This window comes from Saccostrea cucullata, unplaced genomic scaffold, assembly GCF_032062105.1.
Source record: "Saccostrea cucullata isolate Sc308-1 unplaced genomic scaffold, CSIRO_AGI_Scuc_v1 ctg6725, whole genome shotgun sequence".
NCBI lineage: Eukaryota > Metazoa > Mollusca > Bivalvia > Ostreida > Ostreidae > Saccostrea > Saccostrea cuccullata.
The window spans coordinates 1-122,393 of record NW_026940439.1 but is presented as its reverse complement, the minus strand read 5'-3'; the positions used below and the strand labels follow the sequence as shown (position 1 = coordinate 122,393).

The 122,393-nt window shown below is 32.5% G+C and overlaps 5 protein-coding genes and 1 long non-coding RNA gene across 14 annotated transcripts; 3 read left to right on the top strand and 3 right to left on the bottom strand.

Moving 5' to 3' along the window:
- Positions 1-5,815: 5,815 nt before the first annotated feature.
- LOC134255420 (uncharacterized) lies at positions 5,816-10,432 on the bottom strand. 4 transcript variants are annotated; one of them, XM_062737937.1, is made up of 2 exons: positions 10,158-10,432; positions 5,816-7,489 (listed from the first exon to the last, which is right to left on the bottom strand). In XM_062737937.1, the coding sequence occupies exon 2, from the start codon at positions 7,468-7,470 to the stop codon at positions 6,235-6,237; it is 1,236 nt and encodes a 411-aa protein (XP_062593921.1). In that variant the 5' UTR covers positions 7,471-7,489; positions 10,158-10,432; the 3' UTR covers positions 5,816-6,234. The 4 variants fall into 4 exon arrangements, with proteins under 4 accessions (XP_062593921.1, XP_062593923.1, XP_062593920.1 ...); XM_062737939.1 differs by having other exon boundaries at positions 5,816-7,474; XM_062737936.1 differs by lacking the exon at positions 10,158-10,432 and adding an exon at positions 7,758-7,951.
- A 2,540-nt stretch (positions 10,433-12,972) lies between these two features.
- On the bottom strand, positions 12,973-17,439 carry LOC134255418 (uncharacterized). Its single transcript, XR_009989540.1, has 3 exons — positions 17,414-17,439; positions 16,108-16,238; positions 12,973-14,519 (listed from the first exon to the last, which is right to left on the bottom strand). It is a non-coding gene; the product is annotated as an uncharacterized LOC134255418 (long non-coding RNA).
- Positions 17,440-28,234: 10,795 nt separating this feature from the next.
- On the top strand, positions 28,235-60,611 carry LOC134255421 (adhesion G-protein coupled receptor G4-like). The gene is made up of 30 exons (XM_062737940.1): positions 28,235-28,367; positions 30,116-31,831; positions 32,232-32,324; positions 34,531-34,626; positions 34,863-35,093; positions 35,193-35,255; positions 35,543-35,713; positions 37,137-37,286; positions 37,811-37,909; positions 38,119-38,213; positions 38,670-38,858; positions 46,019-46,090; positions 46,294-46,399; positions 46,496-46,642; positions 46,847-46,916; positions 48,893-49,037; positions 49,853-49,905; positions 50,209-50,317; positions 51,427-51,530; positions 51,644-51,746; positions 51,965-52,142; positions 52,303-52,372; positions 52,604-52,670; positions 52,787-52,872; positions 53,051-53,177; positions 53,371-53,412; positions 53,569-53,703; positions 54,067-54,204; positions 54,284-54,355; positions 60,537-60,611. Exons 1-30 carry the CDS (start codon positions 28,250-28,252, stop codon positions 60,606-60,608), a joined length of 4,917 nt encoding a protein of 1,638 aa, XP_062593924.1. The 5' UTR covers positions 28,235-28,249; the 3' UTR covers positions 60,609-60,611.
- Positions 39,609-45,859, bottom strand: LOC134255417 (uncharacterized). 2 transcript variants are annotated; one of them, XM_062737933.1, is made up of 2 exons: positions 45,356-45,850; positions 39,609-40,518 (listed from the first exon to the last, which is right to left on the bottom strand). In XM_062737933.1, exons 1-2 carry the CDS (start codon positions 45,618-45,620, stop codon positions 40,490-40,492), a joined length of 294 nt encoding a protein of 97 aa, XP_062593917.1. In that variant the 5' UTR covers positions 45,621-45,850; the 3' UTR covers positions 39,609-40,489. The 2 variants fall into 2 exon arrangements, with proteins under 2 accessions (XP_062593917.1, XP_062593916.1); XM_062737932.1 differs by lacking the exon at positions 39,609-40,518 and adding an exon at positions 42,943-44,757 and having other exon boundaries at positions 45,356-45,859.
- An 8,053-nt stretch (positions 60,612-68,664) lies between the features above and the next one.
- LOC134255422 (adhesion G protein-coupled receptor E1-like) lies at positions 68,665-93,967 on the top strand. 5 transcript variants are annotated; one of them, XR_009989541.1, is made up of 27 exons: positions 68,665-68,714; positions 72,543-72,651; positions 72,805-72,908; positions 73,210-73,383; positions 73,656-73,743; positions 73,834-73,967; positions 74,396-74,533; positions 77,008-77,169; positions 77,318-77,467; positions 77,608-77,715; positions 78,105-78,199; positions 82,790-82,861; positions 82,984-83,089; positions 83,219-83,356; positions 83,464-83,533; positions 83,797-83,929; positions 84,177-84,229; positions 84,700-84,808; positions 85,047-85,150; positions 85,251-85,353; positions 85,483-85,660; positions 86,672-86,741; positions 88,593-88,659; positions 89,639-89,724; positions 89,970-90,096; positions 90,352-90,393; positions 91,745-91,838. XR_009989541.1 is itself a non-coding variant. In XM_062737941.1 (27 exons), the coding sequence occupies exons 1-26, from the start codon at positions 68,675-68,677 to the stop codon at positions 92,298-92,300; spliced, it is 2,754 nt and encodes a 917-aa protein (XP_062593925.1). In that variant the 5' UTR covers positions 68,665-68,674; the 3' UTR covers positions 92,301-92,328; positions 92,422-93,967. The 5 variants fall into 5 exon arrangements, 2 of the variants coding, with proteins under 2 accessions (XP_062593925.1, XP_062593926.1); XM_062737941.1 differs by lacking the exons at positions 89,639-89,724; positions 89,970-90,096 and adding exons at positions 92,211-92,328; positions 92,422-93,967 and having other exon boundaries at positions 91,745-91,861; XR_009989542.1 differs by lacking the exons at positions 85,483-85,660; positions 86,672-86,741; positions 88,593-88,659.
- Positions 93,968-96,888: 2,921 nt separating this feature from the next.
- Positions 96,889-122,207, top strand: LOC134255419 (adhesion G protein-coupled receptor L3-like). Its single transcript, XM_062737935.1, has 30 exons — positions 96,889-97,015; positions 99,908-100,016; positions 100,167-100,270; positions 101,015-101,194; positions 101,452-101,542; positions 101,627-101,760; positions 102,192-102,329; positions 102,546-102,641; positions 102,985-103,215; positions 103,362-103,424; positions 103,712-103,873; positions 104,227-104,382; positions 108,823-108,921; positions 109,565-109,659; positions 114,513-114,623; positions 115,156-115,227; positions 115,555-115,660; positions 115,759-115,896; positions 115,992-116,061; positions 116,283-116,427; positions 116,619-116,671; positions 118,508-118,616; positions 118,805-118,908; positions 118,996-119,098; positions 119,561-119,738; positions 119,941-120,010; positions 120,341-120,407; positions 120,708-120,793; positions 121,729-121,855; positions 122,109-122,207. The coding sequence occupies exons 1-30, from the start codon at positions 96,976-96,978 to the stop codon at positions 122,190-122,192; spliced, it is 3,321 nt and encodes a 1,106-aa protein (XP_062593919.1). The 5' UTR covers positions 96,889-96,975; the 3' UTR covers positions 122,193-122,207.
- The last annotated feature ends 186 nt before the right edge of the window (positions 122,208-122,393 follow it).

The following is a 122,393-nucleotide window of genomic DNA, read 5'->3' as shown; positions in this document are numbered from 1 at the left end:
TAAATTATTTTTTTCATTTCTTTTTATTTCTTTTTTTTTCATCTACATGTATTTAAAATAAACAATGCTGATTCCCTTTCCTTTATTTACCTCTGTGTTCATAAGAATGCTAACAAAATCAAAAGGAGTTATACTAAAATTTAGAAATAAAGACTCTGATTGTCATCTCATCTTAAAAATATGAAAATGATATGGGTTAAATGTTCAATGCTAAAGATAAAGATATCAACTTGTATGTGCATCAGTTTCTCCCTTGTTCATTATGTCTAATGTAGTAAGTGAAGTCTTGACTAAATTGCTTTAATGCATGGATTAAGTGAGATATCATAGTTTCACTTTATATGGCTGAACTATTAATGCATAAAAAAAAAAATGCAAGACTGATTCAGTTGTATGCAGTTCAACCCAGGCTTTAATAGTTGAACTGCATACAACTGAATACAGATAATTTAGAGTCTTGCATTTTTTTTTTTGGCAAAGCATTAAAAATGGGATAATATAAACCTCAGCCATACATACAGGAGTGAAACTGAAAGCCATGGAAGTTAATATCTTTATTTTTAGCATTGAACTTAATCCACATTAAAACAATTTAGTATATTTTATAATGAACAGGATTCACTTCATTTCTTATCTTTAGTGAAAAACTATATATTTTATTAAAGGATTCAATTTCTTAGAAAAACTATCAATGGTGATAAAATCAGAGTCTTATTTTTAATGATTCTTTACATGGTCTTATTTTCATGACTGGACCAAACCCTCCAAAAATTTTAACCCATATCATTTTCATATTTAAGATGAGATGACAATCAGAGTCTTTATTTCTAAATTTTAGTGTAACTCCTTTTGATTTTGTTAGCATTCTTATGAAGACAGAGGTAAATAAAGGAAAGGAAATCAGCAGTTTTTTATTTCAATAGTTAAATAAAAGAAATAAAAAGAAATGAAACAAATAATTTAAATCAATCTTATAATTTGTTTAAAACAAATTTAATTCAATTTTATAATTTTTTTAACTTTAAATTCAGGTTTCCTGGACAAAAGGGTTCAACCCCCCTCCCCTCTCCCTTGGGTGTTGGGTGAGGCTAACTTTACACCATCCTTTTTTCATAAAGATTATTTACACATCATACCCACTTTCTGCATGAAATGTCATGAGTTATAAAGAAAAGGGGTTCTTCAAATGTTCCCCAATTTAGTGTGGATATATAGTTTTAAAAATTATTACTTCTTGGAAATTTATGGGTCTTTTGTCTTTAGCATCCTTTATAACAGAAATTCTTCAAAATTGCATGAGGAATTTCATGCGTTTAACTTATGATAAGAGCCTTCCTTAGGTTAACAAGTGTATGGTTGATAGCAAATGCTTAATCGATATATTGATTTTTATGGATATTCAAGAGTGTATGATATTGAAACTTTAAATATGTATAGGTCAGGCAATTTGGAAATTTTGATCATCACAAATTATATTTGACTGTATTAAAACCAGTAATTTTAGATAATCATTAAGAAAATTACACAAACACTGTATTTCAACACTTTGGTTTTACAAATATGAAAAGTTTGAATAACTAAGGATCAATCGTAATGACATAAAAGACAAGACTTACAAAATAAATATTAAAATACTCAGTCCTCAAGATTGAAAGTTTTTAAAGATTGAAAGCCTGAGAGTCTGAAAGCCTAAAAGTCTAAAAGAAAGTCTGAAAGTCTGAATCTCAAGATTTAATATACATATTGTGTTTTGAAGGATTGAAAGTCAGTATATGATTTGCTTGTGAAACTCTCTAAAATGAAGGAGCACATTCAGTGACATATTATAGAAAGAGTCTGAGATTTTATACCTAATTCCTTACAAATAAAGAATATCACTATGAGATCCTTATAATGAAGTTTTACTGTAGCAGGAATACGTTGACCTTTAACCTGAAAAGTCAATAGAGGTGTTAAGATATTTATGGAAAACAATGGTATAGCAAAAATTGTGCTGATCTTTAACCTGAAAATCAAAATATATGAAGTTTGTTTAATTAACCTATTCATGAAGTTTGATGAATATTAACTAAATAATTAAATTTAGCAGATGTCCACATCTCTTTGACCTTTTGACTAAAAACTTAATAAGGTCATTTATTTACCTTTGTTTGACTTTGATGAGTAACTTATATGTTGGATATATTTATTTTAATGCAATAAGTATTTTGATACCCCGGTTACCCATCAACTGGTTAATTTCTTTCCATAATCCTTTCAAAGCTAGAACACCTTATCTTATCCTCCTTCAATGAGTAAAAAGTCTGTAAAACAGTTTGTCGTGTGTTGCCACCTTTGTGACGTTTAATAATTTGTTTGAAATTCTCAAATGTATTATTAATAATGACATATAATTTTTAGCAGACACAAGATATCAAGATGAGAAATAAAACCAATTTTGTAAAGGGAGATAATCCAAATTTACAGTAATTACCACTTAGATTTAACAGAAAAATCATGAAAATGGGTCTGAAAACGCTAAAACATAAATTTAAACAACAAAGCAATGGCGGAGGCGGGGCGGCAGGAGGTAAATAACAAACTTTGAAACAACGTTCCTCCAAGGATGTAGATGGGAGAAAAGGCAGAGTAACGCACCGCATGGTCAGAATTTCATTTGTTAGATTTTAATTGGTTAGATTTTGATTGGTCAATCTCCTCTCCTACCACGGTAAGACATGGAACAAAATTACCATTACAAAGCACAGCTATACAGTATTTCAGACTTTCACATTCAAGGAGGACACTTATTGATTATAATAAAAATTTTCAAGTAAACTTATAATTAAATTTATTTATTTTAATGCAATAAGTATTTTGATACCCCGGTTACCCATCAACTGGTTAATTTCTTTCCATAATCCTTTCAAAGCTAGAACACCTTATCTTATCCTCCTTCAATGAGTAAAAAGTCTGTAAAACAGTTTGTCGTGTGTTGCCACCTTTGTGACGTTTAATAATTTGTTTGAAATTCTCAAATGTATTATTAATAATGACATATAATTTTTAGCAGACACAAGATATCAAGATGAGAAATAAAACCAATTTTGTAAAGGGAGATAATCCAAATTTACAGTAATTACCACTTAGATTTAACAGAAAAATCATGAAAATGGGTCTGAAAACGCCACTGACTTGACCGAAATAGGGAAAGTTCATACCCATAAAAGAAAAATAAATGGCAACACACCTCAAACATAAATCATACCAAAAGTGAGTAAAATTTACAAACATGGGAATAAACATATGTCCCGTAATGCAATAAAACAAAAATTTGAATTCACAAGTGTCTTATGAGGGATAAACATATGCCCCCATCACAACCAAATGAGTTTACTCTTCCTAGTGTATTATGTCTGTGGGTCCCAAGTATTAACGAATCACTATGTAGAATGTCTGATAAGGGATAAACATATGCCCTTATAGTCGCAAATCATCATCTTATTCGCTGTTTTTTACTAAGTTCACATGTATGTGGTATTCATTTAAGGACTGTCTCGAGCAATGTTTTAGATGAGGGATAGACATATTATTGGAAAATATTTCACACTGTAAGCTTCCGCACCATTTTAAATGTTTATATGCACGCGATCTTGTCACCTACCAGCCTAAGTATTAACAAATGACTTAGGCACTATTGTTCTGGATGAGGGATAAACATATGCCCCCATACGTTAATACTCTTGAAAATCACTTCAAAGTCGAGATCCTACACAAATAACAAAACAAATCTGCTCCGAGGATCCACTTCCACTCAAGCATATATCAACATGGTGTCACATGTCTTATGTAATATTTAAATGCATCCGACTTCCATCTACCCAGGAATCTAATCTGACTATCGCTCATCCCTCGTGATGCACAGTAAGAGGCCATTCCGATTCGAAAGGAATGTCCTTTGAATCTATTGACATCCAAATTACAAAACATGAGGCTTTGCTTTAATATGTTTGAAAATTCTTGCCTTGTAACTGCAGTGTTTTGGGGGTAGCAAAAAAGGGGCCCATCTCCTCCCTCTCATCTTAATGTAGTGTTCTAATGCCCCCACTGGACAATATTTTAAAGAGTTGCAAGAATTAATTGTAAGAGTAAAAACTTTACCATCAGAATGTTTATAATTTTGAAAGTGAATCAAAACTTTACTTTTTTGAAAAGTAATCTGTGAAACTTGTAAAACCTTATTAGCAGTGCCAACTGATGTTATCTCTCCTATTCTGAGGAAGCCGTGAAAAGCCAATAAAAACATTGTTTGAAATAATGCCCTTTTATATATGTTCGATATCGTATGTTCTAAAGCATCACAAATTTTATGCAGAACTACTATGGTTATTGGTAAACGAATATCCATTGAAGGTCTTGATTTGCGACAGGAACTTAATAGTTTCTGAATGAGAAAGCATGATGTATTGTCAGGCAAATTATTAATTTTATGTATATATGCTATTGATGAAATAAATGACACGATAGAGGAGGCTGCATAACCTTCAGCAAATAAATAAGAGATAAACAAAGCCAAAGTTTCCTGAGACAACGGAAGATCATTACTCATATCAAATTTGTTTGCAAAATTTCTATAAATAGACCATGCCCGTTTATATGCTTGAGTGGAAGCTGGTGCCAATGTTGAAGTCAACAGGTTCCTCAAGACTGGTTCTAAGGAGGTAATGTTGGCAGATTGGGAATCACCGTTGGTTCTTTGTCCATCCAAGGAGCAAGTTGATGGAACTGCTGCACCTTCAAACGAGACAAGCAATCACATAGAATATTTTCCTTGGTACCCAGATGCCTAGCTTTAAACAAAATGTTAGACTGCAAACAAATTAGCACTAACTCTCTAACCAAATACATTAACTTTTATCCTTAGACGATTGCTTGTTAATGATATGCACAAGGGCATAATTGTCTGTGTAAAAGTAAATGCATTTGTTTTTAAAAATATGACTCCAAACTTTAAGAGCTAACACTATTGGGTAAAATTCCAAGAGAGTAATATTACATTTTTTCCAATTATCATTCCAAGTCCCATAGAACCAGTGCCCACCTAACACTGCCCCGTATCCTATAGATCCTGAAGCGTCTGTATACAGTTTTAATTCATTGGAATCAACCCACCTATCTGGTAAGAAAACCGACCTACCATTAAATTTTTCCAAGAAGGCTAACCAAGTACATAAATCTGCTTTTACTTCTTTGTTTAGTCTAATGCGATAATATGCTTTTGTAATGCCAATAGTAGTGTTGATAAGTCGCCTTAAGAACGCTCTACCTGGCAAGACTACATTACACGCAAAATTAAGAAGACCAATCACTGACTGCATGTCTTTCAAAGTAATCTTTCTGCTTGGTAAAAGCTATTCAATTGTATCTCTACATTTTTTAACTTTATCAATAGGTAACCTTGCCTCCATCATCTCGGTGTCTAATTCATATCTCAGAAAAGTCATTACCTTGTTAGGACCAAATGTCTTATCCTTAGCCATAGGTACACCTATGTCGGCGCAAACTGTTAAAAATGCCACAAGTTTTTTGTGGCACTCTGTCGCAGATTTGTCAACAATTAGAAAATCATCTAATACATGAGTCATAAATTTAATTCCTAATTTTTCTTGTGCAATCCACTGAAGTGCTGTACTGAACCTTTCAAATATACGACAGGAAGAACTGCAACCCATCTGAAGACATGTGTCAAAATACCAATGACCTTGCCAAGTGAAACCAAAGTATTCAAACTGTGATGCATGTAAGTTGATAATTCGAAATGCATTAGAAATATCTGTTTTGCAACAATATGATCCTTTCCCACACTGCTTAATGTTTTGAATAGCATCCTCTACAGAAGAGTATTGAACAAATGACTCTTCCTCGGGTATGCCATCATTGACAGACTCACCTTCCGGATATGACAAATGATGGATCATACGGTACTCACCCTCTGTTTTCTTACTAACTAGACCTAAAGGGGAACAATTTAAAATTGGCAGTGGTTTCTCTTTGAAAGGACCCATAATTCTACCCAAATTTATCTCCTTTTCTAACTTTTTGCTAATAACTTCTGGTAAGTCCAGTGCCGATTTTAAATTTTTTGAAAGAGTATTTCTACTTTCCCCTGTGTAACCAATGTGGAACCCATATCGAAAACCATTAACTAAAAATTCTGTTTCTACCTTGTCATACCCCACCAACCAGTACTCTAATCTACTGGGATTTACTGGAGTTGGACCCTTTTGTGGGATAGGTTGGCTTTGAGAATTTAGCATTACCTGTGTTGGTTGATGTGCCATTTCCTTGAAATGGTTTTTGGGTTCTGGATTTGTCCAAGAAACGAAATGGCCGTTGAATTGGTTTTTTACATATGTAGATTGGATGGAAGCCACCACAGTTATAACATCTGTGCTGGAATTTGCATGATGAACCAAGCCTACAAAACCTTCCAGCTTTGTGATAGGCAAAGCATGACCCCTGAGGGACTTCCTCATACGTACCAAATGACGAACGGTCTGGTGTTATTTTGCTTGACTTCTTTTCTGATTGTTTGAGGCGAGCATTAACATATATGTCCATATGGACATCACCCCATTCTACCTCACCTTGTTCTATGAGTTCCCTGAACTCCTTATCATATTTTCTCCAGTCCCCCTTTTCCTCTGCAATTTGCCTTACTGATTCCATGTGTTTTGCAAGCTTTGGCTGTGCAAGTGTATCTTTAATGCAATATATTGTCACATACCTATTCCACGCAGTTACCCAGTCATGCAGGGATAACGAACCATCCCTAACTTCGTCGTCATCTGTGGATCGCATATTGTGGATAACCACCTTACCTGTCTGATCCTGTTCCTCTACCTTGATAGAATACTTACTTTTCCCCTTTTCCTTTTTTAACAACAGAGCCATATCAACATATTGTTTTGACCAAATTTTAGATTTTATTTTGTCAGAAACAGTTGCCTCTATCGGTACTGATGAGCTTACAAAACCTGATTTCTTACCCACATTTGCTGCAGGTGGAAGTTCAGTACCTACAATCTGTGAACTGTGTTCGATTACAGCGCCTGATACCAATCCTGAGATACTTGCATCCACTGACTTATTTGTTATTTGACAAACTGACCCAGAAGGACCTGCTGTTAAGCTATTGCTTGATGTAGTGGAAGCATTATTTCCCCTTTCTCCCCCCATATTATGAACAGAGATACTCCCCTGATGTTGCAGTAATGGTTTTATCTCTGCTAACACCTGCTCCGTGACTGCCTTTGTTATGGTTTGGGTTAATGCAGCCAAGGTTTCAGGAGGAACATCAAGGGGTTGAGTGCTTGTATCGACAGCCACAGCATCATTGGTAGTGGACTCTCCAGTTCCGTTCTGTGCACGACGTGGTCTTTTCACCTGACTTGTTTTGGACTGTTGGGCTTTATTCCTTTTGCCTGGCATAATGCTGGTAAATATATACCTATATAAATTTAAAATTAAGGAAGAAGTATGTATCCAATATATTATGTTATGTATAAATATAAACTGTAAAAGGCTTCGGCCTTAATTGACAATGAACAAGAATTGTAAGACCTCACTGTAGCCAGTGTAGGCCCCAACTGTAAGAGTCAGTTAGCCTACATGACAACGTATTTGAGCATATTGATATTTAACATTACATTATATAACCACTTTCATCGCTCAGTACAATGTGTAAATCTAATACAACAAACTAGAAAGTGATGAACCTTTTCCTTCAATTAATTTTTCACTTCATTGATTCTGCCGCTTCTCGATAAAACACCCTGTATCACCTACAGTTGTTGACAAAAATTTTCCGGAAATAGAGTAAATAGTAGAACCAAAAGTGTTTTGGAACAGATCTGTATTTCCCGAATTGCCGTAAGCCAATAAAAGCACCCATTGTGCGACTGCAAAAGCCATTAGTCAACATTACTAAGCCGCTGCTGATCAGTAAGAACTATCCGCCACATAAAACGAAAAGTTGACATAAGTTATAAATCACCACCTTTGAAGCCGACAACCCTCGCACCGTGTCAAATTCCCAAGAAGGCTGTAGTGCCTTTCCCACAGATAACAACCTGTTCGGCTGTTGTTAATTGTTTTCATCACTACTACAAACGAGGTACTTGAAGGGCTTGTAATGTATCTAAGCGCAGTTGCAGAACAATAAAACCTTAATAAATGAATAATGAAAAACCACTATTTGTACAAGACTCAATATCATATAAAGGGGATAGCAAATACAAACAGTAAACTTGTACCTTCAAAAATGATTTTTTTTTTTTTTTTTTTTAATTTTAATTCCTCCATAATCTGGACCATTGAATCGAACATGATTAGGTAAATCAACTTGATGTTGAAATCGATATAAAAATCATCAAGGTAAAAGTGGGCCTAACATGAATTAAAAACCAAAACGGCTAAATGTCAAGTACAAAAGACTGCCAGAAACTTGTACCTAGGACTTGCCTAAAGTACTGTAAAAATTCACAATATTTTAGTAATCAACTAATACCGAAACAAACAAATTGGCAGATATTTTTCCAACAAATTGTTTTCTTTTTATACAGAAAAAGGATAAATCTGGAAGGCATCAACATGCACTTCCAGACTTATCAAATAAACAAGCGATGGAAAATAAATCGCCGGGGTAAAAGTTGAAACTAAAATGAAAAGACCCGTATGGGTACAAACTTGGCAAGTACAAAAGACTGCCTGAAACTTGTACTTAGGACTTGCCTAAAGTACTGTAGAATTTCACAATATTTTAGTAATCAACTTATACCGAAACAAACGAATTGGCAGACAATTTCCAACGATTTTCCTTCACAGAAAAAGGATAAGTCGATCTGGAATGCATTGAAATACATTCATAGACATCAAATAAAAACCGATGGAAAAAATCGCCATATGCATGGTAAAAGCTGAAACTAAAATGAAAAAACCCAAACGGGTTTAAACTTGGCAAGTACAAAAGACTGCCTGAAACTTGTACTTAGGACTTGCCTAAAGTACTGTAAAAATTCACAATATTTTAGTAATCAACTAATACCGAAACAAACTAATTGGCAGACATTCTTCCAACGAATTTACTTCACAGAAAAAGGATAAATCTGGAATGCTTTAAAATACATTCCTAGATATCAAATAGAAAAACGATGGAAAAAATCGCCATCTGCATGGTAAAAGCTGAAACCAAAATGAAAAAACCCAAATGGGTTGAAACTTGGCAAGTACCAAAAAACTGCCTGAAACTTGTACTTAGTATCTGCCTAAAGTACTGTAAAAATTAAACCAACAACAAAACAATCAATTTGCTGATACTTTTTCCAACCGAATTTTCTTCACAGAAAAAGGATAAATCCGTTTTACATTATTAGACATCCTAAATGCCTATCGTACTCAGTCTGTTAAAATAACAAATTGTTGTATAATTTCAAAGAATATCTATCTGAAAAATTGACGAACAATAAAAGTAACAAAATGTTGACAAACTTTTATGACTTAGATGTATATCTATTTTCTCGCTGAAATTAAAGCTCCCCTTATACTCCTATATAAATGAACATTCCCCTGACTGTTCAGATGAACTCCGTCATGAACAAATTTACGACTGCAGTCTCCTTCACGGGGAGAAACGAAATAATTCCCATGTTCCCAAAATACGCAGTAACCCAGTGCTGGCAATGCATCTCTCAATATTGCGTTTACTTTGTCTGCAATATTATTGTACCCAAAACGAACACCAAATCGTGGCAATAATTTACAAACAATTATTTTTGCAACTTTATAGCGGCGATGCATTACCGATACCACAGATTCAATTTCTGCAGCTAACAAGGTAGCGTCGGTACTAGGACTAATATCGTTCTCCCCAATCATTAGAACAACTACATCTGGACCTAAAGCAAATACGCTCTCCATATCCTTAGATATTACATCACGAACCTTTCTTCCACCCACACCCCTGTACAGAACGGAATGCGTTTCTCCCAGACCAAGGCTCGCAGAATATCTAATGTCACCATCTTTCAAGAATTCATGAAAACGACGCACAATTGAGTGTCCAAGAATGACAACTGAAGTTTTACTCATAGAAGACATAATGAAATAAATTTACTCACCAAAATCTTGATAAAATAAATAACAAACTTTGAAACAACGTCCGTCCTCCAAGGATGTAGATGGGAGAAAAGGCAGAGTAACGCACCGCATGGTCAGAATTTCATTTGTTAGATTTTAATTGGTCAGATTTTGATTGGTCAATCTCTGCCTCTCCTACCACGGTAAGACATGGAACAAAATTAACATTACAAAGCACAGCTATACAGTATTTCAGACTTTCACATTCAAGGAGGACACTTATTGATTACAATAAAAATTTTTAAGTAAACTTAAATTTATTAGTTGAACACTATTTAATCTGAGTAAAGAGGAAACCTGAAAAAGCTTTCATCCCCTTGTATGAACAAATCAATTGATGTCATGCAGATATCTTAACCAAAATATTAGAACAATCTGATGACTCTTAAATAAAAAGTGCTCACTATAATAGTTAGAAACCATTGCTCTACCTGTCAAACACAAAAATATGAATGTCAACTCAACAAAGTAAGTAAGGTTCCTTTTCTTCAAAAAGTAAAATTTTGATGCATTGGGTGAGTGTTTGTTACTTTATGCCTAATAAAGAAAATTTTTTCCTCCATTTTGACTGTATGGATTAAGAACTGTTCATATAATTGAATCAATGTAATGTCATTCTAAATGTCATAGTACCCATCATTCATAATATGTACAAGTTTCAATCCTAATAGATGAATCCACATTTTGTTCTTATTTCACACCACTTGGCAGCCATATTTGAGGGAAACTCAAAATTCTCTGTCCATGTTAATTTCTTGTGTATACCTTCATCATTTGACATAACTCATTTGCTTTGATTGCCTAAATCAGAGCTATTCATACATAAGAAGAGGACAAAAAATGAATACAGTGAATTTATTGCAATAATACCTGCATGTTTGATACATAAAGAGAAATATTTTTTCATTACTTTTTGACCTTTGGATTGACCCTGAATAGAGATAAGGTTTACATTTTGTCAAGTGTAAACTATATACTGCATGACTAAACATGGTTTTTATATTTAAATATGAAATAGTTTCTTTAATGCTTAAATCAAAATATTCCAACTGTCCTAGTGAGAATTATGCTCAATCAACTTTGTGAAATATTCCCAACTTCCAATGCTTCTTATTTACATTTTTTAAAAAAACTGACTCAAATAAAATTGTTTGTTTTCTCATTTATTTTACAAGAAATAACATGCTGACAGTGAATCTAATCATTTTTTAAAACTGGTTAAAGTAATGTTTACAATTGTTTTAAAATGCTTAAATGCAAGTTTATTTCATAAACCAATACCTTAAATGTATAGACTAAATGTACTTATAGATTCCATATATAGATTAACCCCTTTGTAGTAAAAACATTTTTTAAACTTGATTTTCTTGCCTATTCTCTCATGCATTACCTAACTTGAGTATTCTCAAATTATTGATTACATGAACAAACAAATTTAAGACAAAACTACAATATATGCTGAATGCCCTGAAATGAAATGGTTACATATGTAAGATGTGTAACACATCATGTACAACTTTTAAGTCTACAAGATTTTAAGCTACCCATATTATACAATAAGACTACTTTTTCAAAGTTTTGAAAAATTCTTTACAAAAATATAAATGCAAAAGATAAATGTTAGGGTAAACTTTTAAAATACATTTTACATGAATCACATAAAGAACATTACAAATCATTTCTTTGAGCTTGTTTTCCTTTGGAACATCTGTGAACAAACATTCTGTTTTGTCTTTCTGATACATGAAAAGCGTCCAAAAAGTATTTGGAATTGTTGTGTTAAACCCTGATACTCAGAATTTTAAGAGTTTCTGATGTGTGCCCTACTTAGGAATGTTTACACTGTAACAAAATGAAACTCATAATTGATTTAATCAGCAATTATAAAGTCATCAGGTTTACACATGCTTTTCTAACACACCATGTATATTTTTTCTACTATTATGTTGTTGTTTTTTTTTTCAGAAAAAAAAAAATGAAATCAACAGTACTTAGCATTCCAAATTAAAAAATATGAACCCTAGCTATTAGAAATTTAAAAATATATTTGTGCATGTTTATGTTTAACAAAACAATCTCTTTCACTGTGATGAAAATTATCTTCATATAACATGCAGATGAAAAACTTCTTTGGATGATGTCATTTTCACATGTAGAAAAGAAACTAATTTAACTAAAACTAAAAGACAATCATTAAAATATTAAGGACATTAAAGGATGATATCAAGACCGAAGTCCAGGAATTGATAAATTCTACAATTATCATCCAAAGATGTATATGTTTGGATTTATTTTTTAATTCACAAGCAAATGATATGCTGCCATTTAATCTTTCAAACTTAAAAACAAATTCTATACTTTTGAATTAAAGATTTAAAAATCTAGAAGAGTCTTCCCATTACCTATCTATTTATGACTGAAGGTATGTAAATCACCAGAGTTGCTGTACTGCACCATTTGAATAAAAGTCATATCCACATTCATAACTTTTTTCCCTAAACCTTATTTCAAAACATAAATTATTCCAACCAGTCTTTATCTATGCAGTGATAATGAAATTTTTACAGAATTCTAAGGTATTACATAGTAATAATCTTTTAAACATACTTGAACATAGTGCATATGATATACATTTCAATTCTTTCCAAAGAATATGCTATGCCACCCAATAGAGCTGATATAAAGTCTCTAGGTTATCACAAAATGTTAAAGTTACAACAACTTAATTTTACCCAGGACAAAAGATCTATAGAAAATCTCCGATTCATTCTTTACTTATGATGTGAAGTTTGCAGGTTACAAATTATTGTCAAAGGTAGTTATCTCAATAATCCCATGCTTTGACCCTGACAAAGTGTCCTATAAAACTAAGTGTATTACTCTAACCTGTTCTGTGTAGTAAGCATGAAGTCTAATGGTTGATAGAAATATTCAAGATATTATTACATCACAGATCAGGGGACACTTAACATCTTTATGGGGGTCCTATTGAGACCTATTAAATTCAAAATAGGACACACACACACATACACAAACAAAATGTATTTGCAGTTCCAGGAAAGTAATAATTACACCAAAGCTAGCTTTTACACATCTGTGTAATTTGTTAGGGGTTGTAGAAATAAGATGAAAAATAAAAGGTTTAAATGTATACTTCTCATACATAACAACTGTCTTCAATATGAATTGGTAAAAATAAATGTCACATTAAGATACTTTGAAGTCTGGGAATTTTTTTTTTAAAGATCTCATATTATCAGAAAATAACAATATCAATTCTAGGATTTGATTAGACCTCATTTTGTTAAATGACTGCAATTTATCCATTGTTGTGTATGACAGAATATGACAGATATGAAGGGGAGAGCTTTTGACCTTTTTATTTCCTTCATCATAGTTTAAAATATATATTATACCGGTCTTTATCTATGTAGTGAATATAGGATTTTTACAGAAAACCAAGGTATTACATAGTAATAGTCATATAAACACCTTTGAACATTGTACATTTGATTAACATTTCATTCCTATCCTAAGAATTTGCACCTAATTTTTATAAAGTCTATAAGTTATCACACAATGTTAAAGTTATTGCATTACAGGACTCAAATCAGTAATCTCAGTTACTAACTTTTACCCAGGAGTAAATGATCCAAAAAAAATCTATAGAAATATCTTATTGATTCTTCATCTGAGTGTGTACTTATGATGTGAAGTTTGTAAGTTACAAATTATTGTCAAAGAAGTCATCTCAATAATCTTATGCTTTGACCTTGACAAAGTGTCCTTAACAACAAAGTGCATTCCTACAATCATTCTATATGTAATTAGTATGATGAATATGGTATGATAAAGATATTCAAGATATTATTAAAACAAAGATTATGGGACACTTGCATCTTTATTGGGGGTCTTATTGAGACCCAATTTAAATTCAAAATTAAACATGATACATACACAAACAAAATATATTTACAATTCCAGGAAAGTTAAATAATAACATTAAATCCAGCATCTGGATATCTGTGATAATTTCTAGGGGGTTGTAAAAATTAGATGAAAAATAAAAGGTTTAAATGTGTAATTCCCATACATAACAACAGTCTTCAATATGAATTGGTAAAAATAAAAGTCACTTTCAGATACTTTGAGGTCATTGAGAATTAGTTTTTAAAGAGCTCATGCTCTCAGAAAATCATATTTTCAATACTTGATTTGACTAGATCTCAGTCTGATAAATGATTACACTTTATCCATAGTCAGTGTCTGACAGTGAAAGATACAATCCTGAGTCCTTTCTTGAGTAGATATAGATCATTTCCATAAGCCCTCACAAGAGAATCCTGAAAAAATAAAAAAAATAATGTCTTAGTTGAAAAAGAAAAATTGTAATGCAATATAAGCTTGATGGAATTCTAAATATAGACAAAAAGGGTATAAATACAGGTTGTAACATAAGATTTTGACTTTCCATATTAACCATGGGTAACACCTCCAGTAAAGAAAAGAGTAAAGGAATGAGTAAAATTCAGTTTGGAGAGAGCATTCTTTCAGAGAAAGATGTAGACAGAGGTATACCAGTTAAAATAAAAAAAGATGGCACTAGTGAGATCATTTCTCAACAAGAATATAATCAATTAAGTCCAGAGAAGGGTGATCCTAATGTTGTCAGAGATTACATAGAAAGACCCTTGATTGCAGAAGAAGCCAATGAAGAATCTAACCATTTATTACCAAAAGAGGGTGAGAATTACTTGGATTACCCTGAAAGACCTTTGACTAGAGAAGAAGTCAAGTTTATAGATGATAAGAGAAAACAGTTGTCAGAAAAAAAAGATTGTTAAAGACACATGATTTTTAGCCCACAAAACCATTGGAGATACAAGGATTACAAGATACAAGGATTAATGGAGGAAGTCCAAACTGAACTCGTGGAAGACATTAAGGCTCATTATGAGAGTAACTTTCCAGTGTTTGTTTATTACAAAATTATGTATTCTGATGAAAAAAAAGAAAAGAAAAGTTTTCACTTTCATTTGTTGTGCCTTTGACCATTTAAATTGACCTTATGGTCAAGATTGTGATATATACACTCTGATAATCATCTATGATGTCTCTATGATGTTTACCTCAAAAGATTGAATCAGGGTATTTGTGTTCAAAGAGCTGAAGAAACTATACAGACAGATCTAAGATGTTGGAAGCATACATATTAATGAGGTTAAAGGAGATATAACACTAGATTATTAAAAAGAAAGAACACAAACTCATAGAAATGATATTGAAAGTACCTTTTATGAATAAAGTGTCATGCTCCAAGGTATTATTTTTATAAACAGGAGAAGGTCTACAGCAGTCCCATACATTGATAAGAAGATCTTGGGTAGTAGAAACACCAGGAAATTTTATTTCCACACAATCAGATCATCTTACATCAGTTATAAGGTTACAATCTTTATACATAGTTAAGAGGTTCATTAAGATTTCTTTTCTGGTCATCCTAATGAGCCACATTATAGTATTCTTTCTCTTTGATAGAATGTTAATATTAAATGGAAAATTCAGAATTCATCAGCAATTGAAGTCAAAACTTCCTGTCTTTACCAATTATGCTATTAAGGAAGCTGGGGTTAACAAATTAGCCATATTTAACTTATTCTATAAATATGTTATCTTCAGCTGTTAACTATCATTTGGCAAAGAAAAATTTCATACATTTTAGTTTTAAAAATTTGATCATGAATTTTTATGCCTTTTCTTCTTCTTCTAAAGGATATCAATAGAGTTTAAACATGACCATGACCACCAAGCCCTCTTTATTTTAAAAAAAATCATATATCATTTACTTATCAATTCAAAAATATAAAAATGCATATGTAAATAAATAAATAAATAAATAAAAATTACAATTGTATCTCATTGAAACTTTACCTTCAAGTTTGTGTGTTTCTATGTTGATTGACTAACTGTGTATTTCCAAAGGAAGACCAGCAGCCAGGCTTCACTTCATAGAGAATGGATTATAGATGGTTAAGAACAAACCAATTCTTCCATGTTGAGGACTGTAGAAATAAAACCATTTTGTTAATATGACAGAGTACTGCATGAAACAATGCATGTTTAAATACAACATGTACAATGCCATAAAAGATCATGAAAATATTTGTTTTTAATCTCAAAAATTGTTTTTAACATTAACTCCAGATGAGAAAAGTTCATCATGTTATCTATAGATAATAAACAAGCACAACTACTGTATTAATATCATAAATAAAATGATTATCAGATTAATTATTTAGACACTAAAAAACTTACTATCTTTATGATATTGATTTCCATTATCAGATGTTTTTTATCCATTTTTTTTTAATCCATTTTAAAATATAAACATTTAAATAAAACAGAATTAAATAAATGAAAATGATATCTTATCTTCAAGTTTGATTGTTTCTATGTTGGTTGACTAACTATGTATTTCCAAAGGAATTTGGGCAGACAGGCTGAACTTCATAGAGAATGGATTATAGATGGTTGGGAATAAAACATATCTTCCAGGTTGACGACTGTAGAAAATATAATCATTTTGTTAATATAAGGAACTGCATGAAACATTGCATGTTTAAATACAGTGCCAAAAAGTTCATGAAAATAGTTCATCATGTTATCTTTAGATAACAAAAGAAGCACAGTTACAGTATTAATATCACAAATACAAAATGATTATCAGTGTAATTTTTAGACACTAACAGACTTTCTCTTAACAGCATATTCAATTTTGTTTAATACCTGTCAGTACAGCATACAAAAAGATATTAGCATATACAACATGTAGTCCTACATTTTTTGAAAAGCTCATTACCAAGAAACAAAAGTGAAAATGAAAATATAGGTATGCCATATATACCACATATTTAGAATCAAAACAAGGATAAACCTTTTGTAGATTCTTACTTTTTCTTTTATTACATTCCTTATAGATCACAATTTAGTAAGTCTGAATTCCATGGGTTACAGACATAATGAATTATGACATTATATCATAATTTATGCAAAAGGACTTATTAACAATATGAAGTTTCCTTAGTATATTTTAGACAAAATAAGACTGTGCTTATATGAATGTTAGAGATATTAGATCACATAAGAATTACACAGTAATTAAATTAAACCCTATAATCATGGTTAAATGCAAAGATGACCTTCATAGGAAATGTAAACAATACAAAGACAAACTTACCAGAATTATCCAATTATATGCCCAATTAAATAATCCAGTGAAATAACATCTCAGCTGATCCTGAAAAAAAAGCATACAATATTCAGTGATACACAAATTAACCTCATTTTACAAAGGAAGTAAAGCAACAATTGACAGACAAACAGGACAGAAATGTATTTTACCAAAATTTAGTAAACATTTTTTCTGATTTAAATTCAATCACAGAATGACCCATCATAGTAATATTAAATACACTCTGGGTTACATGCAAATTATACCTTACATGAACTGAGAATAAATACCCCATTTAAATTCATATAAACTGAATTTTACATAACTAATTACTCTTTTAACTGATGTCACCATTAGTATGTCAGAATATTCAGGGTGTACAAATCATGTATATTCACTTTTAAAGTACTCAATACAGTTGTATATATTTTACATGTTGATGTTTGAAATCACTGACTAAATAAAATACATACATGTATATACATGAAGGTTTAAAAAAAAAGGGGGGCACACATGTTTATAGAGTTACAGAGGTGCTCAGACTGAGTTTTTCCCACTTTCATTGGGCCACTGCTGCACCAGAATGTAAAAATATGAGGGACAAATAAGGCAAAAGATTCTGTATATTTCATTAAAAAAGATTTGAGACAAAAGATTCATTGGCATACTATGATCTGATTGATTATCTCCATATCCTTCTTTTGGTCACTGTGATTAAAGATTCATAGAAATATTAGAAATGACAACTGAGAATATCACTTTAGTTGTTTTAAAAGCATATATCAGTATATTTTATAAGAAATGCTAGGAGTCTCCTCATAAGAATATTTAGAATACTGATCCAATAAAAGGAATGTGAGACAATATGATCATAACTCATGCAAAAAAGATTTATCAACATTTTGAGGATCTTTTAGTGTCCTAGTGTATTTCAGGGTAAACAATGGCAGTGTTTATATGAATGTTCTAAACATAAGGTATATAACACAGTAATAATGAATAAATACAAAGATGACCTTCATAGAAAATGTATAAAGAAAAGTTTGTTAAAACTTACCATGTAACCAGGTAACTCAGTAGAGTAATATTCATTAAATAATCCAGTGAAATATCATCTAGGCTGATCCAGGATTCAGCTGTTCAGAACTTTCTTGGAAGAAAAACGGTAGAAAATCAGTTTTGGTACTGAAATCCATAGGACCATACTGTTATTACATGAAGTCTCAAGCGCTGTGAAAGTCTGTGTTATTGTGTCAAAATAAGCAGCCATCGCGGCTTGTGAAGGACTAACATGACGTCGCTGCCAAGTTTATGACGTCACAATGCATAGGTAAGCTCGCTGACTAGATAGTTTACAGAAAGATAAGTCCAACCTATTTTTGCAAGATGATGCAACAGGTATAAAAAAAAAAGATGATGCAACAGGTATCAAAAAGATGATGCAATAGATCTAAAAAGATGATGCAACAGGTATCAAAAAGATGATGCAATAGATATATAAAAAAGATGATGCAACATATGTACTGAATTGACCCAGCTATCCCCCACAGGGGCTGCACTCCGTTGAACCCCCTATCCCCCCAGGGGCTGCACTCCCTTGACCCACCTATCCCCCTCCAAACCTGCACTCAGTTGACCCGCCTATCCCCCCAACCCCAAAAGTGCACTCAGTTGACCCGCCTATCTAGGATGCTTATACTACTACAGTGGTTCTTGAAACAAAGTGTGCACGTGGTTGAATTGGCTCATGGAATCCGGAGTGGTCGAAAAAGTTTACAGAAGAATGCTGGACAAAATGTGATCAGAAAAGCTTACATGAGCCCAAGAAAAAGCGAAGTGAATTTTTTTATGTACTTTCTCTATTTTTAATATTTAAATCAATATCGAATGCAAAAAAGAAAAAGGTTCCTAGAATCTCTGCTACTACATATAATATATATATGACATAACTTTTTCGTACACTGACTCAGCTTTAATGTTGATAAAAAATCACTATTTTACTTTCACGCCGTCAACCATGAAGTGTTGTTGTGCAACATGTCGGTAGTTGGAAAAAATTATAACTCAGATATTTCCGGGTTAATCCACTATCCAAATCACTGTTCTACGCTTCATTTCTGCACAAATACTGCGTTTGAAAAGCTGAACTAGTAATAAACTTGTATCTTTGACAGAAGGTAAGATATTTTGCTTCACTATTAGAATAATGCCTCCAAATTAACTAAAATATAAATTACTTAAAAGTCAATAAAATAAACTACCAAGAATTATTTAAATAAATTCATTTTATTTTTTCGACTGCTTATTATCAAAATTCATTGACTTAAATTCAAGTGAATTACTCTTCTAGTATTTCTTCACCAACTCACCTAAATGTTATTCGTTTTTAGTAGCAATCATGGACAAGTGCTATAAGTGCATAAGGATTTTATTGGAAATTTTGAAATTTTTATGCTACTATATCAAAAAGCGCAACAAAAAAGCACAATATTCTTAAACTTGATGCATATCACTAGGAAATTAAGTTAAACACGAATAAGAAGCGATCTTTGTTTTTTTTTGTTTTTTTTGGCTTTCCTGCTAACCTAAGCAAAATTGAAACGAAAAAGGAAGTGAATAGTGACTACTTAAATACTAAATTACCGTCAGTTTAAGGTCACCGTGGTGTTTGTATATACATATTATCTACACTGTGATACTATCTTGACTATGAAAAGGAAAGGAAAAATTACATCATTGGTAGAAATTTCAACTGTTTATAACAGACCTTTGATCTGTTCTATTCATAACTAAATTTAAATTCGTTTTATTGCAACCCCTTTTAAAAACTTTATTGCTTTTTAAAAATAACTTAAGTTAAGATTTTCAAGGAACAAATACATTTATATCTTCAACATCATGACTGTGAGACTGCTTGATAAATATTATCCATAAGGAATTTATTTTTGATTAAGTATACTTGCTTTCAATGTACCTAGATTTTCTGCTGTTTTCAGGGAAATACCACTTCGCTGAAGAGTCAACCAACTTTGTCATCCTTGACTCGTAAGTTTTCGATTTTCTGGTAGATGAGTTTGAAACAATGGATGAAAATTTAGCAGTTCTCCTACTCATTCTAATATCTGGTGAGTTTTTTCTTCGAAGAACCTAAAAATAAGAGCAATAGTTCAGTTTTCCTTTTTTTTTTTTTTTAAAAAATGAAAATTATAAATATGGGTGAATAAGCCTTCAATGAATGCAAATTTAGAAATTTTTAAATTAATGAACAGAAAACTATATCATCAAGTAAGATATGATCAAAATATCATTCCACTCACTCAAACAATTCTCAAAAGGAGCGTAAAACAATATACATGTATAACCAATCAATAATAGGAATTTTGATGATTTGTTAAATATATTGATACATTCTCAATTCATACAGTCTTATAAACGCTTTAACGTTAATGTTACTGAAATCAGGTTTGTAGTTTTATTTAATAAGTACAATGATAAAAATAAGGTATAAATCATTTAAGATAATTGAAAATCAGTGATGGAGTACATATATTGTAAAGGAAATAATAAGATCTATCACATTAAAAAGCACTTTATACTGTGAAAATTATAGGACAGGTTCTCTTGTCAGCATGGTTGTACCACAGGGGGTGGCTGGGGGTGTGATGTTTGTCCGTTTGTATTTTCCTAATTGTTAAGGATTTTTCTTCAGAATGGATAACAATGTTCACTATTCAAATCATATTATAAAAAAAAAAAAAAAAAACGAATCTAGGACTTACGAGGGTTGTCCCAAAATTCCGTAGACAACCGTTGTTTTATAGGAACCCTACGTCATACATTAATGAAACTTCGTATATAGATTAAATAAACACTATCTAATAAATTTATGGACAAATATGGAGTAACTACACAAATTATTCCAATTTAAAAGACACATTTCATTGTCTGGTGTAGGAAGGAGGCGCAATACCCAAAAGTTGCAATGAAAATTTGGCATATTATATTTAAAATCCTACAGAAAAGTATTTACTACCCCATATTTTTTTAATGGAAATGAAAATTCTCATAACTGTTTTATTAACTATATTTCCTCAAATTTTGGTGTTTATGCTTTGATAAATATGAATTTTATAACGTTTTATATACATGGGGTTGAAGTTTCAAATTTTAGAAAAATGGCGGCTGCGTTGGCCCAGGCGGCGCACTGGACTATGATCAAGTGTTTTGATCCTGAATTCATTCTTACAGAAATGTACCAGTCATAAATGTTTGGTAGACTAGGAAACTTTTTCACTTCCTTAGTATTTAAAATGAATAAAACGGCTTCTCTATGTATATGTGAATAACAGAAACTAAAAAAAAAGACAGGGCTAAGAAATGGGCAAGAGTTCAATTATGCATATCCATAAATAATTTAATTCTGTTTGTATTCTTGTCTCTCATTGGTTGATTTCCGAAAAGGAACGCATAACATTTTGTATAATCTGGTTTGGTATGGGGACACACCCCCTTGACAACCAGCTGAATCATCTGTATCCATCAATCCCCTCATTTCCAGTCCTTCGGATTCATGAAAAATTCCAGATTTAATGAATGTACCTTTAACTTCAAACAGTTGCTCGATCTTACCTCATGTAAACAAACATCATGGCTGCTAGATCTATGTATCAGTTTTTACCTCCCCTTGCTTCCCATCACTTCCGTTACTACGGTTGTATTATTGCGCGGTAAATTTGAACTAATAAAAACAACACAATTTTACATCCCCAGTTGTTTAATTATTTTAAAATTAAATTATAAGGAATGACTCTAATTCTTGGCCAGATTATCGAGTATAATTTGGTTTGGGTCAGTTTACGCTTTTTTATAATCCGCTTCGCGGATTATAAAGCGTAAACTGACCCAAACCATATTATACTCGATAATCTGGCCAAGAATTAGAGTCATTCCTTAAGAGAAAACAGACGAAAAGCCCGTAGAAATATAGCGTTTTCAAATTATTACTATTTCATACCTGTACATGCATATTATTTGTTTACATATTTTATTGTTTCATCATATCATAGTAATTAAGATATTTTACATTTATAACTATAACCGTTTCTTTTAATTTAAGAATTTGATTCTGGTAATTGAAATATTTTCTCCAAAAATTTGAACTATTGACATTAATTTGTATTTTTTGACGTAGCAGATTGCTTCGGGTGTTATAGAACTTTATCACTTTAAATGTTATAAATCGTAAAGTTTTCAAGTTAACATGATAAAACTTCGTAATTTATCTGCCAAGAGCATGCTTTATCCACCCTAAAAAATTTATTAAGATACATTAATTTCTTTTAAAAATATGAGCTCAGTCTACTAAATTTTGGGACAACCCTCGTATATATTTAAAAATTCATTTGATTAAAAATGAACTTTACATTTTGTAACACGGTTGATTTTTTTTAAAAGTTGTTTTTAACTTACTAAACTTTCCAAAGGGCAATAAAATAAATGTTTTGAGTATATTTTGTGAAGTTTCCATGATATATGATATACATGTACATAGTATATATAAAAGTTAAAAACATCCTTTAGGGAAGTTTTTTGCGAAAAACTGTTATGAAAATACCATAAAAAAAAGACATGGGGCATTTCTAGATTTTATGTCAAGAAATGCTAACTTTATTGCTAATGAAAGAAGGAGTATAGATGGTTAGTTTCCCTTCTTCATTTGATTTGACATACATTGTCCGAATGTATAGTACTATTTTGCATATCGCATTAACCGGGAGAAAAACTTTTGATGCATATGATAATTGTATAATGCTTCATAAGTACCTAGTAAGGGAAGTTATCGATGGAGAATTTGAAGTCACCACTTTTACCATATTTTCCCCTTCGGTAACAATTATTTCATAAATTGTTATCTGTTCTTTCACATAAGATTTGTCGTATTTTCATACAAATCAGGCACGTAGTATCAGGGGGGGGGGGGGGGGGGGGGGGGGGGCAGCCCCCCCCCCCCCCACTTTTTCCCCTGACATTACCTTTAATATAGAAAATGTTTACTGAAAGGAAGGTTGCCCCCCCCCCCCCCCACATTTCATCACAGTGTAGTGTTATAAAGAAAATTTACTCCAAAAAGTTAATTGAAAGATAGTTGGTCTTGAAAAAAGTTAGCCACTCCCCCCCCCCCTCCCCACGAAATAGGATTTTCGACTTTGGGCAACTTTCAATTTTTGTTTTTTTTTTTTTTTTTTTGTTTTTTTTTTTTTTTGTTTTTTTTTTTTGCTTGTCAACTTTTTCAGGTAAGTAAAAAAAAAATTCTCAGGTTGGCCCCCCAACTTTCAAAAACGATGCTACGTGCCTGCAAATGAAGGGGGGATTGGAAGTTTGATGACACATATGGAGTAAACGAACAGTATTTAAGATCAAAAGTGCATAAAACGATACAAAATAGGTGCAGAGCAAACACGGACGTCCAAAACATCAGAGGTGGGATCAGGTGCCGTGGAGGAGTGAGCATCTCACCCGTCGTGTGCTCCCTTCCATGATCGGGAAATAACTGGAAAATCCGTCGTCAATTCTATGTATAAATAATGGACTAACAAATCGTATGAAAAACGTCTGTCAGCATTTCATTCAATGATAAATTGTATTTGCAGACAATGTCATTGAATCGAACAAAGAACTTCCGAAATGATGACTTTTAACGGGACTAGCTCCTGACATTCTTGTTTCATCAACTTTTTAGTCGATAATTTACCTCGTTTTAGAAAATGCTCATGCGTGGAGCATGCTATTGCGTATCGAATCAACTGAGATACATAAACTTCGTATGTAGGTGATAAAGGTATATTGCTGCATAAGTAAGGGAAGTTGACTATATAAAAGTTAAAGTCATCACGTTTATTATAGAGCTTGGTTGTTAGTTTTCCATTAACGTCTTTTTCAAGTAAAATACCCAGATATGAAACAGACGTGTCAGACTGGTATCTTTTATATCAATCCCACCAGGATATATCGTATCGACTTAAGAATGGAAATGAGAATCGTTAATTGACATTAGGTCGTCGATATATCTAAATGTCGAGTTGGAAGCCTGTAACTTTATATATTAAATACTAACAATTTTCTAATAGGTGCGATTGTATACCGAGAGTATTGTGGTTTGGTTGAAAGAAAAGAATGCAAGGTTAGAAAACTGAGAAATGTACGGAAGTCTCCGCTGAAGGCGGTCATAGAGAAACGAGAACTCTAATTTGATACATTTTTTGTAATAAAACACACAAGGAAGGTAACATGAAAATTCACTCATAAATATTGAATTAGTTTTTCATTTAAAGACCCAATTTTTTACCGTACGGTTACCTGAGGAGGGGGAGTGGTCGAAGTACCAGTGATGTTATTTAGCTGGAGACCCCCAATACCCAAGGTGTCAAAAATCTATATACACGTAGCAGTACACATGAAGTCTGTTTGGTAATCAGGGTCAACATTACGTGTTCAGTGTATAGTTTTGAGTGAAACTACGTAAAACATTTATTTTAATATGAACTTTATTTGTAAACTAACAGTATTCATCGTAATGTTTTGAAGGAAAAAAATATGAAGATATATATCATTTTATAAAATGTTTCGTTAAATTAAAGAAAAAAATCACGAGTCAAAACTAAAAACAAATAACATTTATTGTTTTTAATCTTCTATAAACGAAATCACCATAATTAAAAAAGTCTGAATATTGAAATAAAAAGATAATTAAAAACACGGACCTCTAAAACATCAGAGGTGGGATCAGGTGTCATGGTGGAGTTAGCATCCCTGCTGACCTGTCACATCCGCCGTGTGCTCCTTGTCATGATCGGGAAATAACGGAAAAATCCGTCGTCAATTCAGTGTATGAATAATGGACTAACAATAAGTATGAAAAACGGCAGTCATTATTTGACTCAATGATAAATTGTATTTGCTGACTAAGTCATTGTATCGACCAAAGCACTTACGAAATGATGATATTCTTGTTTCATCAACTTGTTTGTCAATAATTTATCTCGTTTTAGAATGAAGTTTTAGAAGGATGTGTCAATCAAACACGTCTAGAAATTTCAATAAACTTTCACAAAAATGCTTTAGCAACATATACGTAAGTCATCAAATGAAACAGAAAATTTGACAAAATGTTAAAATCAAATCTGTGGTGAAGCACCTTTAAATAAAAACTTCATAGTACTTGTCCGTAAAAAAAAAAAAAAAAAAAAAAAAAAAAAAAAAAAAAAATACAAATGACCAATGACAAGGTAAGTAAACTATCGAGTTTTTTTTTTTTTATCAATAACAGTTGTATATGATGTCAAAAACTTGATGAATTTTCTTTTTAATTATGCTTATACTACAAAAAAAAAAAAAAAAACAAAAACAAAAACAAAACAAACAAAAAAACTTACCGATAAATCTTATTTGTGTAAAATGTTGCGCATAATTTTTGAATTGAACATTGCATTAATTTATTCAAATATTCCCCATTTTAAAAAGTGTTTAATACGCATGCGCTATAAATAAAGTCACTTCCGCGGACGTTCTTGATGTAAACATGTTCAAGGTGTAATGCCTCTGTCATATGGAAAAATGTTATCGTGTTTGTGAATAAAAAGAAATCTTAACTGATCCGTATTTTTTTAAATTGCCCACTCATAGTCTCTTTCTGGATTTGTATTAATCTGTATAGCAGTATAATAAGGCACTGTGTAAGCCCCCCCCCCCCCCCTTACAAAAAAAAAAACGAAACAAATTACTGATAAAATGCTGATACATATTCGAATAGGCCTATTATTAAAAAAAAAACAACAAAAGCTAATTTTCGGTAGTGGATGTTCTGCAGACGGATCATTATTTACAAAATATGCAGATCAAATATAAGAATTTTTAATTATAAAGTTTTTACGAATTTATCTAGCCTGCTACAGCCATATTTTCTTCTCTGTATCTCTAGGAATTTTTTGGAGACTGATGACATGTCCATCTACAGTTTTACTTCTGACATTGCTGCAAATACAGCTGTAGTTCGTCTTCCGCGACCGATACCAAGAAACGTTTCTGCTCGATTGTATGTCATAACATAGAACTTTTACTTACAAGAACACATTTGGTGACAACTAAAGGCCTATTTCATTAGAATTAACCGTTTTTCAAGAATTTTTTATTTGTAAAATAATTGATTCACTGTATAGTATTAAAACTTTGAATGGAATTCTAAATGAATAATTTAATCTCATGTGCTCGTGTAATGAAGAAAGACTCATTAAAATAGCATAAGAATCATTAAAATAGCATCGACCTGAATTCGTGTTACATACATGTATGTCGTATAAGTCTGAGCTGCATTTAATCAAAGTTTTAGTGTAGGATCTAAGCATATGTACATGTATAGAACACGAAATTGATACAATAATTTCCTAACGTATTTCTCGTTAATTAACGGAAAACATTCTTTTCTCAAGTGTTATTTATGTTTTGAAAATCCTTTCAGTGTAAGTACATGTATTTATGTACTATTTATCTAGCCCCACCCCCACTTTTTTCCCAACATTACATTTTCTATTGAAAATGTTCATTGAAAGACAGGTTCCCCCCCCCCAAACCCCCCCCCCCCCCCCCCCCCCCCCCCCCCCCCCCCCCCCCCCCCACCCCACACACACACACAGTTTATACTACGGTAAAGATATAAGGGAAATGTAGTATTGTATGCCAAGGAACTGGTACTGAAATAAGTAGCTTTTTCGACTTTGGGCAAGGTTTTCCTTTGCTTGTCAACTTTTTTAGGTAAGAAAAAAATATTTCTTTAGCTGCCCCCCTTTTAAAGACGATGCTACGTGCCTGGCTAATTCGTATATCTTTCTAGAAAGGGTGGTGGCTAACAGGCCCTTTATAAAACCGCTTATTATCTAAAAAAAATTGCAAACTGTTTCCTTCTTTTAGATTTTTTAAATGCAGTGTGTAAGTTGATCACTATTTTGTTGGATTATCGTAATGCGTAGTCCGCGGAAGTTATGCTAGTGTAGAAGAGCTCCGATTTTGAGGGGAGATAACTCACTTTTTAAAATGGGGAATATTGAAAGATATTTTTGACACAAGAGGTTCTTATCAAACAAAAGCTCATTACATACTTCAAACAATAAATTGCTTTCCTTATTAATTCAAGATTTCTTTCTCCAATAGTTGCAACAGTTAAATCCAAAATAATTACCATTAGCGATTGTTTTCCCTTGAGATTTAATGGAAATCATGATCAGTATTTACAACATACAAGCACCTATACGTATATTCACCTTGTCACTGCGAGGTAGAATATACAAGAGGAACTACATTTGAATCAATACACTTGGGGTATTATATTGTATATTCTTTGAGCTCAATTTATAAAACAAATTACCTTTCTTATTCCAGTAGAAATAAAAGAAATTTACATTTACAATTAGTTTGTCATGTTCCCCCGAAATAGTCATGTGAGTTATACGTTTTAGCGTTACATTTAAAAAAAAATTTTTTGTTTTTTGTATTTTGTATATATGTCCTTAATTTGTATGCAATTATAATTATTTCGTTAACAATAAATATTCATTGGCATTCAAACGATTGTGTGTTTTTAATTGTTAAATTACAATTTTGACAGGATTTTCTCCGAGAATATCAACATTAACAACAAGTAAGTCTTTCAGTTTGTCTAATTATGCATTCTTGTTTTTCATGGTGTTTTCTATGCACAAATATACAAATTAAAGTGGAATAAATAAGTAATTTTCATATTTTTAGCGTCACCATGTGCAGCTGCAGGAATGTGCTGTCCAGGAACAAAATATGTCATGTTCCACAACAGGTCCATTGATGTTCAAAAACTCTTCAGGACTGTGTTATTGTGATAATTATTGCTTGCAAAGTCGAGATTGCTGTGTTGATTACAAAGAAACTTGTCAAGGTACTATTATGAGTTATGGATAGAACACTTTACAAAATATTAACAAGGCAAAATTATTCTGAAGCTTAACATAAATATAGTTAGGAATGCAGCCTGTTTCTAATTGAGACAGAAGTAGTTTGTCGGGACATTCTTCCTAACACTTCAGAAAGATATTTTTGTTTATTTTGTTTTTAAAGGCTCTCTCTACAACAGAGCAAAATGTTGTTTTGGATATTGAGAAATTGAGAAAAATATATTGTTTTAAGGTGTTAATATTGAGCTTAGCTATTTAATTTTCACTATGTAGTACCTAGCATTTACCCCAGAAAAAATTTACAAATACAACACAGTATCACGGAACAGAATTCACTGTCGTTCACTTCACTACAGGTAATACCTGGTACATGAAAATAACAATTATTTTATCTTGGCCTTTTAAAATGTCAAGAATGCTTGAATGGATTACAAATTGAGTAATATACTGTAAATTTCTATTTGAGAATTTAGATCCAAGGACAGATCACTCTAACTGCAAAAAGATACCATAGAATCAGAACTCTTAAGTGTTCAGTGTAGAGAGGTTTCTAAAAAAAAAATCGCCAAATCAAATCTGTAGATGCTAGTTGTAAAAAAACAAGGATATATTTGTGATTTTTGAAAAAAAAAAAAAAAAAAAAAATAAAAAAATATATATATATATATATATATATATATATATATATATATATATATATATATATATATATATATATATATATATATATATATATATATTCTTTTAGACTATTATTTATGAGGTCATTACGCTGAATTACCCTGAGGGGTACCATATTCACCGAACTCAACAAAGGTAAAGTTGAATATTGTACTTCGAAGGTGTTTACTTCTCTGTATTGACTGCAAAGAGCAGCAAAAAAGGGATAATATAAAGGAAACATATCTGTCTAAACTGGTAATATTATTTTGTTTGCTTGTTTGTTTATGTGTGTAAGGGTGAGGGTGTGTGTGTGGGGGTGGGGTGGGAGGGGGTGGGGGGTGATGTTGATTCGGTTTGTGTTAGAGTCTATGACATTAGAGAGCATTCTGTGGTAGGAAAATACTCTTTATCATCTAGGAAAACAATATACTTGACTGTTGATTTAACATGATGAAAATAGGGGAACTTGTTTTATATGAGAACATCGTTTACATGCGAAGCGGTTTACAAAAAAGCGTAAACTACCCCAGTTTATGTTATATCGTATAGCATAAGTTGAAATATACTTCATTCAGTGTAGAAAATGAGTCAGTTTTTCCTCGGGAAAAAGACTTCATATTTAGCATATTTTAAAGGAAGCGTAAAGCGGAGTAATACGTTTTTGACTAAACTCATTGTGACATAGGCAAGTTTTGTTATACAAAATGGATCAAATCTTTTACCCAATCAAATGACATGTTACAACTAAAATTGAATTATTACTTAGCCAATTCTGCATTTAACATTAACACCATACCTGAATTATTAATACACGATTTAAAGGCACTTACTGTTTACTGTCCATGTATTTGATTTTTCATAGATTTGTTACTGTATTTCAAAGAATACTTCTAAAACATGACTTACATTATTGTGATAGAAACACACAACACCCCTTAGTAATTAAAGGTAAATTGTAGAGGTGCAAACAAATTATTTAGAAAGAGGTACCTTTAAGAGCTATATAACCTTTACCATGTAAAACACATAATCTATTGTTTAAATTAGTTTCGTTGTTTTAAATTTTTAGCAATAAACGAGACTTCTTCAGAAAAATCGTATCATTCAACAGGCATTGTTTCTACAACTTCACAGCAATCTTCCCTAGGAACAAGTCCTACAATTCAACAAACAGAGACATCGCCAGAAACAAGTCCCATAATTCAACAAACAGAAACATCGCCAGAAACAAGTCCCACTATTCAACAAACGGAAACATCGCCAGAAACAAGTCCCACAATTCAACGAACAGAAACATCGCCAGAAACAAGTCCCATAATTCAACAAACAGAAACATCGCCAGAAACAAGTCCCACAATTCAACAAACAGAGACATCGCCAGAAACAAGTCCCACTATTCAACAAACGGAAACATCGACAGAAACAAGTCCCACAATTCAACGAACAGAGACATCGCCAGAAACAAGTCCCATAATTCAACAAACAGAAACATCGCCAGAAACAAGTCCCACAGTTCAGCAAACGGAAACATCGCCAGAAACAAGTCCCACAATTCAACAAACGGAAACATCGCCAGAAACAAGTCCCACAATTCAACAAACGGAAACATCGCCAGAAACAAGTCCCACAATTCAACAAACAGAAACATCGCCAGAAACAAGCAAAATCATTCTACAAACACAGACATCGTCAGAAACAAGTCCCACAATTCAACAAACAGAAACATCGACAGAAACAAGTCCCACAATTCAACGAACAGAGACATCGCCAGAAACAAGTCCCATAATTCAACAAACAGAAACATCGCCAGAAACAAGCCAGAAACAAGTCCCACAATTCAGCAAACGGAAACATCGCCAGAAACAAGTCCCACAATTCAACAAACGGAAACATCGCCAGAAACAATTCCCACATTTCAAAAAACAGAAACATCGCCAGACACAAGCAAAATCATTCTACAAACACAGACATCGCCAGAAACAAGTCCCACAATTCAACAAACAGAAACATCGACAGAAACAAGTCCCACTATTCAACAAACGGAAACATCGACAGAAACAAGTCCCACAATTCAACGAACAGAGACATCGCCAGAAACAAGTCCCACAATTCAACAAACGGAAACATCGCCAGAAACAAGTCCCACAATTCAACAAACGGAAACATCGCCAGAAACAAGTCCCACAATTCAACAAACGGAAACATCGCCAGAAACAAGTCCCACAATTCAACAAACGGAAACATCGCCAAACATCGCCAGAAACAAGCAAAATCATTCTACAAACACAGACATCGCCAGAAACAAGTCCCACAATTCAACAAACAGAAACATCGACAGAAACAAGTCAAACAATTCAACAAACAGAGACATCGCCAGAAACAAGTCCCATAATTCAACAAACAGAAACATCGCCAGAAACAAGTCCCACAATTCAGCAAACGGAAACATCGCCAGAAACAAGCAAAATCATTCTACAAACACAGACATCGCCAGAAACAAGTCCTACAATTCAACAAACGGAAACATCGCCAGAAACAAGTCCCACAATTCAGCAAACAGAGACATCGCCAGAAACAAGCAAAATCATTCAACAAACAGAGACATTCTCATCTAAAACGTTTTCTGAGGAAACTGTCACAACTTTGTCTTCAACTACAGATTTCTTAACTACCGATGCCACAACTGAATTAAAGAAATCAACTTTTCATTACACATCATTAGATACCGATACATGGGAAACATCTACCAATGCTTTTTCCCCTTCAACAATCTTCACATCTCAAAGTCAGATTTCAAAAATTGAATTATGAGCAATCATTAATCAATTTACACATGTTTCTTAACTAATAATCATTATTTTTATTGATTTATTGATAAAGGAATATCATTTATCCGTCCAATTTGTCATATAAGTTTATTTTCAATTTTATCTTCAGAACCATTAAGAGTTACCAATCTTACTGCAGAATGATGTACATGTACACATGTATATTTGCTAGAATATATATTGCTTGCAAAAAAACCTTTCTGCGAAGATCAACTCCATATTAAGACTAAGTTTGTTTAGTGTTTATAACCAACTGCTCTTGAAATTAAGAAATCTGTGTCTAAAATTATTGTCAAAAATTGTCCTATTGTTAATTTTGTGGATATCTTCAGTCACTATCTGTTTTTTCTTCTTCAGAAATATCAGAGATCACCCAGATTACAACAAGTGAAACTATTGACCTTTCAAAATCTTACTCGACTCCATCAAAGGCAACAGAAAGTTCCACAGGTGCCAAGTTTGATCATCAACTTCAAATAAAAGCATATGATATTATCAAAAAATGTTTGGCTCCAAGACCATAAACAGACTCAAGTCAAAATTTAGAATTTTGATATGAATATCGTTTAACATGTATCAGCTTAATATATAGCAGTTTTGTATATTTAAAATTGTTTTTGGACATCTAGTGAAAAAAAATTATTTCATTATCGAAATTTTTTTTGAAATTTTTACTTGAGTCTTTTCTCAATTTCTGTGGCCTGTTTATCTACCTACTTTTCATTTAAAATCGACCTAAATAATATTTGGAGCCTGAACTCAGGTGACTTATTGCTATCCGTTTTCGTCCGTCGTCATGCGTCGCGGGTTAACATTTGAATATTTTCAGCTTCTTCTCTGCAACCACTCAACCAATTTCAACCAAATTTGGCATAAAGCATCTATAGGTAAAGGAAAACAAAAATTGTGAATTTCATGGTCCCTGCCCCCCTGGGGCCTGAGGGATAGGGCCAAAAACACTAAAATTAATGTAATCTTAAAAAATTCTTCTTTACACCTGGACATCAAGCAAACTGTTTGCATGATTGTACTGTAATCAGTATTGAGTTCTTTACCAAAATTGTAAAATTCATGGCTCCAGGGTCAGTGGTTCTAGTGCTAGGGCGGGGCTAAATAGATTATATAATGAAAATGCATTATTTCTTTGAAATTCTTCTTCTCTGTTCTTGGGTTTTGAATAAACTAAATAAGTAAATAGTTATAATGAGAAAGAATGTCTCTACCAAAATTGTGAAATTCATGGCCCTGGGGTTATGGGTCCTAGTGCTAGGGCGGGGTTAAATAGATTATATAGTGAAAATCTTCTCTGCTCCTGGGCATTAAATAAACTAAATAAGTACACAGTTATGTTGAATAAGGCTGCCTCTACCAAAATTGTGAATTTCATTGACCCAGGGTCAGAGGTTCTGGTGTTAGGGCGGGGCTATATAGATCATATAGTGAAAATACATTAATTCTTTAAAAATCTTCTCCTATGCTCCTGAGTACTAAACCAATGAACTATGTACATAGTTATGATGAGGAAGGATGCATCCAGATTTGTGAATTTCAGAGCCCGAGGGTCAGGGGTTTTGTTGTTAGGACAGGGCTCTTATAATTATTGAAAATGCATGAATTCTTCGAAAACCTTTTCCTTAGCTCCTGGGTATTATCACAACTTCTAAGTACATATTATGATGATGAAAGAATGTCCCTTCCAAAATTGTTAATTTCAGGGCCCCTGTATTAGGGGTTATTGGGGTGGGGGTCTATTGATTATAGTAGTGAAAATAAATTTCTTTTGAAATCTGCATCTTTGGTATTAATCAAACTTTATAGTGAAATAAAACTGATGAATAAGGTTTCCAGAATTATCAAAAATGTGAATTCCATGGGCCAGGGTCAGTGGTTCCTATGGGGTGCATATATAAAGTGGAAATGCATTTTTCTTTAAAACTCTGATCTACCTCTGCTATTGAGTAACCAAAGTAAGAACTATGTATAATTATGATAAGCAATAGTGCATCTTTCAAAATTTTGAATTTTATGAGCCCAAGGGTCACGGGTTTCATTTGTTGGAAGTTGTTTCATATATCAGGTGAAAAATAAGGCTTTCGAAAACCTTTTCTTTTTTTTTTATCCAGGGTGTCATTTATTTGATGTGTTCTAAGTACATATTAATAATGAATTGAGTCTCTCTTCACTTATGATATTTCCATATAACATCTAAAATCATATATTTATTTGTTTGTTTTTAATCGTTTTATACGAACGCCAGTGCAAGATAGAAAAATGTATTTTATCAGGTGGCCGCCAAATAAGTATTTAGTGGCTGCCATATAAACATTTGAAAGCATCCAGAAATCTTTTGCTGTCTCTAGAACTTTAACTGGCTTCTCTAGATATACCATTGTTTTCTATAGCTAACTGTAGATTACGTACTTCGGCTTCTAAAATTCACATTGCAAACTACTTTACAAGCAAAACTTTATGAGAAGAAAAATGATTTTTTCTTTGAAATTACAAAATTATGATATTTTGAATTATATGATTTCTTGTTTCTGTAATTGTAAAATCAATGAAAGAATCTCTTACAGTGTAGCATTGAAAACAAATCTAGCGAAAGCTATATAAGTTAAAAAAAAACTCATTGACTTGGTAATTTTAAAAAAAATAGACAAGGAAGATTCATGCACGTGCCAGCATGGAGGGACTTGTAAAGATTCGGTCTGTGTGTGTGCTATTGGATACCAGGGCATATATTGTGAGGATGGTTAGTATTATCTTAATTTACAAAATTCCTCTCTGAACTTTCCGCCGATGATGCCTAATATGATTTCTATAATGGTTATTGGGAAATTAAATCATTATTTAAAAAAATTATTTAAGACACAGCTAAAGAAGTATATTGTGACAATCTAAATCTTTTGGGGTTGAATAAAGAATCAGTGAAATCATCTTAAGCGAATGAAAGATAAAAAGATATCTAATATAACATTGTAACTACAGAACACATAGAAATCCTATCCTATAAGAGTAGCAACTCAGTAATACGTGAAGGAAAGTCAGCATGGTTCCAAGCAGAGATCGTCGGTCCTGTTGGTTTCAGTGTCCAGTGGTCTCGAAATGGAGATTCAATAAGCAGCACAGCATCCAGATATGTAATGACGTCATCCAAAACAGCAAATGACACAACGATACATGTCCTGAATATCACAACTGTTTTACAACGGGATGAAGGTAAATTAAAATGATATCTCAATAACACATTCATGTAATTTACAGTGTACTCATATAGACGATTTTTTTGAAAAACATTTTTCTTTATCTTTCTCATAGGTTATTGGACAGTGGAAGCATTAACAAGTTTGACCACTGAAGCCAGAATTATAACAGTAAAGGGTACGAATACATATACATAAGATATAAGTGGAAAAATATTTAATTCGTATTCGTATTAATTCGAGTTATAATTAAAGACCTATTTAGTAAGATTTTAATATTTGTGAAGGTCTGTCTTCTATCTAGGTTTATGTCGAGTTGAAGGCCACATGAAGTGTTTTCCTCTACTCATGTAGAAGTTTTTTGAATACTTTTTGCTTCACATGAATCAGCTTGCAGAGGAGAAAAAAAAGTGACCAACGAGTGTAATGTAAAATATTCCATCAGTTATTCATTCTGCCTTTTAGTACTTCCAAGACTTTTGCTGCAGATGGCACCAGAATATGATTTCTCAATTAAAACCGGTGAAAGTATAAATCTCCGATGTGACGTCATCAACCCTAAATCCCTGACTGGTATATCTGACGGAAGTTTAGTCTGGAAGAAAGATGGCATTGATATATTACTAGGTATGGAATGTATATTTCCTTAAGCGTTTTCATTTTTCTTTTTTTCTCCTTTCATTTAAGCATTGAATTCATATTTTGGGATGTCTTTGGTCTTATAACTACGGAATCCCATTTAGGACCTATCAAAAATATTTTTGAATTCGTTATAGCGATTTTTAGAATTCGTTATAAAGAATTTAATTTGTTATAACAGATTTTCAGAATTCTTTATAACGAATTTAATTTGTTATAACAGATTCATTGAATTCGTTATTACGAATTTAATTCGTTATAACAGATTCATTGAATTCGTTATAACGAATTTAACTTGTTATTACAGTTTCGCTGAATTCGTTATAACGAATTTACGTTATGACGATTTGTTGAATTTGCTACTTTCAAGAATTTATTTTGTAATAACAGTTAAATTTTATAATGAATTCAATATCTTCATAAAAAGTTCGTTAAACGAATTCGAGAGAGAGAGAGAGAGAAATGCGCTTTTGTATTCAATTTATGTGGCACGGCCAGGTGTGTTATTACGGAAGCCCATTTAAAAAGATATTATTGAATTTGTTATAACGATTTTTACAATGTGTGTAACGAATTTAATGTGTTGTTTATTTGTAATAACAGATTTATTGAATTCGTTATAACAAATTTAATTTGTTATAACAGATTTATTGAATTCGTTATTACGAATTTAATGTGTTATTACAGATTTGTTGAATTCGTTTTAACCAATTCAAGAATTTGGAATTTTTGAATTGGTTATAATATATATTAGCAAATTAAAGTATTCGTTATAACAAATTCAATAAATCTGTAATAACAAATTAAATTCGTTATAACGAATTCTTAAAATTCGTTATAACGAATTCAAAAATATTTTTTGATAGGTCCTAAATGGGCTTCCGTAGTTATAGGACCGAAGACATCCCAAAATATGAATTCAATACTTAAATTTACATTCTTTAATTTTTTCTCTTCATAATTATTTATTTCGGTAATCTTTGATGTGAATTTAGCGTCAGGTCAATGCTTTATAGACGTAAGAGCCGTTTGTGACGTTTGTGACGTCGTAAAGTTAAATAATGCAAACGAACATTGAGAGGAAAAACAGTGACAAACTAATTTTAAATGCACATTTGTTGTATTTTTACGTTAATTCAACAGGGTTAATTTTTTAATATTAAATTGTGTCACACAATGTACATTTTGGTGTTCATAAAGTATTGAAATTGCATATTGTTCCTACTGTGTATTCTAACGCGCGGTGACAAGGTTTCGCGTGTGTTACAGAGATTTGATATATTATAGTCATGGATTTCTAATGGATTTCATAAAGAAAATTACACTGAATGTAAATATATTACAATATAGTGGACCAACTTAAAAAATGCAAATACTGTGACATATGCAAGAACCTTTTCATATTATATGAATATTTTAGATTCTGGATTCAATATAAGCACATCAAACGTATCTTCTACATTGGAGAAAGAATTGGCGGATTTTGGTGACGCAGGACGCTTTTCGTGTTCCCACTCTACCTATCCAGATCCAGTATCTGTTTCTATAGCTATTTCTGTTACAAAACCAGGTATGTCATTCATGTTGTCTGCTTTCACAAATCTGATTATTTAAGGACAGATGATACTTCCTCAATGATATATTATTTTTCCCAAGATTTTGTCATTGAAGTATTGCTAGTGGAATATGTTTAGTCACTACTGACTATGTTTACTTGAATATAATTACTAAATTGAGGTACCTTATCAGGCATTTGTGCAAGATAGCAGAGTGGAGGATTCTTATATAATCCTTCTGGTAAAAAACTTAATTTTACCAAAATCAATTTCTAAGTATTTTAATATTTTTAAGACGATAAGAAACTGGTTCAGAAATTGGAATTTAATCAAATATTTGAATATTTTTCATACATTACAAAAATGTACAAAACAGATGTTTGAGGAACGTATCATCTGATCTTAATATACGTGTTTTATCCAAAAGAAATATTTCTATTTAAAATATGAAAAGCTAGCTACCGGAAACCATTTAACCATTTAAGAAAATAGAAATATAGTTTTCATCAATCTGTTTTAATTCAATTTTAATAAACAGAACAAATCAGATGTGCAGACGACGAGTTTGACAATATAAAATGGAAATCTACGATTGCTGGAACAACTAAAAAGGAGTCATGTCCTGAAAACCAAAAAGGTATAATTTAAAGTCAAAAACCTAATGTTGATTTTTAAAAAAAATGAACTTTTGCCATTCACAAATCAATGCATAAGGAATCATAATAATCAAAACAATAAGTTAAAAAAAATTAATTCTTACCCCTACATATATATTTCTACTTATGCGAATTGTAAGCCATTTCTTCAAAATGAAATGAGAGATTATTGTTTTTTTCTATTTCAAAGGAACTGCGACTAGATATTGTAATTTTCAAGGTCTTTGGGAATCCCCCGATCTCATCAACTGTACTGATGTCGCTTTGGTAAATGCCAATGAGGAGGTAAGTATCTGATGGATACGGAAATCACTTTATATGACATTATGAGTGTTTAAAAAAAAGTTTTCCTCTCCATAGATTTTAATCTTATCAAATTTTATCACAGAATTTCTAAATTCTAAAAATACATTTTTTCTTTTAATCTCGTAGATGAAGCAAATAAAATTTATGTGACTTTTTTTTCTTCATTTGGTATATAAAATGTGTGTAAAAACAAAAATATTAATACAAATATGTATTCAAATTTGTTAAATTAAATGATCACGCTGTCTTAGCTGACATGCTGATATCGTTCAATTATGTTCAAATTATAACCCTCGCATAGAATTGGGCCAAATATGCAGTAAATAAATTTTCAAATGAAGAAAAATATTACCTTAATTGGTAAGATGAGTCTTAGCCATATTTCGTTTTGTTTTAAATTCATAATAGCATCAATTTCATTTTTCATATCCTCAGTTGGATAGTATAATTGCTGATGGCACAACTAAGAATGTAGATGAGGCTGTGAACAACACGTTAGTGAAGATGAAGAATCTGACGTCACAAAGAAGTGAACTGAGTGCCGGGGATATTAGCTCCTCTCTTGACATCCTAGAGAAGATTGTCAACGTCACAAATATGACAAGTGCCAACGTGCAGAAAGAGGTGAGATTAATGTTATACATACATTCTCTTTTAAGTCTTCAATGCATTTGTTTGCATGTGAAAATGCTTACATATTGTTCCTAATTGTTTTCTTTTTAGAAAGCTTTACCCTTATTTCTGTTTGAAAATAACCTCCATTAAGTAGCCTTATCTTAGCTTTGGACGAGATTTGAACACAACATATTTAAATCATACATACAAACTACACACGATATACAAACGGAGGCCAAATGCTTAATAGAATGCTCCCATTTGTTATGCGTAAAGAAGGATATGGAGATAACGAACAATATTCAATCTCAAAGTCCATAAAACAATACAAAATAGGAGCAGAGCAAGCACGGACCTCCGAAACATCAGAGGTGGGATCAAGTGGTCATAGAGGAGTGAGCATCCCTTTCTTAAAAAATGTTTTAAAAATCATTAGAACGAGGTTTTCAGGAAGCAAACACATGATTTGCCTTTTAGTGAACCTTCAAGTATATTTAATAAATAATTAAGTATGACCAACTCAACTTTGTTTAATTTATTTTACAATGATTTCCATATAAAATCAAATATGTCTAAATTTCAGACAAAGAGAGAAGTAATTGATTTGAAACTTGGATACTGAATTCTCTTGTACATGTAGTTGCAATAACTCATTAGTTAAGAGAATTTCTCAGTCTATGGTGAACAATGTAAATCTGCCTCATATATTAAAAAACCGAACCTTCTTGTCTTTGGTATATTAATTATAGATACAGGGAGCATGATCCCTTTACACAACTTTCCGCTTAGTGTACTACCCTCATACAATGCACTTGCAGCGCAAGCGCTTTGCTTTGAGTCCATCCACTACTAAGATAGAAGACATACAGACAACTCAGATCAGACCCATCCTATCATGTAAACGCCTGTAATGATAACACCTGTATTAAGTTCTATCACTTTATTATTAACACTTTGAGCACAAAAACACACATTTATTACAATCAACATAATTGGAAATAAAAAGGCCGCAATTTTTTGTGGGGGACGGGGGATACCTACAAATGTACCAAAATAACCATGGGCACATGGGGGGCCGAGTGTAAGTACAAGTGCCCGATCCGAACGGTCACCACGTTCTGGACCAGTGAATGCGGGACTGCCCTTCTCCCTGTCTCCAGCGCCACCTGGTGTACCCACTTACTTTACCAGACTGTGGCCTCCCCCCGCTTGTGCGAGGTGGAGGTGGAACCAGCCATGACAGGCCATGAACCACGGATGTTACCATATAATGTTACTTTAGACAACTTATGTGCTACATGTACTTATGTATTACATACCAAAACGCCCCCCTGCTTTGAGGCAGGGTGGGGAGACAACCAGGTTATGGGGCCACTTGATCCCAACATACACAAAAGTATCACCCAGTCCCCGCCCCCCCATCCCGGAATTGCGACAATAAAAAAGAGGGTTAAAGGATAAATTCCCAAACATGATTTTCCCCATTTATGATTAACCAGGCTTCCCCTGTTATAAAAGTGTCCATGGTAGATAATTTACACTACATGCACTAGAAAGTCTAATGAACTGGTATAAGCGTGTATTCCTTGATGGTCATAGGCTCTGTGCTGCTCACATTTTCCTACACTGATGGATGCCTGCTATCCCCATGGATCCACATTCCAGTTTCCTGCAAGATAAAACAAAACCAGCAGAAAAGAAAACTCTTTAATTTATAATTATTAACGACCTTTCAACTATTAATTACAGGGGTGGGTGGGCTGGGAAAAAAGCGTCTGATTTCAACAATTTGCTGGTTTGAAAAGGGAGATAACTTCCGGTGCATCTTTGTAATTAATTCGTACACAGTTTGACTCGTAATACGACTTTGTATATTCCTGATGTAATAACTTGTGTACACTTCGTCCCAAATAACCAAACATTAAAGCCCTGTCCTAAATTAATAATTTACTATTTGATATAAAATCAAATAATCTTGATTAATTATAGATACAGGGAGCATGATCCCTTTACACAACTTTCCGCTTAGTGTACTACCCTCATACAATGCACTTGCAGCGCAAGCGCTTTGCTTTGAGTCCATCCACTACTAAGATAGAAGACATACAGACAACTCAGATCAGACCCATCCTATCATGTAAACGCCTGTAATGATAACACCTGTATTAAGTTCTATCACTTTATTATTAACACTTTGAGCACAAAAACACACATTTATTACAATCAACATAATTGGAAATAAAAAGGCCGCAATTTTTTGTGGGGGACGGGGGATACCTACAAATGTACCAAAATAACCATGGGCACATGGGGGGCCGAGTGTAAGCACAAGTGCCCGATCCGAACGGTCACCACGTTCTGGATCAGTGAATGCGGGACTGCCCTTCTCCCTGTCTCCAGCGCCACCTGGTGTACCCACTTACTTTACCAGACTGTGGCCTCCCCCCGCTTGTGCGAGGTGGAGGTGGAACCAGCCATGACAGGCCATGAACCACGGATGTTACCATATAATGTTACTTTAGACAACTTATGTGCTACATGTACTTATGTATTACATACCAAAACGCCCCCCTGCTTTGAGGCAGGGTGGGGAGACAACCAGGTTATGGGGCCACTTGATCCCAACATACACAAAAGTATCCCCCAGTCCCCGCCACAGGACATAGACACTATGTCCCCCACAAAAATTGAGTATTTGAAATAAAACATTGAATTAACTTGGAGGATATACATTGGTTCTCTTGTTTAAAAACATGTGTAGAGCAGACTGCAGGTTATTAAGGTAAACCTCAAGACCAGTTTTTGACAAGTGGGTACCATCATGCCTGAACAATTGTATTTCCGAGATTTTAATGGTTGAGTCATTATTTATGTAACAGCCATTAACTTCAGTAGTTATAAACTTTTTGATAGACTTGTTAACTTTGAGCCTTTTCTTGTTAATTTTTGCACCTGCTTTGGGAGGGGCACCATGCCAGTACAGCCCAGGTAATATTGAAGAAAAAATTAAAGTGGTACTTGGGAGAAGTGCGTTATAGCGATACAGGCTGCACTGTATTTGATGAATAAGTTTGATGCTTGTTAAATCTGGTGTAGTTAAATCATTAGACCCAAGGTGTATCAATAGAAATTTGGGTGTAGGATACTGAAGTAAATAATCCGAAACTGCCTTGTCTAACTGATCCCAAAGCATACCCCTACGCCCTAGCCAAGAAATTGTGGCAGGTAAATTAAGGTTACTTCCACCTGATCGATAGGTTGCAGCATGCTGGCCTGCCCAGAATGGAATTGATGATGCAAGTATCCAAATGGTTGGGGTACCTGAAAAATCTTTGGTAGAGTTAGTAGGTGCTACAATCACAGGGGACAGCTTTACTGTCTCCTAATGTAAGTTAAATATGAAGTTGACCGCCATCTTCCTTTTGCTTTTATTTCAGTATCCGAGAGACCTTGTTTGGCAAGCTCGGTTGCCATGCCAATTCTGAAACTATGTGACCTAAAGTGCCCTGTGACCCCAATGAATTGTAATGCTTTTTGTAAAATGGCTTGAAACGGTACTTTGTAAGGGGCTTAGAATTTAGATGTGTAAGAAGCTTGTCATTTCTTTGTAACCCCTCTCTTTAAAGCAGAAAATTATTTAAGATTGTGATTGGGCTGATAATGGATTCCGTATGAGAGGCGATATCTACTTTAACAGATTGTCCAATTTGGTCCGTTTTAGATCTTTGAATAGTAATTTGGCAAAGGTTTTGATTCTTTATTGTAATGTCTGAGAAATTGAGTGCCAGTGTTTCACTTACTCTTAACAAACCATAAAATGTAAGCGTAAATGCTGCTGAAAAGAGGGCGGATTCATATCCGGAACTGCAAACATTGGGCAGGGAATGGATAATTTTGTGAAAAAGCTCAAATGAAATAGGGATTCTTTGGTCTTTGTTTGTACCTACTGATCTACGCAGCCCTTCCAGGGTTTTAGAAACTATGAAACATTTTGTTATGTCCTGAAAGCCATGTATTTTGTGTATGTATGAGATTGCATTTAGGTACAGTGATACTGTTCTGTATGACATATTGTTAAGTGAGAGGAAACCAATAAAATTCACGAGCTGTTGCACTGGTGCTGGCCATATAATTTGGTAATTAAATTCTGAAATGAAGTTTTGAAATTTGTTCAGCGCTGTTGAATATGCTCGATGTGTTGATGGTGCTATTGAACATTGTAGTAATCGATTGGCTTCAAGCATTATATTTCCCAGATGTGGCTTGGTAGTGGGGTGGGCCCTAGGTCTGCCTGCGGTGCCAGTCGCCTGAATCTGCCCCACTGAAATCGAGATAAGGAGTCTGCAATGAAGTTTTGTTTTGTGGGGATATACAAGGCCTTAATACAGATATTTGACTTTAGGCATATTAACACAAGCTTGCGGACAAGATTCATGACCCTATCAGATTTAGACGTCGAGTTGTTGATGATGTGGACAACTGACATGTTGTCAATGTGGAAAACAAGTCTGGAATTGGCAAAGTGGCTCTGCCATAATATAATAGCAACCACGACGGGGAAAAGTTCCAGGAAAGTCATGTCCCTAGTAATACCTTGTTCAACCCAAAGGCTTGGCCAGACCCCATAAGCCCATTTCCCCCTAAAGTAAATACCAAACCCTCCATTAGTTCCCCCTGAGCTATCTGTGAAAAGTTGAATTGTGTCATTGTGAATCCAGGGCTGGGTAAATATAACCGATATACCATTGTAAGATTGCAAAAAAGTTTTCCATACTGTGAGGTCAGCTTTTATGTTCTTTGTTACCCTTATTCTGTGATGCTGTTTAGTAATACCTATTGTTGAATTTATAAGGCGGCGGCAGAACGCCCGGCCAGGGGCAATGACCTTGCACGCAAAGTTTAATAAGCCAATAAGTGACTGCATTTCTCTCAGGGAGACTTTCTTTGCCTTCAAAAAGTGTTCTAATACGCCATTAATCTGGTTTAATTTTTCTGAGGGGAGTTTCATGGTCATATTGACCGTGTCCAATTCTATTCCCAAGAATGTTAAGACTTGTGTAGGTTCGACTGTTTTGTCATGAGCAATTGGGACACCAATATCTGAACATATGTATTTAAAAACATTTAAGGCATTGTGGCAAGTGGATGTGCCTGGTGGGCCGCAGAAAAGGAAATCATCAAGGTAGTGAATTATCAGATCATTTTGGGAGTAGTTTTGAGTGAGCCAATGTAGGAATGATGCAAACCTGTCAAATAATGCACAGCTGATTGAAGAGCCAAAAGGTAACATTTTATCAAAATAGTATTTGTCCTGAAATCTGAAACCAAGCAGGTCAAAGTCACCTGGGGATACTGGGAGCAGTCTAAATGCTGATTTAATGTCCGTCTTAGCTAAATAGGCCCCTTTCCCCACCTTAGCTATCATTTCTGCTGCTTGATCTATATTGCTGTAATGTACTATACATGCTTCAGGGTCAATAAAATCATTAATTGACTTGTTTTCTGGGTAAGAGAGATGATGTATGAGTCGCATGTCACCATCTTTTTTAGGCACAAGGCTTAAGGGGGAGACCTGCAGGTTTGGAAATGGAGGGTGAACAAAAGGGCCTGCAACTCGTTTTAATGTTACTTCTTTTTGAATTTTACTTTCAGCTATTACTGTATTAGCCTTGAGGCTAGGGAGGTTACAAGATTCATGGGGGGGGCCTGGGGCCCAAATATTGGAGATTAAAACCATACTTAAAACTCTGGAATATGAATTCACAATCAGAGTATCCAACTAAATGTTTACATAAATTTTGTAACTTGATTGGTGTTGTGCCCAAAGAATATATTGAACCATTATTTTGAACACCTGGCACTTGGGTGGTTAGCTCCGCACTTGCTGCATGCATGTCTGTACTTGCACCTAGGGAAGAAAGGGCAACTTACTCCCTTGTTAAAATGATTACAATAAAATGCCGAAGTACGGTTTGAATTGCTTGGGTAAGAACTTTGACTTTGAGAAGAGGTACGATTATACGTTTGAGTAGTTTCATGCTTGTTAGATATGTACAAAAGCCAAAATTCCTGATTAATTTGACCCCATGACAGCTGGGGTTGGTTGGCCATTTTTAAACGAAACTGCTCGTCATATTTAAACCAATTATTTGACCTAGTAGCAGCCATTCTGATATCTCTGAGATACTTGAGTAGTTCTTGAGCCCGTTTTGGAAATTTCTCTAACATTACGCTTGTAAATATAATAAAAGCCGATGTCCACTTATCGATTGTAAGAAAAGTGTTTCTTTTTGGTTTCACAATGCATAGCCGCCCTTCTTTAATTTTTATGTCCCCTTGTGATTCATAATCTTGTAATTCACAAGCTGTTTTAGTAAGCAGTGAGAGATCGATAAATTTGCCCTCCCATATTTGGTTTTTAATCTTCTGAGGGACGTGTGAACCTACGGAATCATAACAACTGATTTCTTGTAGTGGCTGACTTGAAAAATTTAAATTTGACTCACCGCTTCCACTGGGGATTTCAGGGATGCTTTGATCTATTTGTGATGTCAGCGTAGGTTGTATAGTATCGGATGGCAGAGGAAGAGCTTCTGGGGGAATTCCACCGGCGTCTGTTGCCTCGGCCGGGGCCTGGCGTGTTGGCGTGAGATTTGTCCTGGGCCTAGTGCTTTGACTGCACCGGTGCCCTCTGCCTCTCGATGGGGTGCCCATGGTCTCCCTCCGCTTCCTGGACGCTCTCTTGGTCACTCTCGTTCTAACTGGCGGCATGATTTCGATTCTAGTAACGTGATGGCTTTTGATTGCTTTGGTGTTGAAAAAAGCGTCTGATTTCAACAATTTGCTGGTTTGAAAAGGGAGATAACTTCCGGTGCATCTTTGTAATTAATTCGTACACAGTTTGACTCGTAATACGACTTTGTATATTCCTGATGTAATAACTTGTGTACACTTCGTCCCAAATAACCAAACATTAAAGCCCTGTCCTAAATTAATAATTTACTATTTGATATAAAATCAAATAATCTTGAATAATTTTAGGCAGTATCCAGGTTCTTGTTCATAATGTGTTGACTTTTAAAGTCTTAATCATTCAAAAAGGTGTAAAACTAGGGTTTCTAGTGCTTTGAAATTTCGTGCTAAACTATTAAAAATTGTTGTTTTTTCAGGCCTTCTTTGCGGTTGTCGACAATGTTTTGTCAAAAAACAATTCCAAATCTTGGACTGCTGTGAGTGACAAGGTAATGAAGAAGATCTATTTTCTCTTATTTTAAAATTAATAAATCAAATTCTCAATTTTTTTGTAACTAAAGTAGTATAATATACGGTAAAAGCTGCCATAAAAATGAAACAAATCTTATGGAAAGGAGACATTACTGTTCAAACTAGCATTATATTTTTTAAATATCAGCTAAATTGTATTTTTAATCTAAAATCCTTACAGACTGAAAAGGATGCTAGCTCCCTTTTAAAGAATATGGATCGAATGAGTGAAGTTGTTTTGAAGAAGGAAAACATAACAACATCAAAATTCAAAGGGAAAAATTTTGGTAATTTTTAAGCAATTATATTAGTAAATTCTATCGACAAAAATATATATGTTTGTTTATATGATTACATGATATGATTTTAATGTCTTCTTTTAGAGGTTTCTGTTGATAAAACAAAGGTAGATGAAAAAGGAATCGTCTTCCCTGAAAAAACCGAGAAAACACCAAATGATACCTCTATTGATACGGAAGAATATTCTACATTTCTTGAATTACCAAAGCAAACAAATAAAATTGAAAAACGTAAGTCAATAAAGTTCTTTTGTTTTTTTTTAAGTTCATTAAACACATAAATGATTCTACTCTATGAGAATAATGAATATCTGTTATACTGCCTTTCCTCTCAATTAAACTTAGTAATTCATATAACGTGATTTTTTAAAACACATTTATAAATGATAGATATAATGAAACTCAATAAATAATATTTCGTATATCTCCTTGCAGCAATTACATATGTGGCTGTTATATACAAGACGATATCAGACATTTTACCCACAGATTCAGGTTCACAAACGTAAATATGGCGATTCATTTCTTCTTTGACATATTGAAAATCTTAAGTTTTTCTTCACTTTTATGGGTTGTTGCCTTCAAAGTACAGATATACAATAAACATAAACCTTGTAAATTACTTTGTTGCAATTCAAAATTGTCTATTCTACAATTCATGGGACAAACCCATCGGTTTTGCCTTTCCTGGAAATAAAATCACTACCACGGAGGAAAATGCATATATACATGTAATACGAAATCACAATTTGTAGAGGGTCTCACATATCAAAGAAATATCTTAAAAATATAATCTTTTTAGCTCACCTGAGCCGAAAGCTCAAGTAAGCTTTTCTGATCAAAATTTGTCCGTTGTCTGTTGTCGTCGTCGTCGTAAACTTTTCACATTTTCATCTTCTTCTCAAGAACCATTGGGCCAATTTCACCCAAATTTGCCACAAATTGTCCTTGGGTGAAGGGGATTCAAGTTTGTTCAAATGAAGGGCCATGCCCTTTTCCAAGGGGAGATAATCTTAAAATTAAACAAAAATTAATGGCATTTTAAAAAAATCTTCTTCTCAAGAACCACTGGGCCAGGAAAGAATGAAACTCATGTGGATTCATCCTCAGGTAGTGTAGATTCAAGTTTGTTTAAATCATGACCCCCGGGGGTAGGGTGGGGCCAAAATGGCCGATCAAATTTTTACATAGGAATATATAGGAAAAATCGTTAAAAATCTTCTTCTCAAGAACCAATGGGCCAGGAAAGATGAAACTCATGTGGGATCATCCTCAGGCAGTGTAGGTTCAAGTTTGTTCAAATCATGACCCCCGGGGGGTAGGGTGGGGCCAAAAAGGCCGATCAAAGTTTTACATAGGAATATGTAGGAAAAATCTTCTTCTCAAGAACCATTGAGACAGGAAAGATGAAACTCCTGTGGAATCATCCCCAGGTAGTGTAAATTCAATTTTGTTCAAATCATGACACCCGTGGGTAGGGTGGGGCCAAATGGCCGATAAAAGTTTTACATAGAAATATTTTGGGAAACCTTTTAAAATCTTCTTTTCAAGTACTTCAAAGCCATGCTTAGTGATATTTATAGGGATTCAAGCCCCCCCCCCCCCCCTCAGTAAACTTTCAGATCTGATATGTGCTTTTTCCTAGCCAATTGCTCAGGTGAGCGATGTGGCCCCTGGGCCTCTTGTAATAGAGAACCAATAATATTTTGAAAACTAGGTAAGGGAGGTCATACTTGGCATACCGCTGATAGTTATGTCCTTCTTATGTGCCACAGCTGTATGCGTTAGGTCAATGTCACCTAACTAAAAAGTTATATGTCCTCTTGACAAATGTACTGAACGAGTATATAAATTGGCGTTTTCAAAATTTAACACAATCGCTGTGTATAGACTGTATAGAATTAGTGCTACACAAATCCGTGCTGTACATAGAATAAATGATTTCTTAACGATATTCGTAAATAAAGCTCATTCTTAAAGCCGCTAACACATGAAGCCATCTTTTAAAAGTATAAATACAGTATTTAAGTTGGTGACATTGGTTGATTTATTCATACTCTGCACAACCATTCCTCTCAACATGATATGTTACAACCTTTATCTGTTTATGTCATGTCCATTCAAGCTATATATGGTAATAAATATGCATCAAGGCTTCTAGGAATTCTTTAAAATCTTTCAAAAGATTTTATCGAATTGAGTCTTTTTTTTTGGTTTTCAAGGGTATTAGTTTAGGTTTAGACATCTCTAGTTTACTGAAAGTATCATTTGGAAAACAATTTTGTAGCTTATATTAAGTAAAATCTTTTAAAAGATTTTATCGAATTGAGTTTTTTTTAGTTTTCAAGGGTACTAGTTTAAGTTTAGACATCTCTAGTTTACTGAAAGTATCATTTCGAAAACTACTTTGTAGCTTATATTAAGTATGAATACTTTTAACCAGGAAAGCAAAAATGATGTTCTGTAATTTTACAATTTCAGAGAAGAAAATTCAAACGCAGTGACGGAAGGAAAAGAGAAGAAAAAGAAAGAATTCGTTAATTCTGAAATCCTGTCGCTTACTACTCAGACAAATCTGGGTATTCTATCCCCTCCTCTAAATCTGGCTTTCCAGCACAAACACGAGGTAAGATTTCACTCGTCTCATATGAAATGTATGGAGAATTCCGTATTTTCGTTAAGTAGTGCAAGATAACAGTGATATTCAATTTTTTGTGTTAACAATTAACTTTGTTATGCATTCATTTTCATATCACAGTATTTAAACTATACAAGCATTTTTGAGCCTGTCATGGTCGAAAGATAACAGAATCGGTTTTCTTTATTAAGATAAATTGATATGACTTCCTGTGAAGTTGTCTTGCTAAGAATTCATAAAACTCTACTGTTTCAATCAGTCTTTGAATTTATAGGGAATTCTGCAATAAAATTTACTTTTTTTTCAGTGACATTGACCTTGGATGCTTTATTTTTATTTGATAATAATTTCTAAAATTTTATGGAATCCTTTTATGACTTTTGTGCTTATAGGCGTGTAAATCATATAGATGTTTATTTCAAGTGTGACCTGTCATTGGTTTCTACCATCGAAAGTATAGCTTAGCCGATGATATAATAATATTTTATTCAAAGTGACCCACCACTGTCTTGATCAAAAAATATCCTCATACAGAAAAACTGCTTATTGTGTAGGCTATAGGCAAATTAAATTATCACTTGAATAATTTTTAAAACTAAAATATATTTAAAAATAAATTTTTACCGAACTCTGTCTCTATTTACGGAAATATGGCTGGATTTCTACTGTAATTGTCATATCTAAATACTTTGGTTCGATCTGCATGAAAAGAATAATTGATTTTCAGATTAATCTTTCAGAATATAGAAGAGTTTTTTAAATAAGAAATGTATTTCTACTGTATTTTGGAATATCTGTCCTAGAACGAAAGTGCTGACCTTCAAGCAATTTGTGTGTCGTGGGACTTCATCACAAAGTAAGCTTTGATTTTTTTAACTTCAAAAGACAAACGTGTGTGGTAATTTTTAGATTGTTTTCTACCCAAGGAAAATTAATGTAAAAAATAAGTTTTTTCCCAATAAATATTTTAGATATAGTTTTGCTTTTCTGTTTGTCTTTGCAAAACAAGAGAGATGTCCGTAAAGTTTGTGGACAACATTTATAATTACTGACAAGCATTCATAAAATATATAAAACTATTTTTTTAAAAATAATTTTATGTTTCATTATATTAATATGCAAGTTATGATCTAAGCCGATTAGATTTATTTTAAAAAAGTAAATGGTCAGAAGAAGGATGCAAAGTTAACTCCACCAATAACAAGAGGACAGTTTGTCAGTGTAACCATCTGACTAATTTTGCCATTCTGATGAGACCTTACACTCCTGTAAGTAAATAAATACTTTGATTTATTTAAAAACTACTTGCAAGTCTAGGTAAAGCCATACAAAGTTTTTAAAGCTAGCTTTCGAAATTTCATAAAACTATGTGGGAAAATCAAATGTGTGTATTTATTGCTATAATTAACATTCTGAATTCATCGACTTATCCTGTATTATGTTTATAAGGCATACATGTACCCTACATATCCTTGTCTTTTTGCATACATGTGCATAACATTACAAAACAGAGGCATCTTTTCTATAATCCAAATTCATTTTTCGAAAGATTAGATCTTAACATTTATCAAGATTGTTGATGCCTTTATATCTTAATTTATTTGTCAAATGATTGGCATTGTTTTTAAAGTGTTTTACGTATATCAAGTATCATTTGAGAATGTGGGGCATAAATTCCAAGTCCAGATACAAATTTCACATGTTTTGCATATATTGAGGTTTTACTGACAATAGGCAGTCAGGACCAATTAACAACTTCATTGTCTAGTGAATCTTAAGTTCTATTGTCGTTAGCAAATATAAAAGCTACCGTGAAGATTTACTTTACATACTACATAATTTTTTTATCTGATTGGTGCATGATGTTCGCAAGAAATGTTACAAGTTTACAAAATTCGACCCCCCCCCCCTTTAGATTCGAACTCCAGGGAATTGTTTATCGAAAACCTTTTTTTTTGTTTCCTTTAATGAAAAGAAATGAAATTAATCTAACGTTTTCAAATGTAATAAAATTATTTTATAATAGTTTTATCATTAACCTAGTTGATTACACTTGAGAATGAAGAGATCAATCATTTAATTCACAGTAAATTAAACAAATGTTATATTAGTTCAGTAAGTGCATAGTCAGTTTCGGAAGATTGGATCTAAATTTTATATTGATACCAATACTCCATGGACAAAAGATTGGATGTTAGATTTCCTCGGTAACTTGCGCATTTCAGAATACTGAGTAACATGTATATGTTAGCAATTCAACCAGTTGAAGATTTACAAAAAGGTAACATATGTCGATTGAGTTCTGTTGTGAAAAAAATATTATTGTGTTCTAAATGTACTTTTCATCTTTTTCTAATTTTCAACTATTATTTTGTAGGAGACAGAAGACGGAGCATCACTGAAGACGTTATCTCTCGTTGGTGTTGTTATCTCCATTGCTTTCACAGTCTTAACGTTTATGCTGTTTGTTCTGACTTGGAAGTATGTATTTTATGTGATTTTGTTTAAACACCTCAAGTTTAATTTGAAATCTGATTTCAAAGAAAAACTAAACTGATGAGTATTTTGAATAAGTAACTGCCGTTGATTTTCAGACAAGTAAAGAGTGATCAAAATATTATGCTGCTTAATCTTTGTGGATCGCTTGTCGTATCCTACATTGTCTTCATCGTAGCTGTAGAAAAGACCGAAAATGAGGTGAACACAGCTTTTTAGTCATAAATGTCTTATCTATTATTTAAAATAACCTTACTGGTTGAAAGAAGGGTTACGTTACAAAATATGCATCATGTTAGATTGTCCATTTCCTGTCTGTGCATCATTTCCGGTAATATATCGAAAAAGATGCGGTCCGAAATAAGAACATATATGAATAGCGGTATGTGATTAAATGTCACATATTTGTCATGTTACAGGGTGTCTGTATTTTCATCACGGCTCTTATCCATTATCTTTTCTTGGTGACCTTTTTCTGTATGCTGAGTATGGGTATCTACTACTGCATGAGTATCACAGTGACATTCTACGCCATGTATGTAGCCAACAACTTCAAGTCCAAATCCAGAGTGCAGTGGTTCCTTTTGGGATCATGGGGTAAAGATATTTTAATTGTTTTTAGACTAGTTATGCTTCAGTGTGTATCGTTTAATTTTTGGTATTAAAACAGTTAGTGTAGGGCTGTAAGAAACAGTGTCATTATATATTTCAATATATAGTTCATAGTTATATAAATATGAAATATATTTTTTTTTAGGTATTCCACTAATCATTGCAGCAATTACTTTAGGAGCATTCTGGGGGAATGACTACCATCTCAAACACTAGTAGGTTTTACGCAAACTTCGAGAGCCAAGGAACAAATTATAAATTGATTATAAATTGATAAGTAATGAATCAGTTCCTATATAGTTTATATGTAAGTAGATTCCAAAAAGAATCTGATTGAGTGATGCCTAAAACCTAATGCCTACTACCTTTTAGAATGGGGTTTTGATAAACACATATATACACATACTTTATCTCTTTTAAAATAACGCACTTATAAATCATTACAGCTGCTGGCTCTCTATGGAAAGCGGTTCCCTATTTCTCTTCATTGTTCCAGTTTGTGTTATTGCCGTGGTAAGAATTATCATTTGAAGTAAAAATGTATAAATTGCTTTTAAGATGATCATTTACCAATGAGTAAGTGCAAACAATTTGTCTGTGGTAAGTTTGTAATCAAAATGAATTTTTAGATGAATATAATGATAATGGTGTCCCTGATTCGAGTGTTGTGTGCTTCCAGTGCCATGACAAAGTCTTCACTTCAGAAAAAGGCCGCGTACGTAGTTACATAAGTACATGTATCACAAGCATTTTCAAGAAAAGGATCTTTTAAGATATATTTATCAGACAATGCGTGAACTTAAGAACAAGCAATTATTTATATACTTTCCTTTACTTAATTTTTTTTAAGATAGTAAGAAAATAATCTTATATATGCTTTGTTATACCAATAGGTCTGGCTTGCGGTCTCTCGGTACCCTTTTACCTGTACTAGGTGTTACCTGGATATTTGGAGTCTTAGCTGTAAACGAAAGTGCTGAAATATTTCAGTATATTTTCATCATAGCCAACTCCTTACAGGTTTGTTGTGTTTACTTCTTAGAAAATCACCTTTTGTGTTATAAAAAAATATTGCTGAAAAGTTAACTGATTGAATGTGATTTTCAATCATCAATATGTTTTTCTTAAGAATTAAAACAAGGCGTTTCGTCTAAGATTGAGCAAAAAAGTAATCTGTTAAACGAAAAATACTGAAAAAAAAAATATTTTTCAGGGCTTTTGTATATTCATTTCACACGTGCTAATGAACAAAAAGGTGAGAATCAACATTTAAATACTACTTTATTGAAAGCCATTTCGAAAACTATACTTGAGAAGAAAATTCGAATTCACTTGACTTGTAAATAATATATATATCATTGAAACAATAGCACTCAGATTATCTGACCACTACTTTATGTTAAACTTTTAGCTGATGATGGGTATAAAGACAAAGTACCCATCTCTGAGTGGACTGAGTATGTTCACAGAATCCAGTAAAAAGGAAACTTCTTCTGTATCTAGATCACATTCATCAAGGTCGGAGACTCCATTGGTGAAACCCAAGGTAAAAGTACTAAAATCCATGTTCGTTTTGTCTTAAATCTATAATACAAAACTGAAATCAACATTTTGTTTTTATTTTCAAGGAAAAAAAATGTTTACTTGCTCTCCCGATTCAGGGTAAAAACATTGCTTCTGTAAATAGATGGCAAAATATTTTTCCGGAAATATTCGACATATTTATTGAGGGGATAAAAGAAATAATAAGTAGGAAAAAATCGGGTCCTGTAATGTAAAAAAAAATGTAGTCGGGCTACTTTTAGCCAGTCGATCGGGAGAGGGTATATAAACAATCTTCTAGAGATTACCTGGTATTTAGATTTTTATTTTTCCATTGCTGCTTCAATGTATGAATGTCTTCTTTCAGAAAAAGAGGAGTCTGCCGATACTTGGGAGTTTTCTGAACAAAAAGTCCATGAAGAACAATAAAGTCATGAAATCTAACTCTTTTATGACGGAGAAGACGGTATCTACTGACTGTCCCTGTAGTGAAACCCAGGAAAATGTAAGATTTACTTTCTTTATCATTATGTAAATAATGTCTTAGAACATGCATGTGTACTAATGTGTACTGACTTTTTCAGAGTTTAGCAATGACAGAAAATGCACCAAAAGAAGACGAAAGCTCAAAGATGATTTTCAAAGAAGTAAAAACGGTGATATTTCTTTTTAGAATAGAATATTTTCTTAATTTACGTTTAGATCAACGTACATGCATGAAAGTTCTTTGTAAAATTTCTTAAAGTTTCAAGTGCAACAAAATGTAAATTTACATGCAATTACCTGGACATATCGTCAAAAAATTAGAATTTAGGGATTTTATCATCGATCGGCTTCTTAACGTTTTGAATTTGCAAAGGAAAACTATCCCGAAATATAAGGAACATCTGAGATTCACAAATATTTTAAGATATTTTAAACAATAGAATACAGTGCATTTTATGTAATGCATTGTATTCCTGAAAGAGAACAATAACAAAAAATTACATAGAAAATATATATTTCAAGTCTCCACAATATTGTCATGGAACGTTATATGTATTATCCACTTGATATAATACTTTTTCCCCCAGAAGTTTGATTGCAAAAAGGTTTTTAAATGAAAAATAGACATAATCAAGTATACATTTAAAGAAATCCGAAATTAGTATTTCATTTCTACGTTGGTTTGAAATACTCTTGAACCCAAATGGTAGAGGGTACATGTACCTCGGAGTCTGAAACGTGTGTTTTATATTTGGATATTTTATTTAAAATCGTTGACGGTATCTTTATGATAAACGCGATGACATATATATGTATATTGTCAATGTCCTTTACGTATGAAGCAATGTACTATTTCATCCTAGATTTGGCGTTTATCTCTCAGTTAATTCGATTTATTAGAGTATGGTATAAAGACAACAATTTCTGAAACGAATTCGAAAAGCTATGAACAAATTAGCTGACGAAATAAGGATAATGACATTCTTGGGTTAATTGAAGTAATGGTTATAAGCCGAAAACTGTCCATTATGTCAGATATTAGACGACCCGAGGCGCGTTAGCGCCGAGGAGAGTCTAATATCTGACATAATGGTCAGTTTGAGGCTTATAACTTACTTAAAACATTTCACCATTGTCGAACACTTCCATTGTTAACTTATTGGACAGCCACAGGTAAGGTCTCGTTCTGCTCGGATGACTACCTGGCACTGTTCATCAAGTTAGGCCAAAGAAAACCAGTTTGGGTTTTTCTTGTGTCTTTATTAATAGTAGGAATCATCGAGAGGTGTTTTATATCGATAAATATGAACATTAACTTTGTTTTGTCTTATTTATCCGCATTGCGACATTTTTTATATACACTACGCATGCGTGAAAGTCAGTTCTACAAAGTTCTTTACAATTTATTCATTTTACAACGCAACGACCACGGATGAAGACGTACATTTTAATTTCGAAACAAACAACCTTCAGAATCGGGTGTTTTGACGATGCCATTTATCGATTACACCAAGATGCCTCAGTTCAGGTTTTTACTGTGAAATCCGGATATATATTCTTATGTTTCGGAATTTGCAAGAAACAGTTCCCGTTAAAAGGTAATTTTTGTAAAGCAATAGGATTTGAAGGATTTTACTCAAACAACTGTTTATTACAGCATTTTCTATGAAATTGGGAGATTATTCCTGATTTATTTTTTTTTAATGCAATTCTCTTTTGTGAGCAGGTTTCGAACTCGGAAGGATTTTACTCCAGCCACTCCTTAAAACGACAGATACTCGCTTAAACGACGCAGGACTAGGTGGACAAATGGTCATAAATCACCGAACGAAATTACAGATTCTGTTGGAATTTCGTGAGCTAAATTTTGTGCTAAATGCAGAAAAATGGATGTTTCAATAAACAAAAAGCCCAAGGTTATGTGTAAGAAAACACATGCTTCTCATTCATCTTTTGTGTTCATTGGATTCTATACATGTTCCGTGGATCAATCATTGTGAAATGAACGGTGAACATAGGAAATTCATGATCGGAGCCACGGATACGTTTACAATTATAATGAATCAGAGACATTCAATTCACTGGATTATTTGTGCCATTTGAGTAGATTTTTTGTGAAATATTAACATTTAACGCTACTAATTTCCTACATTGTTCATATTAAATTGTTTGATTTGTCATTGCCTTTACGTGGTGTTTACTTATTTGCCTCGCCCTTTGTTTTCATTTAAACGTTACCTGTACCAGTCCAATAAGTTGAATCTTATTGGACACCTACAGGTAACTTATTGGACGGGGTGCAGGACAATAACAAATTTATTGAACCAGGTTTAACAAAAGATGACGTCACAAAAATGTTTTAAATATAGATATGTCAATAACACGGAAATATATTCTTGCATTATCTTGAATGTTAACTGATATTTTCATACAAACTCTCAGCTAATTATTTTACATTGAGCTTTGTTGTAAAATTTTCATTTGACAGAGTTTATAATTTATTCCACGTGTACGTATGAAATAGACTTCATTTTGTTGTCCCCCGCTTGAAAAGTGGGGGATATTATTTGGGTTTGTTCGTCCGTCTGTCCGTCCGTCCGTCCTTCTTTCTGTCTGTCTGTAACGCTTTCGTTTCCACACGATATCCCGAGAACCCTTTGAGCTTTTGCAATGAAATTTAGCATAGCAACTCCCTATGGACTAAAGAAGACCCCTATTGATTTTGAGGTCAAAAGGTCAAGGTCATAAATAAGCAAATTCTGTCTGTTATAACACTTTCGTTTTCACACGATATCTCTAGAACCATCTGAGCTATCGCAATGAAATTTTACATTTGGCCTAATGAAGACCCCTATTGATTTTGAGGTCAAAAGGTCAAAGTTCAAGGACGTAAATTTATACATTCTGTCTTTGTGTAACACTATCATTTCCGGGCGATATTTCAAGAAGATTTTGAGCTTATGCAATATAATTTTATACCAAAACTCCCTTGGACCTCTCTCACCCCTCTCAAAGTGCCCCGCCCCGTTTGTTTTATTTGTATTTATAGTATTACATGTCGCAATTTTTAGCACAGGGGCATGAGGAGAGTTATTGCGTATAAAACAGGTTTTCGGCGGACTTTATGTTCTTATTACATCGATTAGAACTGTTTAATATAGGCTAAATAAATCAAACACCATGGATTGTGTAAAAGTTTGAGAATACCGAACATGAATATATACATGTAACTATGTAACTTTAGTTCTGCATATACTTGACTCTATGTAAAGCGATTCCGTGGTCTAGTGGTATGTCTCTCGCTTCACATGTGAGAGGTCCCGGGATGGAATCTCGGTCGATCCTTTTTTTATTATTTTTTTAAAAATACTTTTCTTTTTTTTTTTACTAAATGATAGTATTCAGCATGTGAAATGAAAAATTTATGAGGTTATAAAATCATCATTACAGTGTGATAAATATTCCATATAAAAAGAATCTTCTATACACATAATAAAGAATAAGCAATCAAATCTTTATATGCATATTGACATACATGTATTTTATTTGCTTCAGTATACATATATACTTTTATTAAAACATTTTTGTGACGTCATCTTTTGTTAAACCTGGTTCAATAAATTTGTTATTGTCCTGCACCCCGTCCAATAAGTTACCTGTAGGTGTCCAATAAGATTCAACTTATTGGACAGGTACAGGTAACGTTAAAATGAAAACAAAGGGCGAGGCAAATAAGTAAACACCACGTAAAGGCAATGACAAATCAAACAATTTAATATGAACAATGTAGGAAATTAGTAGCGTTAAATGTTAATATTTCACAAAAAATCTACTCAAAATGGCACAAATAATCCAGTGAATTGAATGTCTCTGATTCATTATAATTGTAAACGTATCCGTGGCTCCAATCATGAATTTCCTATGTTCACCGTTCATTTCACAATGATTGATCCACGGAACATGTATAGAATCCAATGAACACAAAAGATGAATGAGAAGCATGTGTTTTCTTACACATAACCTTGGGCTTTTTGTTTATTGAAACATCCATTTTTCTGCATTTAGCACAAAATTTAGCTCACGAAATTCCAACAGAATCTGTAATTTCGTTCGGTGATTTATGACCATTTGTCCACCTAGTCCTGCGTCGTTTAAGCGAGAATCTGTCGTTTTAAGGAGTGGCTGGAGTAAAATCCTTCCGAGTTCGAAACCTGCTCACAAAAGAGAATTGCATTTAAAAAAAATAAATCAGGAATAATCTCCCAATTTCATAGAAAATGCTGTAATAAACAGTTGTTTGAGTAAAATCCTTCAAATCCTATTGCTTTACAAAAATTACCTTTTAACGGGAACTGTTTCTTGCAATTTCGGAACATAAGAATATATATCCGGATTTCACAGTAAAAACTTGAACTGAGGCATCTTGGTGTAATCGATAGATGGCATCGTCAAAACACCCAATTTTGAAGGTCTTTTTTTTCGAAATTAAAATGTACGTCTTCATCCGTGGTCGTTGCGTTGTAAAATGAATAAATTGTAAAGAACTTTGTAGAACTGACTTTCACGCATGCGTAGTGTATATAAAAAATGTCGCAATGCGGATAAATAAGACAAAACAAAGTTAATGTTCATATTTATCGATATAAAACACCTCTCGATGATTCCTACTATTAATAAAGACACAAGAAAAACCCAAACTGGTTTTCTTTGGCCTAACTTGATGAACAGTGCCAGGTAGTCATCCGAGCAGAACGAGACCTTACCTGTGGCTGTCCAATAAGTTAACAATGGAAGTGTTCGACAATGGTGAAATGTTTTAAGTAAGTTATAAGCCTCAAACTGACCATTATGTCAGATATTAGACTCTCCTCGGCGCTAACGCGCCTCGGGTCGTCTAATATCTGACATAATGGACAGTTTTCGGCTTATAACCATTACATAATTCTACAGATTCAGTCAGGGGGATCCGACTTTTTCCCTAAGCGGGGGAAACGAATTCTCTGAATTAGCTTGTTTATTTTCCCTATGTTTAAGTCATTTATAGTCATCTGCCTTTGTTGAAAAAATATGTACATGTATCAGTTTGTTTCTGCTTATAACCTATTTTATTCCTCATACATTTTAAATGATTCATGCATGTTTTACTCGTAATTTATGAAGATATTAATCTTTCTATATCTGCGACATTCAAATTACTCCCAATGTTTTCATTTCATATTGAATCACATCAGCCCTATTTCGATAGAATATTGATATTCCAAAAGTCCTTTGTGCAAATCAGTTTCTTTTATTTTGTTTCTTATAAGTAACAATGATGTTTTGGTTTTAAATCAGTTGTTCTCACATCGATCTTAAACCTGATTGGCTTAAATTTAAAATGGCTATAACTCCCTTGGTTTTCAACCAAACAGGATGGGATTCAGAACATAGATAGACATTACGGACTCCTACAAAAGGGTATGGTCATCATGCACATGCATGAACGTGCGCTGTGCTCTGATTGGCTGAAACAAAATTCTCAATGTCTTTATTGTTTTTTGACGAAATGCTTTGCAATTTAAATCATAGGCATGCTTTAGGATGTCCTACAATATGATATATAATAATTTTCATGAAATCACGCGCATGCACGTGCGCTGCAATCTGATTGACTGAAACTTTAAATGGCTATAATTTCCTTAGTTTTCAACCAAAAAGGATGGGATTCAGAACATAGATAGACATTATGAACTCCTACAAAAGAGTATGATCATCATGCACATGCATGCACGTGCGTGCACGTGAAATTAGTAAAATTATAAATACACTGGATTAAACATATTTTTAAATACTTTTGGATTAAATGCTGTAATATTGAGTATATTGAAATATATGAAAAATGTAGACAAGATCATATGGTCATTACGCACATGCATTCAAATGCGCATGCGTGCAATGCTGAAATTTGAATAAACTTGATATACTTCTGGGTAAATATTGTTAAAGTCTAAAATGCATCGTGTTTGTCTTATTTAATGAAGCTTACAAAGAATATGACATAAAAGGGAGTTGGGGAGCGTTTGGGGAACATCTGTAACGGTTCCCGTTACAATTAGCCGTAGTTTAGAATTGATATTATTTTCACTTTCTTTTGTTAAAACATGTGATAAAAATTATCAAAGTGGTTTACAAAGAATAAGAATATATTATTTAGTAATGTTGTTCTTGGTATAATATTTTTTCAATATGATTTTTTGAAATATTTCAAATTTTACTCGTTAGTCGGTATTGAAGCAGTAACTGTTATAAAGTGACTGATATTAGTATGGTTTGTCTATGTGTTATATTTAACATCCACATTATTTCTTACAGGAAAGAAAAGTACCACGAGTCCGTTTCAATTTCAACCTGAAGAAGAAAACCTACGTTTTGTCTGAAATGTAGACTTAGCTAGTGATTTATATTTTGATACAAAATAAGCGAAAAAATTCTTCATCAGATAATAAATGACCAACTTTATCATGAAATTGCCGAATGAAATTGAGGAAGAAAATTCCTATGGATTTTTACTGTGACTTAGAAGATATATACACCTTAATTAGGAATCATGATATAGATCATTTCCAATTATATGTCAAAAAATTAAGGGATACGATATATTGTGTGAAATGTTCAAGCGACATAAAAGTCGTTATGCTTTATTCAATATTAAAAATGTATCTATTTCCTGTTTAAGATCTTCTCAGTAGCAGTGTTTCCAATTATTTAGAATAACTCATGCATATGGTGCAGATATTCTAGGGGGGGGGGTACAAAACAGGAAGGACTTTGTTATATATGAGCATTCGATAAAAATGTGCATTTTTAATCTTTGCTTCAATTAACAGACGCTCATATTCAAATAAATTTAAAAAGTACAAATTTAATTTTTTGTCAAAATTCATTGAATATCATTTGACAGTACCCCTCCCCCTAATTGAAAATCAACATTTTTTTTTATATCTCACTCGCAGATATGTCACAGCCGTAATTTTCTCTCAGCATGAAGGTATTTAGCATTTATCCTTCTCATAGAAATATATTTTAACTCTCCCACAAGGCAGTCCTTATCAATTAGTTGGTCAAAAGTGCTACAGCAATCCGACATCCTCATGCCCTTCTATCCAGTTAGTGCCACAGTTGTTTGATTGAAGAAAAATATGGACTTTACGAAGGGCAGTCAAGTTGGTTGAAATGAATGATTGCGAGAAAGTCCTGATAAACTCTGTCTACACTAGACAGGACGTTTACATGCTAAAAAACTGGACTCACTATGCACGTGCGGCCGAGCAGTCCAAGACATTCTACTTATGTTACTATGCTTTTTAGCTCACCTGAGTCGAAGGCTCATATAAGCTTTTCTGATCAAAATTTGTCCGTTGTCTGTCGTTGTCATTGTAGTCGTTTTAGTCGTTGTTGTCGTCGTTGTCGTTAACTTTGCACATTTTCATCATCTTTTCAAGAACCACTGGGTCATTTTCAACCAAACTTGACACAAAGTATCCTTGGGTAAAGGGGATTCAAGTTTGTTCAAATGAAGGGCAAAGTCCTCTACCAAGGGGAGATAATTATGAATTAATGAAAAAATAATGCCATATTTTAAAAATATTCTTCTCTTGAACCACTGGGCCAGGAAAGATGAAACTCATGTGGAAGCATTCTCAGGTAGTGTAGATTCACACTGGAGGTAGGGCGGGGCCATAATGGCTAATCAAATTTTTACATAGAAATATATTGGAGAAACATTTAAAAATCTTATCCAGAAACACTGGGCCTAAAAAAATGAAACTCAGCTGAAAGCATCCTCAGGTAGTGCAGATTCAAATTTGTTCAAATCATGACCCCCGGGGGTAGGTCAAGGCCACAATGGCTGATCAAAGTTTTACATAGGAATAGATAGGATTTTTAAAAAAAAAAATCCTCTTCTCCAGAACTACTGGGCCAGGAAAGATGAAACTCATGTGGAATCATCCTCAGGTACCGAAAATTCAAGTTTGTTCAAATCATGACCCCCGGAGATAAGGTGGGGCCACAATGAAGTATCAAAGTTTAACATAGGAATACATAGGAAAAACCTTTAAAAATCTTCTCCAAAACCAATGGGCCAGGAACGATAAAACTCATGTGGAATCATCCTCAGGAAGCAAAGATTCAAGTTTGTTCAAATCGTGACCCCTGGTGGAAGGGTGGGGCCACAATGGGGTATCAAAGTTTAACATAGGAATACATGGGGGAAATCTTTAAAAATCTTCTTCTCCAGAACAGCAAAGCCATGATTGGTTTTTGCTTTTACCAAGGCAGTTGACCAGGTTAGCAATGTGGCCCTTAGGCCTCTTGTTTGTTTCTCCGGGGTATATTTCTTTTTCGCTTCGGATATGGGGTTTGATTTTGAAACACAACATTTAGCAAGTATCTCCTCCGTTTGTTTTTGTTTTGCATGGAATTAAGTCAGATAATTTTTCAGACAAGGAAGATATTGTGAAATAATTCCTTTTTCCACTTATACTGCGTGTACTTTTGTGATGTGACTCAATGTGCTTATAATACGTAAGAGTGGCCCTGAATAGTGATGTGATTCAATGTGCATATATTACATAAGAGTCATTTTGAATGATAGAAGAAATGAAGAGCATTCATTTTATTTAAGTGATTATTTGACAAGTGCTCGTTCCTTTTCATTAAAAAAAATATTTAAAAGCTGAAGTAATGCTGGAATCCATAATAAAGTGGATACATTTTTTCTTCGTAATTAATAGGAGTTTTGAAAAATGCCAGAAAACAGTGTTTAAAAATTAAAGACTGGTAAAACATACGTATAAGTATAATTCTAGATATTCTGCAAATCGTAAAATACAAATCAGTATCCAAGAAGAAAAAATAATAAGACGAGGAAGTTTTGTATTGTTGTTTATGGCGAATAACATGTTAGATGGTGGTGTTTTTCAAATTCATGACATTTATTCTTTATCATATATAGAAAAACGCAAAATTAACAAGTACATGAAACAGTTCTAAGAACAGCCTCGAAACTCCTAATATTCTACTGTGAAGACTTTCACATAAGGTACATATAATCCATTTCTTTTTCAGTGAATATATTTGCAGATAATTGTTAAAAGGTAAAGTTGTTTTAAAAATCCAAAAAAATGTATTTCACAAGAATTACTGACAGGAAAATAATTCTAATGCTCTACAATATCTCGATTTAGCCAAAATAAGTTAAGGTCTCTGATCAGGGGAGAGAGACTGTTGTTGCCACATGCGATTTGAATTAAAGCAAAAGCCAATATGGACAATGACATAGGGAGGAGAGAGAACAAAAAAAAAAAAAAAAAAAAAAAAAAAAAAAAAAAAAACAAGAAAAGTTTGATCTTTACAAAAAACAGAAAGGATCACTTGCTTTGGAAAGCATTCTATTTTTATAACTTAAAATATGTAATATAGGCCTAAACAAACTCGTGTTTCTACGTTCGAAATGCTAGTATACATGTAATATGGTTCACGTTAACTCTGCCGTCCCTGTTCATTATAATTTTACTGCTGCAACTGATTTCTCATTGATGACTAATCTAGGCCTTCCTAAATGTTTGATATTTTCAAATGAATCATTATTAAGTTTGAAATGCAATGCTTTATCCATTGATAAACTGTTTTGATAGATAGAACAGAGTTTCAATATAATGACACTAGTTCTTTGAAAATGTCCTTTCCTGTACTATTCAATAGATAACTATGAAATATTACATAATGTTCTAAATGTCCTTTCGGGACTCTCCTTCTGTCTTCATGGTAACATTGTCCAAAGAATGTGTCCAAAAAAGATGTTTTCGTTGAAAATCGCTTCTGACTTTGTGTCAAATGTAAAGTATGGAAGACAACAAACATTTGAAAAGATGTTCAAATTCAATCAAGAGTAAAATTAAAAATAGCACATTTTAGTGTCATTATTTCATAAATAGCCCTCGTCTGATTGCTTCACAATAAGTATGCAAAATGCCAGTCAGCGTTTGCATAAATGGTGGATTGTTTTTGCTGACAATTGTATCGACCATAGATCTTACGAAATGATAACATTAAATGAGACTGCTGATATTTTTGTTTCAGAAACTTGCTAAACCATGTCTCCAAAAACCATACAAAAATTGTCAATCAGAAACTCAGTCATCTTTCAAATATCAACTTTAGAGTTATTGTGTGTTTTTACTAGGGATGGCAATCAAATACAGAATCGCCAATCGGTTAACGCAAGACGTTCCGACCGATTAATCGGTTAATCAATTAAAAAATTCTCTACATATTCCATCGTTTTAAGCTCTTCTAAAATAAACAAGGCCAAGAAGATGTTACATTCAGAAATAATAAGTTCATATTTTAACAGAACACTGTTTATATTTTATTTCAATTTAAAGAAACAAAGAAAAATAAAAGGAACTCAAAAGAAGACAAGCAAGTCTCAGATACATTTTAAAAAAAAATCAGGAGATGTTACACAAGCTCATTCCTTATTGTCACAACAATCAAAATGAAGTCTAAACTCTCGCTTGATTTACAGTGTTTGTTTTTATAATATAACTTGACAGGTAATCATAACTGATAGAAAGGGGAATATACACATTGCAGTCAGTTTACACAGCTGATCAATCATTTAATTAAAATCATTAAAGAAACGCAGGACTGGCTGGCTAACGGCATGGTGTTTAAATAACAATTAACATCTTGAAAACTGACCAATTACATGTACCCCTAAAATGTCAATCCGGAGAGCCTTAATTATCTCCAAATTACCTTCAATTAAAAGTCAAAAATGAGAATATTTTAAATATTTTTATTTGTGGTTTTTCAATTGAAATTTTAGGGTAGTGTGTTCAAATTTACACAAATTTAATTTTTTCCGACTAACCAGTTACAGATTTTCTAATATAACCGATTACCATCGTTACCGCGTAACCGGTTAACCAATTAGAAATTGTCATCCCTAACTTTTACAAAATAATTTGGCAAATGACCAATGACGAGGAAGTAAATTTTCGAGTTTCATTTTTATTAAAAAATAATACAGCTGTTGATGATATCATAAAGCCTATACTTTAATTTATCTTGGAGAATAGTTGTCTGTAAAGTTGAATAGATGGAAGTTTTTATGTTGTTAACTGTAACAAAGTCTCGTGATATTTCCGAAGAAAGATATGGAGATAACGAACAGTATTCAATCTCAAAGTGCATAAAACAATACAAAATAGGAGCAGAGCAAACACGGACCTCCGAAACATCAGAGAGGGGATCAGGTGCCATGGAGGAGTGAGCATCCCCTGCTCACCGGTCACACCCGCCGTGTGCTCCTTGTCATGATCAGGAAATAACGGAAAAATGAAAAATCCATCGTCAATTCAGTGTATAAATAATGAACTAACAATTAGTATGAAAAACGTCAATCAGCATTTGACTCAATGATAAATTGTATTTGCTGACAAAGTCATTGTATCGACCATAGAACTTACAAAATGATGACTTTAAACGAGACTGCTGATATTCTTGTTTCATCAACTTGTTTGTCAATAATGTACCTCGTTTTAGAAATTGTTCATACATTGAACATGCTATTGCGTATCGAATCAACTGAGATATATAAACTCCGTATGCAGACGATGAATGTATGTTGCTTCATAAGTAAGGGAAGCTGACGATAGAAAAGTTAAAGTCATCACGTTAAATATGAAGCTTGGTGGTTAGATTACCATTAACGTCTTTTTCAAGTAAAATATCCAAGTATGAAACATGTGTCAGACTCTGTGGTATCTTTTATCTCAAGCTCTCTAGGATATATCGTATCGACGTAGGAATGGAAATTACCATTTTTAATTGACTGTATGTCGTCGATATATATATATATATCTAAATATCGAATTGAAGGCCACAGCAAGTGTTTTCTTCTTTTAATGCATAAGATTTCGCACAAATTCTGCTTCATATGAATATAAAAAAAATCAACAAAAATGTTTTGTTGAGATGTTCAAGTATGTATTCATATCTGATAAACTACTTCTCGAATATATTTTTGCAAATATATCTAATTCATGAAGCAAATATTCCTTAAATATTTGCATGGATTTGCATATCGAAAATTTGGTAAACGAAGAATAATTTTGAGAAAAAAAACCATAGCTCTAAAATTTATGTGAATTTTTCTAATTGGTTATGCTTAAATATTGCATTTTATCTATTCAATGTTTCTTACCGTGGTTATTAATGATTTTGAGATAGGTATATTAGCTATAGATGACTAGCATATTTACTGAATAAATTTCCAAACACTTCATTATACTGAATTATACAAAAAGGATATATTGAGCTTTTTTAAGCCAGATGTGTTATTATTCAGATAAGTATACTATTATGATATACTTTGTTAATTTTCCTTTTTACTTCTTCTAGGTTCAGGAAGGAAAATAATGTCCATTCATCATGAAATTACGGTTAACTGCTTTTACTGCTCCGTACATTCAAGATAAAATACGTAAGACGACAAACTGTCAATCCCTGTTGTGAAAAATAGTGGGGAAATATACATTTCGTTGATAATTTTCTTTATGTCTACTTTAAGATATGTATGAACAGTAAATAAAAATAAATAAGAGCCCATTCTCAATATTGAGTGAATTGTTCCTGAATAAGTTGTTCTTTTTGATGAGATATTAGAGTAACAGTATGCTTGTAGTTTATTTTTTTTGGAGATTCTAAATGATAGAAAATATTCATTTTTTGACATATTCCGAGACATAATTATTTTTAAGCATTTGAACATTTTAAATGGAAATCCTTTCAAGTTAAACATGTTAAAAATATTTTTGATTTACTCCCGTTTCTTATGAAATAACACTACTAAAGATTTGAAAATTTTCGTAACCATATACATGTAACCTTATTTTCTTTTAAAACTGACAAATTTCCCATTTCTTCTATTTTCAAAAAAACATTTCATTTCCGGAATAAACAATTTTATGGTAACTAAAAGTTGATGTTTTTTATGATAAAGTGGCTTTCGTTTAAGGTTACTACATTACGATAAAAATGACTTTACATTTCCCCAATTTTTATGTTGCCTTTTCGACAAGTCAAAAATTGCAAAAATCAATGAATCTGTATTCATGGTAACCGGATGTAAGCGTGTACAACTTTTAACACCTCTTTCGTTAGATTCTATCCTCGGCGCACCTGTGGTGTAAACGTTACTGAAATCATATCAAGGCGTAACATAGTAATTATTAAAACGTTTCTCTAAAGAGTTTTACGGAAGCCCATTTAGGACATATCAAAATTATATTTGAATTCGTTATAACGATTTTTAGAATTCGTTATAACGAATTTAATTTGTAATAACAGATTCATTGAATTCGTTATAACGAATTTAATTTGTTATAACAGATTTATTGAATTCGTTATAACGAATTTAATTTGTAATAACAGATTCATTGAATTCGTTATAACGAATTCAATTTGTTATAACAGATTTATTGAATTCGTTACAACGAATTTACTTTGTTATAACAGATTTATTGAATTCGTTATTACGAATTTAATCTTTTATTACAGATTTGTTGAATTCGTTATAACCAATTCAAAAATTCGTTAAAACAAATTCTTGAATTGGTTATAACGAATTCAATAAATCTGTAATAACAGATTTAATTCGTTATAACGAATTCAATGAATCTGTAATAACAAATTAAATTCGTTATAACGAATTCAATGAATCTGTTATAACAAATTAAATTCGTTATAACAAATTCAATAAATCTGTTACAATAAATTAAATTCGTTATAACTAATTCTAAAAATCAATATAACGAATTCAAAAATATTTTTGATAGGTCCTAAATGGGCTTCCGTAGCAGACATATGCCCACATAAATTCTATACATTATATAGCTATTTCACACCATAGAGCTTCCAGTCAGAAGATTGATTGTAAATTGTTTAACGCCCCTCTCAATAGTTTTTCATTCAAATGGAGACGTCACCGTATGCCGGTGAAGGGCCTCAAATGCGGATCTACACTCGGCACTCAGAGTCATTGAGAAGTGAGGGTTTTTTATCGTGCCAGCGCCTACCCTGACACGGGACCTACATTTTCAAGGTCATATCCAAAAGACCAGTGACTTTCATTTCTAGTGCGGAGCACTTGACGAAGGAACAGTCACTACCTATGTTTACGATTTAGGTGGCGCCGCGAACGAGAATCAAACCAGGGCCTTTCGATCACGAAGCGAACGCTTTACCACTAAGCTACTGTCACCGGTCCAGTCACAAGAAAAATAAAGCCTAAATATGTATAAAGAGTTAATTAATTCTAATTGTCCCACATCTGAGTTTTATTTTAATTTTATATGGTACATGAATGTTTTAAGTGCAGAATTACTTATCTACTTAAATGAGTTTTAAATGTCCTTTTTTAGTTTAAAGGAAATTAAGCCATGGAGAATGTACTTCCTATTCTGATCATTTTTCTGTATGGTAAGTTTATTGCCGATTGTTCATGTATGTCTTTGGGGTTTTGCCGATATTGTATCATTGTACAATCTCTATTTTGAAGAAGGATATGGAGATAACGAACAGTATTCAATATCAAAGTGCATAAAACAATACAAAATAGGAGTAGAGCAAACACGGACCTCCGAAACATCAAAGATGGGATCAGCTGCCATGGAGGAGTGAGCATCCTCTGCTGACCGGTCACACCCGCCGTGTGCTCCTTGTCATGATCAGGAAATAACGGAAAAATCCGTAGTCAATTCAGTGTATAAATAATGGACTAACAATGAGTATGAAAAACGTCAGTCAGCATTTAGAGTTATGAACGTTGATCTGAAAGTAATGTAAAATAATTTCGAAAAAACTTAAATTATCGGAAATTTTCAGCAAAACTTGATATAAAACTGCAATCTATATTAACTTTTGTCGTATAATTTTATTGGGATATATGCAATATTTTATAATTCATGTATATTAAAATAAAGCTAACTCTTGCTCTATTCTTCCGACTCACGGCATGAATATACCAACGTCAGTATGACGTTTTTCTTCGACACTCATTTTGTAAAGAAATAATTGGAGATAACAAAGAGTATTCATGATCAAAGTCCATTAAACAATACAAAATAGGAGCGGAGCAAACACGGACCTCCAAAACATCACAGGTTAAACTGAAGTTATATGTATATAATAAGTATATTTAAAAAACACAGAAAGGAATAAATTTAGAAAAAACAATTGCCTGGATAAAATTGAAATAATTCATTGTTACAACTCAAAACAAGACGGTTTATAAAAAAAAAAATGCATATATGTATATATTTAAAAAGATGCAATTGATTGGTTTAAGAGGTACGAGAACGGTAAAATGAGTGCCGAAAGTAACGTCAATTCGACAACGTTAACATTCTTCCGTTGCCTACAGATAAGACCTAGCGTTTTGTTCAGTATTTTATATAATGAAAGAGAATCTTTAAGGCAAATTTCAGATAAGGAGGGTATAAGTATGTCAATCTTTGTAATAACAATAGATCATTGATTTTGTAGAAGTTGTGACTTTTAGGTCAACCTTCGTTTTTCACTTTACGTTTTCTCATTGAGGGTTTTAGTATCCAATCAAAATTTTAGCTATAAAAAGTTGTCAACTGAACAGTAGATCAATTTGCAATATCTGAGTAGTCAGTTGTAATTAAAGAAGTTAAAATTGTTTTTATTCATTTGCATAACCATATTGTTGCAACAACCAGAAGCTATTTCACAATACCTATCCCGTTAATGTTACACTTTTTTGTGTAGAGGAAGTTAAAAATTGTTCAACTAACGTAGAAGTACAATATTTGTGAGACCCAAAGGTCAAGGTGAATATGAATCTTTGAGGTTTGCCAAATCATATTTTGACTGAAAAACAACATTTCATCTTTCTTACTTTTTGTCATTTGTGAAAGTCCTGCTTCCTTCTCAACAGCTTGTTTTCTTAAGTCAAACTTATCATTAGAAGTACTGTAAAACGAGAATATTTGGCGCTACACTAATTTTAGCGCCTTTGGCGCAAGAGCCCCTGAGCGCTAAATTTTATTGTGCGCTAAAGGATTTCTAAATATCATTTTTTGTGTGTGTTCAAAGCTTCTACATAAGTACATGTAAACCGGAACGCGCGATTACGTAATGCCGAAGGGTCATTGGATTTTATATACACATTAGCACTGCACATGTACGGAAGACAGAAAGTTCTGCCAAATTATAATTTAATTAAACTATTGTTACCCCGGTAGTTGTTACCGGATAATTATCATTAGCACCTTCAAAGTTTGGCTTCTCGGCATGTCAATCTATCGCCTCGAGGTAAACAATGCAATCAAGCATGGCGATTGAGCTTGCAGACAATACCTGATTAGGATTACCGTTTTGTCTAAGTAATTTTCTGTCGATGCATGCATTGTTTTAATGTGATTTAATGAGTTAATACTCCATTTCTTTTAAATGAAAATAGAAATAAAATAAATTTTAACATTGTACCACGTCCATGTGATAGCAACACGTACCGCGGTAAAGGTAACGAATGTTTACTGATATACGGGAGTACTAATGTGTTTCCGTGCTTGACTAACCAAAAAGTCAAATACGGGTGTGGATAAAAAAAAACAACAAAATATTACATTTATATATTTTACTGACAAGTGCGAGCGCTGAAATTTATTTGCGCCAATGTACTCCCACTTGCGTTTGCGCTAAAATATGTATGCGCCAAATTTTCTCGTTTTACAGTATTTAATACATTTAGCGATGTCGACAAGGTTTTGTGTCCGGTCCTTTTAATTGTTGTCCAATAACTCCAGCTTTTAAGTTTGACCTGATCGATGGTGATTATTGATAAAGCGGGATACCGCTCTACATACATGCAGATAGTTGATGCTGTTATTTTTAAAACTTCAGATATTCCCATTTGTTTCGAACCCCTGTTTATCAGTTTAAAAAATGTGAAACAAACAGAAACACTCTGAGCTTCTAGGGTGGCTGGTACCTCGCATACCAACCTCAGACACAATAGGGATTCCATCATTTTTCGGATACAGTCGTGTAATCTTATTTGAATTTCCCCCAATGTTATACTTTTGAAATTTGAATTACTTCGTGACATGTAGAACACAATATTTTTGCTCTCACGTCTCTCTACGTGTGACCAATTTCTAAAATTATTGACAAACAAGTTGATGAAACAAAAATATGAGCAGTCTCGTTTAAAGTCATCATTTCGTAAGTTCTTTGGTCGATACAATGACCTTGTCAGCAAATACAATTTATCATTGAGTCAAATGCTGACTGATGTTTTTCATACTAATTGTTAGTCCATTACTTATACACTGAATTGACGACGGATTTTTCCGTTATTTCCCTATCATGACAAGGAGCACAGGCCGGTTCTGACCAGCTGGCAGGGGATGTTCACTCCTCCATGGCACCTGATCCAACCTCTGATGATTCAGAGGTACGTGTTTGCTCTGCTCCTAATTTGTATTGTTTATGGACTTTAATATTGAATACTGTTCCTTTCTCCAAATCCTTCTCCAAGACTAATAACATGATGTTTAATTGAAAACCAATAAACCGAAAAGAAAGAGAATATACTAGTATATAACAGAATATTTTTTGAAAGATTTTTATGCAGAGCTTAATATGAAATGAGTTAAAAAGGCAGTTTCCGGTGGAGAAATGCTTTGATTTGACGAATTTTTCTCCATCAATCACATCTGAGGTTTGTATGGAGCGTAGCGCAGTCAGTCAAGCATTGCCTTATTGTAACGGAGATGAACGTGTGAACCACTAAAAAGCTGACAAAATACATCATAATAATATCATGTTATTTTATAAATAGATAGAATAAAAAGCTGACACAATTCCCCATTACGTTTTGAATATAAAACATTCATTACCAATAAGGAGAATTGAAATAGCGGAAATTTACTCACTTTTTAGATTCCTGAAGGAGGCTAGCAATGGCAACATAAGTTTTTTTTTATCAGAAATTTGAACATTGATGGTTGCTTTCATGTAAGTAGGTTAACGTTGGCAACAATAAGTTTAGTAGTTTAGTGTAATAACTTACGAAAATGTTTCGCTTTGTAGTATTGCTACCCTTTTTTTTTTAGTAAAGTACATTGTACTTAAAATTGAAAAAAAAGTTTTGTACATGCAAATCATAGCTACTTCCTGCTTTCAAAAACAACAATGATACATATTCAGACATTTTATCAGAAGCATAAGGCATCCAACAATTAAATATAAAATATATTATGATTTTATATTTTACAGTGTTAACAACACGTGCTTGTAAAGGGATTCAAGAAATAATTCTTCAGCCTTACATCGGGGAAAAAGTTGCATATCCAGAAAACTATCCAGTAGAAAAAGGATATGGAAAGTAAAAACAAAACAAGAATAATTGCAAAGAAATACTTTTACATTTTCACGCAATTTATACTTTGTTCATTAAATTCAATTGAATAAATTAAAATTTATAACTGAATTATTTTATCTGTATTATAAAAAATTAATGCTAGAAATATTGTTTTAGTAACTTGAACTGCTCCTGGAAAATCAGCACAATTACTGGATATGATATTGTGGTTTACCCGAGGTGGGCGTGCAAAGAAGACGCAGATTTTCGTCTTTATTACGGTACCTCATTTCAAAAATGACTAATTTGCTACTTTCTCACTGTCAAATGATAACAAAATTTTATGTTTACAGTGTTTTAAACACATCTAAAGAAAAACCTACTGCAAATAATACTTGGCCATCATAATTCATGCTTTAAGACAGAGTTACAAGATATATTCTAATGTAAAGTATGAAAAATTACAATGTAGTTGCATAACACAGACTTCTGCTTTAATATTACCACAATTTGATCGGAATTAATACCGTTTTCTTTGCCATATCAAAAGAAATTTCTAACTTTTTCTTATTGCCGTTTTAGGCTCAACAACGTTAACAGAGATAGATGGTTGTGTTGGATGCCCTAAAGCATATGGGTATTGTGGCGAAATCATACAAACTGGATCATCGGGAATTCTCTTGAATTTTAGAACGTCGGCGCCTTTTAAAGGTGGTGGCTTCCAGTTTCGCTTTATGTCTGTTGAAAAGAGGAAAAGTAAGCCCAATACATAAAACATTTATCCAATAGCAGAAACTTAATAGGACAATAATCTACATGTATCCTAATAAAGAATGTCTGGTTTACCAAAAAGAAATTCGACGATATTTCCACTGCGAATCAAGATTGTATTGCGTGTTTTATGTGCATGGAAGAAAATGTTTAACCTACAAATAATCACAATTTTAGACACATATTAATGTACTGTACGACATTTAAATAAATTTTCCCTTTGCAAACCTTCTAAGCTCTAACACTATATTGCTTAGATGACAAATGTGAATCAACTGAACAGCTAATCGCAGAATCAACTCCAAAATTCATCACATCTCCGGGGTTCCCATCTGCATATCCAAGGTACATGTATTTCAAAAATAAAATTTAAAAAAGGGGGAAAACTAAAGATTAAAGTCCTTAATGGATATTAAATGGTATTTTAATTTTCAGTCAAGTGCAATGCTCCTGGATTGTGGTATCTGATTTAAAGGAGAACTTCCGTTTAATTTTTGAGTTCCGGTCTCAATATCTAGAAGAAGGTTTCATTGGCTGCAATGATTACGTAAAGATTGATAGTGTGGGCGGTCAGTATCATTCAGTTTTCATGTTCAGTATTATATCGTTTGATGTCATTTTATAGATATATACATGTATATAAATTACCGATATGTTAAAGCGCTTTCCTTGAACATGTAGGAAACTGTTTCATAGTTTACATGCAACCCTCGATCTTCTGTGGTCCTATTGTATGATAAAAATATTTATGACCGGGGAGTGAGGGGCTCAAACATATAAATGGATACGAATGTAAAAGGTATAACTTTTATTCTGTATTGTTCCCATTAAGTAAAACCGTCCTCGTAAAAACTAGATAGGTAAAATAGCTTGCTTTAGTTTAACTTCGTTTGCTAAGAAAAAAGTAGGAAACGTGATAGGTGGTATAAATATTCATAAATATTTTGCAATAATAAATTTATACAAAGTGGTAATTATTGAAATATATATGATTTAGAATTTTGTGAATATAAGGAGGATACTATCTTACGGACATCCGACAGAATGATCTTAAATGACACTATAACGAAGGTGCAGTTCGTTAGTGATCACTGGTTCAGTGGGAGCGGTTTTGTTTTGGCTTTTTACGTCGAAGGTGAGTTGCTTTACATCATAATATACTTACTCTGAAGTTGACATTTAAAAGATGCGTGAATTTCTAATAAATAATATCTGTGTGGATTTGGAGGACCAGGTTTTCAAACAGTCTATTGGAATTCCCATAGGTACATATTGCGCGCCCAGTTTTGAGCAGACCTATTTTTGTATTCATATGAAGCAGAACTTGCCAAAGATCTTACAGGCGAATAGAAGTAAACACTTGCTGTGGCTTTCAACTGGACATTTAGGTATATCGACGACGTATTGTCAATTAACAATGGTTATTTCCATTCTTCTGTCGAGACAATATATCCCGATGAGTTTGAAATAGAAGATACTACGAAGTCTGACATTTCATACATGGATAATTTACTTGAAAAGAATGATCATAGTATCTTACAACCAAGCTTTATGACAAACGAGGTGACTTTAACTTTTCAATCCTCAACATCCCTTACTTATGCAGCAATATACCTTCATCCATTACATGCGAGGTTTATATCTCTCGGCTGAATCGATAGGCTAGAGTATGTTCTACGTAGCACCAATTTTTATAACGATGCAAGTTATTGACAAACAAGTTTTGCTGAAGCAAAATTATCGGTAGTCTCGATTAAATGCCATCATTTCGTATGTTCTATTGTCGAAACAACGACCTTGTCAGCAAATACAAGTTATGTCTTCAAATGCTAGGCAAGCTCACTGCAGCTTGTATTTTTGCTGAATTTGTACAAATCGAATGAAACACATTCATAGAGATTTTAAATTACATGTATGTAAATGTAAACAATTTATTATTGTTTGCAGCTAACTGTAAAGTTTCACGTTACCTCACGATCTAGTTGACAGCTGCGCTCAAGGTAATTGTACACGCCTCCTAACCGGAAGCTGGAACTTTCTTCTTATCCCTGATTAGTTGCTCGTGCAACAAACTACTTCCGTGTCAATATTGATAATTTGAGTTGACCAATCACGTGAATCGTTTACTCTGGATGCATCTGACGAAAAAGATCGATACTTTAAAACTTTACATTTACTAGTAACTGCAAACTATAATAACACACAGAAAGGGGATCTGGGGCCCGTTTTACAAAAGAACTTATGACTAAGACCAAAATCTTAGATTGTTGTAAAATTTTGCAAAGTTTATAATTTTCTTTGAAATTGGTTGTGTTAATATTTCATAACACTTTCTTTTTAAAATTTTTTAAATAAATTTCGATATAATCTTAATTAAAAAGTTATATGAAGAATTAAATTTGGCCTTAAGTCGTAAGCCCTATTGTAAAACGGGCCCCAGACTCACAAGCTCTGATTGTAAATTACGTAAAATTTGATAATGTCTGATCCATCGAAAAGGGAGTTGAAAAAAGTATATTTAAAACCAGAAAAAAAAACAAAATATCACAAGGAAAAGTTAGCAAAAAAAAAAAAAGGCACATCAAAACAAACTTGCCCACAAAATGTGATATGCATATCACAATAGTGTAAGATATGACATGCATATCTCATCCGTGCCACCCAAGTATCATTACGTAAAATGCTGACTGACGTTTTACATACTTATTGTTATTTACACACTGAACTGTCGACGGATTTTTCTTATATTTCCCAATCATGACAAGGAGCACACGGCTGGTGTGACCGGTTGGCAAGTAATGCTCACTCCTCCATGGCTCTTGATTAAACCTTTGATGTTTTGGAGGCCAGTGTTTGTTCTTCTCCTATTTTGTATTGTTTAATGGAGTTTAGAGCTGGAATTCTGTTCTTTATCTCATTAATTTCATTCCCTCCAAATGTCGACTCGATATATCCCAGTGACATCAAATAATTAAAAAAGACTACAGAGTCGGACATTTGGATAAACTTTACGACAAAAAGACAATCATGGAACAAGAAAACATTTTTGATAAATGTGATGACTTCAACTTATCATACTCAACTTCCAGTATTTATGTAGCAATATAGTGAATATACCCTTATTGTCTGCATGGTTTTTTTTTGCCTCCGAGTTGATTCGATACGCGACAGCTCGCTCTACGTACGATCGATTTTTAAAACTAGGCATACTGCATGTATCAAACAACATATTGATGAAACAAGGATATCAACATTCTTGTTTGAAGTCTTAATTCAACAAGTTCTATTGTCGATAAAATGACCCAGTCAGCAAAGAAAGTCTACCATTAGGTCAAATGTTGACTGAAGCTTTTTATACCAAGTGTTAAGCATTGATTTGTAAACGGAAATTTTCGTGGGTTTCTCCGTTTAGGCAATCATGACAATGATGTACGGAGGGTGTGACTGGTCGACAGGGGATGCTTTCTCCTCCATGACACTTTTTTGGAGGTCTGCGTTTTCTCCGTTTCGGATTCGCATTCTTAAATGGATAATGAGCTAGAATACGGTTAGCTATCTCCATATCTCAGTTGGGATATGCTTAATTTAAGCTTCCTATTTTATTTTTAGTTCTTCCCAGACTTCTGCTGCAGATGGAACCACGATATGATGTATCAATTCAAAGTGGCCAAATTATAAGTCTACAATGTACAATCATGAATCCCGAAGCACTTATTTATACAGCAGGTGGAGATCTAATCTGGCAGAAAGACGGGAAGAATATCGAAACAGGCATGGATAGAATTAATGTGAAATAAAGTGCATGCTTACAAAATATGTCCTCAACCATTAAGATTATTTCTTAAAAATGTACGAATGTCCTACCATCAACAATTACTTTTAATACAATTAGTTCTTCATAGTTACGTAATGTTTGTAGATTCGGACTTTTATATTACAACAACTAATCTATCCACCACATTGATGAAAAATTCAGTAGGAATTGATGATTCTGGAAATTATTTATGCTCACATTCCGATTATCCTGATACAGAAAACGATTCCATCAATGTTATAGTAACAAAACCAAGTGAGTCAATAATTTTCGTTTAGGATAAATATTCAATGATTGATAACATCAGTAATTAATAAATTCTTCGTCGTTGTCGAAGTAATATTATTCTTATATTCAAATCCCATCTCTCTAATCCAATCTACTTCCTCACTCAGGTCACACAAAACAAATTGAATGTCAACGCGAGATGTTTTCTAACATAACATGGAAAGCAATAATCGCAGGAACAACTGCACAAGAATCCTGTCCAGAAAAGCAGATAGGTATTAATTCAAATTTAAAAGTGTGAGCATATTACTTACACACAAATTCCTAACTGTAAACATAAATAAGGTTCGTACAAACAAACAAACAAACAAACAAACAATGCATTAGGGCTTTCTCCACTATTTTGTAAGTGATCCAACTATTTTCATAGTCATGAAAACAGTGATTACTTGCTCAATGCGTAAGGCAACATGTGAACTCAGCCTAGTCCTAGGTCCTGAACAATGACTATCACTTCTAAATGTTCAAAGATAACAAAGAACTCATAAGAAATATAATTCTCAATAAATGACTAATTTTTTCGGAAATAGTAGATCCCAGAGTAACCTAAGTGACTTTAAAAAGAAAACACACACAGAAAAAAATACTTATTTCCATTTTTTAGGAACAGCAACGAGATATTGTAACACTCGAGGTGTATGGGAAATGCCTAATCTGATAAACTGTACTAGTGAAGCATTTGTGGATGCTTCAAAAGAGGTATGTCTTTAGTTATGTACAATTAAAGAAAACGTGATAAGGATATCTAAATATGTGAGGGTTGATCTAAAAATAATGTTACTGTGCCAATATCTTTTATATTTGGCGTCTTATTATCAGATATGATATACCAAGAGATGCATGAAAATAAATCCAATCAAAATTCAGAATTTATTTTCATAATGTTTACTTCAATTAATTTCATAGACGTTTAAAATATTAAACATAAGGGGTGTCGCCGCGTCACAACTAAACGTCACGTTTTAAAGTGGAAATTGTTAGAATGAAAAAAAAAAAACACGTTAAAAAGCAACTGAAAAAGCGTTTAATCGCTCAGTATTTTAAAAGACAATTTTTAAGGATATTTTCTAGATTCACGTTGAAAATAGAATGACGCCATTGCTTTTTTATCATAAACATCGTTGTTTTAATCTGCTGTATTGAACATAGGAAATGTCGAAATGCAGAAAAACCACTGAAACGATCTGTCATGCGTATTTGCTTCAAAATAGGGAAATCGTCCTTAGAGGTATTTGCGATAGACACACAGAGGAGAGAATGTAAATAAGAGACTTGTTTATAGATGGTTTCAGCAGTTTTTAGCGGGTCATGGGCCACTGAATGATCAGCAGAGGACAGAAAGACCAAAAAATGGAGGTCGGTTGGAAACGTTCAATGGTGTCTGACGTTGTCAAAAATGAGAGACGGTTAGAGCTATATGAGAAACTTTAAGTTTGTCTTTTGGTACTGTTCAAAGAATCTTGACAGTGAACTAAATTATGTATAGAGTGAGTGTACAAGAGGTGCCAATAATACTTTAAAAGGAAAAATATATGTAAATGTGTTTGTGAATCTCAAATATTTTTTAATAAAACGAAGGGGAAGCGTTCAAGTGTATGACGGCGCGTATCCATCATATGTAGTCTCGTTTACCCCAGACTCTCGCTCTCGAGACTTTGCCCGAGCGAGAGTCTGGTCTGATTCCTATTTAATTTTTGTAACCAGTAGAGGTCGCTAAACCGGCTAACAAGATGGCGATTTCAATGAAAATACATATGAGAATTTACTTTTTAAACAAAGATATGTACGTTTTTTGTTCCTTGTAAAGCAGACAGAGGTATTTTATTATAAAACCTGGTAAAAGTAAAGGCGCAGCCTCTGACTTTTTAAAGAAAAAAGATCTTAGATTTGAAGAGAATGTGTCAGCCAATGAAAATCCATACCGATTTCTCGGTAAGCCTCGATTTGAAATTACAAAAATTAAATAGGAATCAGACCAGACTCTCGCTCGGGCAAAGTCTCGAGAGCGAGAGTCTGGGGTAAACGAGACTACCATCATATGATGTTATTTAGGTGCAGCGACTACCATAATTGCACTTTCTATATAATTCGATATTTGGAAAAGTATAAAATAGTTTAATTTGAATTTTTCAGGACTGATTTAGAATAAATATAGCTTCGATCATGTATAATTTCGTTAATTTACGTTGACTAGTAGCACTTTTATCGAAGTTGTGACATTACTTTTGGATCCACCCTCGTACATGTTGTTGTGAATAAAGTTGTTTCGGGTAACACAACGTACTAACCTATTAAAATTATTAAAGCTTAATCAGATGCTTTTAATTTCCATTAAAGACGGAAGATACGTGTGTCAATAATATATAATTTTTTCCAAGCTTTTTCTATTTAAGTAATATTACTTTAATATCTTTAGTCACAAAAAATGAGGTACCTACCAGGCATTTGTGCAAGTTATCAAAGGATAGTGTTTCTGATGTAATCCTTTTGGGAAAAAAATGAATTGTCCCATGGAAATCAATTTTTTAGTGATTCATTTATTTCCAGATAATCATAAACTGGTTTAGAAGTCAGAATATTTTTCATACATTACAAAAATATACAAAACAGATATCTGAGAAACGTAACGTCTGATCATAAAAGAAATCTTCAAATCAGAGGCGTGTTTTGTCTATCGTCTGACTGGGACATGTCCTATTGGAGAACAAAAAAAAGTCAATCTCAATCCTATTTAGAATTTTAAGTGTGCTTGTCATTCCCATGAAAGAGTAAAGAACTAATAGACACATATGAGAGTGCGAAAGTCCCAAATTATCGATATCACCAATTGGAAAAGGTACGATGTTTCCGATCTGGGCATATAAAGGGTGTTAAGAAAGTTCGTTCCACATTTTCGTTTTATTTTCCAAAAGAAATACGATTAGAAGATATTTACAATTTGTGATATTTCATGTTTACAGAGTCCATTCTTGCTACTGATAAGGTTGTAACTGTCTTTAGTTGAATCAATAAGGAGAGGGCAGGTATTCAAACAGATGATGTCTGTTCAGAAAAATTAGGAATGACGCATATTTGTGACATATATTAAGCACACAAGTCAAAACATCCTTTTAAATACTTTGCAAAAGTTATCAGATCTGTAAAAAAAATTCAAAATGACAAACCTATTCTTTTCAAAAGTGATCTATTGTTCTTATACCATGTATACCTACGCTCATCAGCTTGTCTGATGCAAGATAAGCTATGAAGAAACAAAAGTAACTTATCCTTTATTTTCACTCAAATTGACCGGCATTTGTATCATTCGGGTACTTTAAAGATGTTATATATATCTTCATATGGAAGAAAAATCCCATAAGTTCTTGCTAGAAATGAATTGCTGTAAATCTAAAGCACACTCTTCTGATTTTGTCAGACTTGAAAATTCATCTCGTTATATAAGCACTACTTTGAAATTTTTGAAAATATTTCATCCTGGAACGAACTTTCTTAACACCCCTTACGTTGTAGGTCGTGATGGACCGTAAACGCTTGTCAACAATTTCGTATTATATAATATAATTGAGTATCGCTGTTGTTTCTACTTTTGATGCATGTAAAATCTGCAACAATATATTTCTCATTGCTTTCACCTGCATTCAACATATCTTTTTTACTTTTATATATGCGCATGTTTACATATTTATCAAAAGTAAAATATTAAATAAATAAAATAAATTCCTTTTCAAATAAAAAATTAATAATAAAAATTGTACATAAGCTAGAACCCTTTTTTACCAGCTTGACGTTTTATCAGAGGAAGCTATTAATAACACAGAAAAAATACAGAAAACAGTTGACAGAACTTTGATGATGATGAAAAACCTGACCTCAGAGACAGAACTGAGTGCCGGAGATATCAGATCTTCTCTAGATATCCTGGAGAAAATTGTCAACGTTACAAATTTGACGAATGTGAACATAGAAAAGAGGTAAATCAACTTAATACTTGTTAAATTGCTAAAGATTAGTTCTCTCACACATATGTATGATGTCACGTTGAGAAAATTGGATAAAATTTCCTAGTTTATGAAGAAGTGATACTAGTATTTGGCATGTTGAATATTATTTTTCTTTAATTCTTTTGAAAATCACAGTCGTTTATCAATCTGTACACTCCACTCAAGCCACCTTTATAGATTTCTTAATAATAGTTTGAGCATCGCATCTTCTATCAATAGAAAATACAATAAAATACGTATCAATATTACAATTCTAAACAAACTTGTTGCTTGTTTATACATATGTAAATTTAAACAATACAATGCTTCCCTTTGTTACTATGGGAATTAAACCGGTTATATATTTTCTTTGACGGTTGCAACATTAATTTCCGTACTAACAGCCAATGAAAACGTTACTTCATTTCTGTCAAATACGTGGGTTGATCAAAAAGTTTGCGAACTAGTTTAATAACTTCCATAAATGGAATGATATAGAGTTTAAGTGTTGAATATTTTAAATATTGAATGAATGAACTTCTAGAAAGTCTTAAGTCTTAATTAACAAATTATAATACGCTACTTGAAAAGAAATAGCTTAAAATTTACAGCTGTTCGTTGCTCGAGTACAACTGAGTCAACCAGTTTTGTCACAAGTGATCTACATATTGACTTATTTTCACATTGTGACGTCACAAACATGAAGCAAAATACATTTTATTAGTAAAATGAGAAGATTTCGATAAAAAAGAAGCATTTCATTGATTACATTTGTGAATAACAAACTTCTGAGATTTTCTAATAAATAAAAAGGGATAGCTGAAACAAACGAGCTACAGTCTATTGAAAACATGTACGCATGGTACGTAGTTACACGTCTGGGCCCGGTTTTTCAAAATGTAGTTAAATTTAACACAGTGGTTAGGTTAACAACAGGTTAACACCATGTTAGAGTTAACTACATTTTGAAAAACCGGACCTATGCAGTAAAATTAATGACGTCGAATCTCAACTCTGATATCTCGACACCTCGGATATTTCTACATTTTCCGACTGCCCCGTCGATGTCGAGATAACGAAGTTTACCTGTATTTCACTACATATGTTTGACTCTGTGTGACAAATTTTAAACTGATCTATGTTGTGGATGTTGTGGATTTGTAAATAAAGAGATAGTTTTTGATCACCCCTAGTACAAATGAAATACGTATTTTTTCAGCAAATGGATTCTGCTATATATTATTGAATTTAAATAATCACAGAATGGAATTAAAGAATTTAACCTATTCAAACTGTTTTAAACATTTAGGCGTTTTTTGAGGTCGTTGATAATGTTTTGTCTATCAGTAATACTAACTCCTGGGCAACCGTGCAAGAAAAGGTATGTCTTAAATGATAAAAAAAATTAAGAATTTTTTTTTTTTTTTTTTTAAAGTTTTTTATCTATAAAACTATTCACTATACATGTATTTTATTTTTTTCTGGATCACAAAATTAATGTAGACGGAGAAAGGTGCCACATGGTTAATAAAGAATATGGACAGACTTAGCATAGTCCTTCTGAAAAGCGATAACATAACAGCAACCAAATTTAATGGCACAAATTTTGGTAGGGTTTGTACATATTAGTACATATTTGCATTTCTGTCGTAATAAAAGGAAACCTAAAAACTGCTAAAAATGCAGCTATACGTTGTTGTTTTTTCTTCTTTCAATACATTTTAATACATTTTTAAAGAGCTGGCAATTGATCAGACGACAATTGATGAAGAAGGGATCCTTTTTCCCGATATATCGTCAAGCAATAGTAACAAATCAGTCGATGAATATGCTACGTTTCTAGACTTGCCCAAACAAGAAAATAAATCCAAAACAAGTAATTACAATATATTAATGTCTTTGCTAACATTATTATTGCCATCCTTACATATAATGCTGAAACCAATAAGCTAATCAATTTTTTTTAAAAAATTTCTTTGTCAGCTATTACTTATGTTGCTGTGATATATAGGACTCTATCAGAGATTTTACGCACGGATTCAGATTTAAAAAGGTAATAAATATCAAAATAATTTTACAATTTCAACTTGGCCGCAAACTTTTCAAACGATCCTTGTACATTAAACCAAAATAGGGAGGAAATAAACATGTTCATCTTATTTGGCTTAAAGAGAAACAGGACACACAAGTCTTAATTATTATACTTATTATATTAAAAAATTATTGGTTTCACTTGCAAACAAAACAATTATAATAAATTGCAAAAACTAATGCTTTATCATTTGTTTTTATTTAATTTTACTGATTATGTTTAAGAAAGAAGAAAAAAGTGACAGATAATACAAGAAAAAAGGAGGAAGACATTCTAAATTCTGAAATTCTGTCCCTCACAACGCAGATAGATTTTGTATTTCTTTTTCCTCCTCTAAGTCTAACTTTTCAACATAAGGTAAGATAAAAATTATAAGTTCTGTGAGAAAATTTGCTAAAAATGTATTGAAAAATTGATTTAATTTGTGTTACACAATCCTTGAAATATTATATTTTTGATGAAAATGCAGCTTATACTTCTATTTTTTTCTTTTTTTTTCTTTTCATGTGACAAAAATTCATATATTGTTTTTAGTAAATATCACAAAAATAATTCTTTAGGCATGATTATGTTATAAATTTTTTGAGAATGCTCTTTTTTGTAGAATAAAAATTATAAATACCAAGCAATCTGTGTATCATGGAACTTTACCTCAAAGTGAGTAAGCATTTCTATCTCTGTGTAATTCATGTAAAAAAAAACAGTATACGTTTTTAAATGTGTGAAGTGATAATGTTTGTAACAGTCAAAAATATTAGAATGAACACAGTGAAACAGAAAGAATAAAATATGTGGAAATAACAAACAGTATTCGAGCTCGAAAGACCATTGAATATTACAAAATAGGAGAGGAGTAAACACGGACCTCCAACGCATCATATCTGGGATCAGGTGCCATGAAGGAATTAGCATCCCCTGCCGACCAGTAACACACGGCGTGTGCTCCTTGTCCTGATCGTGAAATAGCGAAAACATCCATGGCCATCTCAACACTATTCTAAACAATTACAACTGTAATAAAATACTTTTAAAATAATACAATGTGTACATGTATACACCTTGTGTCTAATCAAATCTTATACTTAGTGTATGTCATAGATTAAATGTCTTTTTTCTTTGCACTTCAGCAAGTGGTCAGAAAGAGGCTGCAGATTAAATTCCACCAATAAAAAAAGAACAGTTTGCCAGTGTAATCACTTGACTAACTTTGCTATCTTGATGAGACCTTATACATCTGTAAGAAAATTTTATTGTTTATTAAAAAATTATCTTCACATTTCATGCATCAATTTAAAGATGAAATATATCGTTTGACAACTCTGATAAGTTTCTAAAGTATTCTTTAAGTATGAACGTTAAAAAATTAACATCTATTTATATGTATAGGTACATAACAATATCATATAGCAAACACAAAAGCAAAAATAAATTACATGTATGGGAGACTAACTCAGTTCATATATTTTCTTTGTAGGAGAAGGAAGACAAAGATTCGCTTAAGACTTTATCTCTCATTGGTGTCATCCTTTCAGTTGCTTTTACTGTTTTAACCTTCCTTATTTACATCATGACTTGGAAGTATGTGTTTTTAAAGGTTTCAAAATTAATTTTATCATGTAAATTATATCAATCAGTTAACGAAAAAACACGTTAAGACGATAAAACGTTATTTTTTTAGACACATAAAGAATGACCAGAACATCATGCTATTAAATCTCTGTGGATCCTTGGTTTTATCCTATGTTTTATTTATATCGGCTGTAGAAGAAACAAAAAATGAGGTAAATTGTGAAATGTACATTTGATTTAACAGGGGAAAAAACGAAAAAAAAAGACTAATCTTTAACTTCTGATATATTAAAGTATATTGTAAATGAGATGCTCTGATATAATTTTTTTGTATATTTTAGGTCTTGTGTATCGCAATAACCGCCGTCATCCATTACCTTTTCCTGGTGACTTTTTTCTGTATGATGGGAATGGGAGTCTACTATTTTATGAGCATAACCGTGACATATTACGCTCTGCATGTGGCGAACAATTTCAAGTCCAAATCCAGAGTACATTGGTTCCTTTTGGGAGGATGGGGTGAGTAAGGATAGGCTTTTCAAGAATAACACAATCCAATTTTCTTATGACTGATTAAGGAGAAAATAACGAGCAGTGATCGATATCTACAAACAATAAAAGTCTTTAACAGTGCATAAAACAGAGATCCCCTGAATACAGTAGTCAGTGGTGAGATCACGTGACTAGGAGGAGTTAATACACCCATTCGATCTGTCACACCCACAGTGAGCTCTGTTTATTGATCAGATAGGGAAAAATTCCGTCGTCACATTTAGTGTAAAAATGTAAAGAATGCCTAAACATTAGTACGACATGTGTCAGCTAAAATACAACCCATTGATTGGTTACTTAGTTTATTTGCCTATTTAGTATCTTTGCCTACAAAACCAAGAGAACGACCATAGAAATTACATTAAATGTGGTTATTTAAACCAAGTTATTTTAAATTATCTGTCGCTAGACTACTTTGGTTTATACATTGGTCATACTCCGAGCATGCTCTTGAGTATCTGATTAGTAAGGAGACACTGACACCATAAACAATTCAAGTGAGAATGGAACATTACTACATTAGTAAGGAAAATAACTGTGGAAAGCCTGACGTCATTTCGTCTGGAAAACATTATAAAGTTTTTTTTCTTTGAGGTTGAGTGTGCGTGTGTGTGAGAGAGAATAATTAAACTACATGTACATTCGATATATATCATTTTAGAATATGAAAAAAAGAGGAAAACTCAGTAGAACACTTACTGCAGTGTATCATTTTCTTGCAATTTCTTTTAATGAAGTTTAAGAATTCTGCATATTTAGTGAAGATAGAACTACATGTACATGTGACATGGAAGGAAAGGAATGCTTAAAGTATTAAAGAATGAAAAAATGAAAGTACGATCAGCTATTGATATTTAACCATATTTTGCTAGTTATGTTCTGTAGTTATGTTCTGAAGATATTTTTTATGCTTAATCTATCTTTAGCACACTCTGAATATTATACGTCTTTTTAATGAATGCTTACCATTTATTTCAGGTATACCATTAATAATTGCGTCTTCAACATTAGGAGTATTCTGGGGAAACAAATACCATGTTAAACACTAGTAAGTTGAATGTAAAATCATTTTTGTCACCCAAATTTTTCCCATAACTTGAAAACTTAAAATTTCATTCCATATTGTGTTTACATAAAATACCTTTTATTTGTCAACATGAGACAATCAGTTATGTTCTCCAGTGAGTCTGAGTTCATTTGCAATGAAAGACAGAACAACTTCTGTTTGTGAGAAAGGTCATTTATTCAATTTATCATAAAATATATTTGATCAAATGATGAAATTAATGTCAAACATTGATTAACCAAAATTAATTGAATAAATGACAATAAATTTGCAAAGGTGGGGTTAAAAAACCGCCAAACACAAGAAATACATGTATTAACATTATAACATAAGTAAAAAATAATGTAATACAATTATAATTTGAAACACGGGGTAAAAGATAAAATGATAAAAGTACAATTTGTAACACAGGTTTCAACATATTCAAGTTGTGAAATGGAAAAAAAAAATATAATAGTATACATGTAATCATAATAAATGTACAAGACAAAAACCAAAAAGGTATAAATTGTTTGTAATTTAGGACAACTGATTTTATATAGATAAATTTTTAGGGTGATGGTGGGTGGGTAAATTGAATTCTTGTAAAATTTTAGGTGCGTCCAGCAGCTCTTAAAACAAAAAGTGAATAATTGAGATACCTTTGACCAAGATAAGATTTCAGTATAGGTTACTTCAATCTGATTGGATAATTGGTTAATTGTATTAATCACGATGGCTATTGCATACACAGTGTCCCTGCCATGCCAGGTTGCAAATTCCATCTGTTGACGCGTAATTATTCACCAGATGCCAATAATAAACGATACCCCCCACCTACATGTCTGGTGGCTAATTTAAAGATCTTAATCATTTAGGTTATCAATGATGAGTATATAATTATAACAACAGTATCTCATTACAAAATTTGCTGCCAAAAATGTTTTTATTTACAATAAAATAGGTTTTTTGTCACCCAAATTTTTCCCATAACTTGAAAACTTAAAATTTCATTTCATATTGTGTTTACATAAAATACCTTTTATTTGTCAACATGAGACAATCAGTTATGTTCTCCAGTGAGTCTGAGTTCATTTGCAATGAAAGACAGAACAACTTCTGTTTGTGAGAAAGGTCATTTATTCAATTTATCATAAAATATATTTGATCAAATGATGAAATTAATGTCAAACATTGATTAACCAAAATTAATTGAATAAATGACAATAAATTTGCAAAGGTGGGGTTAAAAAACCGCCAAGACCGAAAGTGATAAACTTGAGAGACCCCACCAGAAGACTCAATGGAGATGAGGAACAAAAAGCAAAAATAAAAAAAAATACAAAATAAAAATACACATGTGTAAATGACAAAAAATATACAATACACTACCTATTTAAATACAGAAATTTTTTATAAATGTGTAAGGCACGCAAAGTGATGGGCAGAATTTTTTGTAACTAACTTATTATTAAGAATAGAGCAAGCCTTGTTGACCTCTATTGTGATGACATTATACCCTAAGGAAAAGTCAGGCCACATGTAAAATCATATTTGACACTTCTTGAAGTCTTCTGTATCATTGCATGTTCTTTTTTGCTGAAAATATAACAGTGTTCTTTGTTATAGAAGAATAAAAGCATAGGTACCTATATTTTCATAAAAGTTTGTTTCAAGCATTTTTTTTTTTAATTTCATGATATTATCATTGTCAGTACTAAATTTATAATTTGTATTATACATCAGAAAGAACTACAAAATTCACATTCAAATTCACAATTTGTCAAATTTGATTGAACATTATATGGACGTCATATGCCTTTATTTACCAACACACGAATAATTTTTTCCTAGCTGCTGGCTCTCCATGGAAAGTGGATCTCTTTATCTATTTATTGTCCCGGTTTGCATTATTGCCATGGTATGTACGAATTAGAAAATTGCTACATGTATATTTGTTTTTAGAGGGTCATGGATAATCCAATATTCAAAATTTTCGAGAGAAAAAGATTGATTATATGTTGTGCTAGTGTTTTCAGAGCAATACATTTGTATATTATTTAAAAATGAATACAAAAATGAAAAAAAAAATAAAAAAATAAAAATTAATCTGAAAACTAAAGAAATACGATTTTCAGACGTATTTGATTACTGTAAATTTTTATTTTAGACGACATATTGCGATAACAATAATACGCGAGTGGATGGTTGATTAAGAGATTAAACATGAATTTCAGCATTTAAGCATTAAAAAAAAAAAATAAAGGAAGTAAATATATTTTTCGAGTGGTGCTTCTCGGGAAGTAACGCGGTGATTTATTCTTCTTTGCGTAGGAATCTACAGTATGATACATAACTGCGCTTTTAAATTCTAATAAATTTATCTTTGATATTTTTTAAAGTAAAAAATATTTTTTGCATTTATAAACTATATATAAAGAAAACAATAATCAAGAGAAATCAGAAGAGAAACACAAGAAAGCAATTCAACGCACAAGTGCTCTCAATTTGTTTTGAATTGTATTCAATGAAACTGTAGATTCTTTATTTCTGGCAAGTATTTATTATCGAAAAAGGGTCCTTCAGTGTCAAATCGCGAGAATAATAATTCGCGAATGGACGGTTGATCAAGAGATTCAACACAGATTTCAGCATCATAAAAACAAGCATTCTGAGAGTATTGCATAAGCAATACGTGTCCACTACAGGGGTCCCCTTCTCTTTAGGATACAAGCTCGTTTGGAACATTAATTTAGTTCATCACGAACCCAGTTCTTGCTAAGATAAGGTTTACAGATTTGTTTAAAATTTATATTATCGTTATTTTTTGATTGGTGGAATGTGCCTTCTTACATAACGATTGAAACACTTGTTAATCTTACCATTAAATTATATTTCAGATAAATATACTAATTATTGTATCCTTAATTCGAGTGTTGTTTTCAACGTCTACAATGATTAACTCCTCACTCCATAAAAAAGCGGCGTAAGTATTGAAATTCTTTGTTAGGTTTATACTTTAATCAAAAGATTAAACTGTCATTCGAATTTGAATATCAGTGTTAATACATGTTTGTGTTTAATTAGAAAAAAAAAAAGAAATTCTTTAGGAATGAAAAAAAATATGAATGATTAAGAAAAAGTTAAATAACTTGTAGAAAAGTATATTTACATGTATATATTTTTAAACATTTGGAATTCTGTCTTTATAATTTTTTGTCATTAAAATAGGTCAGGATTGCGGTCTCTTTGTACACTTGTACCAGTATTAGGAGTAACCTGGATATTTGGAGTCTTGGCTGTAAACGAAAGAGCAGAAATTTTTTAGTTTATTTTCATCATTGCCAATTCTTTACAGGTTTATTTTTTGCGAATATATATATTGTAATTTTGTGAAGTTTCGTCCCACTTTCTTTGTAATAAAACGTTTTTCTATATTTCATTATATCAATACACTGTAATAGTACATACTGTTAAATAGGATCATTAATGAATAAGCACTAGAAAATTAATATATATTAAGTGCACAATAAATAATAATTTATGTCAAAATGAGTAAATTCAGTTATTCGAAACGAATATCACAGTTGTATACCGGTATTTATCTTTTCAGGGTTTCTTTATATTTGTCTCGCATGTAGTGTTAAACAAAAAGGTAAGTGGTTTAAATTGTCTGTTTTTTTTTAAAATTTGGTTTCATATAATTGTCTTTTCTTAAAGTTTAACAAATATTTCTTTCTTTTTTATGGCGTCGGGCTTGCCCGATCGTCATCTAGCGATCAGTCAGGTTTACGCGACCGCACGTGTCAGTGGATGCATCCGCAATAGAAAATAGCAACAGCTGTAAACCAATTTCTTTTAAAACGTTCACAATGAATAATAGCTTGAATATAAAATTAAATCAATTGTATCTTCAATTAATACTACTACAAAACAACGATATTATGTTTAATTTTTACGCAAGAAAAACGTTATGGTTGTTGCGGATGAATTTCTACTGAGAGGGTGCGTCGAATGACATGAATCACATTTTGGGACCGATTTCTGTAATACAAACAATCTTAGATACGGTAAAATAATTACAAAATAAACACGAATACAACAAAACTATAAAGATTGAATTTCTTAATCTTAGCTTTACTTTTACGATCTTCAATTCAATTTTAGCCAAACAACCTACGATATTGACCAGTAATGCCAGTATTACTGTATTTATCCATTTCCTCCATTTGTTTACCGCGCCTTATCGTAAGTCGATCGTACTTGTAACATTAGAGTCATGGTTGTAGTTAGATGCAATCACTATACAACAGAACAACACTCTGACAATGGCAATTAATTAAAATAATTTATGAAACCCTTCATATGTCTTCGATTGACTGAAAAGAAATTAGATTGATATAGATGATGGACATTTCTGACGATGTCTGGTCAATTCGAACCCTGACTCATTCGGACCAGGACACAAGGCTATCAGGCCCTATACTGTATTTGTGTTAAGACTATTTTTTTTTTAATGTTATTATTATGTTACTGGAGTCACTCACTTGACCTATTTGCAGATCTTTTGAAATTGTTTTTCTTGTTCGACGCCATTGAAGCCTTTCAGGCTTTTGATTTTTAATTTATAAAGCCTCATGATAAGCGTTGATTACCGGTAGTTTCTTTTTCCCTTCTAACTCACCTGAGCCAGAATGTAAAATGTTCATCTTTGATCAAAATTACTTGTCGTCCTCTTATCTTCCGCAGATTGATTACTTTTCACATTTTTCAAGCAGTATGGATTTGAAAATTTAATCGAGACTCGATTGTTCTAGGTTTCGACCAATTAAATTTCTTTCAAAAAATCTTTCGGAAAAAAACCAAACTTGATCAAGGTCACTCTGTTGAGCGTTGTTGACACCATAGGCCTTTAGTTTTGAAGTAATTAATTTGTTCAAGTATGTTTTGTTGTTTGCCAATTTTTTGTTCGTATAAAATGTTCAATATTTTAACTTTGTGTTAAGCTAATTAAAGGCATAAGGACTCAGTACCCTTCATTGAGTGGATTAAGTATGTTTACCGACTCAAGCGGAAAGGAAACAACCTTTGTATCACGAACAAAAACATCTGATCGTCCCATGGTAAAATCAAAAGCAATTTTTCTTGTTTTTTTTTTTACAGTAAAAATTCGCTACCTTTCACTGTTTAATAATGCTTTTGTAAATAAAGAAGCAATTATGTTGAATATTTGGAGCCATATTTTGTAAGAATTTCACTTTCTTCTGGCATGCGTTATCAAGCATTCTATTACAAATTTACAAAAAGGCCTTCATCGTTCAAACTTAAACCATTCTGATTAAAATTATATATTTTTCATGGCCATTCGTTTGAAAAAAAATAAATGAGAATGATCAGCTTTTTTGTTTCCCAAGTCCCGCTTTGAGTCATTTCCTGTTAGACTTATTTTTTTTATTTTTTTTTTCCTCATAGAAAAAAGGACCATCTTCAGACAAGCAGACATCAAAAATCAAAAACGTAATAAAATCAGACTCTTTTTTGACCGAGAAAACTGAGTGCTAATTACTCATTCACTGCTCAACATGAAAAGGTAAAATTTAAGTATCGATAAATTTAACTCTCATAATTAAAATTCTTGTTTCGACGGGTGACCAATTTTTATTCATCATACTTTTGATTTTAGATTTGTATGATAATGTCTGAAAAGGCGCCAAAAGAAACGGAGAAAAAGGCTGAATGAAACGTTATGAAAAAACAATATTTTTAAACGTTGTAAGAAAATAGACAAAACATTGGAAGAGTGTTTGCATAAGAATTTTCTTTTTTCTATTCTTCATTGAAATGTGATAAATTTTCTATCCAAGATGTGTTTATAATTCTACAGCAGGACATTTTTACTTGTCCGTAAATTAATTTAAGGTACAATGTATTATTCATGAATAATTCGTAAATGAAATAATTATAATCTAGTAAGAAGTCTATTTTCTTTCTTTTCTCAGAATACAAGTATTTAATACGTATATGTAATCCTTCCTATTTGAAACATATATTAACCCCCATAGTGCAACGTCATATACAATGCTTTACTGTTTTACTGAAATATCATAATTATGAAACCTCCTACATGCGCATGCAGTATTCTTGTACTTTTAAAATTCGTGTATATGTTGTTTATATTCTTAGTTACGATGTATTAGTTTTGCTGATTCCAAATATTTATTTCGTTGCATTTTATATTTAAAGCTTTTTTAAAAATCTAATATGTAATTTATTCTGAAATCAAAATTAGATTTTAAGCTTTATACTGAGAATAAAAGTGTAATATATTTTTTATGTAATGTAAATTCTGCTAAAATTTGTGAAAAATGTGTTTGAATTTGTAAATTTATTTTTTTTAATTACTTTTTTCTCTAATTTGTTTTCATTTTCTCTTTTTGTTGTTTTTTTTTTAAATCATTTTTTGTCAAATTTACAAATACAAAGAACAATTCAATCAATGACCAAGCTGGTCTTCAGCTCAGTTGAAATAAAAAATGAACTAAACGAAAAGGAGAAATTATAGAATAATTTTGCATTAAAACTAAATAATCAGAAGAGAGCGAGTTTTATAGTAGGATATTTACAAAAAACTAAATGAATAGATATATAAACAATCAAATAACTGTTTGCAAATAACTATACCATACATATTAATGTAGCATTAATACATGTAGCTCTAGTCTACATGTGTGTCACCATTGGACAAACAGGCGAAAAACAGGAACCGTAAATAATTAGAATCTTTCCGAGTTCAAGGGGCATAACTCTGTCAAAAATAACTCTGTCGCAAATTGCTCGATCGTGCCCAAAACAAAACTTGTCTTTATATTCTTATGATTAATCTGTAAATTTAATTTCATTTTTGCCTGTGCAACCTCAGTAAGAAATTAAAATGAATGCAAATAACTAGAATAAAGGGACTTTTAGGAGACAGATAGATTGATGTCTTAGGTGTAGTCAAAAATGTTAATTTTTTGCGAAAATGATGTAGAAGTCAAACTGAATATTTTCTAGTATTGCTTAACAAAAGACAAAATTGTTTTCTCTGCAAATTTAGAGATTGATTAAATAACCAATCAACGTTTAACATGTGATTGAAATTTTTACTTAAGTCTCTCTCATGATCCTGAGGCAAGGTTTGCTTTAATACCATTGACAGCTACTTTTATAATAAAAATGTAACTCCTAAATTTGCTTTCCTTGTCATTGGTCATTTGCAAAAATATTTAAATATTTTGTTAAGAAGCATTCTGATTGTACATATAAATACTCTCAAGCTGATAAAAAAAAGATGCTTCGGTTTCTGACCGACAATATCTGTGCGGTTTTTTTTCTTCGAACAGTCTTTTGGAATTCCCATATGTACCAACTGTGCCTTTTCTTCTCTGAATTTTAAATAGATGAAATAAAAATGAAAGATGATGTCAATTCACTGCGAATTTGAGGTGTTATGACGGGGCGACTGTCATAAACTTTGCGACTTATTAAATTGCAAGTAAAATTTCAGAACGCTAGATCTACATGTACATGCGTTCAGCCATTTGTAAGGCTGACTGAAATTAATTCTACGTTTAACGTCACTTTAAACTTCGAAATCTACGAGCTCGGGAGGAAAATATTAAACAAATGTAATATCTTCGAGCAAATGAGTCTTTACTCGTCTACATGAATTAGAATACTGTAATATTTGTAATCATGTACAACCTTTTGTTTAAATAACCATTTTCAGTAAACCTGTGTCTTTAAATGATAGATTTATTAAACTCAGCACAAATATATCTCAGACATCAAGCGGGTTTCATTATCGACTTTATCTTATGCGGTAAAGAGATGGCCATTCTTGTGGATTGTTTTCTAACTACAGCCAAAAAACCATGTTCATAGAATTATACATTTTTTCAGCCTAAAAAATATTATTGGATAGTGTGGATATAAAATTTGTATATACAAGATGATTCTTTGAAATTCAATCCTATTTAAATAAGAAATGAAGAAAATTAAATATAACAAATTAAAATTCAAACATAGACTTTCTCGATTGACAATAGTTTAAAACTTTGAGATTTTGATTACACGTAGCATTATAAATAATTTCGCTATAAAGCATTTTCATTTGTCAGGGTAAAATCCTTAATGGAAAACTTGTGTATCACATGTTTAACATGAAGGTATTGCTTTGGGTTTGTTTTAGTTCATTTATTTCGAAAATGGAAAAAAAATCAGTACATACATGTATAATCAAGATACATGTATATCTTTTTTACAGATGTGTTTGAAATAACTAAAATAAATGTTCTAACTTTTTGTACATTATTCTAGGCGTTTCTTATGTATAAATACACAATTATAACAAATTATAAGATGTATAAGTAGTGACTGGAGAAAAAAAAGTAAATTATATCTTCCTTGTCACGAAATTCAATGTGACGTGTGGGAAATATAGCGGTATTGTACAAAGCGAAAGTTATGAAATTCAAGTAGGCAGTAATGATAAACAATTTTTTGTATTTTCTTTTTGCCTTTATTAATTACCCCTGTAGCTGTATTGGCACACACGTATATGTCTTAGATGTATGTTAGGAAAAAAGAACATGATGCTAAAAGATTCTTGACAATTGCATATATTTGCTCAAATTCAAGATATCAATTAAAATAACTTAATCAAGGAGTACAATGTATATATATTGAATTATGTTTCATTTATGCCTTTGAAGATATAATGATTTCCGTTTTAATCACACTTATAAAACATTGTCTTTTATTAGTCTTTTATTGCCTTTAATATACTGAATCTGTGAAAATATTTAGGAATGTATTTGATTCATCTGAGCTCTAGTTACTTTCTTCCGACAGTCATTCTATCCTTCTATACAGTTAATTGTTCGATCGATTAAAAGTGACTTTTCCGAATGGCTAATTCTTTCCCCTCTTACACTGTATACACATGTCTTTTCAGGAGCCCTTCTTTTTACTGTCTTTCCGATTTTTTTATCATCTTTTCATTATCTTTAGGATTTATATGATCTTTATCACTTTTCTTCTTTTTTTAACAATTTGTGACCTCATTATTTCAGGAGGAAAGAGGAGGGAAGACATTGTCTCTTCTTAAAAAAACCATTGAAATCATTCACTTAGTCTAAAGAATCATATCTTTTGGATATACTAGTAATTATAATGATATAGCTTATTTATTCATTTCATGACATTATTTTAAATTATACTCTTCATCAGATATTAAAAAGTATACATTCTGTGATTTAAAAACCACTAAGGTTCAAAACATATTATTAAGATATTTGTTCCAGACAGACTCTTCTCACAAAGAGGACATTTGATTTTCTTCTTAAACCTCTATTCAATATATAATTGACAAAATACCATTACATGTAACTATTTTTGTTAAACAATTTATATGAAACACCAGAAATGCATCCCACTCAGAAAAAGAAATAGTTTCCATAAAGTTTTAATTAGCGATCTAGATATTTATAATGAGTTCTTTTATGTTAAATTTGAGACTTATCTAATTTTTTTTATACAGTGATAATCTTTCAAGTCCATATGATTCGTTATCCCCTATTGACACCCGCTGTTAACCCTTTATAATGAAACAGGAAAACGAACTTTCTATTAAGTATGAAATAAAGGCCTAAGAATTGGTAGGAAAACGTCAAAAGATCCAGTAATAGGTTTTAATTGCTAACAAGGTCATTAAAACGACCGTAGAATTTACAAGATGCTAATATTGATTGATGTCGTTAAAATCCATATAACATCAACTTCTGTGTGAATAGTCTATCTCGGTCTAAAATTTAAACGAACTCAGGGCAAAAAAAATTAAAGTTTATGGAGAACTTGTAAATTATATGTTAAACATAAAGGTATTGCTTTTTGAGTGGATATTCTTTTAATGCTCTTATTTCGAAAACCTACTAACTTAATTTAATATTTAATTTTCAAAATACTTTTACATGTACACTTGTATCAATTTTGGTTAAGCAAAATTAAATGGAGCACCGGAAAAGCATCCCTTTCTGTTAAAAAAAAGTGTTTCCTTAAAAATTTATTCCTGTTATTTGATACACATCCAAGTTTATTTGATTTTATATGATAATGATGTGTCAAGTGCATCTTTCGTTGTACACTTCTAAAAATGTTCATCCTTCCTCATTTGATTTAGTCCACTGAGGATAACGCAATGAAGAAACTGCTAGCTGCTCTGTTTATTCCATTGTATGGTAGGTTTATGTTTAGATCTTTTTCATGTACATTTTGTCAGTATATAAACAAACTCAATCTTGAAATATGCCACTTAACATCTGCTTCAAAGCAGGTTTCATAGAGTAAATATCGCAAAATGCACTGTCTTCCGACAATATTCCTATGCTCATCGCATGCGAAGGTTCTTTAGTCGTACATGTACATGTATACTTTCAGTTTTAACACCGAAAGCAATCTAATGGTTTAATGGTTCCTTTTGGACTGAAAAACAAAGTTTAGACAAAAGTTTAGGAAAAATATAATTGAAAGTGGGGGAAAGTACTTTTGTTTTCAATCGGAAAAAATGTTACGCTTTATTGCTTATGTAAACATTATTTCGTCTCATAATAAATATATATTTTTTTAATTTAAATAAGAATTTATTCAATGTTTTAATTGAGATAGGAAGAATATTTTAAGATATCACAAAAGTGATGATTGCGTATGAGCGGTTTTTCCTTGACAATTTATTTATGAATGAAACATTCAGCATTTCTTCATATCCAAATAAATGCATTTGTGTTTGATTACAACTTCAAGTAGTAATCAGGAAGTAACCCCCAAAGTAGAACAGAATACCAGTATACTTACAATCTACATAACGGATATAAATCGTATAGACATTTCGATACTGTTTGATGTTTTGTAACTGTTCCTTTTGAGATCAGGATTTTTACAATTTAAATAGCAGAAGCTTTTCAATAATGTAACCTGCAAGCTCGATTTTATAAGCTGAATAAAATCAGAGACCTAATAGTAGAGATTAAAGAAGGGCAAAATCAGTTTTCATGTTCTTCTGGAGAATGTAGTAAGGTTCCAGTAACCGACGCCCCAGATTCTGCTTTTTTCCATTCAATTTATAGTACATGCTTGTTTCGCTTAATTCCAGGTCAAGGACATAAAGCCTATTTATTTTGAATTTTTTGGTCCCTGATGCTGAATACATAACACTTTGTGCTTAGATGGATACAGAACTGTTGCTCTTAGCTTGAGAAAATTGCGGACATAGTTACAATTCTGTAGCTAACGTTGTACTGTTTTTCCACCACATTCAGAGTAGATTAGAATATGTTTTTGTCTTTACTTTGCGTGTTAAGGTGACAGGTGATACCGGTAGTTTCGTACTAATCAAAGACAGTGTTACAGATGGCAGGGTATAGTTTCGTATTTATTACGGCTCATACCTGTTTAAAAAATGAAATATCCCTATTTGATGTGATAATTTATAAAGACTAAAGGGTTTTCCCACTTCTTTATTGTTCTTTGCTTACTACAAGCTTTTAAAATAAGGGGATTCCCCTGTTTTATATAATGAAGGTTTTAACTGTTTTCAACAAAACTACTCCAATATAAAACTACTGTTATAGGCCAGTCAAATTTCAGTGCAAGTGTTTTCACATGCTTTGTAGATTGTCACATATTTTTTTTATATACTTATATCGTAAAGTTAAAAAAATCTCATTGAAACATAAGAACCAGCAAGTGCAAACAAAATAACTTTCGGTTAACACATTCACTTTTTACACAATACATGTATAAATTAAGAGGGTTTCATCTTAGTCGGATGAGTAGTTTCCGAGAACACTCGAAGACAAAAAAGTACTTGTGAAACACTACAAATGTAAGAAACAATTATGTTTTTTGGGGGGAAATGATTAAGATAATATTTTGTGGTCCCACCTTTCCTCCTGGAGGTTATGATCTAAACAGAAGTCAATCAATTTACACATGCGGTTGTTTCCATATAAAGAGACTAACCCTGACATCGCTTTTTCTCAGAAATCCTTTTAAGATTAAAGATTTTTCGATGTATCCCTATACAAAAACTTCGGTCACTTATGGTGGATCCGCCCGATGATCATGATATGAAATCTGCACTCCTGAGGATCCCTCCATATATATAATGTATGGCTAATTTTTTAGAAGAGATATTGTGATTAATTGATCGCCTATGAAGGCCCAATCCACCCCTAAGCTAAATTTATCTTACATTTTCAAATATAATTTGCATCAACAAAAATTTAATTAATTAAAAGGATAGCTTAGAACTGTGGCTAGCTGTGGATCAACATTAAATAAATTTAAAATAAAAAGATGGACTCAACTTTACACTTGTTAACGATGTATTTCTTACTTGTTTTGTAAGTATAATTTATAGTAGAATATTAAAGTAGAATTTGTTGTTTAACGTCCTTCTCGAGAATGCTTCACTGATATCGAATGTATGTTACCGGTATTTTACGCCCAATCCGAAAAGTTTTGCTCATATAAAAACGTCTTCACTTGGTGCGGTGGAGGGCTGAAAATTCATACCTTTCCTCGGACTAAGGGCCGTTGAGTAGAGAGGGATCTTTTCGCCAACATCAGTACCTTAGCATGCGACCTCGGTTTATATGGTCTCATTAGAAGGACAGGCCTTCAGGCTCTTGAGTGGATTCAAAACTCCTACGTAAGGATCAGCTCTTTACCCCGAGATTCCCAAACCACAGCGGCACGCAGGCAACCGTTTTTTATAACACATTTTGATTGGTCAATGAACTAAATTAATTTATGTAGTAATTTTAAATCGTTTTATTGCCTCAGTGTGTTCTAGAAATACTCTTGGATTAGAGTCAATTTACGGTTTACCGTCCCTGCTTACGTGTCGCCGGTGAAAGGATGTTTGTGACAATGTAATTGGCATTAACCGCCACATATACACTGTCAGAAGACATTTATTCCTTTAATATGTTAAATATTGCTTCAAATTGTTTCCTTTTCAGTGCCGGTGACACTCTTTAAAAAATCCAATTACTTCTACTCTTCTTATTTTACTTCTCATTATAACACTCCAATAATTTTCTATGTGGCTTTATTTTTGCTTCTCACAGTGTCAGCAATAAGTGCTTGTAAAGGCGTTCAAGAGATACTTCTCCAGCCTTATATCGGGGAAATGGTCGCTTATCCAGAAAACTTTCCTATAAATGAAGGATACGAAGCGTGAGATATAATGTTTCTCGAAAAAAGTGCATTTTTCCTACAAATTGTATTTTTATTGATTTTTTTTATTTATGCATTTACATGTATTAAAGCTAGAAGTGATGTTTAGTAAATTTTCATAAGTATAAAAAGTTGTAAACAATGTTTTAGAAAATTGAACTGCTCCTGGAAAATCAGCACGGTGCCTGGATATGAGATTGTGTTTTATCCTAAGTGGAAGTGCAATGAGGATATGTTTTTAAGTCTATATTACGGTATTTTTAAATTTGGAATTTCTTACTAAAACTTATTTCCAGTAGCAAATATTGACAAAATTTTATTTGATGGTGTAACTACTGTAAACTTTTGTTCGCATGCGAGGTTATTTATCGTTGCGTTAACTTTGTAAGTTTCTTAATTACCTAGAGCAAATTGGATGATAAGAGGAATACTCTGTATTTATCAATCAAATGAGATTCAAATCTAAAGATGTAATATACATGTATCTAAACTTGAAAGTAATTTGTATCGCGTAAGGGTATAGGTACCTACCAGACACAATTAACCTAAATCAGAGCAAACCCCATAGCGAACCCTGGGTTCTCTTTGCCCGCGATTCATTACTGTAAAGTATTTTTTCTGCAAGATATTAATTTATGTACTGTTCGCGGTCATACAATTTGTCATCGGGTTTTTAACGTTTATTAGAAACGTATTTGTGCAAACTAAAATATATATTAATAATTTCTTCCCGTGGATTTCATAAAAATTGCGATTCCGCGGAATACTGACCTCATGGGGAAAAGTTTGTTTCAGTATTTAAAAATCTAGGTGCGCCTTTGGTGCTTATATATACCTGTGTTTTATCAAAAGAGTATAAGAACAGGAAAACCACGTGCCCTGCAACTTTAACAAAAAGAATATTTGCTTCGCTAACGATATAAATATATTTTTCTTTATGCAAGAAACACGACATAGTCAAAAATATATCCTGATACTTTTCCAACTCTTTTTGAAAGATGCATCAGGTACAACAAACAGAGATAGTTGTGTCAGCTGTTCCAAATTATCAGAAGACTGTAGCAAAATCATACAAACTGGATCATCGGGAATTCATCTGAACTTTAGAACAGTGACTTCATATAAGTACGGTGGCTTCCAGTTTCGCTTCATGTCTGTTGAAAAGAAGAAAAGTTCACGTATGTCCATTTACTTTAAAATTTAATTTATCATAGTTAAATCTGTACATTAACATTTTCTTCTTTTTTTTTGGCAAAATATATATAAATTCCATTATTGTTTAAATTTTGGATCGATCATGGGTGCTACAAGAAAAAGAAAAAAAAAGAAATTATTGTAATAATTGTGGATTAAAAAAAATGGATAAGGGTGGGGTGTTTCCAATCCATTTATCAAGTTATCGTCTTATCGTTTTCTTTGTTTAATTTTTATATAGTAAATGTCTGTGCTTTTACAAATAAGACGCTACTCGCAGAAGCAACACCTAAATACATCACATCTCCAGGGTTCCCAGCGGAATATCCAAGGTACACGTATTACTTTTAAAAACAGAATTTGGAAGAGAATATTGTTTCAAATGTCACTAAATATGTATTTTTCATCAACTTCAGAAATTTACGATGCTCATGGACAGTGGAAGCTGCTGTTAAGAAGAAGGACATTCAATTGGTTTTGGAGTTCCGTTCTATGTATTTAGAAGATGATGGCAGTGGCTGCTCTGATTACATAAGGATAGATGGTCTAGGTGGATAGTATCTGTACCGTATTTAACATTTAAATAAAGATCTGCATGCCTAAAACCAAATTGGCATTGTTTTTAAAAAAATAATTTACAAAAATTATTGTGTATCTTACATGTATTACATGTACTTACTCTAACTATGGGTTTTAATTTACTTAATATTAGACACTTATTCGCGTTATCATAGAATGTGAATAAAAAACTGCTTCACAGTTTTTTTTTCTCTAACAAGTTTTGCCTGCTGAAATTATTCAAGATAAAACTTCAGGGAAAAGGGATTCAGAAGAAATGGTGGAGTTATTTTTTTTGTTCCTATTGATATTATAGTTGATATTATGATAATAAAGAAAAGTTTAAGAAGTACGTTGCTAAGGGACGTAAATATATACTTAACTTCTCTTTGCAATAAAATTATATTAAAATGTGTGTTTTAGAGCTTTGTGAGGAATCAGAGAAAAATATTCTACAGACATCCAACAAAATAATACTGAATGGTTCTTCAACAGAGATGCAGTTTGTAAGTGACATAGGCTTTGGAGGCAGCGGCTTTCTTTTGGCCTTTTACATTCAAGGTGAGCTTCTATTCTAAATGTATGCAGGTAAAGTTTGTTTTAATACATGCCAACCTATTGTTAAGGTTATTCCTTTTTCAAAGTTTTTTTTCAGTTTGATTACTGTACAATTTGTAGTTGAATTTGAAGAAAAAATGTTATTCCTTTTTTCTTGCACTTATGTAAATGGATTGATTGCCTTGTTTTGTAATAAATTATATAGTTGAATATCTTCAGAAAAAATGCGAAAATGCCCATGTCAACACGGGGGTACATGCTTGAATTCCACATGTGTTTGTCTGCATGGTTATAAAGGCGATAATTGTGAAAATGGTAAGCATTCAATTTTTTTCTGAATTGATGACGGATTTCCGTTATTTCTTGATCACGACAAGGAGCGCACGGCAGGTGTGACTGGTCGGCATGGAATGCTCACTCCTCCATGGCTACTGATCCCACCTCTTATGTTTTGGAGGTCCATGTTTTCTGTGCTCCTTTTTTGTATTGTTTATTGGACTTCTGATCTTGAATACTGTTCGTTATCTCTATATATTGCATTCCTATGAAAACAATCACCGGAAGCCTGTAGGTGCAAGGTAAAAAAAAAATAATTTGGCGTCTGCCAGATCTTTTTATCTTTTTTTTTTTTTAAATCTGTTTCTTTTTCCTTTCAAAGAATCCTTAGAAGTTCTCTCCTTCAAAGCCAACAATGTATTATTGCGTGAAGGAAAATCTGTCAATTTCGAACTGGAGCTAATAGACGACAGCATCCCCAGTGCACAATGGTTTCGCAATGGAATTGGAGTAACCAGCGCTTCTTTGAGATACCTTAGAAATTCTATTATAACAGCCAATGGGTTATTTTCCTATTGGTTAAACATATCCAATGTTTTGCAACGAGATGAAGGTAACGTCACAAGAAATATTCGATGAGCGCATTTGTCTGTTTGTTTGTGAGTGAGTGAGATAGAGAGAATACCATTTTGAAGTTGTACTCCACTAATAAAGTAAATATACATGTACTATAACATTTGTTGTATTGTAAATACTTAGGAAATTGGACAGTCGAAGCATCAAATGCTGTAACGACAGCATATAGGAGTATCCGTATAAGAGGTGAGGCCAACGAATGTTGAAGTTATTTGTAAGAACAATAGGAACACATTTCTTGTTTTTTTTTGTATTGTAGTTGTAAACTTGCTACAGAAAAATTTGTTTTCAGTATACGTACATCGATGTATCTTTAAGATTTACTCTCCGTTTTGACGAGAAAAAAATGCATATGGTTTGAAATTAATCTGGTTAAAGTTTTTTACCTAATAGAGGTCCCAACGAAGCGACAAATATTATAGTTGTTGTACATAATTCACAATAATTAATTGGTGTTCCTGTTTTATGTTTAGTTCTCCCTAAACTTTTGCTGCAGATGACACCGCAGTATGACTTTTCAATTCAAACCGGAGAAATAATATACCTTCAATGTACTGTCTTAAATCCTGAATCTCTGAATTCTTTAACAAACGGAAATTTAATATGGCAGAAAAACGGAAAGAATATCAGAACAGGTATTGTATAAAAAAAAACTTAATTGATATTAATATATATAAACTGAAAAAATATTTTTTAAAAATTAAGAATTAAGCCCTATTGAAGTAAAAAGAATTGGATGAAAGATAATTAAAAGATCACTTGCATGCATCTGTCACTTAGTATAGATTGAATAAAAGGTCACCGAAAACCAAAGAATAGTCAATGGCATACTCCCTTTAATTTCCTTTAAATCCTTCTTAACCAATTATATCCCATCTTGTGATTGAAAAAAAATATTGCTGATAAGTTTATAAACATGCAATCATCTTTGTAAACGGAATCAGTTTTCTCTGCAAAATGCCCGTCATATTCTTACATATATTTTCAGACACAGATTTTGGAATCAATGTGGGTAGAACTAACATAAGTTCAACATTAAGAAAGACATCAGCAAGACTTGATGATTCTGGAACTTATTTGTGCTCATACTCTTCTTATCCTGAGCCTACAAATGTTTCCATCACTGTGAAGGTAACAAAACCAGGTGAGTTAAAGTTCTGTTAAATACTATTATCTGTATGACTATTGTATTTGGTGATATATGTTTTCATAACACAAAATACTTCGCATGAACTTACATAGTTAGTTTTTGGAGACCAGGTATTCCAACAATCTATTGGAATTCCAATGAATACCAGTTGCGCTCCGTTATTAGCAGACCTATTTTTATATTCATATGAAGAATAAATTTGTGCAAAATCTTATGCATGAAAAGAAGAAAACACTTGCTGTGGCCTTCAACTCGACATTTAGATGTATCGACGACGTATTGTCAATTAAGAATGTGGATCCTATTCAGGATTCGATCCATGCCATGACGCTTGGACGAGAAATTAAAAGAAAACGAAAAAACAACCGGGAAAAAACAGTTATAATGAAAATGTATTAGAAAAATGGCAGAGGTGCTAAAGGGGGATAAAATATCAAATGAAGGGGAGGGAGGGTGAGTTTTGAATAATTTTTGCGTCTGCCTCATTCAAATTACAGATTAAAAGGAATATTCTAGAAGACATGCACATACAAGAAAAATCTAGAATTTTTTGAGCATCGAGCCCGATGATTTAAGAAACTAAGAGTTATCTATCTTTGTATGTAAAAAATTAAGCTGCACGAAATAACCAGGTTTATCCATATTGGATAAACCCCATCATTTCGTGACATTGGACTTAAAACAATAACAGAAACACACTTGATCAGATTAACCCCTGTAAAAGGTTTAAGAAGTCTGTAAATACAGTCAATAAAAAGAAGACTTTATTAGTTTTGGCGTACTTGTCATGGCCATGTAATAATATATTAGATATAACACAATGTATGGTTGAGCATAGGTAAATGAATATAGATAATGAGCAAGAGAAATACCATCTTGATCAAAGGAGTCTGGAAAAAAACAGTACCCCCGGAGACAGCATTCTTTGCAAAATTATGCTAAATGGGTCATGGGACAAAGTCACTTGACCCATCCGCCACAAACTAAAATTGGGGCGCCAATCTTGCCACCCAAAGTAACAACAGCACAAATCGTGCACAAATTAGGTACAGATTGCACCAAAGATATGTATTATAACAAATGGGTCAAGGGACATAGTCGCATGACCCATCCGTCTCAAACTAAAATTTTGCAGCCCATAGTAACAATAAAAGCACAAATCGTGCACAAATTAGGTACAAATTGCAACAAATAACTAAATTGGAAGTGAAAGGCAGCCCAAGATTGAAATTTTGAAAGAAATGCAAATGGCATTGAAAATGATAAATGTGCAACTCGCACACAATGGGGCTCATGACAAGCATCAGGGAAATGTTGACAAAACAAAATTAAACAATTGAAATGATCTAAAGCATTTCTCAAAGTATAAATAAAAAAACTGTTTCAACAAATAACTAAATTGGTAATATCTGGATAACTGAAAGGCTTACTTACCACAAATATAGCACATGCACTATTAATCTAAAGCTTTGTCATTCTGCATTTGCAAGGCAATTTATCAATTATTTTGAAATTTTGTTTGTGGGAATAGAAATGTCAAAGCAATATTTGAATTGCAACATTGTGTCAAAAATTAAACAATATATGATAAATACGACAATGGTCATGTAAGATTTGTAAGCTCTGCACACAATGGAAACATATCGGAAAATTAACTTCATGACAAGCATTTTTTTCTTCTAATTCTGTTAAAAAGGAAATGTTATTTCACTTTTTTGACAATAACAAAATTTTTAAACACAGCTTGAAATGATCAATTTTTTTTTAACATTTTGATTTTACAGTCATTAAAAGTTTTAATTTGATGTGTAAGTTATAATAACAATGAACCAAAAACTCTCAATGTACATTGTATAATAAAACACTTAATTTTTATAAAATTCATGCGTTGAATGATTTATAAGCCTTTTTTGGATTGACTTGTTATAGAATCCAATATATCGCATATCGCTTTAAAAAAATATTGTATCGTATCGTATCTAAATTTTTAGCTCACCTGAGCCGAAGGCTCACTTGCTTTTCTGATCACATTTTGCGCGTCCTAAACTTTTCATTTTTGACTTCTTCTCAAGGATAACCAAACTAGCCACAAAGCATCCTTGGGTAAAGGGGATTCAAGTTTGTTCAAATGAAGGGCCACGCACTAATTCAACGGTAAATAATAATTGGGAATTATTGAAAATTTAGTGGTATCTTTTAAAAATCTTCTTCTCACCACAAAAAATATATTTGGAAACACATGCACTATTAATCTAAAGTTTTGTCATTCTTTAAAAATCTTTTTCTCAAGAATAACAAAGCCATAATTGATCATATTTGTATGGAAGCATCCCCAGGTAGCGTAGATTTAAATTTGTTCAAGTCATGACCCCCTAGGGGTAGGCTCGGGCCAAAGTGGCCGCCTAAAGTTTTACATTGAAATATATAGGAAAATTCTTTAAAAATCTTCTTTTCAAGAATAACAAAGCCGTAATTGATCATATTTATATGGAAGCATCCTCAGGTAGTGTAGATTTAAGTTTGTTCAAATCATGTCCCCGGGTGGTAGGGCGGGGCCAAAATGGCCGACCAAAGTTTTACATAGAAATATATAGTAAAATTCTTCAAAAATCTTCTTCTCAAGAATAACAAAGCCATAATTGATCATATTTATTTGGAAGCATCTTCAGGTAGTGTAGATTCAAGTTTGTTCAAATCATGACCTCCGGGGATAGGGCGGGGCCACAAAGGCCAATCAAAGTTTTACATAGAAATATATAGGAAAATTCTTTAAAAATCATCTTATCAAGAATAGCAAAGCCATGATTGGTCATGGGACTACTTTTGGATATAAACTATTCAATAATAAATAAGTAATCCAATTTCTGCTTTTTTCCAGCCACAGTGCTCAGGTTAGCGATGTGGCCCATGGGCCTCTTGTTTGCTCAATACACAGCCCTAGCAGCCGACTGCCACCTTCCCATCTGCATAATATTTTCCTCTGAAAACCTTTTGTATACAAGTGGGTTGCAACCCCAATGTGAAAAAAATGAGTGCGTCTTAAATTCAGTTGACTGAATATTCAAAAATTGCAAAGCTTTGTTTAAGGTCAATTCATTGTATAACGACCATATTTTGTACCTAAGAAATAAATAGTCCTATATTTTAAATCAAGGTAGCAAAATATTTTGATTGATTGATTATTATTGTTTTACGCCAAGTCGGCAATATTTAAGTCGTATTTTGAAGATGTTATCAAATAAAAATGCTCCATCTCTCTCTTTTTTTCCCTTTCTTTTTTCATTTTCTTCTTTTTTGTTTTTTTTTTGTTTTGTGATATTGACCAATTGATGGGACCTTAATTTTTACATTCAAGTCTATGGACGATATCGACGACGTATTGTCAATTAAGAATGACCGTTCACGGTAGCTCAGTCGGTAGAGCGCTCGCTTCGTGATCGGGAGGTCATGAGTTCGAATCTCGGCCGCGACTGACTTAAGTCGATAAAAAAATGGGTAGCAACTGTTCCTTCGCCATGCGCATGGCACTTTGAAGTGAAAGTTGTGGGTCCTTCGGATAAGACCTTAAAAACCGAGGCCCCGTGTCAGCGGCAGGCGTTGGCACGATAAAGATCCCTCACTGCTCAATGGCCCTTAATGCCAAGTAAAGGTCAAAATTTGACGCCCTTCACCGGCATACGGTGACATCTCCATATGAGTGAAAAATTCTCGAGAGGGACGTTAAACAGTATATAATCAATAAATCATCAATTGAGAATGATAATTATTCCTACGTCGATACGATATTATCTAGTGAGCTTGAGATAAAAGATACCACAAAGTCTGACACATCTGTTTCATACTTGGATATTTAACTTGAAAAAGACGTTAATGGTAATCTAACAACCAAGCTATATGATAAACGTGATGACTTTAACTTTTCTATTGTCAACTTCCGTTACTTATGCAGCAATATACCTTCATCACCTGCATACGGAGTATATATATCTCAGTTGAATCGATACGCAAGAGCATGCTCTACGCATGAATAATTTCTAAAACAAGGTAAATTATTGACAAACAAGTTGATGAATGAAGAATATCAGCAGTCTCGTTTACAGTCATCATTTCTATGGTTCTATGGTCGATACAATGACCTTGTCAGCAAATACAATTTATCATTGAGTCAATTGCTGAATGACGTTGTTCATTCTAATTGTTAGTCCATTATTTATACACTGAATTGATGACAGATTTTCCCGTTATTTCCTGATCATGACAAGGAGCACATGGCAGGTGTGACCGGTCAGCAGGGGATGCTCAATCCTTCAAGGCACCTCTGATGTTTTGGAGGTCCGTGTTTGCTCTGCTCCTATTTTGTATTGTTGCATGGACTTCTGATCTTGAATTCTGTTCGTTATCTCCATATCCTTTTTACATACTTTGATAACACAGATCAAGTGAGATGTCCAGGTGGGATGTTTGAAAACATAATATGGAATGCAACAGTCGCAGGAACAACTAAAACAGAATCATGTCCACCAAATCAAAAAGGTATGTATGTAATTTATATAATGACCAACGCTATATCTAAGGTAGTGATTAATGAATTGATATAAATAAATATGGGTTCAGTATCATAATTAATAATTGCTATTTTAAGGATGGAGTGAAATGAGAATAATCAAGAAAAGTACATAAAAAATCAGGTTCCTCCATTTTTCTACCATATCTTAATTTAAAACTCTAAACGTTGTTTGAAAATATTCCTTGAAATCCCTCCTTTTGAGGACCCTTTCTTCGCAATTCATCCCGAGAAAAAGTATTGGAATTTGAGGAATCAACATCTTTGCTGTGGATTGCTTGTAACATTGTTATATTTAAAAAAAAACCTTGGATAGAATCAAAATAAGATTGCTAATGATATTTCACTAAATATAGTTAACTTCAGAAAACAATTTTCACCTTCTTTTCCGAGATTTATGAACACTGTACCTTTCAGGTAGCTAAATAATGGTAGACATCAAAAAGCAAACATATGATATTTATAACGATTTTTAAAAAAGATTTCGACTATACAAAGAACAGACGTACAAGAAATCATTTATTTACGATACCTAAAAATAAATTTAAAAAATACTAAAATCATCATAATCAAATGAAAGAATTGTACAATTTTACTTCTCCCTTGTTTCAGGAACAGCAACCAGATATTGTGACACTCAGGGTGTATGGGATGTCCCTGATCTGATAAGTTGTGCTGATGTAGCTCTTGTGAACGCTTCCAAACAGGTAAGTCATGATCAGTGAACTTGAATATAGGAACAGATTTTACTAAGGGGATTTTTTGACTGTGTTTTCCGAAAAATCACAATTGCTACGTTTTAGTTGAAAATATAAGAAATTATACTTGGTCCTTATAATTTCTTCAGAAATGACTAAAAAAAAAATTTCCCTCATTCTTTACATATACCTCAACCTGTTCTGATTCAAAAATGTTCAATTAAATAATGAAAGAATGTTTCAGAAGATTTCAATCTATATTTCATATTTTCGAATCACATGGTGGGATTACTTCTTTGCTGGTCTACTCAGATACACCCACATTCCTCGAAATTGAAAAACACTACTGTGATTTCACAAAGCCTTTTTATAAATACCATGACTTCCATTTATGTTTGTCGCTACCGTGTATTTTACAATAGCTAAGCACAAACGTCAGTCTGATAAAAATAAAACCTCCACTAGTTCATTTTAAGCTCACATGAGCTGAAAGCCCAATTGAGGTTTTCTGATCACAATTTGTCTGGCGTCCGTTTGTCTGTCTGTATAAACTTTTCAAATTTTCGACTTCTTCTTAAGAACCATTTGGCCAATATCAACTAAACCTGTCAAAAAGCATCCTTGGGTAAAGGGGATTCAAATTTGTTCAAATGAAGGGCCACATTCTCTTTCAAGGATAGATACTTAAGAAATAGTGAAACTTTGGTGGCATGTTTTAAAAATCTTCTTCTCAAGAACCACTTGGTCATGAAAGATGAAACTAATGTGGAAGCATCCTCAGGTAGTGTAGATTCAAAAATCATGACCCCCGGTGGAAGGACAGGGCTACAGTGGAAAATCAAAAAGACAATAAGGACTGAAACTCTTTAAAAATCTTTTTCTCAAGAACAACAAAGCCATGATTAGTCATATTTATATGGAAACATCCTCCGGTAGTGTAGATTCAAACTTGTTCAAATCATGACCCTCGGAGGTACATGTAAGGTGGGGCCACAGTGGACGGTCAAAGTTTTACATAATAAATAGATATAAATAGGAAAAATCTTTTAAAATCTTCTTAAGAACAACAAAGCCATGATTGGTTATATTCATATGGAAGCAATCAGAGTTAGTATAGATTTAAGTTTGTTCAAATCATGACTCCCGGGGGAAGGGTGGGGCAACAAATGACTCAAATTTTAACAAAGGAATATATAATATATAAAACATCTTGAAAAATCTTCTACTCAAGCACAACAAAGCCATAGTTGGTCATACTCGTATTTGTAGGGAAGCATCCTTGGGTAGTATATATTCAAGTCTGTACAAATCATTACCCCTGGGGTAGGATGGGATCACAATGGACGATCAAAATTAAACAAAGGAAAATATATAAAAATTCTTTAAAATTCTTCTTCTTAAGAACAACAAAGCCATGATTGGTTGTTTTTGCAATGGATCATCCTCGGATACTGCAGATTCAAGTTTGTTCAAAACATGACCCCTGGAGGTTGTTTAACACCAAAAAGAAAATTTTCAAACTTATAGTGAAAAAAAGCTTCAGTAAGTCTAAGAAATATTTAAGTATTCTTCATAAGTGTAGATTCTTGTTAATTCAAATCGTACCCCATCCCCTTTTTAGGGGAAGGTTTGGACCACTTATGCATTCAAGCTTTTCAATACTGGATTGATTTTTGCTTTTTCCTAGCCATAGTGCTCAGGTGAGCGACGTGGCCAAAGGGCTTCTTGTTATTTTGATTGTCACGTGAAAATCAAAATAAAAAGGAACAAGTTAAGATTTGATTTTAATCAGACTGCACAAACGTGCGTCTTTTCTGATGACTTCTGATTTCATTTACAGAGATAAATTAACGACTTATGAAGGGGTCACAAAACATAACGAATGATTTAAAGTATATGCAGCCAAATTCCTTATATCAATATCAGTTTCAAATATTTTCAATATTCCAAATGAATTCAAATCGCCATTTACGTACTGGATTTCTAAACTCTATAAAAACAATACTATATTATCAACAAAAATAAAAAGCAGATGCCAGTACTTTTGTAGCAAGTCTCTTTGTGTACTGCTTAAAAAATTATTGATGTCAGTGAAGGAAGAATTTTATGCAACAATACATATTCGCAAAGTTGTTAAAATCAGATGTGGATACTTTAAATCTTAGAGTTGTGCTATTATCAGTAATATGTAAACGTTTTCAAGACTTTAAAGACTTTCAAGACATTCACAACAATCAATTCCACGTCCACAAGTCCACTTCAATAACAGTTGCTTTTTGCCAATAATGTAGACATACTATTTTCCACGGGGTCATAATTCCGCGGAATCTCTAATTTTGTTCAATCCGCTGGTAGAAAATTAAGCGGATATCTTAAGACTCTCTTTATATGCCTTATATTTGTAATAGGTTCAATGGGACAAATTTCCGCGGAAAATTTGTGACCGCGTATATAGCGTAAATTAATACCACGCGAAAAAAAAACTTCTACAGTATGCTTTTTATATTAACTTCAAAATTGTTATGTGTGTGATCAGGTCTACTCTTGATTTATATTCTTTCAAGAGACTTCTGATCTTGACGAATATTCGTTATCTGCGTATCTCTTTTGAAAAAATCCAATGCATCATACAAATTTGTTTGGTTTATTAAAGCTTAACGAATGTAGAAAATGACCATTAATTTTCAAATACACACTCCTCTACTTTGCTTGATTTGTCGGCATTGCAATGACAAAAAGAAGTGACTTGCAAAATTGATTTATATTATACTGTAAACCAACTCTTATTCACGTTCGAGAAATATGGGCGAGTATTTGTAGAAAATGTTTCCTCAATCGCGAAAATTAATCGTCGCGGATTGATTTCAACCTGACGAATAAAAAGGACGCGCATAGTAGTTGCTTTACTTCTAGTACATACTTCTATCTTTAAGGTTTTATATTTTAGTATATAATCGAAACTAAGACTGCGTTTATTTAGAAAAGTGTAATATTTTAATACCGTATAAAAAATGAAAATTTATGGTCCCTTACAAATTCTCGATAGAAAATCTGAAAAAAAAACAACATTGTTGTTCAAACAAGAGGCCCAGGGGCCTTATAAATCACCTAAGTATTGTGCAACAACTTTCAAACAATTAAATTTGGTTCGTGTTTTAAACCAGAGTCCATGAAGTTCGCAATTCACAATTTTGAAAGAGGCACCATTGCTTATCATAATTATAGACTTAACATTCTTACTCTATTTACTTAATACCCAAAGTCAGATCAGAGTAACAAAGAGAAAATGCACTTCCACTTTATAACCAGTTGTGCACATCATCCCAAAGGAACTACTGACCTTGGGGCCACATATTTCAAAATTTTGCAAATTTTATCATAAAATGGTTGATTAATATCAAAGAGCAGATTTCAAAGCAATTTATTTTCAGACTATGTACCCCCCCCCCACCCCCACCCCTGACCGTGGGAGGGGGGGGGGGCATAAAAATTACCATTTTGCTAGATGCACCTTTCTTCATCATAAATATATATTCTTGGATCAATGGCGTAAAACCCAAGAGCAAAGGAAATATTTTCAAAGAATTAATGTATTTTCACTATATAATCAATAGAGCCCCGCCCTAACACCAGAACCCCTGACCCTGGGGCCATCAAATTCACAATTTTGGAAGAGGCACTCTTGCTTATCATAACTATATACTTAGTTTATTTAATACCCAGAAGCAGAGAAGAAGATTTTCAAAGAATTAATCCATTTTCACTATATGATCAATAGAGCCCCGCCCTAACACCAGAAACCCTGACCCTGGGGCACCAAAATTCACAATTTTAGAAGAGGCACTCTTGCTCAACATACCTATGTACTTACATAGTTTATTTAATATCCAGAAGCAGAGCAGAAGATTTTCAAAGAATTAATGCATTTTCACTATATGATCAATAGAGTCCCGCCCTTACACCAGAACCCCTGATCCTGGGGCCATAAAATTCACAATTTCAGTAGAGGCACTCTTGCTCATCATAATTATGTACTTAGTTAGTTTATTTAATACCCAGAAGCAAAGAAGAAGATTTTCACAGAATAAATGCATTTTCACTATATAACCAATAGAGCCCCGCCCTAACAACAGAACCCCTGACCCTGGGGCCATAAAATTCACAATTCTTGCTCATCATAACTATGTACTTAGTTAGTTTACTTAATACACAGGAGCAGAGAAGAAGATTTTCAAAGAAATCATGCATTTTCACTATATAATCTATGTAGCCCCGCCCTAGCACTAGAACCCCTGACCCCAGGGCCATGAATTTCACAATTTTGGTAGAGGACTCAATGCTCATTACATTCATGCCAACAGTTTGCCTGCTTGATGTCCAGGAGTAAAGAAGAAGATTTTTAAAGATTACAATAATTTTAGTGGTTTTGGCCCCATCCCTCAGGCCCCAGGGGGGCAGGACCATAAAATTCAAAATTTTTGTTCCACTTCACCTATAGATGCTGTATACCAAATTTGGTTGAAATTGGTTCAGTGGTTTCAGAGAAGAAGCTGAAAATGTTCAAAGATTAACACACGACGCACGACGCACGACGCACGACACACGACACACGACACACGACGACGGACGAAAACGGATAGTAATAGGTCACCTGATTTACTCAAGTGACCTAAAAATGTATGAATTTGCTTTTAATGGAGAGACTAAGAAATTTTAATTATTATATAAATTGCGAAAACGGATAGTAATAGGTCACAATGAAAAACCTGATTTACTCAATTGACCTAAAAATGTATAAATTTGCTTTTAATGGAGAGGCTAAGAAATTTTAATTATTATATAAATTGCGATTATTTTATCAGCTGGACATTTTGTTAGAAGACGGAGTTAATAACACTGAGGAAATACAGAAAACTGTGGACAACACTTTATTGACAATGAAAAACCTGACCTCCAGGACGGCCAATCTGAGTGTTTTTGGTGCAGGTCTCATTTACCTATAAGAGATATGGATGATACATCTAAGGATGCACACTACCAGGCTTGCTTCAGTTGCTGAATCTGACCTATTTTTCTTGAGTGAACAGGTTAAAGTTTTTGGTGCAGGTCATAAGAAAGCCCTATTGACCAAACTTGCATGGATGATACATCTAAGGATGCACACTACCAGGCTTGCTTCGGTTGCTGAATCTGAATATTTTCCAAGAGGTATATCTAATAAATGCATATTGAATTTTACAATAATTAGGAAATTAAATGTAAACTTTATATTTGATTTTGTTTCGATCAGCATGGTCCCACCTTAAAAGTATAACAAGATATTGCTACATCTTAGGATGCACACTAATGAACTTGCTTCGGATGCTGAATTAGACATACATTTTTCATATAATGGACCAGGTAAAAGTTATGCATGTCTAAAAAAACTAAAATATTTAAAAAATACTAAAAGTACGTTCCTTTCAAAAAGACACATATATTCATTTTTTTTTTTTAAACTTTCAGACGTTTTTTGAGGTGGTAGACAAGGTTTTATCAATCGACAATGCGAAATCATGGACTGACGTACAAGAAAAGGTACTGCCCGAACATGAAAAAATAAAGTTTATGTTCATCAGAGTTTTGTAGAACGTTTTTATCAAATTTATTTTCAGAATATCTACTGAATTTTTAAATTCTGTCTACTAAATTTATATATACTATAGAAGGACAAATTTTTTTTTTTTTTGGGGGGGGGGGGATTTTTTCAAGAGTAACCAAATTCTATAAAAAGTCATAAAAAATGTACGGGATTTGATTTCATTGATAACTGTTAAGAACAAAATAAACAAAATAAATTCCCCAACGAATATTTCTGCTTTAACAGTACATTCTAGTGATTAAATTTGAATATCCTTACTATAGACGGAGAAAGATGCTAGTTTCCTATTGAAGAACATGGATAGACTCAGTGAAGTAATCATGAAAAATGAAAACGTAACACCAACAAATTTCACTGGCATAAATTTTGGTAAGGGTTTCTTAACAAGCAATAATCTTATTGCAAGAATTTAATGTTGAACAGATTTGTGCTGTGGATGCATATTAAAAATTTTATGAACTTTTTAGAGGTGACCATTGATCAAACGAATATACACGATTCAGGGATAATTTTTCCGTATGATTTGTCAAACGATACATCAAGTTCAATGGATGAATATGCTACCTTTTTTGAACTTCCGAAGCAGGCAAAAAGATCCGAAAAAGGTAAAATCAACAGTGTTTTTAAAGGTTTCTCTTTTATTTGTTCTTATAATTATTTCATAGAATGCTCATACTATTTTAAATTTGATATTTTACAGCTATAGCTTATGTTGCTGTGTTATATAAAACTATGTCGGAGTTTCTACACACGAGTTCAGATCTAAAAAGGTAAATATAAATATATCCAAACATCTATAGTTGGATTGCAAAACAGGTATTTTTCATTTAAAAAAGTGTTTGATGCTACGTCGCTGTATTTCAATCTTGACAATCTGAACTTGGGTGTGTGTGTGTTTGTTTTTTAAATTTAGATTTTTTCTTTGATTAAAAAGTTAATACTTTATAATTTGTTTCAATTTTCAAATTTAACCCAGTTGAATATATTTCAGAGAAGATAATTTGATAAAAGGGAAAGCAAATCGGAAATCGAAGGAAGATGAAGATATAAATTCTGAAATTTTGTCACTGACTACGCAGAGAGATTTGGGGGATCTTTTTCCTCCTCTAAATCTGACCTTTAAACACCTCCACCAGGTAGGTACATCACCGTCATATGTTAAAAGAATGTGCTATAAATATATCCTGTAAAAGTGTTACTATTTCATTTCAAACTTTTATCTCAATTTCATTCTCTTCATTAATTGGATGAAAATTGATTTAAATACATTCAAAAGATATACATCATTGAGAATGATTTGTCTCCCTTTTATTAAACCTTTTTCAAGATCAAAAGCAGTAAACGTAAGGAAGTTTGTGTATCTTGGAATTATACTGAAAAGTAAGTAAACGTTTATATTTTATATTCTGTATCTTTTGAAGATCTTTCCATTCACATGTGGCTTTTACTGATAATGATTTCTATTTGCCTTTATCTTACCAGAATAATCTTTTTTAAAAGATGGCAGTAATAAGAAAGAGACCTATTTTTATTTTATAAAGATAATCATGGATTTAAAATATATGAAATCCTATTTTAGTGATAAAGAAAAATAAATTGAAAGGAAAAGAAATGCATTTGAGAAAAGTGTAGCCCAGCAAATAGTTGGAATTATGATGCGCATTACCGCTCTTTTATTAGCCAAACCGTTGTTATATGCCTTTGATGTAGAATGTATTTGAAAAACGTTTCTATGAAAAAATGAAAATACATGTACTTGCCATGGCTTTTATAGTTAAACATATCGACGATCTTTCAATAAATAATAGTTTCTCTGATTCGAATGCTGAATCAAGACATCCTTCCGAAAAGCATTTCGTAAATTCTGTGTTTGTTGAATGGCCATCTTAGGAAATATAATCAATCAGAGGGTTTTATATTGACTAATGTTTTTTAGAAACGTTGTAAGACATTTGTTTTTATATTTAATTTGTAGATGATTCAGTATGTAAATAAAACCTTAGCAATTTGTCTGTCAGTATTTGAATTAATAAATGATTTTATATTTCAGAAGAGGGATCTAGATACATGTGTCCTTCATTAGTCAGTTTTTTTTTCATGCAATTGTAAATGGAGATTATAGGGCGCACAGTTTTCTTTTAGTATTTTCGTCTGTTTGGCTGCAAAAACTTCAATTTTAAGCATACCTTTTAAAGAGTTACGAAGATTCCATAATTTCATAATTCAAATATGTGACAAGGTCTTTCATTTAATGCCTTTTTTTTCACGACTCTGTAAAAGCTATGGCAAAACTTTATCCTTGGATAACTGACTTCTCATAATTTTCACAGTATATTTCCTAGCAGTATTTTCTTTTATGACCTTTCTCTTAGAGATTGACATCCTTTTTTTTAAAGTTGTTGATTGTAACATCGATATCTAAATGTTTAGAGATCTGTCTTTCAATTCACTTATGGATTTCCTATGACAAGGTATCACTTTGGATTAGTGTTAATCCGGTAACTTACTGTTCGATAGAATTTATTTCGAATACCTTTCTTTACTGCCATAAATATCTTGTTAATGCCATAGCATTTTTATTTCACCTTAGTTTTCCTTTTAAACAATTTGGTATTATTGGTTATGACAGTGACCCTAGAGTTTATCCTTTATGTACTTTATAAAATTGTACTCATGAACTGCCATGTGGGGGTCGAGTGTTTCAAAATCGCGTCGCTTTTTTGTCTTGTTTGTATCATAGACTTATCTCTGTTGTTTGAGCTCTTTTTTTAATAAGAATTTTTCTTTACGACTCTGTTTATCAAAGAAAGAATTGAATGTAAATGAAAATTTGATGTAAATTGAATGTCTAAATTAAAACTAATTTTGTAGTGACTAAGCAATGAAGCATTTCCTCTCCCTCGTTCCACCGACAAAAAAATATCAAGGATTAAAGGGACTGGGGGGTTGTGGCAATTTTTAGACAATGATCTCCTTTAAAAGAAGAGCTCCATATGAAGATATACAAAAATTATCAAATTTCAAAGCTAAAATTTTGGAAATTTTTCTTTGCCAAATGATAATTGACAACTTAAGATATCAAATCTAAAAAAAATCAAGTTATATCTGGTGGTTAATTTCATTAACCCCCCAGCCTCCTTAAATCATCAGAATAATTTCAAGTTGACTAATGAATATTTTTTTTAAATAAGATTTTAAATTTGTTTTCTATCTCAGCAAGTGGTCATCCAAAGGCTGCAAAGTAGTTTCCTCCAATAGCAGGAGAACAGTTTGTCAGTGTACACATCTGACCAATTTTGCCATTCTGATGAGACCATATACATCAGTAAGAAAGTTTTTAGTAACCTAGCTATGAAGTTCCCAAGGTGTGAATCTAGCATTTCTAGCTTAGAGGATTTAATATCTACAAGACCATCAAAGCATGAGACTCTTTTAATATAGAGCGGTATAGTTTCTTGTTGGATAAAAACGAAAATAAACAAATTCACATTCCAAGAACTTCATTTATTTTAGGATAAGGAAGACAAAACCTCGCTTAAGACGTTATCTCTCGTGGGAATTATCGTGTCCATTGCTTTTACAGTTTTAACCGTAGTAATCTACGCCATGATATGGAAGTACGTTACGTTCAGACTTGAATAATTTCATTCAAAATAAGAATTATTTGAAATTATTTTTTTAATGAATAAAACATTATATTTCAGACATATAAAGAGTGATCAAAATGTCATACTGTTAAATCTCTGTGTATCCTTGGTTTTATCCTATGTGATATTTATCTCGGCTGTGGAAGAAACAAATGATGAGGTAAAATTTATTCTGTCATCATTGGTATGTGAAGAAATTATTTTTATGCAACATTGGTGATCTGGCAAATTCCTATCATAAAGATCGACCACACAATCATAACCCAACACATATATTGTGTTAGCATTGTCATTTAGAAGATGACATATGTGAACATAGTCATTTATAAGATGACAAAAAATTAAATATTATCTATATAAATATTATGATTAAATATTATCTATATAAATATTATGATAACAAAATCAAGCCGAAAAAAAAACAGAAAATACTGCTTGTTATCCTCTTTGTTGCTTTTATGAAAATCAGTGAATATGACAAAGTGACTTTCCTTGTTACACAACAATACAGAACATTGTACATTGACAAAATAAAATGTACAATAACCCCCCTCTCTCTCAAAATATCCAAAAAGGATTGCAAATGAAATATTCTGATATCAATTTTTTTTTAATTTTATAGAACTTGTGCATTGCAATGACCGCCATAATCCATTATCTTTTCCTGGTGACCTTTTTCTGTATGATGGGGATGGGAGTCTACTATTTTATGAGCATAACCGTGACATATTACGCAATGCATGTGGCGAACAATTTCAAGTCCAAATCCAGAGTACATTGGTTTCTTTTGGGAGGATGGGGTGAGTTATGACTTTCAGCGAAGCAAAATAACTTATATTAATATCTATGAGGTTTAATAGTTTCGACTGTGATTGTGATTACTCAACACATGTAAGATAGACATGCTTAGTCATCTTTAGGTATGCCTGTACTGTACATATCTATGAGGAATACATTCTTAGGAGATTATCAAATGTTTTATGAACTACAATTTCGTTTCAGGTATTCCACTAATCATTGCGGTTTTAACTTTAGGAGCATTCTGGGGAAATAATTATCACGCCAAAAATTAGTATGTTGCATGTAAAAACATTATAATTGTAACTTTGTAATATAATATTGAGGGTTTACATGTAAATTAAATGAAAAGGACAAGTGTTGACAAAACCTGAATATAAGCATGACACACGTGTACATAGATGCATATCTCTTAAACTCTTTCTTTTTTAATGTAGCATAAAGAGCAAAGTTTAGATTTAAATATTACCGAATAAACTATTCTTTTATTGTAAATGTTGTAAAGTAATTTCAAATTCAATTTCTAAGCTTAATTGTCATGATTTCAATTGTCTAAGAACTCAAAGTTGAACTTAAACTGATACAGAATCTCTTTTTTTTCTAGTTGTTGGCTCTCGATGAAAAGTGGTTCCCTTCTTTTATTTATTGTCCCAGTTTGCATCATTGTCTTGGTATGTAAAAGAACTTTCTTTAAAAACATTTTGGTCAGAATTCTTCTGAATGTAAAATAGGGTATCATAAGCTTAAAAGAGCAAAAGGAGAGGGTTATTTCATGTTTATCAATTGATATCTAATTATGAAAAAGGATTATTCTGACGAACATTTCCACTCGGATTTATTTATCGCGTAGGACAAGAACAAAAACTCTGAAAAATTGAACACAATGAATGAATAAGCATATTTTTATTTACTTTTAGTAGAAAAGAAATCTATGCAGAATTAAACAACCTGAGTTTCAATTCATTTTTCAGATAAATTTACTTATAATTGTATCTTTAATGCGTGTCTTATTTGCAACATCTACAATGATCAAGTCAACACTTCATAAAAAAGCTGTGTAAGTACTGATGATAAATCAATATTTCATATTTAAACAAAATGATCCTTTTCATACTGAATATCAATCTTATTGTATAGTAAATAATATAAACTTTTCAAAACGCGAAGAAAACAAACAGAAGAACTTCTGAAACAACCAGAGAGCTGGACCTTGTTTTACAAGAGAGTTTGATACAGTTAGGAAACTTTAATTTACACTTCAGTCACTTGTAATTTTTTTTTTTTTTTTGGTTAATCAAATATATTTACATCCACTGAATATTTTCTCCTTTATTGCTTAAGAAAACCCATTGCGTTAATCAGTGCATGAACTACACTAGGCATGTCACCTGTACAGATTTCTTTATCAGTGGCTGTTCCATCAATAAAGCGTACAAAGACGTTCGCATCATTAATACAATAATTAATCTTTTTAATCCTACTTTAAATAATTATTTAAACAGATATGAATATATACAATATAAAATGTCTTTCTTTGGATGTCGCAGCTATTGCAGAAAAAAATTACAAAACCCGAGTTTCGCTATTGTAGTTTTCACGCAATAAAACCCCTGTCGGCCCCCTTAAGAATTTTGTTTTTCCTTTTAGATTTATTCGTATATGTATGTTCTTTTGTAAACCAGGGCCCTCGTTCCTGGATAGAGTTAGCAGAGTTTCCTCTGTCGACACATGCCCTGAGTTCTCATTTGTTAAGATTTGAAGCAAAAATTAGTAGAAAAGCTATGACAGTGAATTCGGTATTAGATACACAAATACAAATACAACCAAGGGATAAGTGGTATATGTATCACATGTAATAAACACAATTACTAAAGGAATGAAGAAACCATTAAAAAATAAAACAAATGGAAAAGTTGACTACAAGAGATGCATTTTGATAAAGGTTTTAGTTAAGAAAATTATATTCTGTTCAATTATTTATTGTATAAACAGGTCAGGATTAAGGTCTCTGGGTACACTTGTACCGGTATTAGGAGTTACCTGGATATTTGGAATCCTGGCTGTAAACGAGAACGCAGAAGTATTCCAGTATATTTTCATCATCGCCAATTGCTTACAGGTATGATGGCTGCCGAAAATTGTGTCGTTTGTTATTTAATTTTATTTTATTTGTTATTCTTTAAAATGTTTCAACGAAATACTGTATTTCTAATTTCAAGTACGTACATATTTTTTAATCTCAAATTTTTCAATTCAAAACGTTCTTACAGTTTTGATTTTCAACTTTTATTTGTTTATTAAAATAGGTCTTATATATCCATAGCAGAAACATATTGTACTTATTAAAATTTTAACAATTTATTACTTTCCAGGGACTTTTCATATTTGTCTCACATGTAGTATTGAACAAAAAGGTAAGTTTTTGTTTTTTTTATCCTTTATTAAAGGTCCCATGAGTGTTTTAATGCATTTTTGTTCGTTGTCAGTCATCTATCAATCGTCTGCTAATTTTTGAGTTTTCAATTTTCTGTCAAGTAACCTAGATCCAATTTTACCAAACCTGTTACTAAGCATTCTTTGGAAATGTTAATTTAAAATTGATCAAATCCTAGGATAATTATAAGATAATAGTAAAAGGGATGGGCATTGGAGTCGTT

Bases quoted from the DNA above. Each gene is read 5' to 3' on its own strand.
- LOC134255420 (XM_062737937.1), bottom strand. From the start codon at position 7,470: ATGCCAGGCAAAAGGAATAAAGCCCAACAGTCCAAAACAAGTCAGGTG.
- LOC134255417 (XM_062737932.1), bottom strand. From the start codon at position 45,620: ATGCCGCCAGTTAGAACGAGAGTGACCAAGAGAGCGTCCAGGAAGCGG. The intron at 44,758-45,355 runs GTGAGTCAAATT...TTTCTTCCCTAG, and splicing joins TGAAATCCCCAGTGGAAGCG to GTGCAAGTACAGACATGCAT.
- LOC134255422 (XM_062737941.1), top strand. From the start codon at position 68,675: ATGGAGAATGTACTTCCTATTCTGATCATTTTTCTGTATG. The intron at 83,090-83,218 runs GTAGGGTTTGTA...ACATTTTTAAAG, and splicing joins ATTTAATGGCACAAATTTTG to AGCTGGCAATTGATCAGACG. The intron at 83,357-83,463 runs GTAATTACAATA...TTTCTTTGTCAG, and splicing joins AGAAAATAAATCCAAAACAA to CTATTACTTATGTTGCTGTG.
- LOC134255421 (XM_062737940.1), top strand. From the start codon at position 28,250: ATGTCATGTTCCACAACAGGTCCATTGATGTTCAAAAACTCTTCAGGA. The intron at 49,038-49,852 runs GTAAGATTTCAC...TATCTGTCCTAG, and splicing joins CTTTCCAGCACAAACACGAG to AACGAAAGTGCTGACCTTCA. The intron at 54,356-60,536 runs GTGATATTTCTT...TATTTCTTACAG, and splicing joins TTTTCAAAGAAGTAAAAACG to GAAAGAAAAGTACCACGAGT.
- LOC134255419 (XM_062737935.1), top strand. From the start codon at position 96,976: ATGAAGAAACTGCTAGCTGCTCTGTTTATTCCATTGTATG. The intron at 109,660-114,512 runs GTAAGTCATGAT...TTATTTTATCAG, and splicing joins TTGTGAACGCTTCCAAACAG to CTGGACATTTTGTTAGAAGA. The intron at 114,624-115,155 runs GTTTTTGGTGCA...TTAAACTTTCAG, and splicing joins CCAGGACGGCCAATCTGAGT to ACGTTTTTTGAGGTGGTAGA.